Raw genomic sequence first — 142468 nt, forward strand, 5'->3', positions numbered from 1 at the left:
ATGTTGCTGCATCAGATTGAGAATAAGCAGATATTTACAAAAACAAATGTGGTCAAAGATTAAATATATTGACTTTGTGCTGTTTTCAGTTGAGTTTGTGTCAAAAAGGATCAGCAAGTCTTCACATTCTGCTTTATTCATGTTTTCCACAGCATCACAGCTCTTCTAGGAAAACACTGCTTATGCTGCTGCCAGTGGATGAACTGTAACTAGGCTTAAATTAGCTTCATATTTAACATACAGATATCAGAGGTGGAATCAATATTTTCCTCTAACTTAGTGCATATCTCAGAGTTTCAAAGTGTGGCTTTAACAGTGCACATAAACCCACCGAGTCTGACACTGCTGTGCAGCGCCAGAGACTCAGTGCTTTGCACTTCGTGGGTGCTGTGGGTGTTTGAACTAGTGATAGGCTGTAGAGATAAGAAGCTTAGAGGGAACAGCATCCTGTGTCTTCTGAAACTTCTTCTTGGCTTTGCGTGTTGCTCTCTGGCTGACCCTGCAGGCCTTAGACTGTGACACAGATGGAAGGTTTTGGACTTTTGTTCGATATAGGCAATTTGTTTTTCTCCAGCAGGAAACACTCAAATAATTAGCTCGACTGACTTTAAATAAAAGGAAATGTTGTCTATCATAGCAGCCATTCCTGTCAAAAACCTTGATTTCCTTGATAGCTAACAAGCAACCAATAGCAAAATAAATGTGGACTTTATACTTTTATAGCAGATTATACTGTATTCAGGGAGGAAATTGTCACCAAGGAGTCATTTCTGAACGAGGACTGGGGCCTTTAGTTTTAGTCACTGCTTCTTCGCTTATTTGCTGGGATCTCTCCACTCTCACACGTCTTTGTCTCCCCTCACTGTCGTGTCTTCAAACAGCCGATAAACATGGCGTCCGAGGGCGGACGAGGTCTGACGCTGATTCACGAGGCCCCCGGTGTGAGTGACTGAACTCTACGGGCCCGCCCACGTTTCACATAAAAAACCTGCTTTCATTATGTGAATTGCTGGGCTGCGGTTTAAGGGGCAGATTAATTGGCTGCAATCTTATTACACTGTGGCCTGCTGCAGTCTTCACGGACCCCCCCACCGGCCTCCCCTTGGTGTTGTTTACCTGCCTGCTGACGTCACGTCGTCTGCTGCCCAGTGCTGGACTGAATCAGATGAATTGGAGATGAATTGCGTCTGATCCCCTTTGCACTAATGCATTCACTTCCTGTTATCTACCTAAACATATATGTATTGATCTAGACTGATAGATCTGTGTACAACTATTGATACAAATCTGTACTTTCTCTTATTCAGTCGTGACCCAGATTAATTTCCTTTAAATCTCATTCTGTCCTCTTTCTTCTGATATAATCTTCAGATCTCCACTTTTCATTTTGTTGTTCTGCTCAGTTGCAGAGTACATTTTTCATGCTTGTTTTCTTATCTTTTTGCTTTCTCTGTCCTGCAGGTCGGAGCACTCTGTGGTCTGCCGGTTCGGTTAGAAGCCGAAGTTAAAGGGATTACTCTTGGCTGTCGAACACAGGAGGTCTCTGGAGCCAACAGGGATCACCTGGCTGGCGGCTGCCTCTTCCCCGAGACAGCAGAAGGACTTCTCAGCAGACATCAGCCCGGCTTTCGCAGGTTGTTAACTTGCCATGGAGCCAAGAAACCTTGTGTGATACTGCATGGTTGTCCTGAAGGCAAACAGCTAAAGCGTTTGGCAGCACCCTTTGTGTGCTTTTGGAATACTGCCTCGGAGTTTATGCTGTCTGTCATCTGAAAGGGATTTATGGTATCCGGGAGGAGATTTCATCTGCAGGTTTATTGTTGACATGCTTTGCCCCAACACCTTTCAATCCAACGCATATGACCTCCATTCATGGTGTTCGTCACAACAAAGCTAAGGCCTGGGAGGACTGTCGTTTGTCAAGGAATAACTTTGACTCGGGCCAAATATGGCCAGAGACATCAGTCCTCTGAGCCTCATGCCTTTGTCTGCAAGGCAGCAGCAATGGGTAGGAGCCTCTCTGGGGTTCGTCCTCCCCTTCTTCCCCCTACGTTCTCTACTTTTTTATTACTTTGTGTCATGTGCAGCAGCAGCAGGCAGTCTGCCTGGTATAGAACATGACTATGGCATTAGCCCCAAATTTGTCTGCACCCCAATCCCCCCAGAAGCAGACCCCAGCTGCTATTCTCCACCCAGTGTGCCCCATGGACCGAGCAGTAACGGCAACGCTAATGGCCACAATGGCAGCAGCCGGCGTGGCATGATGTCTGACGAGGCCAAAGCCACCATCTTGCACCTGCGCGAGAGCCTTGTGAGGCAAAAGGAGACCATCCTGGACCAGCGGGAGACCATCAGAGAGCTGACCGCCAAGCTTACCTTGTGCGAGGGCTTTGGTGGTCACCATAGCATTGGCCACCACGACAACCACCACGAAAATCACCACGACAACCATCACGATACCCATCACGACAACGACCACGACGACCACCACGGGCAGCACGGCGGCCACCATTCGTCGTCGTCGTCGCACCACGGGCCTTCGGCGTATCACAGCAACGATCACCACTACTCCCACGGCAGCCACAGGTCAGACCCCCACCACAGGAAGGGCTCGTCGTACGGAAAACACAGCTCCTTCTCCCCCGAGCAAACCGGCAAAACCCTGCAGACGCTGAAGGAGAGGCTGGAGAACTTGCAGGTGAGTAACGCACACTCAGAGAGTTTTCAAGAGATACAGACTATTGGTGGATGTAATCACCTGCAGTATTGACTTTCTGGCTTTGTAGCTTCTGCAGCTAAAACAAGGTGGAAGGTTTCAACTAACGGTCAAACGAAAACACTTTGTCTTCCAGCCTCAATGATGTAAAGGCGGTTGTACAGCTCCTAGTTGCAGTGTACAAAAAAAACAGCTGAGACTGTGTTGATACGAATCTGCAAATCAAAAGCAGCAGGATGCATTTTGTGATGTTTATTGTTAACAGTTAAAAGTACCAACTTGATTCTGTTGAGATGTGTTGGAGCTCATCATTCAAGGCTAATACAGGTAGATTCCTACCGAAGCTGTTACTTTTTTTAAGATTTAAATGCAAGAGTTTCTTCTTTTTTGCTATATAAAAAGCTCTGGGAGGGCACAGCTCTGCCTCCTAACTAAATATATTCACATGGCTGTAATTAAAGCTCTGATGTTTCAGGTTAAAAGGGTAAACTTTCGGTAAGAGCTCCTGAAGGAGGACTTACGCCATCTGCACCATGCAAACATTTTCAAATGCCTAGTAATGTGTCTGCAAAGAGGGGCTGAACAGTCTGCAGGGAGGCGGAAGCCTATCAAGGGTTTGACTTAATTGGGGTCATATCTTGCGTCACAAAAGGTCACCAGCTCAGCCGCCGAATCAGCTGCCAGTGATGTTGGCTGCCAAAATGCTGTAAGAAGGATGTGTTTCATGAAGACGTGGAAACCCATAGGATGCTGTTTGTTTCACTACATCAAAAGGCCTTTTTTTGATTAACAACACAAGTGATGTTGCCCCAACTAGTCATATTTCAAGCAAAAATATCAAACATTAAATGTAAGGATTTTCTGCTTTGAAGTGTCTTTTATGGTGGTAAAATGAAGCGTTTTGGGGTTTTGGACTGTTTGTTGGATAAAAGAAGCAATATCAAGATGTCAGTTGGGGCTTTGGGAAATTGATTTGAAAATACTCAGCAGATGCATCGAAAATGAAAATAATCAGCCCTGAACATGACAGTTTTAAGTGAGATTCTCACACACACAAGACTGACCCACCAGTCATCGTCAGACAAACACCGCCCACGCAGCTAACATCACAGCTGTTCGCCGGTTGCCTCTGAGCCGTTCCGGCTCCCAATCTCTCTCCTGGATATCAGTGGCCAAGCCTGAGCTCAAACAGGAAGCTGCTTTAACTTGATTAGCCCTCACCCCTGACCTGAAACAACCACTGTATCCATGTGTTTATCACATGATGGAGTGAAGGTGAAGCTTAGAGGAGGACAGGGACAGGTCGGTACCAGCCTCTCTGAGAAACATCGTCAGATCACAGTATTGTGTTGTGTACACTAACTGACTTGTTATTCGTCCTGGGTGTTGGCTTTGAGATTAAGGACCTGTTTCCCACATGGAAACCAGGCCGAGTAAGTCAACTTTGTACCACAAGCCAAAAAGTTTAGGACCCTCTGATCCAGACGTCTAAAAACATTCACTTTTTAACTTATTTCAGTGTGAACCCAACAAAGCACGAAATCAGTGCTCACCGGGAACCTTTGTAGCTGTTGTTGTTCCTCTCCCAGAATTTTATTTCTGGGTCAGCAATTTATAGATATGACACAGGATGTGAAAGTATGTGATACGTTCTCAAGCCATACATGCTGTTCTGCTGTGTCACTTGTGTTACAGCATTTAATGATGCTGGTGTCACATTGCGAGACTAAAACCCTGCTGCCCGCTGGCCTGTGAAAGCCTCATTACCAGCGCAGGTGGTCTCAGGCCACGCGCAGGGAAGGTGTTGCCAGAAATCCCCTTCAATCTCGCTCGAAGGTGTGAGACAAAACAGAAGCGGAGCCGGGATTTACCTTCCGTAACTCCCTCCTCTAACAGGATGTCTACACCACCAGCCTCTGGCCACGCGCCGAAGGCCGCTAGCCAGCCTCACCTTCAATTAGCTTCATCCTCCCTGACGAGGCTATTAATCGTGGCGTGCGCTGGCAGGGAACAAAGCCGGATTTGCTGGTGAGGAAGGCGAGGATGAGCAAGGGAGAGTGGGAGGGAGGACTTGAAGACAGGGGGGGAAACTATTTGCCTGCAACTTTAAATGTCATGTCATACTTTTTATTCATTGTGTATTATTTGCATTTACTGCAAATAACCTCTGACTCTGATTTCTACATTTCATAATTTCTTCAAGCTCACTTCTTGACTTTTGCAGTTGATAAAACAATCTCATCTCATGGTCCTCGTCATACTTTTTCTGCATCCTTCTGTAAGTTTGCTCACTTTTAGGACTTCAGAACGGACTTCTGGCTTTAAAGTGAAGCATCAAAGAACAACTGAAGGTTGAACTCAAGTTGGAATTGCTTTGTCAGATTATTTCATATTTCCTTCTACATGTTCTAAATGTTGTCATGTCACCATTTTAAATGAGGAATCAAACATCTTTGCAGGATGATGGTTCACGTATTCCTGTGAAGAAACGTAGGGAAGAGTATGATCGTTGCACTTGGTGATAACATTTGTTTGAAATGGTGCCACATCGCTGGCATCAGACTCAACAAATCAGCAACTCAGCTTTTTCATTGTCAACCAGTGAAAATGGACGCTTCTAAAGCCATTGTTTCATTTATTTTATAATATTCAAGTGTTTACTGAAGCCGATATCTCTATGCTTCTGCAGGCCAGGAACTCCTCCAGCTCCTACTCCAGCTCCCTGAGAGAACTCCTCCAGCGGAAGATCACCGCTCTGGAGGAGCAGCTGCACAGTTACTACAGAGATCACCATGACTACGGCCACCATAACGACCACCACGATGATCACCACGATGACCACCACGATGACCACCACGGCAACGGCCACCACGATGACCATCACGATGACCACCACGACGACCACCATGGCAACGGCCACCACGACGACCACCATGATGATCACCGTGGTTCTGGTCACTACGACGACCACCATGACAACCATCGTAGCAACCACCACAGTAGCCACAGGTTAGTGGTAATGCTCAGCTTTCTATTTAGTCTTAGTCCAACTGTCCCTGTTGGTTTTTCTCATCTTTAGTCAAGCTCATCCTTTTTAGTTTACTAAAAGCATTTTAGTCTTATCTTAATCAAAGAAAACCAGAAATATTTCACTCCACTTTTAGGCAAAGAAAACAGCTGACGTCTTTATTAGTCATCAGATTATGTTTAACATTTCAGTTAATCTGGTCTAGCTGAGCTTCTTTCTCACAATTACTTTAACTTTCTATAAAATACTTGACTACTTGAGTTACTCTGAGTACTGACTGTGCTGCCGGAGAAGTCCCTGCTTAAAACTACATTTTAATCCTGTAGACTTCGTCAAATATTGTATGTCGATATAGTCACAGTTAGTGTTTATTGATGTCAGTCCTGTTTCATCATCATCTTGTCTTGCCGGTCGCTGATGAACATATTTAGTCACAGTTTTTGTTAACAAAATTAACACCACCACAGGTACAACCATCGCAACGGTCACTATAATCGCCATCACGACTACCACTACGACTCGCACCAAACCCGGCATCAAGGTCACTCTGGCAACCATCGCAGCAACCACTATGATGACCATGGTGACGATCATCACGGCCACCACGATGATCACAGTTTGGGTGGTTACCACGACGATCACCACGACTATCACCACGGACCTGGATACCACGATGACCACCACAATGACCACCACGACAATCACCACGACGATCACCACAATGGTCACCACGATGATCACCACGACTATCACCATGGCAGCGACCACCATGACAACCACCACGGCGACGATCATCACCCACGGAGGCTGCCGTTCAGCGGCAAAGAGACAAGTCTGCGGGGCGCAGGGCACAGCAAGCTGGAAACAGTGCTGAGCCAACTGCACCACGGCAACACTCACCATGGTACACACACACACACGCACACACACACACACACACACACACACACAGCTACGGTACGGTTGTCACGATGATCTTGTTTTTCCTGTAACTCACAAAACTCTAGCTGCAGGCATCCGCATACATTACATGTTAAATGTAGCAAAAGCGCTAAAGCTAACCACAGAATGTTACAGCTGCTGGTTACAGATGAATACCCCGAGTCTAAATCTCTCCGTCTCACCAGGAAACCACAACAAGCTAAAGAGCCCCACAGCGTTCCTGCTCGACTTCCCCATGAGGACCAACTACATGTACGCCAGGATGAAGCGGTCGGTGGTCAACGAGATCTTCGCCCTGACGATCTGCCTGTGGCTGAAGGCGGGATCAGGTCCGGGCCTAGGGACTCCCTTCTCCTACGCCGTACCCGGACAAGCCAATGAGCTGGTGCTCATCGAGTGGGGCAGCAACCCCATGGAGCTGCTCATCAACGACAAGGTGAAAGCAATGCAATGGATTGTAATGTGCAGAGTCAAGGGCCAAGAAACGTTGAGAATAACATGTTTGCACACTTTATTGAAGCTTTTGGAAATGGCAGTGTTAAATTAACACACAGCCCCTCTTTGTGTGGTGGTTCCTGCTAATTCTGACACAGAAAACACTGGTTCTACTGTAAATTTAAGGATTAAAGATCCCATATGCCCCAGAATGAGTCTACACAGTGAGGTCAGTGAGGCACTCAAGGACTCAAGGCAACAACAGTAGTTGCCGTATCTTGTCAATGTAATTACACGTTGGAGCTAAGGTGGCTACAGTACCACAGTATGTGGAGCTGTAATTGAGCAGCTATTTGTGTCTTTTGATTCTGCAGCTCTCTCCAAGCTCTTGAAAACCGAGCTGACATGTCATTTACAGTCACAGCATTTTAATTGCTGGATCGTGGAAATGTTAATACGACCTGCGGAGGAGGTCATAGCTCAGAAAAGCTTACTTATCTGCATCTGTGCATCAGAAGTTGTGGAAATTGTTCAGCTTTTTGCATTTTGCTATTCCTCCCACAAAAGGTTAAGAAACTCTTTTGTGTAATTAATCTCATTTTATGATAACTGAGGACAGTTTGAATGACGCTTCATGACACGAGGCGTTAACTTGTGCACAGACTCTTGACAGACTGATTATTCATTTATGCTATTAGCCTCCTAATCTTTCATTCTCTGAAAAGCTAGACGCCTAAACGGAAGACAGATGTTTGTCTTTTTCCCTTCCTTGCCCCAGTTCTGAGCTCAACAAATCAGCAAAGCAATTAATCTGATTATCAGAATTGATTGGCCTAATTATCTGTAAGAGTGACATTACCCCGAGGGATGAACTGTCATGATTGTTTTCTTCCAGTCGCACACTTGCCAAGTCAAACTGATCAATGACACAGTTAAACGATCTCCGGAATGCAGATTAATCTCGCCTTTAATTAATCTTCTGGAGTTTATGAGGATGAACGGAGTGGAGATTCTCATATTGGACTAATCCACTTTCACTACATAAGTGCGCACTTGCATGTAAAGCTAAAGCTTCGATGCAGTCGAAGTCACTGAATGTTTCAGTGAAGCCTTGTTCCTGTGTGGATTCTCTTATATGATTATTTGATCAGGGTGACGTTTGCTCTTTTGCTGTAACATGTTGGGTCAGGTCAGACCTCAATTATCACATTAACCATTAACGGACTGAATCACTTCATTGATGCATATAAGGCTTTGTTTTACCAGTGACAACTTCAATAAAGTTTTTAAAAAGCTGTATTTCAAAGAGAGATTTCCTCCCCTCCAATTGTTTTGTAACATTTCTTTGTCCACCTGTGTGCGTAGGCGGTGACACTGCCCGTGACCATGACCGACGGGAAGTGGCATCACGTGTGCGTGACGTGGACGACACGCGATGGCGTCTGGGAGGCCTACCAGGACGGGGTGAAGAAAGGCTCGGGGCAAAACCTGTCACCCTGGCACCCGATCAAACCAGGAGGGGTCTTCATCCTGGGCCAGGAGCAGGTGAGATGGACACACACACTCGGCTCTGCACACGTGAACGCTGAAGCTAAAGAGACACTTCAGTTGCATCAGTTTGTGTCCATATTGGGCGATTCTGCACCTCACAACTCACATTCAGATGCTAACGTTCAGCGCTGGTCGAAGCAGAAGTTTGTCCTTCATGCGGCAAGGTGGAAAGTAAGAGTGCAGGTCGAGAAGGTGAGTCAGCATTAACGCAGCTGAAGGCTTGATTCCAGCTGCTTCGAGCTGCTCAGAGCAGATCAGGCTGGACAGGAAGTCAGACCCAGGGTATCAGGTCAATTTTCAAAGTAAAACATCCTGTGCAGACTCCTGATCTCAACTCACACATGGTAGAAGCACAAAAATCAAGGAAAAATAGACCAAATCAATTAAATCTGAGAAATAAAACTAATTTGGGCTGGCAAAACGTTCAGATGGGGTCTGAAGCCATGTGGAAGGTGAAACAAAACCATCCCAGAGCTGTGCCATATTCACACACGTTTTCCCAGTCAGCTGTACAGTCTTTGTTTCATGAGCTCACGGCAGTCACTGCTCCCCACAGGACACGATGGGAGGACGCTTCGACGTCACTCAGTCCTTCATGGGAGAGCTGTCCGATCTCCAGTTCTGGTCCAGGGTCCTGACGCCCAGCGAGATCTACAACCAGGCGACCTGCGGGGGCCACCTCGTAGGTGATGTCATGTCCTGGTCGGAGGAAGTGGTGGAGCTCCACGGAGGGCTCACCGAGTTGCCCTTTGACCCCTGCCACTGAGGGCTGACGCCGGACCCCAGACACACCCCACATTGTGGACGTCACAAATAGCTGGAAAGTGGTTAAATGTTACTTTGTTGTGGACCAAGGCTGGGAATGATTTCTGTCATTGCTCGCTCTGGTTTTTCTTCCTTTTGGTCTGCAGGAGTTTAATAACACGATCTCAGCCGCGGACGGCAGACGGAGCAAGGAGTTATTTTGCTTTTTTCTATATATTTTTTGCCATTCCCGTTTCGATCTTTCTGCCTTCTCCACCTACACCCTCACTTCTCCGCTCTGACGCTGTCAGCAGGACAAGGCTCCAAAGAGCGCAGAGCTTTGGATTTACCGGCCGTGCGGTCATGACTACGGCTGCTCTGAGAGATCCGCCACACATAATAGGATTTCACTCCATCAGAACAGGTCCAAAGGTTGCTCGTTGCCATTAGCTCGCCTGCACCAGCTTGTTTTGTTCGGTATGCGGGCAACATAAACACCACAGGAGGTGAAAGAGTGGCTAAAAGGCACAGGATCGCTTACAAATGAAGCCACGCGGAGACCCGAACTGATGATTCATGTTTGTTGATGAAGTACAGACGATTGAATATCTGCTCGTGTTTTGTGGAGACAAAGGAATAAAGCTGCTGCAGGACTTTTTTAATGCAGAGAGAGAAGTGGCAGACTGACTTATACTAGTATTTCATATTGAAAACTCTACAACAGGCTTTTTTGTAGAAAGAAAACAAAAAAAGTGTAATCCATGTGTCATGTGTTCCTCATAACCGTTAAATTGCATTTTGTCAGTGCAGAACTAAGTGTGACGTTTTAAATTTGAGATATTCTCTGTCTCTGTAAGTGGATCTGCTTCTCTGTCCGGCCATTACATAACAGCGACACGGCTGAAAGTCAGACACGACACGCCACGGCCAGGAGCCACCTGACTGCGCCGGTGCAGCGCTAACCGCCTCTCAGCGTGTCAGCCGCCGTGATGCCGATGTCTCCTCGGCAACCTGTGGCTTACAGCAGGATTTACCTGTGGACAACTGATCTGATCCTGCCTATTTCTGACCAGCTCAAACCACATGGCAGAGCCAGACGCACACACACACACACACACACACACACACACACTTGCACACGCTCAGAGAGGGTAAAGAGATTAAAAGGGACATTATTGATCTCACACTAACTGTTCGTAGATGCACCTTCATGGTTTTTTTTTAACAAAAGAGGTTTTTGTACACGTAAATGCTATCAGATAGTCTGTTTTTAATTATAACATTTATTATGACATTTCTCATGTTGTAAATCATTTTAATAAGATTAAATGTAATAAGTACATAGCACTTTCTCCCCACTCTTAACCCTGTGTTTGTTTGTAAAGCACATCTTTGGGAGTAAACTGTTTATTTTTTGTTTATTTTAACCCTATCCCCCCCTGAGTTAAACTCAGGTCACCTCCTGTGTTGATAGTAAAAATCTGTTGTTGCCATGGTGATAGAATCTCTCAGCATCAGGACCACATCATCCCGAAAGTGTCGCACTACAGCTGTAAATATCTGCGAAATGTTTCCTCGACTGTAATGCCAAGACGAGCAGCACTTTGAAACCATGCTCCTGTTTTCTCCTTGTGATAGTGGGCCAAATGCACGTGACGCGTCTTTCATATGTTCTTTCTTCTTTCTTCTGTCTCCGTGACATAGACTTCAGTTCAAACACCTGCTACTACCAAACCGTGTAGTTTGTAAGCTGAATGTTGACATAAAACAAAATATGAGATACGACTTTATGCATAAAAACTTGCTTATTCTCGCCTTTGGTGTACATTTTAATATCGACTAGGTTTTTTTTTTTTGTTATGTTTATCCTTGTGTCTTTGGCTGTAAATATATAAAGTGTTTCATTGTGTTCAGTCAACCGCCCCTCCCTCATGTGTAAGCCAAAACTATAAACTGAAATGTAAAACTTGAAAGAGGAAGAAAATGCACTACAAGATGTCAAATATTTGTAAATATGTCAGGATTTTGAATAAAACTATTTAAAATATTTTATGAATTCAAACAGAAGTACAAACTCGTTTCTTTGAACAGTTTGCTCATTATCTGGTACGCACATTGTTTTAAATATCAGTTCAGCAGTAGAGCTCCAGTGGAAGTGACCAACCAACAAATATTTCTTGAGCATCTTCTGTTGCAGAAATGCAACAAAATAAGAGACGCTGAGTTATCCTTTTAGCATTCAAACAAACCCACAAGTCCTCCAAATTAAATCACCAAATACATCGTTTGTCCATGCATGTGTTTATGAGCCGATGCCCCTCTCTCAGCAGGACGACATCGTTCGTCTGTCCCTTCCAAAACCTATACAAGTCACTTTTGAAAAAGCAACTTGGTTAGATTTAGATAAACATTGTGGTTTTGGGTTCTTGTCATGGTCACACAGAACTCAAACATGTGGCTAAGGTTAGGGAACGAGGGTGTTTAACTTCAGTATTCTGTTGACTCATCCATCCTGACCCTGAGCTGATTTTGGTGTTCTATAACATCACCTGACTTCATCCTGCGCTCCTGTTATACTGACTGCAGCCACTAGAGGGCATACACATGTGTCATTTAAAACACTGATGCTGTCGTTGTTTTTTGAGGACGGTCCCTAACAAAGAGTGGGCTGACAGATTTCATTAGTTTTTTAACGCGTAAGACTAAAGAGGATCATCCACAGTGTTACCTGCAGCAGTAATACTGAACTCACAATCAAATCTTCCACATTACGCAACAGGCAGCCATACGCTGTTACCTGTTCTCCTTTGCGACAATTTATATCTACCTCTATAGAAGATTTAGTCCTAATAGCCCCTCAAACATCACCTCTGGTTTATCTCTTCCTGCTCTGACCCTACGTGGCCTCACATACCACAACTAAGAGTGGTCAACATTTTAAACATCAGTTTACCCTTGATCATGCTTCATCTGATATATATTTGATATTCGATTGATCTGATCATGTACCACAAGAGGTCATTAGAGGAGCAATAAAAGCAATAGATAGTAAGAAAAACAGGAAATGATGTCTTAAAGACTGGGCCTTTCAGAAACAAATGAGGTGTAGCTGCGGTGCAGGTATAGTGCAGGTGTGAATGTCTCTGTATTGCACTGATGACTTACAGTATTCACCAACAGCATCTTTAAATATCATTAAAACGAGGGATACGTGGCGACGGGGACGTCCACGGCGGCTGTAAGTGCCCATGAGCTGCTGTACTCCTCGGCTTGTTTGGATATCAGTCCTGCTTTGCATGCAGCTGCAGAGAAGCCAGTGTTCTCATGTGAGATATGAATCTACATTACACACTCACCTGAGGAAAGCTGGGCTGTTCATTCGTACCTGCTTTAGTGTGGCTGTTAAAGCAGCAAAGAAGGGCAGGGAGAAACTGCTAACATTCATGCAGCTGTTACGAAACAAACCTTCATTCCTGTTGCAACTGATGAAACCATGGGAGTGAACAACGGATCGGCTCTGCTGGAAGAACAACAGGAAGCATCTACGGACAAAAGTATTTTTCTTTTCTTGCACACGTTTCTTGCTGCAGCCACATGTGTGCATTTAAGCTTTAAACTCTTCTAATTTTAATTTTAAAATCATGATCTTTGCAGAATTCAAGTGCGCGAGGTGGATTTTTTGAGTGCTTGCAGTTTCTGGTTTTATATTTGATGCTGTTTTATTTTAAAATAATTGCTTGCATGGACTGAGTGAGGTGGGTTTTACTCATTAGCTGGTGGTTATATTAATGAGCTGCTCTTTCTGCTTCAGGATTCAGTGAATAGTCGAAAGCTTCAGCTCTAAACAACAAAAACAGCCATAGAAACGGCTGGCAGTATTTTTTCCTCTCTTCTCCAGTGATGTTTGGCCATGCAGATAGCTTCAGCTTTATTTGCTGAGGTTTTCAGAGGTGCCACTTCCCCTACAGCTCAAGTGAATTTTATTAGTTGTGTTCAAAGCACCAGAGTGACATTTGAAAACTGAACACAAATGTTTCTTTCCAGAAACGATATCCCAGTTACTTAAGATAATCTACAAACCTCGCTGCGCGGCGGCTGAAGTCTCTCTGACACTTCAGCAAATAAAACCGAAACTATCAGCATGTCTGGATTCCATCAGAGGTGAGTGGGGGAAACAGTCTGCAGGTGTATGAGGTACACCTGCAGACATACAGCTTTTCAATACAGTGCAGTCCAGTGTAACAACACCACCGCCTTCAGTCCGGATTCACTGCTGGCCTCTTGGACTGATTCGGCTGATCTGAGCCTTCGTGTGAACTGTGTGTAAAACTGTTTTTTTTTTTTTTTGTCTTTGTTGCATCTCAGGTTGCTTCAGTCAGTACAGACATCTGGCTCATTACTTCTCTCTGCTCTGCTTTCTGCTCGTCATCATCACTCTGCTGCAGACTTTCTGCTGTGAGTCCTTCATGACACTTTGATACTGACCCGTCAGCGGAAACAGGTGCACGTTTTTGTTATTCATGCACGTCTTTGATCAACTCAGTCTCATTCCCAGAGTAAACTGAATGAGCTGTACTTCAAAATGCATCCAGCGACAAGAAACACATACAGAAGAATTTACTGTAACAGTGACAAAAAGAAAAGAGAGGAAAAATAAATATATATAGAGAGGTATTTATTTCATTTATTTCATTTATATTAAACTTAATTTACAGTACAAATTAAGTAAGTATTACAGTAATTTATAATATAATTAAAGAACAGGTAGCGAACATTACATTAACACTAATTAAGGGTGTTATTCTATATCTTGTTGTTATAAATCCAATGAAAAGAACAAATCAAGCAGTGTGTTGCTCTGTCTCACAGCTCCGAACCCACTGCTTCCTCCTGAACACATAAATCTTTAAAAATTACTCCCAATTATGTAGTTTTATGTTTTTTTAAAGGCTCAGTGATGTCCTAAAACAGCTGCTCACTGTAGATTTTAGTTTTACTCACTCAGTGTGGAGGACAGGACGCATTTGTTTGGGACTATTTTCAGCGGCGGATTAATCCACGTAGTGAGTGTTGGTGGCAGCAGGACGGCGTGTGTGGGACTGAGTCAAACCAAACTACAGTGTGTGTGTTCACGGTGATGAAGGAACATGTCAGCCAGAGCAACAGTGAGGCTCAGTGATGTGTTTCCTCTGGAGCAGAGAGGAGGGGGGGTCAGGAAACACTTCCCATTGCTTCATTGCTGGTTTTGGTCTCTTCACTGGGTTTGTTGACAGAAAGGATTTTGAAAATGGTCCTTTTAAAAACTAAAACTTGACATCAGCTGTGAACTGATCATGTGTTTCGTCTTTGCTTTTAAAAATCCAGAATATTCTTCGCTGTCATGCCAGCAGCTGTCAGTGTGTCAGAAATGGAGACGCCATTCTTTCATTCTTTATTTAGACTGAATGTCTTCATTTGAAGGTTTGCAGAGAGGATTAACTCTTTATGTTTCCAGTGAATCAGGCTGCTTTGTTTCCCCCCTGTATCCATGGAAACGTGTGATGAGACATTGTGTATGTAATTTTCTGTCTCTCTGGTGTGTGTGTTTGGTGTCACAGTGGTTCAGATCACCTTTTTGTTCCAGTCGCAGTCGAGCCTGCAGGAAACCAAACTGAGAGATCTGACAAACCGGCTGGAGAAGCTCAACCAGTCGTACCGCCTCCTGTTCTCCCAGTATCCAGCTCTGAACCAGTACTGCCCGGTCAGCAACTCCACCACCGGTGGTAAGCGCCGTGTGCTCTTTGATGAGGACCCTGGCTTTAGAACGTGAGAGTAGGGACCTTTTTTGGAAATGAGGTCCTTGCTTGTATGATGGTTGAGAGTTGGGGTGTGAAGGTTCAGATTATGGTTAAGAGCTACCGAATGCATTTTGTCAGAAAAAGCTCTCGCATGTTTAGTGTTCAGTTAAATATAAAGATATCAACCTGCCTGTCACAGATATAAAAGAAGTTCCTTTCTGACTGCAGCAGAAAGTTCAATTTTCGTTCTTTTATATTTTATTCATGACAACACACCACGAGTGGCAGCTTCCAGGTCTGCAACCGGCTGTCAGCAAAACTCCTCTTAAAAATTAAACTTTACATGATTAAATGCAAATTAGATGCACAAAGCATTGTTAACTTCTGCACATATCTGCAGATCTATATGAACACTTTCTTGTTTTACCTCTTTTTCACTTTGTCAAAGAAAGACAGAAAGAAACAAAGTTCCATAAAAGTACAAGGATGAGCGCAGACACTGAAAACCTGAGAATCAGTTTGCTATTTTTTTGTCAGTATTGACTCTGCAGAGTCCAGCACCCATCTACATTGAACACAAGGACTTATTTGCAAAAAACCGTTTGACCAGCAGCTCTGATTTGCATAGCGATTTGCAAACGTACACAAACCAGAAGCAGCTCAAGCATGACCACATCAGCTGTGCATTTTGAATTCAGACAACAGGAGCTCTGTCTGCTTTTCTCTGTCCACTGCAGCGGACTTCAAGCATGCATTGCATTGCATCATGTATTCTCCATTCACCCCTAAAGTGATGATGGAATTTGCACTTGTACACACACATTAATTAACATGTTCGAAACAAAAATCATAACACTTGGACATGATTTTAGTTTTGTTTTCATGGCTTTTTTTTATGAAATGAGTTTATGATTTTCTCATTCTTGCATGAAAGGGCACGAAGCAGTCATATAAGGATGTTTTCACAGCTGGAAAAACACGTCACTGCTGAAAACTGACCCAGTCTTGGCATTTCTGTCGTGAAAAGGTCATTCGGAGCTTGAAGCTGATTAAAACCAGCACTGAGGATAAGTTATTTCTTCCATTTTTGTTTTTTAAACCCAGAGAGAGTGTGCAGTCCATGTCCAGCCGACTGGACGCCTCAGGGAGAGAAATGTTTCCTGTTCAGTCAGGACAGGGCCGACTGGATCAGCAGCCAGTACCGCTGCATGGCACTGGGGGGCGCTGTGGCTACAGTCAGGACAGAGGAGGAGCAGGTGAACACACACACACACACACACACACACACACACACACACACACTTTGACATTTCCCATATTTCACCCATGAAGTTATAATAAGTGTGTTTATAATCCATCATATCACACATAACATCACTGGAAACTGAAACTCTGAGTTCTTTTCTTAGCATTTACGTGTCTTACATAGAATAATATATTCTGCATCTGTCCAGTTGTAAACAGTTGAAATGCTTTCACTGAAATATCAGCTGTAAGATCACACATTTCAAAGTGCACGCACACACACGCACACACACCATCAGAGTGAGGAGTTAAGAATAGATTTAAGACCTCTATGAAATATGGGGACGTCTGCAGGACCAGTCGCTGCTTGAGGTCATCTGAGGTTTTGTCTTTCACTGTTTTACTGTAACGTAGTTTATGTCCTCAATGTTGTTCCTAATGAAAGTGTGTGTGTGTGTGTCTGTGTGTGTGTGTGAGAGAGAGAGAGATGATTTCTGGAGATAAGAGAGAAATGACAGAACTGATGACTTCCTCCTCAGGAGTTTCTGTGGAAAAGGGCCCAGAGTCTGAGCCAGGGAGACTCGTACTGGCTCGGCCTGAGGAGCAATGGTGGTGACGGGGGCTGGCAGTGGAGCGACGGCTCCCTGGTGAAGAAGGGACCAGAGTGAGTAATGACAGGGAGGAAGAGGAGGAGGAGGAGGAGGAGGAGGAGGGTTGAATAGGGACAAACGGGGTTCCTGAGGTGACAAACCACTGACACTGATCTCTATTCCTGCAGCCTCAGGGTCTGGTCACACGTTGCTGGTCGTGAGGACACACAAGTTTGGAAAACTGAGACGAGTGATTCCATGAGGAGATATTAAAGTAGACGAGTGAAATGTTTGTAGTGTGAAGAGAAAAATGCACTGAATCAGCCCAGCCATAAACTTCCCCCATGATTTAAATATAAAAATGAATAAATAAGACAAGAAAATAAAGAATGAGGAGGTCAGAATATGAAAGGCAACAACAAGGAACATGTCTGAGAGGACAAACAAACAACAGTAGACTTAAAGTGGGCAGCATTAAACATCTTCTTCACTGTGTTTGTTTCAATATCATGCAGTTAAACATTAAAAATTATCCAGATTAGAACATTTAACTTTTTTTCTAATCTAACTGTTTTCATTTTCCGCAGCAAAACTATTATTTTCATTTTAGATTTAGGTTTTTGTCCGTCGCTGATTTTTTATAGTTATAGTGAATTTATTTGGATCAGATTTTAAGTCAGTTATTATTATTAAGTTAGTTACTGTGCTTCTCTCTTATTTTCCTTTTAAAGGAATTTTCTTAGCTAACAACCACATAGAGTCTGCACATTAACGACAACTCAAGCATTTCACTAATAAAGTAAATTTAAAGCTCAGCTGAGATCATACTATCGACCAATGGAGTTACAGTATCTGTACGTCCTCTTTGGATCCACTGCGATTACATTTGCCTCAATGGGAGTGGACTGAAAGACAGTGGGAGGCTGTTTTAATTTGATGATGTATTTTCATATGGAGGAGTAGTGGTAGCCATGGTTACAGATGAAAGACCATTTTTTTCCCTCTCTGCATCTCTGCAGGTTTTGGCAACGTGAGCCTGATAATACAGACAGCAGGGAGCTGTGTGGTCGACTCACCCCAGGAGACAACCACAGGATGAGCTGGTTCACCTCCAGATGTTCCAGCCAGCTGAGGAGGATCTGTGAGAGGAGACAAGCTGCGCTTCAGTGAGAGGAAAGGAAAGGAAAGGAAAGGAAAGGAAAGGAAAGGAAAGGAAAGGATAGAAAAGGAAAGGAACCAACAATAATTACAAAGAAGCACAACAAAACCCGATTTGTATGAAGAAAATACAAAACTAAGCAACTAATATAAGCCTCTGTGTGCTGTTGATTTATATGTATTAGCTGTTCTATCAATAATTATTATTAAAATAAAATAAGTGACTGACAAAAAAAATGTATTTATGTGTTTGTTCATGCATTTGTTCAACTTCACTGATTCTTATTCAAACTCCACTGAGGATCATAAATATTTAATTAACCCTTCTGGACATTAGTCTCTCTATGTTTCAATTTACCATTTTTAATTTTCAAAAGAAACAAAAATGTTATTAGAGATACAGATAAACAGCAAAACATTTTTTTTAATGGGAATGCATTAAAAAGTAACATATAAGCAATCTAAGTGATGAGGCCATGCTGTATACTTGGAACCAATTACCTTGATTATACAAAAAATAATCATATTCAAGCACACTTGTTAGCTTTTTCCAGAGCTTTCAACCACATTTATTTGTTTTTAGTGAACCTTATGTCAAGGTTTTCTGTCAGACTCCTATTTTCAAGGTCAAGAATGAACTTTAACTCTCAGTATTTTAGCAGATATGATATATAACTTCTTCTTCTTCTCTTTTTTCTTCTTTTTTTGCATTACTCGATACACGATGTGAATGTGTGTGTTTAGCCATTTTGTGATAGCATTAAGGCTACATGATCATTAGATTGTCGACTTCTCTGCAGCGCCATCATCTTTGGCAGCTGTTGTACCTCCTTGTTATGTCCAGCAGGTGGCGGTGCTGTCTTTCGGACATTGCCTGAAGCTTCATTTCCGTTTCCCGACATGCACTGCAGCCCTCAGCCTAGAGGACGTTGAGTACGATTATAGCGGAATTTCTCTGTGAAAGGTAAACGGTTTTTCTTAAGAATACAATGCTTCTGCTTCATCAGTACGCTGTTTATATTTGGCTTTAAATTTATTAATCTTACTCATTTATGTTTTTTATCTCTGACAAACAGGTTAAATGTAAAAAGCGTAACGTTACACTATATTATTAGCATACGTCCCATGGCTGTTGACCGGCTTAAGGTTAACTTAGCCTATCTTTATCCCTAAAGATGAGCGTCAGTGAACAGGTTTAGAAGGGTTATTAATTTCAGTAATCGGTATTTTTGCATCGGTGCTCATTTTATCCTTCATAAGCAGCGAAACATTCGCTGTCACTGAACAGTTCCCGACTCCTGGCTAAGGTTCGGCTAACGTTAGCCGAACATGCTTCTGTCAAACCAAATGCTACCTTTAGCTTTTGTGTGAGATACGTGATATGTCGAACTCCATTTGGAAACGGCGGTATTAACCCTTTTTCCTGTGTAGTTGCAAGACGCACATATCTCTGAGGGCAATCTCAGCTCTCCTACCAGTTAGTAAAGTAATCTGGTAAATTCGGCACAACACAGTTACCAAAACCAGTTTAAACTGAGCAAACGTTGGTGCTCATTGCTGTTCACTGCCCTATACAGTGCGAGATAAAAAAAAAAAAAAATGAAATAAAATAAAAAGTCCTCTCCTGTAGTGCAGATCCGCTGTCTTTCTAGTGTGTGTAGTCAGTGTGATCTCAGTTCAGAGATGCTCACATGCTGTTGGTCACCTGCAGATATCCACCAGCTGAAGATGTCTGACCAGATCGAGGAGAAGATCAAGAGCTACAGGACGGCTCCATTCGACGCCCGCTTCCCAAACACTAACCAGACCCGCAACTGTTACCAGAACTATCTGGGTAAACAAAACAACCTGCTTCACTCAGTTTACCTCACATCGATCTAGTGAATAAAGTCTAGACCCTTGTTACACATTGATGTGATCCCTCAGGTGGTGTTTTTCAGGTTACAGGTATTGCCACTGATGTGGATATCTTTGTGTCAGACCAGTTCCCTCGTTTCCTCTCATGCTGATTTCAACCTGAACTGAAATAGAGTGCGTCAAGGCCTTTAGTTTCTATTCTCACTCGCTTGCTTTTTTTCTCTTTCTTAATTTCTTTTATCTATTTATAAAGACAACCCACATTAATCAGCATTTCTGTAAATGTGTCAGTGTTAGCCAGCTGGCTAATTTTTAACTGCAGTCCTTTGACGAGATGTTTTGCAACCAGTGAGGTGATGCCTGAAATTAACGCACAAAAGACAGAAAAAGATCAATAAAATGAGCATTCAGTCTCAAGTCAGTGCAGAAGCTGTGTAGAGGAACAGGAAGCAGCAAAACATTACTGTGTAATACAGCAGCAACTGAGCATTTCAAATATTGTCCTTCTTCTATTAAACTACTACTGAAAGTTTATTCTTCTTAGCAGGAAGTGAAGGTTTTAAACCCAGATATTTTGTCTTAGTACCAAAATTTAATTTGATTAAACATTTTATACCTTCATAAATATCATATATTTAATTTAATATAATTTAAAAAGTAGTGTGGTGGGGTAAGAACTGGTCTCTACACAGACATGGAGACTAAGCTGAAGTCTAATATGATGTGATTGCAAAGTATGTTATTTTTTTATACTTCAGTGAATGTTTCATATGAGATTAAATCGTCTTACAAACTGTATTTCAGCTACAGAAGTGTTGATTCTTTGGACTTAACCACTAGTGGCTCGCTCTGATTAGCAGCCATGTCAGGGGTCACTGCTGGCTGTTTACTTCCTGCTCTGACGTCTCGTTTTTCTTTCTGTGTTCTCTGCAGATTTCCACAGATGTAACAAAGCTCTGTCTGCCAAAGACCAGGACACAGCTCCCTGCGACTGGTACATGAGGGTCTACAAGAGCCTCTGTCCCATCAGCTGGGTAAGCTGCACCAAATGCATGTTGACACCAGGGACCTAAACACTCCATTTAGATCTGTATCCAGATAATTTAAATGATCCAACCATGCTTTTGTGTTTCCTCCTGGTATTTTTAATGAATTATGATGAGTGACGGGTGTAAATGGGGTCATAAAGATCCACATGAGCGAATCAACACCTAATTTCTCATCCACATTGTACATTTTTACTGTTTTCATTATTATGTACAACTCTCTGTCTCAAGAAATAATAACTTTACATGCTTTTTTTCTCTTCATATGTCATTTAAGCCATGATCATGAACCTAAGCACATTTTATCATCTGTCTATAGAAATCCTTGTTACATTATGTCAGGTATTTATTACCAGTTTTTCCCTTAAACATGGCATCTTGGTCCTGCTTTGACTTTGTCTTTGTCTCTCTTAAAGGTTCAGAAATGGGACGAGCAGCTGGAGTCGGGATCTTTCCCCGGAAAGATCTGAGCGGACCCATTCCTCTCCATCCCTCTAAACCTTTCTTCATCCTACTATCTTAATGTGAAGCATCTGCTCTTTCTGTACAAAAACGACTGAATATATAATGTTACTGTGAACACTGTTGTACTTGTCGTCCTTAGTCAGCTTCAAACATGACCCGAAAATATGAAAAGTAGAGCCTTGAACACGTGCATTAAATCTGTTACAAACCTGAAATAGATCTTTAGGAGCTTTTATTTTGAAAAGTGAAAGAAACAGACCGCTTAACACGTTAAATATTCAGACGTTAAATATTCATGTGTAGGCTTGAATTAGCAGGTAGACGAGACCACTTTATTTAGATTGGTAGTCGTCCAAGCTGCAAAACTTCATGATGGATATTTAGGGGATCGGGTCAGATAAAAGAGTCAGTAGGGCCGACACAGGAGGAGAAACTAACTATTTTTTATTTTGTGGCCTTTTTCTGTTTGTCTGACGTTAATGTGGTAAGTAACGAGAAACTAAAGGGTTTGTGACACTTTCTATTGATGAGAAGGAAGACGGCAAACATATTGGAATAAGGGAGACACTGCAACTCAAATGAATTTTATTTGTGTAGCCCAAAATTACAAAGCTGCATTAGAGGACTTCACAGTGCAAACAACATGAGAAATTGCCCTTAGACAGTCCATTTCTATGAACTATGAAATGGGTGCAGAGAGTAGAAAGAAGTAACTGTAGTAGAATAACAGTATGGACAGGCAGAATGGCAGAATTAGATAAAGTATTAAGAGTGGAGGGGAAAAAAACTTCGCCATTTATGGGTCAATGCAGGAAAAACACAAGTTGAAGGTGAAAAAGCAAACTCACCCTGAACTCCACTCAGTGGTTGTTCTGGATCTTTAGATCACGTGAGTCTCATCATATGGGGTTTGTCCGCTTGTCATGAAACAGTAGATGTTCATGTTTTTCAATCATTTTAAGGACTTTTTTTCATGTTGGCTCCAACATGAGCTGAGTCCCAATATGAAGTCCATTTAGCAGCTTTTCTGGAGCTTTCGATCACTGAGTAGAAATGTGGTTCTGTCTCTTACGCTGCTGAGAAGTTTTTGGGATAAATTTCTGATCAAGTTTTCTCTGAGTCACAAGCGGATCATGAGACTGAGGGAGCTGCAGTGTGTGTGGGGTGAGAGCTACCTGACATATCCGGTTATTTTCACATTAATATGAACAGTCGCTGCGTGTGGTGGGTGCTCACAAACTCACTGTCTGCAAACACAGAAAAAGGCTTGAAAAGTAATCACTTCTACAACTGGAGCATCATCTGGGCTGCACCGCATGACCCGTTGCCTCAGTAACGGACCGCGTTGCATCAGCATCCGCAGCATCAGGCGCCCGGCGGCTGCTGTCAAGGTCGCCAGCGAGAGGCATCATGGGAAGGCGAGGAGGACACCAGGGGGAGAGGCGGGAAGGGGGGGCTTCATAATCCCCCCCTCACGACCCTCACGAACCACCTCCCCGCGCATGCGCCCACACTTTCGTCATCTGAACTGACCAACTAACCGAATGAGGGCTGCAGCTTTATAGGACACGCCTCGGCTCACGGGATGCGGCGATGATGCACAACAGTCACGGATTTCTGTACGTAAAAGCGGGGGGGGGGGGGGGGGGGGGGGGGCGGAGCGACGTCACGGCATCCCAGCATTCCAGTCACTCATAGGTTGATGGAGTCGATGAGAAAATGAAAAAATAAAAACAAGTGCGTGCTTTTACGTGCGGTTCTCCTCGCAGCTCCTGTACGAGACGAATTCCGGGTGAAGAGGAGGGAGGCAGTGCTGCAGCTCACCGAGGCTTTGCTTTGTCCGGCCCGGCAGTCACGACAGGTGAGGGGCACTTTATTATCCGGGCTCATCTACTTCGAGCGGGATTTGGGGTCTTTTGGACGAGCCGGGCTGTGAAAAACCTCCAGCTCGCTCCAGTTTGACCGACAGTACAGACACAGGAGGAGGTTACCGACAGAAAAATCTGCTCCGTTCATTTCCTGCAGCTCATGTCTTCAGATGTGCTCTGCAAAATGCATGATGTCGGTTATTAGTACGGCTTTCCTGATGGGAAGGGGGGAGCGCGGTCGTGTCCGTCCTTGCAGAGCCGGCGGGTACCACGGACAGCGCCTAATGTGGTTTGTTTCTTTTCCTGCAGCTTTCAGCGCCGGCGGGCGGGTCCTGCACAGCTTTTAACCACCACCTGAAGATATCCTCTCTGCACCCTTCAGTTGGAGTAAAAATTTCCATCCAGCTAGATTTCAGACGATGGAAGGGCAGGCAAGTGATGCTCTTTCTTCATAGTTTCTGTTGTGAGCCACGTTCAGGAAGAGATTTTTTGTATCAGTGTGAATATCTCTCTCTTTTTTAAAAAAAAAAAGATTTTGTATTAATAAACAGTTGAGTGACTTCTGCAGCTTCAGTCTGACTTCACAACCCCACAGTTGTGATTCCTGATACATGTGTAGAAGCATTTCTATATAAAGTGTCTAAGCAGAGCTGTGTGGGCGGCGCGAGCCTGTATGTGTGCCATAATAACTCTGAGTCAGCCTGCAGATGTGTGCTCAATGTGTGAGAGAAACACTGTGTACTATGAAGTCTGGGATGGTTTTCAGGACGCATGCTTGAGTTTTAATCGAGGTTTGTGTTCAGTATTAGCGAGGAACACAGATGTAATGAACATGAAGCCTTAGTTTGACTCTGCTGTATATTTATGGGGACCAAACGTCTTCAAAGCTGGAGACAAAAGCGAAAAATCACTGATAAATCAATTCAAGTGCAGTTTAGGATGAAGAAGAAGTTTCATTTTTAAGTTTAAGATAAGGATTGTGTTTGCTTTAGAATAAGGATTGAGGTTAGGAAAGTAATGGTTTAAGTTAAAAGAAAAATTGGATTTGATGATAATTATTGCAATTTAAGGCTCAGACTGCAGTTTCTGCAATTGCAGTATCAGAAAATAGCCCAGAATGCAATGCAGCTACAAGTCGCCTCTTCACAACGGTAGAAGCGCTGTCTGCACGCACACATACGAGCCACGGACGAATGCAACATGTTCACATCACACCCTCCCCCTGAGCTGGAACTCTGTAGAAAATCAAATTGGAGGCAGTGCAGAATAAATCAAATGAAATCTGATGTGTTTCATGATGTGTGTGATTGTGTCTGATGCTGCATGTGCTCCTGCTACATCTGCTTTCTTTATCTGGTGTATTCAGGCCTCTGTTGCAAACGAGAGCTTGTGCTCAATGAGATTAGCTGATTAAATAAAAGTCACATAAAGTTACAACAGAAAAAGTTAAATTCCGCATGTTTCTATAAAACAGCACAACCATCACGGGCGACGATGATATTTAACAGTGTGACATAAGGAACAGTGTCAACGTAACACATAAAAAACAATCAATACCACGTTCGAGTCTGTATACAAATCAAAATGAGGCCGAATATCTCTGGACGTTTGCAGAAAGCCATGTGTACAATCTTTGGTTCGTGCAAAGAAAACCAATCTTGGAGCATTATTTGACTTCAAATGTGATGATGAACATCCTCCACCTGTCGTTGTGCTGCACAGAAGCAAAGAGTTGCGCAAAGTTTGCGTTAAAAACTGTTGTTAAGTGACAGCAAAGACCAAATTCAGCGAGAAGCAGAATCACGAACACCTCAGACTCGTTTGACTCGCAGTCTCGTAGGTGGGTTTGTGTACATTCCCGTGTCACTGAAGGGCGTCCTGTCATATTCTGACTTTGCATCCTGCTCTTATTGCTCGTGCCAAATATTGACCAGCTGTCAATACACGGCAGAGCGATGTGAGACCCTGCCGGCCTGTAACGTTTTTCATCACCCAACACGGCTCGATGCGTTTAACCTGCTGGTTTCACTCCTAAGCTGAGCTGATTGACTCTTCCAGGAGGGACTGTGGGAGCTGCCTTGGACCAGATGTAGGTCGGATGTACTCATTGTGCGTGTGTGTATGTGTGTGTGTGTCCACACCCTGATGCACCATTGCAGTCGACTAGTTAGTGCTACTTTAGTTTAGGAGACTCTGCTGCATGTGTGTGTGAGTGTGTGCGCACGGGTGCTGTGGTTACTTTTAGCCTGTGTCAATAAAATGTCACCTCCAGGCTGTTGCCATGGAGATGGAGGAAGGAGGGGAGGGGAGCGATGGAGCGACTCTATATGAGCACTCTTGGTTGGATGAAGGGAAAGAGAGAGAGAGAGAGAGAGACTGGGAGCTTAAATGAGGCAGGAAGAAAGATGACGTCGTCGTTCAGAGATAAAACGTGAAGTTCGAGGACGATGAGTTGAGTCATAGCAGTCGTCTGATTCGTGCACACAGTAGTTGTACTTGAAACACCTGTAGGTATGTGACTGTTTTGCAGTTTTTTTCATGTGCAGATTGAAAAATCCTGTTTGATTTGTCAAATCTGAGTGTTAAAACTTACAAGCATCATATGCTTTTCACATGTGTTATATTAATTGCTGCGTTTTATCCCGAATGTTATCCCAAACCCAGATTGATCCTTCATTTTAATCACGGTGAGGGTGCATTTCATTTGTTCACCTGTCAGTGGCGTTGTATCCTCTTTAATCCCTCTAGTTGCTAAAACTTCCAGGGAAACAGGTGATACATCACACAGCGAGGAAGGAAGTCAGCGAACCAGCTAGCTAGTATTGTTTACTCTTGTTTTTATTGATTATTATTTTTATTAGGTGGTTGTTTAACAGTGAAGACAACAACTCTCGTGATCCCACGCCACTTCACACCGACGTCAAACTACCTCTTTTGTTTTTGTTTTGATCGAGGGACCCCTAGCGCGTCTGAAGGCCACAAGCAAAGCATCAGGTTGGATTTGTGTGTGAGGACAGTGTCATCTCATTCTGTCGTTGTGGCAACGGTTACCGTAGTAACACGACATCTGTTCAGCAAATGTGGGCGCTGCAACAGGCTGTTGCAGAAGGACAGAGCAGGCGGAAGTTTGTCTGGATGAGATTGATTATACGCCTGAAACATGAATCGTTCTGAGCTGGTTTTCAAAGGTTTCTGTAAACAATGTGCGACATTCAGTCTTTGTCATGTTTGGAGCAATGAGATTAAAACGCTTGAAATCCAGCTGAGTGATGAAAAAAAAAAATCCAACATCCATAAGATTAAAAAGGATTTGAGCTGTTTGAACGCAGGACGCTTCTATAACTCTGGAGACTCTTTACAGCTCGCTGATCATCAGTATGATCAATGCAGCGATGCTGAGGAAGAGTGTGCGGGATCTTCTTCTCTCAAAGCTTTACAAATGTTTAATAATATTAAACACAGGTTGAATTGTCACTGAAAAGCAGCTGGTTTGGTTTTTGTCCTACACGCTCTTGTTATTGATCTTTCTCTGAGACGTTTTGGGAGCCGTCATGTGACCAATAATTTCTCCTGAGTCACCGTGACTTGACAAAAAAAAAAAAAAAAAACAGAGACGGACACAGCGGATGACGGAGACAGAGGAAAGAGGAAGGTGGTGTGCAAATATAGCTCTGTGCGTGCGTGCGTGCGTGCGTGCGTGTCTCTGGGTTGATAGAGCTGTTTGCAGATGCCACATTAAGTTGCATTTGGGTCTTGTGACGCGCTCAGGGCTCTTCTCTTTCTGTCTCCTCTGATTAACTTTTAACTGGAGTGATGGTGATGATTTCAGATGGATGATGAAGGGTCAGTTTGAAGTTTCTTTGAAGTTCCCCCTCAGAAAGTCATTAGACAGTCTACTCAGAAACCTCATTAACCATCATTTTCCCACCCTGATGCTCAAGGTTTATTTCAAAGGCCAGCTAACTCTTTGATATTTACTTTTTGGAATTCATCCCAACATAGCCACTTATATAACCATTGTATATCTATAATCATTGATTATCATGACTTCCACCTGGCTATAGTATTGTTCTAGTGTTATTATGTGTCAGTGAAGGTCCAGTACATCACAACATATTCACTCAGAGTAACTTGAAGTATAGAATCAATGTTACTTCCACTCAGAATTGTATAATATCCAGATTTAAAGTCTCTGAAAGTGAGTAGAGAATATTATAAAACTGCACATGAGGAAAAATGTCATGACCCGTGCCATGCACGGCGGTTTTGTTTAGTTTCTCTTGTTGATTCTTGCCATTGCCTCATTTAGTTACTTTTGTCTCAGTCATGCCATGTTTTGTATTAGTCTCTATCCTTGCCATGTCTTGTTTGTATTTTGTTAAGCTTCCCATTGTGTCTTGTCTTTGCCTGGTTTTGGTTACTTCCTGTTTTATTTTGAAGGTTCATGTCATGTGTCTTTGGGTTGCTTTACTTCCTGTGTTTTCCCTCCCGTGTGATTGTCAGATTGTTTCCACCTGTGTCTCATTAGTGTTCCTCCCTAGTGTATTTAAGTCCGTGTCTTCCCCTTTGTCTTTGTCGGGTCGTCGTCAACACTACCTTGTCTATGTCTCTTGCCAAGCCCATGTATTCTTGTAGCCCATGATTCCTTGAGATAGCCCTAGCCTGTAAGTGAGTGTTCTTTGTTGTTTTTCTTTTTTCATGTCTGTGCCGTGGATTGTGTGATTGTCTCCTTGGTTTATCTCTGTCCTTTGTTTGCCACAGTTCCCTTTTTTCATAGCCCTTTGTGCTTTCCTCCTTCTGGAGCGTTTTTGGTTTTCTAGTTTTGTAGCCATAGTGTTTTAGTTTTGTCATGTTTCATGTATGTGTGTTCTTGCATTGTCTTAGTCATGCCATGTTTTACGTCAACATCAGTTGCTAGTCTCGTCTGTGTCCTAAGTGTCTTGTTCCCAGTTAGTTCTTGTGTTTTCCCCGAGATTTGGTTTATGTTGAATTAGTTTTGTGTTTAATAAATTCATTTATTAATTGGAATCCATAGTTTACGTCCCCTTTGTTTGTCTGCATTTGGGTTCAACCCTTAGTTCCCCTCTTAGTTCCCCTCCTAGTTTCCCCTTAAGTCCCCACCATCCTGACAAAAAAGACCTGTAGCTCATCATTCAGTGCCTATAACATTTAGAGGGTCCTGCAGAAACAGTCACTACACATCAGCTTACTGTCTTTTTCAAATGTCATTGTACTTCATTTCAGCTGAATACTATAAATTAAATATGCAACTTTTCATCAGGTAGTTATTTAAGCTACTGAGACGCACAAAAAGACAAATCCCTGCCGGTCCATCTGCAGACACACCCAGAGAGGTGCAGTGGCTTTCAGCGTGTGCAGGCTCACCGGATTATTGATCGCTCGTAAATGTCACCTAAATCCTGAGGGAATGCATGCAAACGAAGGGAGACAGCGAAGCAGTGAAAAGGCCGTTCGGTCAAAGAGCAGATTTCATCAGCTTTGAGAGCCGGAGCGGACTGAAAACACTCTGCTTCTAAATGGTTTTCACTCAGTGGACGATTCGCTCAATGAAAGCAAAGAAGAAGAAGAATGGAGGTGTTGAAGCGATCGCTGGGAACAGCCAGGCGGAGGACTGGGTGGATGTTTGCTTGTTGCAGTTTTGTGAAATATGTAGAAACAGCAACTCAGCCAGAATACCCGAACGCTTCAATATTAAAGTGAGTTCTTCCAGCTACAGACATCACCGTTGCCATGACGATGTCAACTAGTTAGTGGCGTTTCCAATCTGCCTCTTAGCTGTCAAACTGTCCAGTAATGGGGAAAATTCCCATAAATAATCTTTAAAAAGTTACACAAGGCGTTTACCGTCAATGCCTAAAATCCAATAATAACCTTTATTGTTTTTATTTAGTGTTTCATGCTGCACAGTGAAAGAATCGCCCCAGTTTGACCTTCTTATCGTTTCCCATTCATGTTTCTTCCTCGAGTTCTGATTGGTCCTGAGTAGTCAACACCCACCGAACCCTGAGAAGTGGCGTCCATGCTAATATTGTCTGACCTCGCTCTGATATTGTGGCACCAAGGGCAGTGGATCACCTGAGGCCCGTCCAGGTCTCTGTGCTGTCTCATATAACGGCAGCGCATTCTGCCCCGTCAGCACCGAGTCTCTTTATTACAAACCTCAGCAGAAACAAACACACAGTGGCCTAATTTCTGCTGCTGTGACCCAGCTTGACCTGCCAGGAATTTCATATGTGTTTCATAAACTTTCACCTTCTCTGACCTCTGATCATCCGGCCCATTGCATGCTGGGATAGGGTCCAGCTCGCTACGACCCTAACAGGATAAGAAAACAGAGGAATGCATAGATGCAGCCTGATAAACTAAATGTATTATCTCGTGTAGAATACGCCGTCCTGTAGATTTTAATTTTGGAGGAGCTGAATCACTCTGCTGCTTCGTCTGACCTTCAAACACCAGGATTAATCAGATTTGTGGCATCATTGTCCCACACTGGTAGAACAACTGATTGTAATATTTCCTTGATAATAACAGTGTCCTGGTTAACAGATAGTAAACCTTTAATCATCAGTAGTTCATGGTCGACGAGTGCAGTGTTGTTTCTTACTGGCGAGCTCTGATAGAGCAGCTTCATGCTAATCACAGGGTCGGAGGATCAGTGTCTGTGTTGAAGTGTCCTTGAGCAAGACACCAAACACCAAGATGCTTTGTGTGTGTGTGTGTGTGTGTGTGTGTGTGTGTGTGTGTGTGGGTGGGTGTGTGTGTGTGTGAGAGAGAGAGAGAGAGAGAGTTAGTGAGTCAAATTGTAACCCAGGTCAAAATAAATATCGTTATATATAATTGTAGTTCTAAAAGTAGTTTACTTAGTGTATTAGACATATAATTTATAGATTATAGAAAAAGTAAAGTATAGAATAGTCAGTACAAATACACACTTACCTTTTGTGCTTAATTTAAAGTATGTTTGTCATATGCTCTCAAAAAGTCTACCTCTATGTAATGTCATTAAATTCTACTTTAGTGTATTAAAAATGAATCTACTTATTCTGCAGTACTTAAAGTACTTATAAAAAGCGTACTTTATTATATTTATTTATATAATATTAAAATGTATTATAAATTGTACTTAAGTGTACTTTTAAAAAGTGTACGGAATTACAAATATTTTTAAAATTAATAAAGTGTACTTATGAAAATTAGGTTTATTTCCAAGTCCTTTGTAAAACACTATTTGCAGCTTAATTAAAGTGTACTTTAATTTCACTTCATTTGAAGTATATTTAAGTATATTTCCAACACATTTGTGATATAGTACAATTGTACTGCAGGTGTGTTTTTTCAATGCTCATGCTCACTTAAAGTTTGAAAAGTTAACATGCTATTTATACTTCAGTTATACTCAAATATTACTCAAGGACTACTTAAGTACACTCTATACTTGAAGGCCACAAAATTAGCACAAAGTGTACATTCTTCAGAAAGTATCATGTGTAAATTACAGTGTTAATCTTATGGTTTCATTTATTTTACAGGACAGTTAAGTTCACTTAACAAAAAGGAAAAATGGCTTTGACTTGATGCAGAACAGAGAGTAATAAGAGGACTTATGAATGATATGATGCATCTTATGGAGGCTCACTGAGGCTCAGACACACAAACATCTGACGGCCGTGACGACAGCGACGGCTCCTTTAATACTCGCCCTGATCTCATTACGGTGACGAGTCGATGGCGTTATGGGGGCCGACTCAGAGCAGACGGACGACTTCGGTATTGAATTTCTTCTGCATTAGCTGATTATGTTCAAGACAGAGAAGAAGCAACGATCACAGAGATGTATTGCTTCATGTAGCTGAAACATAAAGAGTGTAGATCATGTCAGAGCTGCAATGACTCATCGATTCATTTATTAGTCGATCGAAAGATAGTTAATCACCAGCTACTTTGATAACTGATCAATAGTTTCATTTTTCAAGCAAAATATCAAAGGTTTGCTCGTTCCGGCTGCTTAAACGTCAGGATTTGCTGCTTTTCTTTGTCATGTGTGACAGTAAGTGAAGAGTCTTTGGGTTTGAGGGGTTTTGAAGATGTCAGTTTGGCCTCTGGGAAATTGTAATGAACATTTTTCACAACTTTCTTGACGTTTTATAGACTGAACAACAAATCGATTGGTCATTGAAATAATCAGCAGATTAATCAATAATGAAAATAATCGTTAATTGCAGTTGTAGTAGCTTTTACAGTTTTTTTTCTTTATATTTGACTGTTGTTTTATGGAAAATATGTTTCCAATAATTACATGAAGAGCCGAAGTCATGGCGGTAGTTTGAATATGCTGAGTAATCTGTGTGGTTGTGTGTGGGGTGTGTTTATGTCCAAGTTCACGGTCTGACACCTGATACTGCTGTTTATGCGTACGTGTGTCACTGCGTCACTCACCTGTCCGGCGTCAACATGCTGTTTATCTGTTAGCAGTCCGCAATTATTGAAAATCTGATTATGAGCTCTGGTTTCAGGTTTATTTTGTTTCTCCCTCTGCCTCCGTCCTTCATCTCCATTTTCTGTTTGCTCTCTCCACTCTTCTTCTCCTCCTCCTCCTCCGGCTGTTCTTCCCTCTCTTCCTCGCTGCAGGAAAAGCAGGTAACAGGTTATCTCCTGTTCTCTCTGTCCACCGCCGTCATCGGCTCTCTGCAGTTTGGTTACAACACAGGAGTCATCAATGCTCCCGAGCAGGTTGGTGATCAGTCTGAGAGTCACACATACCTGTCTATTAAGTACAAGTACTTTAGCTTAGCATAAAGAAACAGCTAGCCTAGCTGAAATACAACAGATTTCTGGAGAATTACGAACTTAACTTCTTCTTGACTTTTCTCTTTTTGTGTCACATTAAACAAACAAGATATATTTTGTTAATTAGTTATCAATAGAGGTGTTGACAGGCTAGCCATTTCCCCATGCGTTCAATCTTTATGCTAAGCTAAGCTAATTGCAGCCTGACTCCTGCTCGATAGAGCTGCTATTAGCATTTCCATCTTTGATTTCACCTCCCCGCTGCTTCTTCTTTTACCTCGTTTCCCTTCATCTCTTTATTTATTCGCTTCTGCCTTCAGAAACTGCGGTCTTTCTTCAACGACACCTGGGTGGAGCGCTACGGCGTGCCGATCAGCCCGGGGGTCTGTACCATGGTCTGGAGCGTCGCCGTCGCCATCTTCAGCGTGGGCGGCATGGTGGGCTCCTTCAGCGTGGGCGTCATGGCGAACCGGTTTGGCAGGTGGGAATTAAATGTGTTCGGGATGACCAGCTGAGGTGTGATGTTTTGTTTCCCTGGTGACTGTCGTCTGTAGAAACCACAGGAAGTGGATGTTTTTGGACATGTTCAATGTAAATATGAAGAATTCCTGTGTGTTTTGCTTTTCCTTTGATGGCTTTGTGTATTTCCTGTGTGGTTCAGCTCAACTCTCACAAGCCATTACCGCTAATGGAGGATATGAAGCGTGTGTGTCTGGAGTCCACTGCTCAGCTCTAATGTTCTCCAGACTCATTCCTCCATTTGTCTCTGAGCCTCGAGCCACAATCCTTTTTTCTTTCTGGGGTGGTTTTAACCCTGCCACTGATATGTTTTCCACAGTCTATTAAAGAAATGTGGGGTTCACAGTGGAAATATACCTTTTCCACTATTGTTCTCACACTTCAATTAAATTAAATTGTCAAAGAATTCAAATTAAAAAAAGGATTTGCAAGGAATATTTCAGCAAAAGCTTGATGGCACTCGCATGTCTGTACAAATTTCAAGTCAGGAGCTTCGAGCCTTCACGCTAAGCTAAGCTAATCGCCCCCTGTTTAACACAGACATGAGACTGGTACTGAGGTTCTCATCTAATTCTCAAAAAGAGAGCTTATAAGCATTGTTCCTTTAAACAGATGCAGCTGTCATAAGTGTTGCACACACTCACACATAAACACACATGTTCGCGGTGTAAATTTGGCCAAACGCTCGTCTGTCAATGAACTAATTAGACAGGAAGCTCCTGACCTTCACACACTCAGGCAGGTCAACCAGCCCCGACACACTCATGGTTTTTACGTCTCAGTCGATCAATGAACTTGTCAATTTTTATTCGTTTTAGCCACACACCTCTCAGCTGCTCCCACCACCAGCCTCCTGTCCTCTGTCCTCATGAACAGAAACGACACTAAAGCTAATCCACTGAACTGCATTAACATGTGTGAGTAGAAAGTGTACGATCACATGCTCTCTCTCTCCATACCCTCCTCCCACTCCTCCTCAGGCGTCGCTCCATGTTCCTGGTGAACTCTCTGGCAGTGATCGGCGGCCTCCTCATGGGCTTCTCCACCATCTGCTCCTCCTATGAGATGGTGATCGCCGGTCGCCTGGTCATCGGCCTGTTCTGCGGCCTCTTCACCGGCCTGACTCCCATGTACGTGGGCGAGGTGTCACCCACGCCCCTCCGAGGAGCCTTCGGCACGCTCCACCAGCTCGGTGTGGTGGTGGGCATCCTGATAGCTCAGGTCAGCAGGAGGCTTCCAGGAAACCCCCAGATTTCAGTGTACAATGTACTACACTGTAGTTTTCTTTGAGTACTAGCTTTGCTGTAAGTCTAACCCAGCTTTTGTGGTCCTTGGTGTTTAGATCTTTGGTCTGGAGGCTCTGCTGGGCTCAGCCAAGCTGTGGCCCCTGCTGCTGGCCCTCACCGTGGCCCCTGCTGTGCTGCAGTGCATCCTGCTGCCCTTCTGTCCGGAGAGCCCTCGCTTCCTGCTCATCAACCTTAAACAGGAGGAGCAGGCACGCAAAGGTACGCACTCATACTGCTACGATACCCCTCACAGTACTACTGTTACTGCTGTACTGCTGCCACTCCTGCTGCTGTTACTGCTGCACTGACTGACAGTACTGCTGCTTCTACAGCTACTGCCAGTACTACTACTGCACGTCTGCTACTGCAAATACTGCAACCGCAAATACTGATGACTAGCACTGCTGCTACCTCTACTACTACGACTGCAGCTACTTCTGTTACTGCTGCAACTGCAGTTGCTACTATCATTCATACTGCCAGTACTACTGTAAGAGGCTGCTACCACTGCAACTACTGGCACTACTAATACAATTATGAATAATACTATGGTCAGAAGTAGCACAACTACTACTAACACTGCTGCTTTTTACCTGCTGCTTTACTACAGTCATTACTACAGTACCACCACAGCCACTGCTACAGGCATTACTGTCACCATTAATACTAGTTGTACTACTGCACGACTGCTCCTAATGCTGCTATTACTACAACAACTACTGACACTGTAAACAAGTATTACAAACAAAAGTACAGTTACAGCTATTTATAATACTGATGCTGTTACAGCTTTGGCTATAGAGAAATACTGTAGAGAATACAGCAGAGAAAGATGAAGGACGAAGAAAGAGACAGAGAGGTCAGTAGTTAAGAGACACCTGGTGGAGATCAGGTGAGTCAGCCTGGAGAGAAGAGTCCTTGAACAGGCAGAAGGTTTTGGCGTCTGTTCAGCATGTAGCCCGTCAGGGTCGACTCTGAGGCGCTGACCCCCTTCTCCTTCACAGCTCTGATCCGACACAAACGAACACAGACACGAGGCTCAGACGCTCAGTTTGAGAGGTAGTCTTAGAGGTATTTTTACCTGGTAGTAGCCGGTGCAGGGGAGAGAGATGCAATGATGGTTCCCGCCTCGACTCAAACCACAAGCTCACAAAGATGCCTCATGTAGTGGCTTCAAAGGCAAAATCCAAAATCTACATGCAGACAAAAAGGTTTTAGCACCACTAAATATGCAAAACATAACATTTGGACCAGCTATTTCCAAATGATTGACAGGTCTTTTAATAATAGTGATGGGAATCAGATCTTTCATCTGCTGAATGGCTCTTCATTCATACCAAAGCTAGCTTTCCCAAATACCATCATTTTACATTATGCTTCATATAAAATCCTTAAATGATATAAAAATACAGAAAGCTAGCACACAAATATTGACCAGCACAAAAAACAAAAGTCTCGCCATGCTTGGGTCTAATTGTAAAGTTGTTACCAGTCGGAGCTCTTTGTAAACGCCACGGACACGTTGTGTTTCTGTCCTGCCGACAGCACTGGTGCGTCTGCGCGGCAGTGAGGACGTCAGTAAAGACCTGCAGGAGATGAAGGAGGAGAGCGCCAAGATGGCCATGGAGAAGAAGGTGACCATCCCCGAGCTGTTCCGCTCGGCGTCGTACCGACAGCCCCTCCTCATCGCCGTCATGCTGCAGCTCTCCCAGCAGCTGTCAGGGATCAACGCTGTGAGTCTGCAACACACACACACACACACACACACACACACACACACACACACACACACACACAAAGCTGTATTTATTCTTCTCTTGGATTACTGTTAGTTGTTAGTTTATTGTTGTATTAATACACACAATATAATCAATGCATTCACTACATACATGTATGTATATACATATCACATGAAAGGCCTATTAACATAGTATCACTATAATGCATAAAACTACATCAAAACCAAAATTATTAGGAACAAATTACATCTAAAACTTAAAAAACTTAAAAGCACCATTAAATTAGAAATATATTTGATTCAAGAATCTTTCTTTTCCTTATTTGTTTTGAGGATCTGTCTTCCAGAATAACCTCTCTGTTGCTTCTTATGACAAGATTCACGAGGTTTAAAGAGCGACAGACTACTCCAGTGAGATATGGCTCCATACGTAGCTGTGTAACACACATAAATCAGAGCCGAGCGCGGCTGTAATCACTCAAACCAAACACGCTCCAGTCAGGGAGACTACAAAAGGCCACTTTGTAATCCCTGCTGGGTCTCTGAGGAAGCAAGTGTCAGCTCCATCCTCCCATACGAGTGCATTTTGGTAGTAGAGTCATTTTAGATTAACACAATTCTGCATGAACTTATATTTATTTTAATATAAATATGTAGATCTTAATCTGTTGTTTTGTCTTTTCTGTCCTCTCTGTGTCCCTCAGGTGTTCTACTACTCCACAGGGATCTTCGAGTCAGCTGGGGTGAAACAGCCCATCTACGCCACCATCGGAGCCGGAGTCGTCAACACCGTCTTCACCGTTGTTTCGGTGAGTGAGGTCGCCGTGTTTCTCTGTGTTGCCGCGTGTGTTTGTGAGCGTTCGGCAGCTCCTCACTCCCTCCCGTGTCCGTCCTCCAGCTCTTCCTGGTGGAGAAGGCGGGACGAAGGACTCTGCACCTCCTGGGATTGGGTGGAATGGCGGTCAGCGCTCTGCTCATGACCATCTCCCTCCTGCTGGTGAGTTCAGCGCTGTCACAGCTCAATTCGCTGCTTTGTTGATAAATTACTTCAATAACTTTAATTTAGTTTTAATAATTTTGAAGGTTGGACTAAACAAACATTGTGAGGCTGTTACTTTGGACCAATTGCGACGACGTTTCTCATTCATTCTCACTCAATCATTAACTGCAGCTCAAGCAGCTACAACAGTAAAATCTTGCTTTTATATTATTCTAATGGTGAAATATACAATAGGGACATTTTACTGCATTTAGTACTTTTACTTTCAATACTTTAAGCACATTTTACCTGAAGTTCTACTCAAATAACATCATTTCAATGCTGGCCTTTTACCTCTAACAGCATTTTTACAGTGTGCTATCAGTACTTTTACTTCAGTAAAGGATCTGAGTACTTCCTTCACCACTGTCCCTCTCTGTCCTTTAAGGTAAACAAACACTTGATAGTTACATGAATTAATACAGTTGTTTTGTTGTTTTAACTAGTGGACGTCAGCTAGAAAGGGGAGTGAAACGCTGCTTTTCTCTGGTATCAAGTTACTCTTTAAGCTTCTTAGAACGACCAGCTTATATTAAAAATAATGTGATCACACTCTAAGGTAATTACAAATGTAACTGAAATATCTGTGTAAAAACCAGAACTGTGTTCAACTTTAAACTTCATTATAAAGCATCTCTGAGCACAGAAACATACAGTAAATATATCAGTGAAAAGGAAATGGTACTGACACCTCCTGAGGGAAACATCTGGCTCTGCAGCAGCTAAAAACTCCACCAGCTAAGACAAGATAAGAGATAAGATATGACTTTTTTAATCCCCTGGATAAATTTAATACAGATCACAGCAGAAAAAAATATACATGCACAGGTTTAATACGTGAAGAATAGCTATGTAATTCTGCATGCATGTAGCAGGATGTTAAATATAAATCACACAGTCGTGCAAAAACAGCATGTATGGAAACGCAGCGCTACATTCAACGATGCTGGAGTTGAACTGGTCGCCGGCTGATGTGTCTCTCTGAGCGATGAACCAGAAGTGAACCAAAACAACAAGCCGAAAGAAGCTAAAACCTTCTGTGGAGCTGAGAACTCACGACTCCGACCTTCAGCCAGAACGTTGAGACTGATCTTAAAACTCGAGTGATTCTTCCAGCCGCCTTTAATCTTTAACCTTAAAGGACGTTTGCAGTTGTGTCTTTTAACCACGAGGTGTCGTTCGGTTATTAAAGACAGATTGTTAAAGGTTTTGAATATCCTTGAATGTCAGTAGTGTCAGTCAGGGAGTATATAATCATGTCTGTGCTTCTTCTCCCTCTTTCTGCCTCTGTGTGAGCAGAAGCACATTTCCGTCATGAGCTACATGGCCATTTTCGCCGTCATGCTGTTCGTGGCTATGTTTGAGCTGGGCCCCGGTCCGATCCCGTGGTTTATCGTGGCCGAGCTGTTCTCCCAGGGGCCCCGCCCGGCGGCCATGGCCGTGGCCGGCTGCTGCAATTGGACGGCCAACTTCCTGGTTGGAATGAGCTTCCCCAAGCTAGTGGTAAGCGGTCGTCCGGGTTTGGACTGGTTTGTGCTTGGTTTGGGTTTCGACTTCTATTCTTTTCTTTTCTTATGTCATCTTTTACTGTAACTTTTAGTTTGTTATTTATTTTTTAGCTTAACATTTGTGGAATTTTTTGTTTTATTTAAGATCTTTAAATTAGATTTTCTTGCCTTTTCGTATTCGTAAACGTCACATTCAATTATAACATGTGAGCAGGGCTGTCAACGGACTTGCTGGGGCCCGGGGACAAGAGACCATCACAGGCCCCCCCCCCAGCTGTTCACCCTCACGCACCTGCTCCCCACAGACTAACATTACCTCCCTGATCTCCCATCACCTTCTCTCTCCTCCACTCAACGCGGGCAGCATATCTTGTCATACTGCAGCTCAATAGGCTACAAGCGGCCGGTGACAGACTCCAATCGGGCTTTGGTGATCGCGCGATTTTAAACTTTCAGTGTTAGCGGCTGTTGTTCACTTACCGACATCACCGTTCACAGCCAACTCTAGCCCTAGTGCTCTGGCTTCTTGTCCCCCTTTTAAAAATGTCATCACTTTTTCGCGTTCACCTCTATGATCTTCCTCTCTTTTTCTTTTTTCTTTTCTTTTCTGCGCACGATGACTCACCACGTTTAGAGTTTATAATAATGACAGATTTATGTAAATTTCAGGGGACGTATGTAGCGTAGCCTTAAGTGCGCCAGAGCGGGGTTAAACCATTCTCTGCTAAGATGGGGGGTAGGGGTGTTGTGCAAAAAAAGGAAAATATATATATTTGAAATATTTAATATGTTAAAGTTTTTAAGTATATGTTGAGCAGAAAATAATATTTAATTCATCAGGCAATGATTTAATTAAAAAGAAATATGTGAATGTAAAGTGAAATAAATTGAGGGTCATTCAGGGGCCCCTATGGTCCTGAGGCCCAGGACAACATATCCCCCCCCCCGTCGACGGGCTTGCATGTGAACTTAAACAGAAAAAATCAGTTATTTCTATGAAATTCTGACTCCCCTCCTTCGTCTCCTCAGGAGTGGTGCGGGCCTTGGGTCTTCCTCATCTTCGTCGGCTTGCTCATCAGTTTTTTCATCTTCACCTTCCTGAAAGTCCCGGAGACGAGGGGCAAGACCTTCGACGAGATCGCTCGCAGCTTCGGCCCGCCTCCCACCTCCTCGTCCGCCGAGGACCCTCCTGCCAGCGCCAGCACCGCCGTGCCGCCTCCCGCCTCGCCGGTGAAGGAGAAGGTCCCGCTGGTGGAGGCGCCGGCAGCAGCTCCGCCTCCCGCAGCTGAAAGCACGCCCCTGGAAGATAAATCAAACTCCACAGTGCAGGAGAGCGTGTAGATCAGCTGCGTTAATGGCTGAAGGGGGTTAAAATGAAGGAAGAAACACAGATTTCAAACATACTGTAAATTGTAGTTAATTATCACACCTTGGAAGAATAATATGTAATTTTATAATAGACCTGCTGAGAACAACAGTATTATCAATTTGTAGGCTTTGACCTTTAAAAGGTCATGCTTTCTGCTCCGTAGACTTCCTATTTCTGTGACATTTCCTACAATTCCTTCTTTTAAACCCTCCCTTCCTAAACTGCGAAAGGGAAGCGGTTGCTGTACAACACCACAGATTCAATCTACTGTACATTCCTAGGAATTAAGCTACACTCATTACAGGTGCGTCTTTTTCCAGACAGCTGCGTGTCTAGTCAGGGCGACACTTTTCCAACAGGGCAAACACAGGTCGTGCTCGTGGAGATTGTTACTAACAGGTAAAGGTGTGTTGACGGTGGCGCTGCCTTTGGGCAGGTGTTTCCAGAGAGTTCAGGTCCACGTGGTGAGACTGAGGCGGCGTGGACAGCGACGATGCAAATTTACCCACCTATTCCTGTCATAGTGGATATTTTAGTGCAATATAACTTCGTAGCTGTAGTGTCATCCGGTTACATTTAACTATGATCTGTATGGTTATTTGTGTTATGTATTCGAAAGTGTTCTCAAATCGCAGAGCTAAGAAGGGAATTTTGAATCTGAAGCTCTGCCTTCAGCTTTTTAGTGATGCCAAAGTCGTGAACTGTGATTGCCGTGTTGTGAACGCACGCAACCTTCTCTTGGTTGTTAAATTCGGGGTGGGAAATCAGCAGCAGCCACAGGTCAAGTGACTCTGTTGACTCACTCTGAAAGCGGCGGTTAAAGCTGTAATCCACAAGTTTATTGGGCTTCATTGAGTTTCGTGCCGCCCGCGGCGCTAACGGCTCGTTTTGTGGTCCTGCGCTGCTTGTTCTTGGATTTTCGGATGTGAAGTTGGTGCTCAGATCCACATTTATTCCAATGAACTTGTTATTAGTTGATTTATCTCTACGTAACCATATAGAGGCAAATCTACACTGATGTACTGGGAAAACTTGTGGATTATTGCTTTACCGGAGGGTCTTTTGTATTGGAAAGCTATAGCTGGTAAAATCATGACTGTGGCTTGTGAATTTGAGGAGTGTGGACAAAAACACATTGGCCAAATTGTTTTACACATGTAGATCACAGTAGGGTAACGTGCAATGTATATTTTTTTGTTAAAGAAAAAGAGTATTTATTATAATAGAAATGGTTTATTGTACAAAGTATAGAATTATAACACTAAAGCAAATCTAGATGCTTTCCAGCCTTGCCCCGAGTGCTAAAGGTGGACGCTGTGAGCTTTACCTGCTGCGGTGGAGTGAACCTTCATCACATGACGTGCAGCTCAGAGGTTTCAAACTGACCCAGAGTTAAACGCTGTAAATCTCATCTGTTGCTCTATTTAGATGCACCTTGTAAAGCAGCAGAGCGAAGCGTTAGAGCCGCAATCGCTCACATAGACGTAATAGAGCACAACAGCGCTTTATGTCAGATTAGCTGAATCGTAATTTAAACTGTATTTACCTGAGCGACTGTATTATTAGAATAGATACGAGTATGAAATGTGCAACCAGTAAAGAAACTTCAACCTAAACGATGTCGGAGCTGATAATGAAGAGAGGCAACTAAAGGGAAGTGCTAATACTGTAGAAACAACGGGTCAACAACACTTTAGCTGAACAGCAACTGTCTTTAATGGTTCCTGTCATTTGATTAATTTATTTTTATTTTTATTTTTTTTTTGAGTGCAATAACTATTCAATTGTGTGGATAATAATTTGGATTCTGTGTTCTGTGAATTTTATGCTAAATGAAAACGAGGAGTGTCAATCCAAAACGAGATAGCCACCATAATTACACGACTGTTAAATTTTAAAAGATTTTTTCATAAAATGAATCTGTTGATCTTGAATGAAGCAGATTGAAGTTTTAGTTATATATATTAAAAAGCAGCGTGTCTCTGGGTGCACGGCTACTCGGGCAAGAATGATTACTGCTGTTTGGGAAACTATAAGAGGAAAACACTGATATAATGAAGTTATGGAAATTAGCCAGTTAGCTGATCCTACACAGCCTGCTTGGAAGTTGTGTCCAATATAATGCGTAGTATTGAATTCAAGACAAAAAGATGATTAATGATTAAAAATTTAACCCAAACCACCTGGAACTGAAACTACAATCTGCCTTCAAGTCAAAGTTCTTGGTTTTTCTTGAGAATGGAAACAGCATTTTGGTGTAAAACTTGCAGCTGTGCTAAGTTGTTCCACGTGTTTCAGAACGCTAACGCGATGCTTTTCGGACCCTACGTGAGGAATTCGCTGCAGTTGCTAAATCATTAAATTTTACATTGAGCTGTCGTGGACGACTTTTAGCAAATATTCCAAAGCGGAAACAACGTTTAGATGATAATAAAATGAATAATGTGTCATCACGTGTTGTCAGAATCAGACCGCTTCTGTGTTGTGACGCTTTGTCTGAAAAGTCGGCTATGCTGTAGCATGTCAGCCTTGACAGATTAATGTGCTGCAAACAGTGTGCAGTGTGTTCGCTATATTTTCTATATTCTGTGGAGACCGTGTGAATTTCTCTGATACAGGAATTCATGCTGCACTTTGAGAATATGTTATTTATTTTTTGACCACACTGGGAAAATATTTATCTTGACAAGTGATTCAGGTGATTTATACTGAAGGGCGGCATTTGATTTGAGTGATACCTGCCTTGTTTTGACTCATAAACTGGAAAACAGGTGAAAAATGCCATCTGCTGACATTTTTAACCTGTTTTAAGAAGCGTAAGCCTGTAAGACGCTGCGATGGGGTGTAAAAAGTCTTGTTAAGATGTATATTTCTGGCGGTGAGGGGCTCGCGGTCGGAGTCATGGCTTCGTTGTGTGTTGCTGTGTTTGTGGATGATAGTGACGTGCTGTGTTTGCACTGAAGGAGGTGTTCGGCACTCTCCTCTCACGGTGGTGTTCGGTGTTCAGTGTTCAACCTGTCCTGCAGGGTCCTGCTTCTGCACCCACACTGCTCCCCAACCTGAACGAACCTGAGTCGAACATGGATTCAAAATGCTTTCCGCCACTCAGCTTGCCCGGTGCAAGTTCGCCTTTTGTGATACCACGATTTCAAATACCTCCGAGATTTGTGCCCTTTTCTTTCTCTCTGAGCACAGAGGTGAAGTGAAGGTGTGTCAGAGGTAAAGGTGAGGAAGCAAACCGAGAATTGGGATTAATACAGTTATCAAAGCCTAAATGGTGCTTTTGACCAGGAGGGATTTGTTGTTAAGGATTTCAGTTTAACGTGCAGGTCTGAGGCCGACTCCAGGGTGCAATTACACCTGCAGCTTGTTTTTTCTAAAAGCTGTTTGTAGGTACAACTGCCCATTTACAAGTGACTCAAGGATTGCAAATGAAACTCTCACCAGCAGCCTTGTTGCTCAGCAGAGATTTGATATTTTCACAATAATGTGTTTCTCACCTGGCCAGAGTAAATTCTCCAGAGTTCAGACTAACCGCACGCTCAAAGACAGCTGAATCCAGCGTATCACAAAAGCAGGTGAAAGGATTTGGAACAAGCATGTGGACCCAGGTGCACAGCGCTCCTAACCTTCGCCATCCACTGTGTGCACATGTGCGAACTCTAAACCCTGCACTCACTGTACAAAGACGGGAGAGTGGAAGTATTCACGTGTAAATATGTATTTTTTAAAAGAGCACTATTTCTATGTTGACTTGCACCGTCACATGTTGTGTGTTGGGATTGCTTTTCCTTCGGGGTGCACATGTTCATTTTGAAGAAGAGGGAGGAACAGTGTTGCTGATTTTAGCTGAAAACCTCTTTTAAAAGTAGAGCCAATCACCGACTAACGCGACTGTCTCCTCTCGCTCACTTTCATCACTCGATCGCAGCTACGTACTTCTATCTGTGTGCCTCATCGCATTACACTCTATAACGACGTTGCCATGGCTTTCTGCAAACTATCCAAACTACTGTAGAATGAACGTGCTCTGAAATGAGTCACATCACAGACTGGGAGGGAAGCGTCTCATCGACATCAGCTGCTGTGACCTTTGTTTCGTCTGTTGTTTGTTTGGTCCAGGTCTGTGTGTGTGTGTTATGATCGTGTACATAAATGTGCTGACTGTACTATATGTTTGAGCATCACGTACTGTAAGTCCGCTCTCTGTGCCTCTCTGCACCGCACGCATTCACCGACTGTTAATCGATGTGTGTGTTTGTGAGAAAGCCTCCCACTGCTTGTGTGTGTCAGATGAAATCGCTCCCTCACATCCACCTCCTGAAACACACTCAGCAGGTCCTTCTAACAGGTGCTGCAACACATTCACACACCTGACGGAACAGAAAACAGTAAAAAGAGAATTTTAGGGCTAAAAATTTCCCTTCCAGAATTTGGACGCTCAGAGACAAACACGATGTGTGTGCTTTGCTGTTTTAGTGGCAGTGATTAAGATAAAACTACGATATTTACAGGACGTTCAGGGAGTCACATGACACTGTTAATGAGATTCGGGTGATGAACTTTGTATTTGATGGAAATGAACCAAACAGATGACTATCCAGGCTTTTTAACATTTCTCTGTGCCACACTAGTGATGCACCCCAACTGTTTTTGTTTCACCTGTGTTTGTACTGTATAAAGTTGTTAAATAAAATATTCATCATCTAACAAGACATGTTGTGAATGTGGACTAAGAGTCTTTTTTTCTGAGTTTTTGGTGCATTTGTGTATAAATTGAACAAATAGACGAGCTGTTGAAGTCAATAAAAGTTTGTTATGAGCATTGAAACTATGCTATTATGAAACTATGCTTACTATTTTCAGTAAGAAATCACATCAACTAACACTATAATGATATTATTTATAAGTTATATACCAGTATCAGCCTCTTTAAATTGTGGTTTTCACCTGTTTCATCAAGATCAGAGAAAATTTGTTGTAAAATGGGAATTTTGTGGTGTTTACCACAGTGTAACAAAAGATAAAAGGAGGTGATTGGACTAAAAGCTGTTGGAGCACAGATGTTCAGCCTTCTTTTTTAATCCAAACAACTGTGATCAGACTGCAGGAATGACCTTGTTAATTGGGTAAATAATTTTGAGTAATATTGATTTTTATAAATCATAATTTAAAGTTCAAAGCCAGAACTGAAGACATGACAGAACCAAGCAAGTTCACTATGACAGACTTGATTTTCTATATATGTTCTTTTCTACTTTCTAAAAACATTAAGATGTTAATATGTAAACAGCATCAAACATGACAAGTATGAAAACCTTGTAAAGCATCCTTTGAATAAAAAGATCCATAAAAACACTGAATGGCATTTGAAGACTTGAGATTATAACAAATTAGACATTTCGGGTTTGCTGTCATGAATTTGCTGGCACGAACAAGGCAGTGCATCGATTTACCTGTAGATATTATTTATATGAATGAGACTCTTTAGGTGATTTTAACTTTCAGAAAATTCTGGTTCATATTTTTAACATTGGAACCATGTCGAAAGGTGTTCTCACCTTCAATTCATCGGTCCTTGAATGCATCAAAATAAAAGACCTTCTGTGCACACTTGGGGAGATTTGGAGGGTCGGGTCCGGCCCTGCACCGGGGGGAAAGTGTCCCCCTCTCTCCGTCCTGCTGCTCCGTCATCCCGTTGCGCCGGAAAAGGCAGAGCAGCGGAAAAAGGAGGCGTTGCCCTCCAACAACACATCAGCTGCAAATTTATGCAAAACGGTAAAAGCGCTGCTGCTGCTGCTGCTGGTGCTGCTGCGGCCGTCCTGCACAGCAAAGACACCCGAGCAACAACAGCTCCAGGCTCAGGAGGCCGCTCCGGCGCTTGCAGTCGGTTTGGAGCGGGCAGCCGGTGCAGGAGGAGGCTGAGAAACCCGGACCGGTGACGGTAAGGACGGACCGAGCGCCCCCGTTAACGAGCCAGACAGCAGCAGCGGTTAGCGGGATGCTAGGAGGAGTAGCCTCCGGTGGTCTGAAGCGTGGACGGTAGCTGGCTAACACTAGCTCTGTGTTTGTGTCCCCGAGGCTTGATGCAGCCGAGGAGGAGGCTGAAGGTAGCACACAGGACAGGAGGTGTGTGTGTGTGTGTGTGTGTGTGTGTGTGTGTGTGTGTGTGTGTGTGTGTGTGTGTGTGTGTATGTGTGTATGTATAGGAGGGTGGTAATAATGATACTGCAGGGATGAAATGGATATACCACCAGATGTAAACAGGTCCATGGTTAGTCCAGAGGATGTGAAACTAGAACAATAAATCAGTAAATAAATAAATAGTTTGGATGTTTTTGTTTGTAGTTGAAGATGCTCTTACTCTGAAGTTTTCTGTTTTGGGTGGGAGGTTGGGGGCTGCTTTTGAGAGGATGAAAGGAGCTAAAATGCAAACGAGTCAGTCCATCTGGATGATTTCTGTTGCTTTTTCTTGTCTAAGTATTTATATTTGTTCTTTTCCAAACCCTGGTTGTAACGCCAGACTTTTGCAGAGTTTTAATTGTGCTCTAATCTCTGCTGTGGTGCGTTCATGTGCATGTTTTCTGCTCTAATCTCTGCTGTGGTGCGTTCATGTGCACGTTTTCTGTTCTAATCTCTGCAATGGTGCATTCAAGTGTAGTTTGAAATAGGGCAGATTTAGCAGTCAGAAGGTTGTTCAAGATGTATCAACAGTAGCTTAAATGTCGGCCAGTAAGTCAGAAAAAATTGCACTGCAGAAACTCCAATAAGGCGGTCATTGTTAAAATGTGTGACTGTTCAGTGGCTGACAAGCATTCAGTATTATAAATGTCCAGCTCAGCAATTCTTTCACAACCAAATTTAAGAGCTCCAATCAAAAATGTTTGTTTATTGTCAGATATATGTAGATTTTTCTTTGAACTCTAGAATATTGTATTGCATTATTTTGAAAAGAACTGAATCAGTCGCGTTGTTGAGAAAACTTCATCTCTCAAAGTCTCAGTCTGTGGATAATGTTTAGCTGACACATGTCTGTTTCTGTGAACACAGACTTTTAGCCCCAATCTCAGTTTGATGCATCAGTCAGACTCTGCTGTGTAATTTATTGAAAGGTTGAAAAGTGTGTGATGACGTTCTCTGATCAAAAATGAGGCACTCTTTATTTAACACGTTAACACGATAAAAAGGATAAACACTGCAAAGTTTGAATTTTCTTTCCATGCTCATCCATTAATCGTTCAGTTTTGCTTGTCATTATTCATTGAACTCTTTATTTAAAAGTCTTTCCTTGCTCACTTGCAGTGGATGACCATGTTTTTAATAGAGCGTAATGAGCAACATGCAGTTTGATGTCCAGCCTCTTTGCTGCTGGAAAACAGTTGATTTGTGTTCACAAGAGACTGAATTGTTGTGATGTGATGCTGAACAAATAGCCAAATTCAAAGATGTTGAAAGTGTCCGAAGAAACCGTCGTATCCCTCTCGGCCTGACTAGGACTGTATCAGTCAGCGTGATCATCATCCACACAGTGAAATACTGAGTCAGTGCTGCAGAGCGCCTCGGCTCAGTGGAGAGCTGTGTTTGTTGGGAACGGTGACGGGCGCTTTTTCACCAGCTGGCCTCTCACAGACAGAGTGCAGTGTGTGTCTCTCCCTGCGTTTGACTGATGGACGGCTCCTCTGTCTCCTCAGCAGCCATGGAGACGGACGGAGAGCAGAACCAGCAGGGGGCCTCGGCCAATGGGAGCGCTGCATCTGGGACGAGCTCCCGCCCCTCTCCAATGAATTCCATGTCTCTGTATGAAAGACAAGCTGTGCAGGTAGGTGTGTGTGTGTGTATGTGTGTGTGTGAAAGGTTTGTTTTCAGTTACAAAAAATATATAATAAATGTATAAAAAAAAAACCAACAACAAATAAAATAGTCACAGATATGTTTTTTTTTACTGTTTACTGTTTACTTTTTATGTTCTGTGCTGATGCTGACTCCCGTGTGATGATGACAGTTGCATCACTTGCACGAGGTTGAACCTTCAGGTGGAGGCAGGTGTGCAGATCATATCTGCCCCCGAGGGGACCCCAGCAGGATAATCTGGCCTTGTTCATAATAAACAGTAATGCATCTTGATGTTTTAAACATTGTGTTTTTAGCTTTTCTGTTCATTGTTACGTCTCATTTGACGCTGTCACTGATTAAATTAGCAGACCTAATGATGCAGGCAGGATGCAGCAGTTGTTATTGTTGGTTTGGTCGCACCTGTTTGCTGTAGTTATTCAGCTTTGAGCCTTACTGAGGACTGATGACATAACACTACACTCACCAATACTACAAAACTTTCACTCTGCTGAAACATGTTTCCTCCACGTAAAGAACAAGCTTTTCTTTCTCTTTGTTCTTTAAATTAGTGGTCCCCAACCTTTTCTGTACCATGGCCCAGTTTAATGTCTGACAATATTTTCACGGCCCAGTAAAAAAAATAAAATGATAAGACGGATGTAACAGAGAGAATCCGGCCACTTTTCAAAATAAAACATCATTAAGACTCGAAAAATAAATCAAACAAATTATGTGAAAAAACAAAATAATGGAAATTATTTTTTCTTTCTGTGCGGCCCAGTACCAAATGACCCGCGGCCCACTAGTGGGCTGCGGCCCACGGGTTGGGGATCAATGCTTTAAATGATGCATTCTGGTTCGTCTTGTTAAACATTCACAGAACTGCGCGTCTCTTTCGCCCAGAGGACGATGGTCCGGCAGCAGAGCTGAGGATCGCCAGTAAAGGGACATGAAAAGATTCAGCTTGTGTTGTTATTGCTAGATGTCACAAATGTTTAACTGGAGCGTTCAGCAAGACCACAAGTAGGCTGCCTGCCTGGGGAGCAGATAGCATGTAACCATGTGGTTCAGGTCTCAATTTAACAAAATGAGTCTTCAGGAGGCTTTTGGCTGCTCGCACAGATGAAAACAGATTTAAAAACAGAAATCTACCTTGGATAGACTATTGAGAAAATCTATTTCATAATCTGGCCTGTTATTTTTAGTGGCAAAAATCTGGCTAACGTGGTTTTAGGTGATAAACTTTTGCTATGAGGCACAATGTTGCATACGAGTAAGAATATAATTGCTGTAAAGTCTTTTTTACTCTTTTTTTGTTTTTTTTCTTTGGATGCAATGATTTTCTCATGGACACGTTCGGAAACATCAGCTCTCACCTGACAAAAATCAGATTGTGGATGTGTGATGAAGTGTGAGCGTGATGCGGAGGACGTTTGTCTCGGTGTGTTTTGATGTGTGTGTAAACCGACCAGGCAGAAAGTGATGGAGAGCGACTGAAGCAGGGCGGTGCAGAGAGATTGAGTCGTGCTGGGTTGATGGAGGCTGTGTGTCATTTTCTCCGGCTTCTGTCACCCCGCACAGCCATCTGTCTTTGTCACCCTGCACACGCTAATCCAGCCCGCCGCGCTCGCTTTCATCCCTCAACTTATTACTGTACGAGCCTCTGCTCATACATCAGGCAGCTGGCAGGAGGCTTTACGCTCTGCTACAGCATCCCTCCCTCGCTGCTTCCTCTGCCCTCGTTTCTCTTCCTCCTCTACTCTATTTTTTCATGCCACTGTACTTCCTCTTTCTTTCCTCCTTGTCTTCACATTTTTCTTTACTTTCTCCTTCCTTCTGTCCTCCTGTCTCACTGGTTGTTCGCCACCATCGTCTCCATCTTCCTTTCTTGACTCCTCTCGTTCATCATCTTTAAGAGCATCTCTCTTTCTTCCTCTCTGTCTCTTCATCATGTCTTCCTTCCCTCTACTTACTGCCCCTTGATTTTTCATTCGTCTCCTCTCCTCCTCCCTCCAGGCCCTCCAGGCGTTACAGAGGCAGCCTAATGCAGCTCAGTACTTCCAGCAGCTGATGCTGCAACAGCAGATTAACAACGCCCAGCTGCAGAACCTGGCCGCCGTGCAGCAGGTAAAGGTGTGTGTATGTCACGTCATTCATAATGCTGCTTATATGTCAAACACGGCGGCAAGTCTGTTTTTATAAGGGACAAACAAAGCAGATTCACAGTGCTCCTGAGCCCATGTCGTAACATCCTTTATCCAATCGTGTTCACAAAGTGTTGAACCTCGCTCCATCCTCGCTGTGAACCACTGAGCCTTTCAATCATGATGCTATCACCTGTTACCAATCAACCTGTTTACCTGTGGAATGATCCAAACAGGTGTTTTTGGAGCGTTCCACAACTTTCCCAGCCTTTAGTTGTTGTTTGAAACGTGTTGCTGCATCAGATTGAGAAGCAGATATTTACAAAAATCAATGAAGCTGATGAGCTCAGACATTAAATATTTTTGTCTTTTTGCTGTTTTTATTTGAGTTTATGTCAAAAATGATCAACAAATCAACTGTTTTATTCATGTTTTTGAATTCAGGGTTGTTGTAAATCAGCACAGAACAAAATTAAATGCCATCATCCTCATAAACCAGCTGACGGTAGTATGAACAAACAGAAGAAAAGTCTCATTTGCTGCGTCCTCATGGTGAAGTGTTATGTGACTAAAACAAACAGCAGAACATACATACATACACCATCACCTGTAAATTGGTAAATAGATCATTTCCAGTTAAACAGTTTGGAGTTTTGTTACGTATACTGGTCTTGTGATTTATTCAGCAGTCTGACAGCCTGTGCAAACATTCAGCTTGTGATTTTGTTTAGAGTAGACTGAAACTAAAAACTCTCCTCTTCCTCTTCCTCCTCCAAGGCCACTCTGGCTGCCAGTCGTCAGTCGAGTCCTTCCAGCAGCAGCTCTTCTCAGACCACCAGCACCACAGCTGTACGTACTGTCGGCTGCTCTCTGTCACATACAAGCTAAGACTGCCACATCAGTTTTACACACTGAAGTTACTTGTTATGCTTTGACAGGCCAGTGTAACATCTGGATCAGGTTCGACAACCAGCAGCCGTCCCATGGGCGCCTCGGCAACGTCCACAATCAGCCAATCAGTGCTGCTGAGTGGGACAGCAGGAGGGCAGGGACAAATGTACCTGAGGGTGAGTTTCACCATAACTTTGGCATGAATGTCATCAGTCTTGTAATACCTGTTGTTGACTCCCAGCTTGTGCTGAGAGTTTGTATTTTATTAACTCATCGTCAGATTATTTTCCCACCAAAGCATTACAGGCATTTAGCGTTATACAGCAGAGTGAGGGTGACTAATGTGCAGATTATACTGAACACAAGTTTTGGCTGAGTGTTTCATCGCCGTCCTGTCGTACTGCAGGTCAACCGCTCCCTGAGGGCCCCCATCTCCTCCCAGCTCATCTTTATGCCTGGCAGCACAGCGACGGCTGCCGTGGCGACCGTCACCCAGCAGCCGCAGGCTCAGCAACAGGAAGCGACACCAACTTCCTCTTCCAGCGGCCAATCGGATAATGACCAGGTTTGTGGAGAGAACTAACTTTGTGTCTTTTCAGTTCACTCCTCACTGCACTGATTCTCTGTCAGCTGACCTTTTATTTCTTCCGTCCCTGTCTCCAGGTGCAGAACCTGGCCATGCGAGGTGTGTCCGGTACCAAAGGTGTTAAGACCGAAGCCCCAGAGAGGAGTGACTCAGGTAGGGAGGAAAGGAAGGGCAGCCTGAAAACTGTCATTCCAGCCATCCGGCTTCTGTGTCTGCTGCTTTTGGCTTAATCGCGTTTGATTGTGTGGAATGAACCCACAGAGAATTTACAACTTCACTGTTCTGGTTGACTCTCACCATCCTCGTTTCAGACTTGCCAGGGAGCTTTATGAATGAACAATCTCTAAATAACCCACAATTCACTAACCTGCCCAGCACCAAACAGCAGACACACAGTTATACACTATCTGGTGAACAAACAGGAACGGCTTCCACCCAGATATTTTTCTCAGGTGTAGGTGGAGCCCAAAACAGAGGTAGAAGGAGAGTGAAAGCTGGACCAGAAACACGACTCCAAAGGAGTGATGGTCAAATATAATGTTTAAATGTCCTAAATGTGTGTGTGTAACTTGTTTTTCTGTCTTTTTTCAGCTGCTTACTCCCTGGTCCAGCCCTCCCACCAGTCAAACTCCCAGTCCCCGACTAAGCCTAGCCAGCCTCAGCCCCAGCCGCCCCACATCAAAATCCCCACATACCCTCAGCCCACCAACCTCAAAGCCCACCCTTCTTCCTCCTCTGGCGCCTCCTCCTCGTCCTCCACCTCCTCCATCCCTCTCTCCCAGCTCCTGCTTCACGGAACCCGGACTCTCACCACAGGAACCACAGCTCCCACAGCAGCACACACTCTGGTCCTGACGTCCAGCGCAGCATCCCAGCCCCACGGATATCCTGTTGGCACGGCGACCATCAAACCAGCGGTCAACGCTCAGACCCTGGTGGTGCAGCCTCTGCAGAAGACGTCACTCAGTGCGGAGAAAACGGGCCACGGCAATGGGCCCATCCCCATCCAACCAAAAACTCTGCAGGGGCTCCGCCTGCCCCTCCAGCTGCCTTCTAGGAACCCCCCTCCCATCCTGCCTGCCCCACCGCCCGCCAGCGGCTCTGCCCAGCCCCCCCAGCCGCCGCACATCCCAGTACAAATTGTTGGGGCGAGGCAAAGCACGCTGGGAAACACCCAGGCTCTGGCTCTGGCTCGAGGCAGCTGCTGCCAGGATGGCGCCGCCGTCCTCAGCAGCTCGTCCAGCCTGCTCACCATGGTGGCGTCCATCGCTTCCAGGGAGGGTGGGGTCGTGGGACGAGGAGTGGGACTAAAGACTCTTCAGTCGCCCCAAGAGGCTCCCTCATTGGCTCAGGTCTCTCAGGTGCATCCGCAGGCCAATCAAAGCTCTGGACAGGCTCAGAATGGACCCCTGGCTTCGTGCCCTGCCTCCTCCCAGTCCCCCACTGTCTCCTCTGCTCCCGCCTCCATGTCCCGCTCCTCCCTCTCCCTCCCCCTGGTGACAGAAGAGCAGAGAGGAGCATCAGCCGGTGTGACCACCAATGGAGACTCATCGGAAAGTCAGACGCCACAGGTCAGCCGATTATTGTCAATTAGTTTATTTACTTGCTGTTATCCTGGTTAGAGGTGTGATTTTAGGGGCTATTGTGAGCACAGCTTCCATTTTCACCTCTCCATTCATTCTCAGCACCACTTTGTAGTTATTTGTCTACTCTCTGTCTTCCTGTTTTAGTGTTGTTTCATGTCCAGAAACAGAGGTTTCTAAATACAGGGTATTAAATACTGAACAGATTTTTCGGCCCTCTGATGCAAACATGTGATTTGAGGCTCCTACACTCCTCTGAAATGGCTTCTGGAAACGAAATGTTACTTAGTGGTGGTCTGTGGTCCTGCACGAGTCCGGTACAAATTCCTTACATGAAGTTTTTAAAGAAATTTTGCCTTATCTGCTCCTGGTTCATGTAATAATCGGATTTAGAAGAGTGACCATCTCTCTCTCCAGCTGTTGTGGTATCTTTTCATCCGTTCTTCTCTTTAAACTGATTTTCTGTTCAGGGAAAACAGTCGACTGGCTCACTAAAACGAAAATCAGACTCCACTTCAGCCAATGACGAAGATGGCCCCTCCCCTCCACGGCTCCAGCCAGTCAGAGATCACGCCTCGACACTCCCGGCCAATCCCATCAAAGCAGGTGGCAGCATAGAAACATGTCAGTCTCCAAGGTTCATTCTTTGACTTGTTCTCAGCAGGCTCGCTGCTGCTGCTGTAACACAATATTTACTTTTTTACTGCTCCTCCTTTCTCCCCCTCACCCCCCCTCCAGGCCCCGGTGCTCCTCCTCCGGCCTCCTCCTCTCCCTCCCCGGTGCTGGCAGTGTCCCGTGGGGTCTGCGGCCAGGGCGAGAGAGCTCCTCCCCCCCAGGCTGTGGTTAAACCGAACGTCCTGACACACCTCATAGAGGGCTTTGTCATCCAGGAGGGGGCAGAGCCTTTCCCTGTGAGTGCATGGGATTTGTAGTTTCTGTGCTGTCTTTCAGGCACGACAGTGTACGACACCGGTCAGCAAGCTTTTCTTTTACCGGTGTTTGTGTGTGTTTGATTGGCAGGTATGTGGTTCAGTAAAGGACTCGGCCGGTGAGGATTTAACCAATGACAGTCCAGACACTAACCAATCAGAGACTGTTACAACAGCGACAGGTAACAGTCAAACTGCTCTGAAAGTGCTGCTGCCTTCAAGACATGTGTGAGGGTGGAAAATTGCCCAAATACGTCATCAGATTTCCAAATGAGAAATATGTTCTTTACTCATCTGTGAGGTGGAGTTATCATTTATTTGTGCTTTAGAATATTTACAGTCCTCAAAATACACTATAATTGGATTTTTAGCATCATAGGACTAAAATATATCGAAACTCCTTGTAGTTAAAGGGCAAGGTCGTACATTTTAAGTGTTAATTTGCACTTAAAGCTAACTGTCCATGCTAATTTGCTAGTTAACCTTGCCAAATCTAATTAACATAAAACAGACACGGAGGACAGGATTTTACATTGTGCAACAAAATGAGCCCTGTTTGACCCTTGTTTGTCCGAGCTGGGCCACAGGAACGCACCGAGGTTTTAATTATTACCTTTGAGACCAGAATTTCCCACCTCTGACTTTGACTGGAAGGCAGTATAACAACACAGTACAATAGTACAGTTTTCTTTTCTCATTGCGATACGATGATGTACAATATGGAACAAGATCTTAAAGCTACTTGAGGGCATTTTCATTTGTGTGTTTGCATGGATTTTCTGATATAACATTACAGTATTTATATACACAATCATAGAAATGATTATATATTTACCTTCTGCTCTGTTTTCCCCTCAGTGCTGAAGTGTGAGTACTGTAAAAACTTTGCTCCAGCCAGCCAGTTCCGAGGCACCAAAAGGTTCTGCTCCATGTCTTGTGCCAAGAGGTACTTCAAGATGCATGAAATATAATATATGCAGTGGAAGCCATGTTAGAAAAAACACTGCTGCTGAGCGCTGCAGCCCCTGTGGCCTTATGTCTCTCACATCTGGAGGAGAAAATAACGATTGATCGTAGCTTTTCACAAACTGATGATTGAGGCAGCAGTTTGACAGCAGTGTGAATTCTCAGGTGGCTACAGCTGTATGTTTCACAGCATGTGTGTTTTCTGTTCTCATGTGTCACTCGGATGTTTGGATACTGTGATAATGCCACTTCATCTCTGTTCTCTACGTTTTCATGTCCAACTGCAGTGCAGTCCACTTAGTTCTGTTCATTTTTTCTCTTTTGAATTTTCTCCATGTTAAAATGTACATTGTATTTATTGTTTCACTATGTAAACAATGCACTGTCTGCATTGTTTGGAGCAGTATGCTGTCAGCATATGATTTTACATTTTCTGCTTCTGCTTTGCATTTGTCCCTTTGCCCACTACATGTGTATGGATTATATACCGAGTATGGTGCAAAGAGATAAAAACTGTATGTGTTGCTCGTCTTGGCTTCAGTACCGTATATGTCACTCTTTGTCTACGATACAGTATGTATTGGTTCCCCAGGTACAACGTCAGCTTCAGGCAGAACTTCTGCATGCGGCATGGTCAAGGTCAAGGTCACGCTCCGGATCAGGATCAAGGTCAAGCTCACCTTTCCAACTCGGACGAGGAGGGAGGCATTGCCAGGCGGAGGGTTCCCCGCAGGACGAGCTCAGAAATAGCCAGTGCCAAGATAGCAGGGAGACCCATACCTGTCAAGGTGAGAAGGAACTGCACCTTTCATACGTGGATCTTAAGAATCAAAGGAAAATTAATGGGTTGTTTGGAAGTTTTGAAAGTTTTGAGAGTTGGGCTGATGAGCCAAGATATGCAGGTTAATGTGAAATTATGTTAATTTATGTGGTAATAAGTGGCAGGTGCCTTTACACTCAGGTGGTGCCATGTGCAAGCCAGACATTACTGTTTAAAGATTAAGAAACTTTGAAGGACTTGAATTATCCAGAATTAGTGTAATCTGATAACAGTGCACTAAAGTGATGCACTAAATTAGGTGAATTTGGTCTTGCTGGAGGCTGCAGGGTTTAACCAAAAGGTTAAACATTTTTCAAGATTTCCCAATTAGTAGGGAGAGGATAATTAATTTCAGATAAGCTCTGCTCTTTCTTCATTGCATTGGGAATAAATTTCACTTGCAACAAGGTGCATTACATGGCCAAAAGTATGCAGACACCCCAACACCACACCATTATGATTGTTAGCCATGGGCATTAATTTGCTGCACCAGCAGATTTAAGATCCATTCCAGTTCATCCGAACGGTATTGTATGGGGTTGAGTTCAGGGCCCTGTGCAGGCGAGGTAGGCTTATTCACACCAAACTGGGAAAAACATTTTGTTGTGGACCTGCCTTTGCACAGGGAACATTGTAATGTTGAAACAGGGAAGAGTCTTCCTCAAAATGATGCCATGTGGTTGACCTGTGTGCCCCCTAGTGGCTGAAGCAGTCACTGCAGGCTTCACAACCAAATCACAAACAGTAACTCGAATCAGTCTCTCACCTTCTCTCTGTGATGCTGCCAGCTGTTTTATTTAATGATGACACTTTTCATGTTTGTTATGTGCAGTAAGAATGTTACTTAATTTAGGCATATAGTCACACTCTCTCTCACACACACACACATAGACAGTCAAACTTCAGGCTTTCACTGTCAATGAAGCTCATGGGTTCCTCTGCATCTCCCCCTCCCCACAGTGCCGTTCAGAGTCCAGCCATTCAGAGGAGGAGTCCAGCGGAGAGGAAGATGAAGATGACCCCATGTCCCTTTCGCCGGCCTCCTCAGCCTCCTGCCACCAGCCGCCTCCTCCTCCGCTCCCGACGGAGAGTTCTGCACCCAGCTGCCTACCTGATAGCCCCGGCCAGTGGAGCGTGGAGGAAGTGTCACAGTTTATATCCTCACTACAAGGTTGGAAGATCTTTTACAGTAAAACAATGAAAAAAATTGCATCTGATTTGTGCATATTGAAAAAGTGTCATAAGCCTTTTTGTAAATGAGCGTTCTAGTAATGGCTTTAATTCAAGACTGATGTACAGTAAGTCTTCTGTTTAGATGAAGGCAGTAACCATTTAATTGACCTTTCAACAATTATTACAATCCATTAACCACTAATGTCATTTCTTAAAGAAGAAATGCCTAAAAATCACTCGTTTCACCTTCTTGAATGTACGCACTTGTTGCATTTCTTTGTCTTCTGTGACAGGAAACTGAATACCGTTGCGGTCAAAACAAGCACTGTTTTTCTATGTTATGATGTATTATAGACAAAACAATCAGTGAATGGAAGAAATCAGCAAATTAATCAATAATGGAAATAATGATTTGATGCAGCCCCAGTTCTCTACATTCATTTTTGCTAAAATATCATACATTTCTGCTTTTTTTTTTCATTTTCTGTATCTTCCACACTTCTTTGTCTCTCCATTCTGGTTTATTTTCTGTTTTGTCCTCCTTCCCCGTTTTTCTGTCTATTTTTATATTCCTCTTCCTCCACTTTGTAGGCTGTGAGGAGCTCGCCTCCCAGTTCCTGTCGCAGGAGATTGACGGACAGGCCCTGCTGCTGCTGAAGGAGGAGCATCTCATGTCCACCATGAACATCAAGCTAGGTCCTGCCCTCAAGATCTGTGCCCACATTAACAATCTGAGAGACTGATGTCCGTGTTTCCACCGTGTTCAAAGTCAAGCCCTGAGCATTTACCCAAAACTCCTGGTCCGCACCCAGTTGAGATATGGACCTGGTTCCAGAGCAGTCAGAGTCCTGCAGGTGAATGTATGAGGTACAGTGCATTTTCAAAACAAAGCAAAGGCTCGTTAGCCCCGACCAGGGCTGCAGCACTTCAATCTGGTGTTGATTTGTCCACTCGGCCACATCTTCAAATATCTCTCTTTCACAACAGTGTTGTTTCAGTTTCAGTATTGTTCCGTTCACATCTGTCATGTCTTAGAGTCAAAAAAGCTGTAGATTACCAAATATATTTTGGTGAAGACACAAAAAGCTGTTTCAGCTCTAAGCACTCAGCGCTCAGAAAAAGTTTAAACCAAGTGATTTCATTTTGCTTTGTAGTTGCACAATTTCAGTCTTGTGCCTGTGTTGTAAAATGCAGAAATGAATGTTTTAAATGTATTTTCAGTGCAGGAATCACTTGTGTAATCCGGGTTAGTACTTGCACAGGATTCCCACATTTTAAAAGTTCTGTACGTACAAACAGGGCTGCCTCTCCGCAGGCTGTGACCCAGGATGTGCAAGTCTTGTTTCATTTCATTTGCTGCATTTTATATTTCTGCTGAAATTCAACAAACCATTCAAAGTTTTATTTTCTGCAATTATTTTGTAAGGAAAGCGCTCAGATGATTTGTAATTTAAATGTAATGTGTGTAAAAACTCGTACTTCTAAAATTCTAATCACTTTGTACGAATAGGCATGTTCAGTTTTAAAAGGTGATGCTTTTATTTTGACAGTGTCCTATTCTGCAGTTTACAGGGTAGAGTTAAACTACAGGGTACTGGCTGCAGAAATTAAACCCAGATCCCAAAAGGTCCAGAGAGCATTTGACATTTTAAGCGAGGCAAAAATACTGATGTTTCATATAATTTTCTCACATCTCTGCCCTGTTTTTACATACAGAGCACATCAACCAGTGATGAGACACTACTGCAAAATGCTTTTCCAGAACTGTTTTCACATTAACATTTTTTCACTCAGTATCTCCAGGAGATTTTTTAACAGGGGAATTATTGTCGACTCTCGTCTTAAAATGGGCCCTAATCTGCAAACTTTGTGAGGGTTTTTATTCTGCCAGGCAATTTCAGGATTTTGACTTTTTTCAAATGGTACAACCAGCTGCTCCTGATCTATACAGAAGTGTGTGTATGAGTGAAGGGTAACGTCACGGGCTTGATTTTGTGAAGTGACATAAAGTTTAGAAGAAATGCCGAAACAGATGAAGAATTAAACTAAGCGGCAAATGTGACGATGGGCTGTTAATTCAAAGAACCTTTAAGCTACGTTCACGAACAAAAACAGAAAGTCTGTGAAGAGAAATAGGCTGGCAGCCACATGTGGACCTGTGTTTTTGATGGATGACAAAAAATCAACCTGAATGAATGAGTGCGTGAATGAGAAAACCTTAAACTATACTGTAATGAGTGTAAAAAATTGCCTTTATATTAAAATGCACATTTGTTTGCTGGATTGCCTTGTTTAAGCTTTTTACTGTAGGAGTTTTCTCATGTTATCTCTCTGTGAACCTTGTGGCCTTTCTCACTAGTCTCTACAATAGGTTTAGATGAGGATTGTCTGTTTTTTAACTGCTTTTCATATCATTCATTGTTTTATATTAGTGCTTACTTTTTTACAATTGTTATTTCAAGCAATGACATCCGTTGCCTTTCCCAAAAAGCGTGACTGAATAGTAGCTACCTTGATCAAGGAAACTTGCTGTCTTCCTCATAGCTTTGTCACATAACGTGTACCAACAGTATTTACCTTTCTAGCTAGCTATCTTTGGCTTTATTGTTAGTGACTGTGGCTATTACAATATTTTCTGTCAAGAAGGATAATAATCTTTGATAGCTGTGTGTTTATATGTCATAGTCGCCCCAGGATTTTGGAGTGTTTAAATCAGCAGATTCCTCGGCATATTGTGAAAACCAAAAAAAGCACTTGTGCTTCATTACAAGTTATGTGAACCACTATTTCGTAGTCAAATCATTGCAGCTCTGCGGTGATTACTGTTATAACATTTCTTAACAAGCAGACCACCCTGACTTTGTTTATTCAATCATCGCTCTCCCAAAAAGTAGCACTTTTCTCACAAAATAAGCAGATTCTGCAAAAGGCCTTTGTTTATATACACATATAAAGAAGCTACTTCAGAATTAAAACGTGTTTACTTGCAATAACTAAAGAAACTGCAAAATCTTGGGACTGAGTTTGACGTGGAGAGGCTAACAATACTATCATGCAAATAAATAATCAAGGAACTGTTTTAAAACTGTGATGCCTGTGTTTTTATTTATGAAATGGACCTACAATGGTCACCTAACCCTAACGGATGGATTATTGTGGTATAAGTTTTAATTTTATATCGGCATGTCAGAATTTGCATGGACTTATAACCGCTGTTACGATTAATTAAAAACACGGAAGTGTCAAGCCAATCAGAGCGCAATTCTCCATGACCCGTCCTACTCCGCTTCTGATTGGTTTGGATTCCGGTAATGAGGTGAAACAATCTTACTGCTCATGCCTAAACCTAACCAATCCAACCAACGAAGCTAACGAACACTAGCCAATCAGAGGTAGAGTAGGGCGGGTCATGTCGCCGTCCAGGGGAACATTTTCGCGCGCTAAGGTTAGGCTGCACGGGCGTCAGACGCTGGGTGACGTTGAGGATCTGCAGCTGAGCGGTAAAAATGTAACTCAGATAAGACAGTAAAAAGACGAGGCTATATAAAGCTATGAAATCATAATGATAGCAACATGTACGTTTGTGTGAGGTCGTGAGGGTGTGTGTGAGAGAGGCCATGCTCACCAAAACTAGTCCAAACTCCCAAACTGAGTTCCAGAAATGAATAAATGCTGCGCCAGGAGGTGCTCTGTTAAGCTAGCGAGTTCAGTTGAATGGGCCTAGAGCTAACAACATTAGCATTAAGACATTAACGGTGCAATTAGCCGACTATTATCTTAACTGAAGTAAAGCTGTTTGACAACTCAACTGGAAAGAACATGAAATCGTGGCATACTGTGTTTAACTAGTGTTTTCTCTGGCTGGTAAATCTTCTGATCTGTTAAACACTGAGACCATATTATGTTTTGTGAGGTATTTTATTTCACTAGTAGAGTGAATGTGACTTAAAGAGAACAGAGAACATACTATTCCATCTAGTTTTCACTGTATGTAAACGTTTCTAGTTCATGTGACCTCGTTTTGCTTTAGTGTTAATTTAAAGCATATACACAATGTAAAAGCTATTGAAAATATGTTGATTTTACAACTTACATTATACTGTATGTATGTTTTTTGTTAAAGTTAAAGGAAGGAACGATTCCTGACTGTGCAGAAAGGTGTTTGATTAATGAAAAATTCTGGCCATGTCAGTAACTGCAGGTCAGGTTTGGTGGATGGTTTGAGGTCTCTAGATGAGACCTGTAGACCCCTGGTTTGAAGAGCCCAGAGCTGCTGACCTTATGTTGTCGGGATCTAACCAGGTATAACCCCTTTTTTGACCTGGCTTGGAAAAGACACTCACCTTCAATTGCATTTCCAGTTTCTGCGGAAGGACTGATTCATATCACTGGTTGAAGTGAATAGACTTGTTCATATTATTGATATTGTTTTGTTCCTTTGTTATGGTGATTGTCTGAGTCTGGTATTCTCTTCCTGTATAATTGTAATCTTCACTAACCTTTTTAATAATTTACCAGATTGCTTTCAATATGCACCATTAGCTTCTCCGACTGGAAAACAAGAATAGACCGTTAAAGGTTTATAGGGCAATATTTTTTTAACAGGGTAATTTTCAACTTTGTTTCAAGTTTATACTATTTGCTAGGCCCCACTGTCCTTAATCACTGTTGAAGGGGGCTATCATGCTTTGAATTTGGTGCATGGTTTTATAATGTATTGTGTGACCTGTCAGACTGTGACCTGGATCAGAACTTCAGTCCTGGAGGAGGATCCTGTTGGCCTCAGGTTATGGTCAGGTGTCAGAGGTTGTTTGTCCAGGTCAGGGCTAAGGTTGGTTCAACTTAAGGTACTGTAAGGGACAACACTGTTCAGGTTACAGAATATAGTATAACAGCATAGCTCGGAGTGTCAAAAAGCAGAAGTCTTGATTTTAAACAGAAGTTGACCAAACTTGATTGACCATTAGCATTCTTTCCTGGAATTCACCAAACTCCATTTTCAGCTGGCTGTTTTTTTTTCTTTTCTGCCTGAGTCTTTGATGACAAATGACAAAAAACTGTGACAGAGTTTTTTCAGTATGCATGTGAATACATGGAATCATGCTAACTCTTAAGTCTGTGTTGTAATGAAAAAAGTTGCAGTTAAAGCTTTCAGGTACCAAACAAAAAGTTATCATCATCATCAGCGATCACCATCACAGACCGTGATGGTGATAGAAGATGCTGAAGTGCACCCCCTGTCCTCTGTTGTTAACCTTGAGAAGCTGTTGTATTAAACTTAAAAAGTACAGGAAACATGCATTGTTTTCTTTATTATATTATAGTCTTTTAGATGACTATAGCTGACAATAAATATTTACAATCAATATATTAGTCTTTAATCATATAAAATGAGTGTTCTTTGCAATGCATTTCAAATGTTCCAAAAGTGCAAACACATATACAACAAAATGTGTTTCATTATCAGGAAATAAGTATAATGAGCTTTTTTCTAATAAAGTTCTTGTTACTGAATTCCTCGTTTTTGCAGCAGTCCTCAGTGTAAAGACAGTCTGCTGGCCAAAGGGTGGTAACAACAGCACCAGTGTAGACGTGACTGACGACACTCTCAGCCAATCAGAGTACAGCATAGTTGTATGCCTCTCCATATCCCGCCTCCCTCAGGTATTTCTCGATGTCCAGTGGTTCAGGCACTCTGATAACTGTCCTCCCATTGGCTGATTTCTCTCCCGCCTGAAGTTTTCTAATGAGCTCCGACATCGAGGGACGTTGTTGTGGATTCCAGTGGCAGCAGGACCTGATGATGGAGTATCTACAGACCAGGGTAAAACACTGTATAACTTACACCCAGCGAAAAATATGTGTGTATTAATAAATGTTAGGTTAGTACAACATTTTACCAATGAACTGTCCTTTATGAGCAATATGTTGTTGTTGGCAGTTAGAGCTAGCTAGCTTATAGCTCCCCTTTAGCTTGACTAATTTAATTTCTAAAATGTATGTGACAAGTTTGAGTTTTAAGTTTAAATGTGTTTTGTTTGAAAGTGGATTTTTATTCAGAGTATTTTTCTTTTTTTTTGGTAAATTTGCAGTGTCTGAGGCAAAGGGGTAAGGGTAAGCTAAGCTAATTTACATTAAGCTATAGAGTATGATCCTGTTCACTTTGGTTGACCATGTGCAAAGTGCTTTCCAAGTTATGATTTTTAATTAGTAAGTATAACCCACTGATTTCTTCAGTAGGAGGAAGAAGAATATGAACATGTCAAGATAAAAAAATAACTATTAAACTGGAACCACTAAATGGCAGCTTTTGGTACTAGATGATTTTTTAAATCCTTGTGATAAGGACTTTGATCGGTTGGTACTCAAAATATAAAAGAAAAAAAAATCAGCCTGCATCAGTCTTAAATGAATAAAATTAATTTTAGATGGCATGCATTATCAATGGTGTGAAATCAAAGCTGGATTTTAAAAGGAATTGTGTGAGATCGGCAAGTGATGGCTGAATAAAAAATGAGGGTGGGAAAGTATTTTACCAGGGTCTACGGATAGAGAATGCCATATGCTGTACAGACTGTAAACCCCCATGAGGTAAATTGTAATTTCTGATATTGGACTGTTGATATGGCACATTTTGAGATGAGGACGCTACATGCTGGAACTACATGATTTTAGGCTGATAAAGACCTTGCACCTGCACACTGCTTGCAGTGTTGGGGCTCTGCAGCTTTATTAAAACTGCTTTTTTGCTGTTCGCCTTACAGTGAGTTTGAGCAGGTGGCTGGCCGTTTCAGATGTTTTCCTCTTTGTAGATATTGCAGAAGTTCAGTCGCCATGAGCTGAGCAAATGGTGGGTCACCTGTATACATGGGAGTATTATAAGTTAGACTGAAGTTCTTATGTATGCAACAAATATGCAGTAGAAAAAATTATAAGCTCTTACACGACTATGATGCGCACAGAATCTTAGGAAATACTCATACTCTACATTTCTTAAAAATTAAGTATATAGTGTCCACCTCATTAGACTGTACTGTTTATTATCTCCCAAAGGGAATTCAGATTTATTCTTTGCTGGTTATGGTAATGAAAATTCCAACATTTTACTCCAACATTATCTAGTCTAATTCTATGGTTCAATAAATACACTGTTTCTCTTGGAAGTATTTCAAGAATTTCAAATCACTTACCAAGTGTGACCATTTCATAGAGCAGGATACCAAAGGACCATCTGTCAAGAAGAGTTAGACATTATGTCAATAACAGGGATAGGATTTTGGTCTCAGATTAAACTATATTATATAGTGCGTAGGTGCAAATTTGAACAGAAATGCAGTGCTATTCATTATGAACAGTACAAAGAAATCCAGAATTCAACTTCTAGATTTACTGGGATAATCTATAACATCAAGCTCCCTCCTTGGTAACTCTTGCTGGGACATTTCAGGGATGTGCTGTATTTTCAGCCATTTTCAATGCATTATTCAATATTCTTACAGAGGACTCGGACACTCACACATCACTGCTCTGACTGACTGCTCTCCTGCCCAGCACCTCAGGTGCCTGCCACTTCCTCATCTCCATGTCCTCTACTTCCTCCGGTGAATTGGCCTTTGTTCTGCAGTATGCCGACCCCAGTCCCCACAGCTTTGCTGTCAGATCTCCACCAACCAGAACACTGCGAGCTCCCACGTTGCCATGGATGCAGCGCTGACTGTGCAGGTACTCCTTGAAGGTGTTCAGGTAAGGAGAGGGTAATGAGAGTGATGCTAGAAATGCAGACTTTTGTGACTTTTATGGAGTAGAAGACAAATTCAGCCCTACAAGAATACTACAAAAGATACAAACATCAGCAAGGCTTTGACATTTATAATGCTTTATATTCTATTCACACTTGTGCAGAATTTGCAAAGTGTTTTGTTTAACCTGACAGCATAACATAAACTTAAGAGTCTGACTCCTTTTGCTCTAAGATATAGGCAGCCTGTGAGATAAGCAGAAAGACAGAATGAGGTTTCTCTCTATGTACTGGTTCATACACGTAGAAGGACAGACAGACAGACAGCAATTTAACCAACCAGAGCAGAGGCCACTTGTCCTGCCATGGTGAAGAGCCTCTTCTCTGTCATGTCACATGAGGTGTCGACACCTGAGTTATCCTTCAGTGAGAGAAGAGGAGAAAGAAGAGAAGTGAGAACATGTAAATGTCACTTTCCTAATGGTTGGATGGTAGCCTTTTGAGTCAGACTATCAGACCTGTCTTTTATGTTATATATATATATATATATATATATATATATATATACCTCTCTCACTGTATGTTGTCATCATCAGCTACTACACAGAACCATATGTCTGTCAGGCTGGTATGCTATTGTCGTAGAAACAGGTGAACATACTGTATACTCCACCAAAAAGGCCAAAAGCAGTGATTACAGCAGCATACAGTCCACTTCTGTGCCACTGATTTTGGTGGGTAACAGATATATAACAGAAGATATTAAATTGCGGGTACAGACATTTCAAAGTGTCTTCAACTTGATTGGCAGAGGTTTTTTTTTTTTTTTTTACTTTAGGTTGAAATGGAAACCATGCATATGTCGCATACATCACCTGAACCATGGCTGGACTGAATGTTCCTTCATAATTGTATAATGACCTCTGGTTGTTTTCCTACCAATTTAAATATTCAAAACAAGTGATTGATATTAGCATCAGCCGCCTGCTAAATACAGGGTAAATGTTCGTCTTTGGCAGGTTGGAATTACAGGTCACTTGCTACCTCAACAGATAGGTTTTTCAAATAATAATAAATAATATATTTAAAACGCAGTTCTTAAGAGTAGTCTTGCATTAAGGATACATGATAGATACGTCTGTCCACCATCAGTTACCACTGCAGTGTACACAGTGTAGTTTGTAATGTTAACCACAGTCTGTCTCTGAAACTCTGAATAATCCGTTTTTTGTTTTTTGTTTTTTTGTTATTAATAGATTACTGCACCTGTCGACAACTCCACAGGAACCCCAACAAGTCTTTGTGCTGCAGCTCCTCCACAACCATCATAAGCGGCACCTGCACTGAAACCACGCCCAGCAGCGCAGGTAGGAAAGGGTGCGGCCCCAGTCCTGACACGAAGGAAGCAAATCCCAAGAAGTGCTGCTTCTCACTACTGTTTGCTGGTTCTGCCAAAGAGGTTTGACAACAGAATAACTTTTAGTTTTATTCAACCGGGGATTTCGCTTAGAATCAGTGCGCTGCGTCACATTTACACAATAATTATCCTACATATTTAGTTTTATTTCTTAAGGACTGAACCATGCATTTTTGATTTGATAGGTTTATAAAACAAGGCTTCACTGCATCATTTATAATTTTTGAATGTGGAAAGACACTGAAAAACTCCACCTTTTGATATCCTTGAGGCTGTGGAAGGTCTCATATAGAAACAAAGCTTCTTCAGCAGCAGACATGTAGTAAAAAGTTGGACCCGTGTGTTTGAGATTTGGCTTTGTGCCGCTCACTTTACCTTTCAGCACCCTCAGGATGACATCCCTGTTGTCCATGCGGGCTCTGTAGAGGCTGACTGTGTCGTCAGGCTTGATGGAGAAGGAAAGTGGCAGGGCAGTGACCTGGCTGAATGCTCCATGATGCCTCTCTGTGGACATCTGTGGTACTGCAGCCAGAGTTGGCCTGACATTCTGATGCACTTGTTGAACCGACATTGGCAGCTCTTCATGTTCCATTGGGTTTATCCCTGGGGGTGCTTTTGAGAGAGAAAGAGAGACACGGAGCAGAGCCGATTGATAAATCTTTATTTGTAGTTCTTTTAGTCAAAATTGAGTCATAATGGAAAATCCAACAAGAATAAGATGAAAAACAGACACAAAGGCTCATTATGCTCGCTTGCTCACCATCAATGCCCTGTAGGTGATGTCTGTGGCTGCGCCTTTGTGTGTGTCTGCGTGATGAGTTGCGGTAGTGCTGAGGGCTCGTGATCCGTGTCTGCTTCCTTTCGTGGCAATACCTCATCAGGCACAAGGCCAGTAAGGTGACCAGGGTGGCCAGGAGGAGCAGCGTAGGGACGATGATCACCGCTTGCTCATGCTCCCTCACAACTGAGAGACAAAGAGAGAAGGTCATATGTGAGTGTCAGGTCCTAGAGGAGGCAGCGCATTTTCAAGGCTGTGTAGTACCAGTTTATTCGTGTTCAACGTGACAAGTTGACCTGATTTGGACGACTGTCACACAGCAGGAATGTCCTAATCACCTGTGTCTTCTGCATGAGATATGACAGTACAGAGAGTCTCCGTCCTCAACCCTGTTATGGGTTGTTTGTATGCATTTGTGTCTCCGAGGGGCGATTTCACTGTGCTTAAGATTTTGCAGGTTTGGTTTAAGCGCTCTGCTTAGGGCACTTGGACAGGACCCGTCGGCTGTTAAAAAGGTTTCACCTCTCGTGTGTTGAATGGATATTCTATTGAAACATTACATCAGCCTCCATTAACACCAGTTTTATATGCTGATATATAGTTAGGTGACGCTGTAGTTTACTGAAACATGTCAGTATTTGAGTGCAACTATCAGTACCTTCACTGTGTATTTTGTAACATCTTTTTTTGCAGTGGCTCAAGTTAAGTAACAGAATAGAAAATTCATTTTTAAATCAGATTAATTTTGTGATCACTCAGATGTGTCAGCAATGAAATGATCTGTTCTCAGTCAAAAACTGCAGGAAGTCATACTTTCTGTATTATGTATATTATATAAAGATTTTTGTCTTTATATCAGTACTTTTTGTCACTGTGATGATTAGTCTGCATAATTTGAATGCATGAACGCGTGAACAGCATTTATAATAATTGCTCGCCATTGCCATGTTATTCCATTGCTCACTGCCTCTGCCTCACTTGGCTGGTAATGAAGCAACTTTTGAACTGCTGCATTGTTTCTGCATTGTCAACATAACACAATTAGGCTGTAATTGGACAGTAAGACTGGCCCGGACATGCTAGGATGAGTCATGCACTGACATTTAGAGAATAAGAGATTCAGACGGCGCTGATTGTTTGATAACCTACATTTCCTTGTTGAGGGAACAGCTGTGCCTGAGAGTTTCCACACAACTGAAACTGTTTATTAGAACGTTAAGCAGGAAATATACGTTTTCCTGATTACACAAGGTTTTACCCAGTGTTAGACTCTAAATGCTTTGACACTATTAATTATGTCAATCCTCCATGTTGACCCTTCACTGACTCTCTGGGTATAGACACCCTTACATAGCATTGCATGTTAGATTTCAAATCCCTCATCTTACACACCTCCTGTTGTTGAACTCCACATGTGAATCCTATATTGTTATAAAGAGGAAGCTTGAACTGGAAGCCACTGCTCTGTGTAAACATCACATACTTGTTGTGGCACATTCTTAGGTGTGTTGAGGGATTTGCACAATATCATAAATCATTTCTTGTCATTCTCTTTGAAGATATTGTTTGAGTTTGGACTTTCAAGACCTCTCCCCCACAAAGACTCAATAGTGACTCACGGTTCAACCAAGATTTTAGATTGTTAACACCCAATTTCATGTTTTTTCACCTAATACATCTGCTTATAGTTGAGCAAATATTGAGCCTAGCAATAAGCCAAGCTTAAACTAAGCTAAACCTCTTAGGGTTAGTGTAAGATAATACTTTAAGTGTTTATGACTAAAGACTGGTACATTTTGGCTGTGTATTTTTTTGTGCAGGACTTTTGGCAGTATTCTACTTAAAGTAATACAATCATTTGGCAGACTTTGTCAGACTAGCTGACTTTGTGCTGAAAAAAACATGCATATGGAGCAAAGACCGTTTTTACAGGTGCTTAACAAAGACACATATGAATACATATACATAAAGTCTGCAAACATCACCAAAAGTCATGTGTCATGTGTCATCAATCATTATATTAAAACATTGCACCTGCAAAAACTCTGTGTTGTAACTCAACACAGGATTCATAATTGGTGAGATGTCATTAATAGTGCCATTGCATGATGATGCAGTTGAACGTGCAGATTATTTTTTTTTAAAGTATGCACTGCAGCTAGATGAAATATGACACAGAGGTTATTAAAAGGAAGCATTTACTGGATGGACGATAGGAAAAACACACCAGGTATCCTAAACATTATGGTGTTTTTCAGAAATTTGTTCAACAGTAGTGTAAAATAAATGTGATATAAAACTTAAACATGCCAAATACTGATGTGGTCGTGGAACAGATTATCTAGATAACTTAATAATTAACTGTGATCACAAAGACTTTCCAACAGTATCTGTGAGTCAGCAGATAGTCCATGTGATTGTGTAATCACACATCACCTGGGCGCCAGTATCTCATGTGGCATTATCTGGAGGCCGGATGTTGCAACGACAATGGCTTTGCAATTGAATACATAGAGTACATAGAATGCAATGATTTACTTTGTGGTTGTTAAACACCGAGACATTGTCAGACTTGAAGAGATAATTTCTGTTCATTTCAGTTCAATGGTTGTGAACCAAACCCTTAGTTTACTGACTGGTTACCAGGACAAATCATGTAGCTGTAGGTCTCAGTCAGCGTGACTTCAGCAGAAGTATTCACTGTTTGACTGCTGGCTGCTGACGTAGTAGGTTTACAGCCAAAATGAGGTAGCTGCTTGAAATGATGACATACTTTAATGAAAATACTCCGGAGGAAGGAAACTGAAAATGCAATGACAGTTAGAAAGATAAATAAAAAATAAACAGTAACAGAAAATGAAGGAATCCATAATATTTGTAAAGAGCCAAAAGGTTAAAGTAGGAGGGAAGTGGAGGATAGAGAGACTCGAGGATGTGGTGTTGATCTCGGATGGTGAGCCAGTATTTTCCCATTCATTTTCCCTACAGCTGCATTCTTTTTGCTGACCAGCAGGGGGCCACTCCACTGTTCTAAGTCTATGAGGAAACAACTTCTCACTTCTCACTTGATTTATTACCCCAGTAAACATTTTCCAGATGAATTATGGTCTCAGTCTCTAGTTTCAAGTTTTCTTCAATATATCAAAATGTTCATTTTATAAATTCTGGTCCCATTTAGAGTAAAATAGATGATAAATTTCTCCAGTGTGAGATTAGTAAAGTCTTTTTCTCTCTAATCTAAAGCAGGGTATGCTTTAGGGTGTGGCTACTTTGTGATTGACATACACTACCTCTGTGACCTGTTAATCAGGATGGAGGCATAGCAATACGTATCCACCCCTCGATCCTCTCTTGCTCCACCCTTCCCTCCAAATATGGTCACTTTTGGCTCCAAAAAGCAAGATTGCAAAATGCCTTTTATGCAGTCTGTGGGTAGATCTAACATGTGCTACCCAATACTGAAGAATGGCCATGTTTCAGGTTCAAAGACAAAGCTCAGGACATTTGCTGAGGAGAAGATGAGTATGAAGAGGGGAGGGAACAAAGGAGAAAGGGAAATGAGAAGAGATGGGCTGAGGGAGATGGATAGGAGAAAGTACTGGGAATGATGAGCAAGAGGCAGATGAAGAGTAGCAGTTGTGTCCTTACTGCAGAGGTTGTCGTCCGGTGCACACAGATTATCGGCCGTGGAGTTGGATGACATTCTGGAGAGGAAGAGAGGAACACAGATCAACATTACCTCTGCTCAGCAGCCACCCTAAATCCCCTAAGCTTAGATGGAGCATCTGCCTCTCTAATAACTCTATATACAGTAGTAGCTGGATGAACTAGCTGGTTCAGAGTTGAACTGCTTTCAGGGCAATCTGTGAAGTTGTAGTAAACAGCAGAACACACACCCAGAAGGATGGTGACTAACAGGGATTAACTTTTTGAAAATAATACAAATGTTTACTGTGGCCTGTTTTATCTATACTCGCTCAGCAAATTTAAACTGTGACCTTTTCTGTCTTTACTCGCAGAGCAAATATAAAAAGGGGCTCGACGACTTGTTTTCTATGTGCTTACTAAACCTGATATCAGTTACATAGATAATAGAGAAGCAGAGATCAGCATTACTATCACTCAGCAGTGACCCAAAATCCATAAAAGCCTTGAAAGGATAACCTGGCAATCGGCAGACTATTAAACTTCTCAAGTCACACAGATGATATACCAGACATATTTTATCCCAACATTTCCCAAGAGCTGTTGTGTTTTGTATTTCAAAGGTCTCATCACATCAATCTTATTTTCTCCACACAGCATATTGTCATTTTGATTAAATGACCCCCTCGATATGAGGACTGGTTGGTTGTTAGATTTGAGGAGGGTTGTTTGTTTGTCAGTATGATGTTCTAGTAGCTTCAGAGAGAGTCTAGGATCATGTTTTCATTTTGTGTGCTAATTTTGGAAAAAGGCAGCGTTTTTTTTGTCAGGGCAGTTAAACGGGTACTACACATATTCAGGTAAGAGCTTCCTGTATCCTCAATCATCCAGGGTCGCCATGGAGTCTTTTTGCTGTTGTATGCACAGTTTGCAAATGAAAGACTCTTGTTTTTATAGTTGCTGATGTGGTTGGATGTCAGAAAACTCTGTGCAGTGAATGTGTATATTTTTCATATTCATAGCAGCCCTGTTTTTGCCCGTCTTCACTGGTTACTAGTCATTTTTAGAATCACAGTTTTTTACTGATTACTTTTAAAGCACTTCCATCGTTTAGCTCCCAGCTGCATTGTTGAATTGTTGCTCCCCTACGAGCCAGGGAGCACCCTCGAATCCTCAGCCAGGGCTCTGGAGGCTGTTCCTGAGTCCCGGCTCAGGACCGAAGGTGACAGGGCTCTTGCAGTCAAGGCCCTTCAGCTCTGGGACTCCCTGCCTGAGGCTCTGAGCTTTGCTGAATCTGGCAGTGGTATTCACAAAACAGAGAAGACGCACATTCACTCGCTGTGTAGCAGGGTGGCAGTGCAGATACTGTGAGTGACAGTGTGGAAGTACGGCTTAAGGGATGGCTCCCACGGTGTCGACAGTATTGCTAAACCTCTACCAGTGCACACATTTCTACCGCGGCACGGTATGTACCGTCACACCGCCCAACCCTAATACCAAGGGAAGTGAAAGACATGAAGTCATACTGACAGAGAACTTGAACTTACAGGAGAAGTGAGGGTGTACTGAATAGCAGGGAGTCTGTGTCTGTGTACCTGCATGCAAATTTCCCCTGAGCACTTTTGGTCCTGCATATTTGAATTTGTTTCCCAGGTCTTTTCAAACAACCGTATGTTACATGACAAGTAAATCACATACTCAAATCAGCAGGTTGAAACGAAGGACGAGCATTTAGGACTGAGGAATACGCTCCACATGTTTCCTGTTGTCTTCCTGTCCATCTAATTTCTTTAACAAATGGAGCCAAGGGTGAGATTTCTCTGTCGGTCTGGTAGAATCAAAACATTGCTCGCCTGAGATCCAGGTGTTCACACCTGTATGTGTTCACAACAGGACGCCTCCTTCCTAACCACCAAAACCTGCCGTCGCTCACTATTATCCCAGTACTCAACAAGTAGTCTATTACACGGTAGTGTAATACACAGTCGATGAAGACTCAGAAATGAGTGCACGCTAACAGCTAATGCACCATTGTCAGATGTATACAGTGTACACACTGCATACTGTAAAAATCAACCTATGCAAACAACAAGGTGCTCTGTAACACTGAGTGAGTCAGTTTGCTCTTCTTTTGGTTGAAATACCAATTTTAGACCATTTGTGAACTCTGTAAGTCTTATAATGTAACTAAATAAACAATAAGTACTCAGTTTTTTAAAATATTGACTTCAGATGAATCGTCACACACATTTTGCGGCTGTTATTTCGTGTCAATGAAGTACAACAAAGCACTTAATGTACATTAGACCCTTACTTCACTAATTGCTTTTGGGTGAAAAGTATTTATAGGAAAGTTCTTTGTCGATGAGCAGCTCGTATGTTGTCGGTCAAATAATGCTTAAGAAATTGTTCTCGTGCTGACCTCATCCTTTCTGTCATCAGAGGAACTGTTTCACCAGACACAGTTACGAGCATGTCATGTACTCAGCAGGCTGTTGTGGTGATGCAGTGGTATTAGAGCCAGAGTGAAGACAGCCAAAATCAGCACATTACCGTTACAGTACGGACGCCATCTGTGTTTGTGGCTTCATGGGTTTGTGGTTAATGTGGTAATAATGCAGTGTCATCCTCACCTCTCAGAACAAGGAAAAACCCTTACTATAGCGTGCACTCTTGGTGAGACACATAACGTGCGTGTGTGCGCACACACCCTTATGAGGTCACACCGGTATGTAGTAAACATTTTTTAAGACAAAACAGACACAACGACACTGACATTTATCCTTTAGAAGGAATGCATGCAGCTGAACCAGTTCGCCTGCGTTGTTCTCTCACATTCCCATGCACGAATAACCCTCCTGCATCAACACACACATGCATGCACAACAAAGGACTGGCCATCTCACAGCACACACGCACACACACACACACACACACACACACACACACACACTGTGAGAATAGAAGCTAAAATATGCTGTTAAAAACACACAGACATACTCTATGTGTAAATGCACACACATACAAAATAGTGGACTTACACATGCAGAATGATGTTAGCGTACAGAAACAGACTACTGTGAGTGTGACGTGTGAGTCGGAGCCCCAAAGCTGAACCAACACATGTTGTCTTATAAAACTTCAGTGCGAACCAAATATGTAGAAATCACATCACAAATGAGGGATTTGCTTGTTAAGTTGCTGAGTTTGACTTACTCATCCACAGTATGTAATTACCCCCCCCCCCCATCTTACCTGGCCAACTCCCTGGAACTGTTCAGGTGTCAAAATCTGGTGCTCTTTGTATCCAAAAACATGTAGTTTGCTGTCCCTGCCAGCCATATAAGTGTAGACCTGTAAGACAGATTCAAGTCCACCTTCTTAATTTTCATGTTTTCGTAGCTGGTCTGCAGTGTGTAGTGATGATCACAGGCAGGCACATTTCAGCCGAAGCTGCTGCTGATGTTAGAATGTCTGTTTCTGTTTTGCTGTCAGCAGCATGGTGTCTGTTCTCATTTGTGTTCCTCCAGTTTCTCTCTCTCTCGCTCTCTCGCTCTCTGTCAGGTTGGCCACACCCACCCCTCCAGCAGTTTTTCCATGTCATCCTTATCACCTGCACACACCTTGCAGTCAGTATTATGTTTGCTATGTGCATGTATTGGTGTGCCACGGTTCGTGCGTGTCTGTGTGTGTGTGTCGAGTTTCCAGACAGCTGGCTGTATTTGTCAACTTAACAGACTCGCGGTTACTAAGTGGAGGGGCAACGTGATGTATCATGCTGTCATTCATGTTGTATCTTGTAATGGCCGAGGTGCAGTGTCAATACAGAGAACTTCTGTCCAAACAAATGAATGCTCCGTAATGTTTGACAGCTGGTTTCCTGTTTGCTGTGCCCAAGGCAACGTGGAAAGAGAAATTTCTCTGCTGTAACAAAGAGGAAAAGGTTAAGACAAATATCAAGATGTTATTAGACATTAGATAGATGATAACGTTACATCCTGGCCTCAGAGAAGTTTTTTAAATATTAATGTCTAGATCCTCTAGATAAAAGACACTGAGACAGTTTTCAGTGGTTTGCAGTAGTGTTGGACGGTATGACTGTCACGTGATTTGTGCAGCAGCACTGTTTACCACGTTCTCACGTGACCTGAGAGCATAAGTTAGTGCTGATAATGCACCTCTGCTGCATCTCTGTTGTTCTCATGTTCAACCTTAAAGCTTCAATTTTGAAAGAAAGTCCGTTTTTTTTTTAAGCCTTTTGTTTTTAAACTCGTGTTGTCTCATGTGTGTCGTTTTTGCTGTTATGGAAGTAGCAGGTAAAAGAAGAAAATAATCAAATATGATAAACTATGGTACAGTATGGTTATTTTAAACCATATAAATATATATTATATCGCCCACCGCAGTACAGAGGCTTTCCCCTCTGTTTCCGGAGGTGCTGTGGTTGAGGTTGTGTGGTCATGGGGGTGTGGAGATTGTCCCCCAAGGAAATTTTCTGCTAAATGACTAAAAACCATACTTTTTCACACCGTTATCAATACAGGTTGTAATTTTTCACATTTCTTTCAGATATTAGTAGAAACGAGTGAAACAAATATGCTCATGAAGCAAGAACGATGTCCTGAAGTCATCCATCACATTTTTGTGAGTGATCGCCATAAAATATGATAATTACACAATAACATTGGTTAAGAAGTGTGTTTTTTCTAATTAGCTGTAGGGGTGGATATCATGACAGTTTTATATTTATCTTATCCAAACTCTTATTGGCCGGGTTCTTTATCAGTAATTTTAAGATTTTTTTATTATAATTAAAAAAACAGGATTATTCATATCAATTCAATTAAATGATATTTTAGATATTTGCAAAATGTCGAAAGCTATTAGCTTAACAAGCGCTCTTTTGTTGTGGAAAGCAACGAATGCAGACAAAGCAGCTGGAAATACTGCTTTTCTAAACCTGACCTTCACCTGGTTCATTGTCTGAGATTGGCCTCTCACCTTAATGTTACAATGGAGGGGACAGCCCCGGTTTATTTACTGTGCTCATGCGGGCAAGATATTAAAGAAACCCACTCCAATGCACTTCAATTTTGTTTGAGCTGAAAGGTGTGACTGGTGTGTGTGCGCGCATGTGCATGCGTGTGCGTGCGTGTAGACAATACTGCCGTTGAACAATCATGACTTTTCACCTGCTGGCTCACCTCCACCCTCTTCCCTTTAAAACATCACGCTGGTGTGCTGCCACACCCACAGATACTGATAGCACTGTCGTCAGGTTTCACCATAGCCGCCATGTTTGTCTTTGTCCATCAAGAATTAAAATGTTTTCGTTAGATGATTCGTTTTAAGTATTTGCAGTTTTTGTGTGAAACATTTCACTGGACTCGTGCTTACCTGTATATTGTATCTCACAAAGGCCACAGATTTAATGCACAGCAGTTGGTGTTTGTCCGTATTAAATTCCTCCTTCAGGAAGCCATTGAAACTGCAGCCGTTGCTCTGGTTTGAAACATTAGCTAAAGCAGTCTGTATCCTCTCACCCTATTGTTATGTAAACTCCCTCTGTCTCTGGTTCTGTCACGTCAAAGCAGAGACACACGTGGCAAATCCTGTATACTCTTCTCTAAATTTAACATTTTCCTGAGCTGAAACCAGTAATATTGACCACTGAAAATTCAGTGGGTGATGGGGAAGTGTAGGGACACACACACACACACACACACACACACACGTCACACTACTGGATCTGCTACTGCAACTTCACTTTTAAACATAAGACCTTATGAAATCCATTTGATTTTTTTCCTGTATTCCGTGTTTTCTGTTTTAACATCTCTGAATCCTGTGATTTTCTGCAATATTCCATGTTGTGCAGTTATTTCCATGCTATTATCAGATTCCATGATTCTGTCCATGTTCTGTGCATTGTGGAAATCATGGGACTGTAAGCTATGAACCAACAGCAGGTGTCTATTTAGATATGGAGTAATAAGTGTTTGGTGCAGTGCTTTGAACCACTTTGATATTTCTGGCATTTAGTCTTTCTAGTTCACTGCTGACTTCTCTTCTGAGGGGTGGGCAGTCTGCACGGGGAATAGGGGGGATAACCCCAGCTGAGGCTAGTTTACACCATGTCTGTGTGTGTCTGTCTGTGTGTGGATCCATGCATGTGTATGTCTATCCCTGTGTTGCAATGTAGCGGTTGTGTGTGTGCGTGAGCGTCCTGGCGTCCAGCGTGGTCCTGGTAATGCTGAGACAGACGGTGAGCGGGTGGGTTTATTTTTGGGTCAGTGACAGTGTGTCAATGGCCGCAGATGCGTCGGAAAGGAAGGCTCTGAGATACAAGCAAACCCTGGTCAGTGTTCCTCTCTCGTTCCTCTTGTTCTCTCTCTCTCTCTCTGTGCTCCCTCTATCATTCTTCGTCTGCTTGTCTGCCTCTACCTCTACCGTGCCTGTTGTCACGTTTATTTCTCTCAGCAGCGCACCCATAGTTACTTTCTCTGAACCACTCTGTGATTCTTGCATGACGCACCTGTATTGGCAGTGCAAACTACATGTGCATGGATGGAGCCTGTCTAACTTACTGTGTGTGTGTGCCTGTGAATGAGCCACATAGCGTTTGTGTGTGTGTGTGAGCTGTAGACACGGTGAAGACCAATTAGCTGATGTATAACAACAGGGTCATGCAACAGGTGCTTAGACACCGTGCACCTCCTTCACCCCTGATCTTGGCATGCACATATACACGTGCGCACACACGCACATACACACTTTGTCGCTATCTTGCTATTTCCTTCTTACCCTGTCGGCCACCTGTTTTCTACCCTTTCTGTGCCTCATTTATTAAGCCCCGCTTGGTCTTAACACATGTAGGAAGGACTTCTGCTGTATGTGTAACACAGAATGTTTGCATGGTTTTATGTGGGAAAGTGTGTGTACCTTGCATGCACGTGTGTCTTCATCTACAGAATGCGTGCACTCATATATTTGCAGGTGTGCGTTCATCTGTATGTGTCGGTGGGCCGTCCATCTGTGTTCCAAAGAGGGGAAATCTGATCATGCATTTGCAGTGGTGCTAATCCTCACCATTCGTGTAGTGACATGTATGTTTTTGGAGAAGGCGGTGTGAAGGATGTCTCAGAACATCTGGAGGATTTCATCACGGCTTTTGGGATGTTCTGTTCAAGAACCCTAAATGTTCTCAGAGTTGTTTACATGTACATGAAGAGACCAAAAAATAGACAGTTGCAGGTTGTTATGCAGTGCAGTTTTAATCAGCATTGTGGGAACTTGCCTGGCAATGGTTTGAATGTAATGGATGTTCATTTATATATAACAGTGTCGCACCCCAGCTTTAAACAATGTTAAAGGTGCATTTGACTGTCGAGTCCTCAAGGACTAATCCATACAGCTGCAGAGCCTCTGCGGTGTTGATTGGCTGGTATGTGAGTGCTGCTGATGGTGGTGACCTATAGAGTTTGATGGTTATTGAAACCCTATGCCAATGGGTAATCCAGGAAGTGTAAAGTCATCTAACCTGTGTATGTGTGTGAGTGCACTGTTGAAGGCCATGTGGGACTTGGTAACCCTCGTGTTTACGCTGTCACTCATGGGACTAGGACCATAAACAAGAGTGTCGTATCATTTTTTATTTTATTTTAAATTTGTGTGTCTCCACCTCTGTGTATGTGTGTGCTTGTGTGTTCCATTAATTTCATAATTAAAGGTCCCCTGAAGATACTGACCCTTGGCCCCCAGATGGGGCTAAATTTGAAACACTGAAAAAACAATAAATGAGTAAAAACAGACAATAATAATAATGATGATGATGATGATGATTAGAATTCTAATAGTTGTAATAGTAATTACTCCCCCTACTGCGAGCACAGGGCATGTTTGGCGGGGAGTTGGCAGCCATGTAGAGAATGTATGAAGTTAAACCCTTCTCTATTTTAGAAGACCTTCATATGCATTAGGTTTGACTTCAAATGACAGCTTATCACGGCACGCACTCACATTCAGCATGTAGCTCTGTACAGAGGTATGTGGGCATCACAGGGCTGACAAATGACGTTCAATGGAGTTAATTCTCACAATGTGATGTGATCCAGTTTGGAAAAAACACCTTCACAAAGAACATCTCACAAACCTGTTGACATTGTGTCAGTAAAACAACAAAACGGTAGCTGGGTTTCCATCCAAATGTAGCACAAAGTTTGGCTTGTGGCGCTAATTCTGTTGAAGAAGAGCAGATGACATGATTTAAAGAGCTCCATTCAAACCTCAAACAGTTAAAAACAATGCAGAAAACATGATGAAAATATGGAATTTGTGTTTGTTTCATATATTAATCTGAGGAGCATCACGGTTTCCTTATCCTCTCTTCAGTGGACGTTTCGGTCACACGCCTCATGTGGGTCATGTTTTCAAGTCTGTTTCCATTGCAGTCTGTTGTATTTTGTTTTTGTTGATAGACCAACTTTCCCACATCAGCCAAGTGTAAAATCTTTTTTTCAATGTCTTTGTTGTGTGTATTTTCCTCGTTTCCACTTTTTCATGCACAAATCGAAAATATGCATAAAAACAGGTGGATGGAAACATAATTACTAATTGTAATTATTTTATTTGCTAGAAGTTTGCATTTTTGTTGTGATAATATTTGGTCCATATTCGGTAAAGGTAGAGGTTAAAGGATTTCTTTGATGGCTGTTTATTTTTCTCAGCCCAGTAAATGTGTACATTATGTATAGTTTGTACAACAAGATCAAGACATATGTGGTATGTTGTGTCATCTGTGTCTGTACAAAGCATGTTACCTTATGTCGGGAAGATGATGTGGAGGCTGGGGCATCTCTGCCTCCGTTTTTGCCTTTGTCAAAAAATTGCACCTCCTGCTATTTGGATATTGCTTTTGGCCACATCGGGATTTTGATAATATTTCTGATTAAATGTTCAGCCCTGCTAATATGTTTATCCCTGTGTGTGTGTGTGTGTGCGTGTACGTGTGCGTGTGCGTGCGTGCGTGCGTGCGTGCGTGCGTGCGTGTGTCTGTAGCCATGTATTACTCATGTTGTAGGGACATAAATCTATTTACACAGTCACATTGTGGGGACTCGCCTTGGAGTCTCCAGGAAATGAATGTGAGTCTATGTAATGTCCCCAAAAGTGATGGTCTTTTTCCTGTGGAGGAGAGTGCATTTGATTTTGAGAATTGATTCAAATGATATCCATTAAGTATGCAGAGGTGTCCATGACCAAGGCTCTGAATCCTTCTTGGGGCACTGTGCCTCATCCCCCACTAGGTATAATGCATTTGTGTAGTATGTAAATCAGAAACTATAACTGTCAGTTGGCAGATACACTCAGCTGGAATATTGGAGCGACTCAGTTTCTTGGACTAGTTTTATCTGTTTATACTTCCTCTCCCTAAGTCCTTGAGAAACAACTGGAAGGACAGAGAGAGCGAGACACAGGAGAAACCGAGGAATATGATAAGGCATTGAAAGGTACTCTGATGGTGAGAGAGAGGAAGAGAGGTGTGGGAAGTGTAATGAGGAATATTGGATCACAGCGGTACTAAATTTAGCTCAGAGTAGTGTTTCACTGGCAGAGGGGCGGGGAAGGAAGGAGAGTAGGGGGCAACGAAGGAAGGAGGTAAAGAAGTACAAGTGATTAGTGCAGAGTAGAGTTTCACTGGTCAAAACAGGAAGGAGAGGTGGAAAGAGGTAATGGAGGGAGAGTGTGGGAAGGATGGATTTCTGACAACATACATAGCATATTCTGTGGTGGCCATGTTGGAGGGCCTTCTGTCCTCGGCTGTATAGTAATGAGCAGCCGATTGCATTTCCAAACACACAACTCGAGTGTCTCGACCAAATCAAATCGAGATGTTTAATTTAACTTTATTTATCCCAAACTGGGAAATTGCAGTACGGCAGCAGCATTACACACAGTAAGTGAAATAATAAGTGAAATAGGACTATCAAGAACAAACTATACATAATAAAATATCAAAATAGCAAGCAGTAAAAAATATATACTGAATAATAAAATATCAAAAAAAGCAAACAGTAGTAAAAAAAGTATTGTACAAAAAAAAATATATATATACAGCAAATAGCAGTGTGTAGAAATATAGCAGGTTATAGCCAGTTCCCAGAGTGTCAGAAAGGACAGGCTGACATTATTCATTGAAGGTAGCTGACACTGTCCAGATGATAGATGGATTAGTGGATTGATTGATTGATTAATTGCTAAACTGTGGCCTGGCTGGTCCATACAGGGGTGGGGCTCAAATCAGTGAGATTGAGACCAACAGACATTGACAATTACTACTATTGCACACACAGAGAGATATGGAGGAGGGAGGGAGAGACAGAGAGAGTTTGCTAACAGAGCACAACAGGTGGATCTGAGTGAACATACAGCAGATACAGTAGGTGATGAGACCAACATAACGTTATGTCCGGCACGGCAAATCGTTATGACACAGCACATTAAATGAGTTGTCCTGAAATGGCTCTTTGGTCCACGCAGACCACAAAGAAAAACACATTAGCAGTAGATCAAATGATGTGATGATGTGCTACTCAGGCTGCCAAGACCACAGTGAGCAAGAGCATGAAAGATTAGCTGAGGCCACGCAAAATGCAACAAAGCTGGTACAGTTTCAAAATAAACCATGTTATTAAAAGTATATTCACACTCATCTCTGATGTTTTCAGAGGAGCACAATCCACCGGTTGTTTTTGAAAAGTTGTTATCCAACACATCCGGCGCCTCTTCTGCCTCAGGACGTTTGAGAACAAGTCTGACTTTCTTAATTCAGTTTACGAGTCTTTGACTGGAAAAAGTAATGGGAACAGCTTACTTGCAAACTCTCTTGCAAGGTGTGCTCATGTGAGTGACGTGACCTCGCGTGAGTAAAGCTTCCCCAGCTAATGTTGCCTTATTAACATTTAAGTTAACCACTGCGTAGGGTTAGTAAAATGTCAATGCTAAAACTCAGATTAGCTGACTCCTCCTGAGGCGTAACCAGAGAGAGGGTTTACTTTAGGTCTGAAACTGTTGCGTCTAGAACTGAGGGGGCTCTCAGGTGTTTCAGTCTAGATCTTTGTGTGTGATGTTGTAGACGTGAGCTTTCAGGACATGTGAGGAATAATCTATGATGAGAAAGTCTGTCTTTCTTAATTGTTTTTTTCAAAGATCTTCTGAATTTTATTTTACAAATACTCATTTCCTCCTAGTCTTGTGTCTTGTGTCCTGTGTCCCAGCCTAGTGTTGCTAAGATCAGCAGAACAGTATGTTGTGTATTACTGTTAACATTAAACACATGATCACTGCCCACCATTTCAACACATCTGTGGTGCTTCTATTGTTTGAGTCTGTGTTGTGTGCTGGCATTCAGTTACAGCACATTGTGTATTTAGCTGCTCAGGTTTCGCAGTGCATTGATGGGCATCTGTGCTCACACGGCACCACCAGAGCCTCATGCATATACTGTATGTATATGTGTGTGTGTGCATTCGCGCGTGTCTAAATCTACCCAGCCATCACCCTGTCTGTCCATGAACATGCTAAGTTTGAAAGGTTACTGAGCGGATGTTCAAAGTGTCAACACCAGTCACATCAGTTGTATTTCTGCAGTTCTGTTGTTTGCTTGTTGATGTACGGATGTACGGATTTGAGCCTGGTCGAATAGTTGTGGTACAGTGGAATATAAAACAAGGCTTCAGTGGTGTAGATCAGTATTTACTTTCGGATTAATTACCAGTCTGAGTTGTGGAAATGAGGAAGACATAATTACAACATATATGTTTTTATTTGTGTTTATGAGTTTAAAATTCATCACAATGAAATTTAAAGTCTGCTTTACATTTCTCCTACAGATTGGATATGACTTCAGTGACCTCTGTTGTCCCTACAGAGAATTGTTTTCATGTTACTGTAGTTATTCATTTCCATGACATTTCACCATAAAGATATTGCACCAGTTTCCTCAGTAAAAAACAAACGTCCTCTTGAACTGAAGGATGGGCTGATTCGATTTTGGTGGTCAAAGGTCACTGTGATCTTTTGGCTGACAAAACTCATTGTTAATTGTGACAAAACTTGTCTAATAATTTAAAATAATGAAGTGATGACATTTTATATCCAAAAGGTCAAAGGTCAACTTCACTGCAAAATCATAATTTTCTGCAAAGACATCTTCTGGCAAAACTCAACACCAGCATTCAGGGCCGAGTGACCATATTTCACATTTGGTCAGATACTGAGTTGCTGACGCTTATCTTGGGCGTCCACCTTGAAACTGTGTCGATTGTATCGATCTTCTGTACTGCGGGTTGAAAATGCGTGTGAAACATCCACGTTTGAGAGTTTGTATCTTTTCTGCAGCAACATCCATATTTCAAGCAACGTAGTCCACCATTGGTTCTGCTGATATTGATCTTCAGGTGATTGTCATTGCACCGTGTGATGAAGCTCTCTATCAGTTCTGTACAAATAGTGTCTAAGTGAAGACAGAGGGTTTCTCACTTGACATTATTTACTGTAATAACACATGTCAATACTTGCAACAAGCGATAAATTGCTGTTATTCGTGAGGCCAAACAAATCTGTTTCTAATGAAAGCTACTATTTGGATTTATCACCCAAATTAGTGAACATTATGAGGAAACAAATGGACTAAAATAGTCTTATGCAGCACATATTTTGATTGCTCATGTGAAATTACTTTTGCAAACATGTTTGAATTGAAAATAATTGCAGTTTTTTCAATAGCCTCCATGTCCTGTGACCCAGTGACTCTCAATACTGAATTGTGTTACTACACTCCTCTACTACACCTCCCTCCAGTGGATTTTAGTGCTTCTTCTATTTAAATTAATACTTTTATGAGAATTTTGTTTTTTTTTTTGAGGTCGTTTCCATGTCATGTGACCCACTGACCCTAATTTAATACAGAATTGTATAACTCCAGCTACTACCTGTATCACTGACAGAAAATAACACCCTAGTTTCGTTCAGTGTCTTTTGTATTTTTCTGCAGACGACACCAGCAAATCGTGCACAGCAGTCTAAGTGCACCTTTTTCTTTCTGCACACTGTAATTTGTTTGGAAGATATAAGAGAAATTTGTTATGATAACAAACCACAGAATGACTTTATTCAAAATGTAGAGGAGCAGAATAACGTCCATATGTAGTGAGACTTTTGTTGGACGTATGTGAGATATCTTGCATTTGACAAGAAGGATGAACCAAATGGAAGAGGGCATCTCTGTGCTCGTGAGAGAGGGACAGACAGATGAGAATTAATCTCTTCCCCAGATGTCTCAGGCAGTTTTCATGGAGTCTGTCCAGAGGTGATAAATCTAGAGGCAGAGCCCATGTTTCCGCTTCCATTAGAGCTGTTTGGGTCAACACGTGGTCCTGTCTATTTTTAAAATGGACTCTTCTCTACTGGGCTGCCAAAAGGAGAGTACTACCACACTCCACATTCTCGCTTGCTCAGGGACTACCTGTACGTGTTCATGTCTAATGAATGACTGTCGGATATTCCTATCATTTGTTGTCGTCTGTTCTGATCGATTAACGGATTGATTTACTGATTGACAGCTCTATGGGGAGTACCAAGAGCACCAAGGAGGCTCTGGTAGACGGGAGGCCACGCGCCTGCTGACAGAGAGACAGATCAAGAAACATGGCAACCATCCCCGCAGCCACGCGAGGACACGACATGGACACGGCCGCCGCGGCCATGGTCAAAATGGATACCACAGTCGACACGGACATCAGCACAGCTTTCACAGCAGACAAAGGAACAGGCGTCATACCAACATGGAGGCAGAGGCTGATGCTGATGAGCAGACAGCTGAGCCCGACATCGTGTCCTCCATAAAGAAGAGACGCTCGTACTCCAAGTGTAGAGGTGAGCGATTCTGAGGAAAAATGAAACAGTAAATAAATAAATAGTTGCTTTATTGCTCCTTCTTTGAGAGTGTTTGTGATGTTTGCTTTGGCCAGACTGCATAGCACGGGTTCAGAGATTCCTCGTGACCAGGTTGGGAGAAGACTGGATCTTCCTCGTTATGCTGGGCATCACAATGGCTCTGGTCAGCTGGACAATGGACTATGCCAGTGCCAAAAGCCTGCAAGGTAAGACTACAGAACCCACAATGCATTGCAGAAGCCACTGAGGTTCAGATGTTTTCATCTTTCTTTTTTATGCTTGTTTTATTCTTTCCCTTCAATCTCCCACATTTACCTTCTGTTCATCCTCTTGCTTTCCTCTGTCGACCCATTTCTCTTTACTTCCTGCTATGTTCATGCCATTCATCCTTGTCTCTTCTTTTCATCCTCTGTGTCCCTCCCTCCCTCCTTCCCTCCTTCAGCCTATAAATGGATTTATGGGGAGCTGAAGGGGAACATCCCCCTGCAGTACCTGGCCTGGGTTTCATATCCCCTGATATTCATCCTGTTCTCCTCCCTCTTCTGTCACCTGGTCTCTCCTCAAGCTATCGGTTTGTACTCCTTTTCTCCTCATGCCAGTTTTTTCATGCTTCTCTGTGCTCGTCTGTTTTTGAGCCACTCGTAAAATGAATGTTTTCGTCCTGGGAGGCAGTTTTGAAATGAAAATGTATCAGTATGGTTAGCGATGGGCAATCTGACAATTTAAAATCGTGATTGATCTTGAACGCATCCACGGTTTGGTCTTTTCGGGTGAATCATAGAGATTGTAGCTTTTAATGTCGTCTTATTTCTGTTTCCAAACTTCACAAAACCTCAGTGACTAGCAGATCTGCACTACGTGGACATGCCAGTAGAGTGATTACATGGCTGCGCTGATGAGTTATGTCGTGTGGCTCTTCCTTAGTTCACGTATTGTTAGTAATGCAACCTGAGTGATACCAGCAGAATTGGAGATGAGACACTTGTGCAAAAACAGAGCTATGTTTAACACAGTGTTGTTTTTTAAGATGCAAATGGAGAAATTGGCTATTTTAAGTGTTTTTAACTAACAATTGAGATTGTGGATCGTGATTGCAAGTAAATAGATATTGAACGTGTTTTTTGGTCAGATGGCCCCCATATTGTTGTTCAAATCATGCTATACTACTATAATGCTTTTCCATACTTCCGGCCTGTTTGTTCCCCTTCTTGTCCTAAGCAACCTCTGTTCCACCTTGTGTCTCAGGTTCTGGTATCCCTGAGTTGAAGACCATCCTGAGAGGTGTGGTGCTGAAGGAATATTTAACGCTCAAGGCCTTTGTTGCTAAAGTCATTGGTCTGACTGCTGCCCTGGGCAGCGGGATGCCTGTGGGCAAAGAGGTGGGTGAAGTCAGATAAAACTGGGCCACCCATATATTTACATAGACTGATTAATCAGTCTCTCCCTATGCTTAGTCTGACTCTCCTGTGTTGTGGCTTTGGGACTTGTACTGTATGTGCTGCTTTATAACATAACTAGATTTCATTTTCCTGTTTATCTCCTCCACTCAGGGCCCGTTTGTTCACATTGCCAGTATCTGTGCTGCAGTTCTCAGCAGGTTCATGTCCTTCTTTTCTGGAGTTTATCAGGTAAGTTGATGTCGGGAAATATTTTCATTTTACATTCAACTTTTATGTGTGATTAAAAAATGCATGCTGCATGAGATCCTCCTCGTCTTTATGTTATTTTACTATTGTGTCAGTCCTGTCTCCTCTTCCTCCTCTCTGCATCAGTAGAATCCATACTGTTATACAGACATCCTGACAGTGGGCTGTGCTGTGGGGGTGGGCTGCTGCTTTGGTACTCCACTTGGAGGTACACAGCCTTTTCCTTTCCTGCTCTCTTTTTGAGATATCTCTGCATTAGATGTTTGTATATTTCCCCAGTCAAAATCACACCATCACGTTTATGAAATTCACACTCTTGTTTGCACGTACCTTTCTTTAGCTGTGGATTAGTGAGTGCATTGTCCTCAGTTACTGTCTGTGTGATTCATGCGTCTGTGTCTTTCTCCACCAGGTGTGCTCTTCAGCATAGAGGTGACTTCTACATACTTTGCTGTGAGAAACTACTGGAGGGGATACTTTGCTGCTACATTTAGTGCCTTCATATTCAGAGTGCTATCTGTGTTCAACAAAGACGCAGGTATGGATTAGAGAAAAAGTATTCATCTACATACCGACATTGAAATTCTGAATGTTGTATTTGTGTGTGAGATACTCACTTTCTCTTTATGAAACAAGCACTAGAGGGCACCCTTACTTCAATAACCATCACCAAGCAAACTGTCACGCCTTCTTAGTGGCACTGACTGAATGTATGCACTGTAGGCACATCATGCATTTTCCACTAGATGGTGTCCTCCTCCACCATGTAGCAGCAGGTTATTTTAATGTCTGGCTCAGGTTACTAAATGTCGTAGAAGAATAATAAATTGACTTCTAGACAAACCAATAACTGTCTGTGCTCATTTCACTGGGCCAACATTCTCCAATGACTTTACAGTACAAGCAAGAACAGACCTGCTAAGAGAACCACCACATGTTCATCTTGTATCTAGATCACTAAAAGCTGATAAATAAATTTCACCCCTTCACATTTTCTTCATCCTCCAGTAACCATCACTGCTCTGTTCAGGACAAACTTTCGCATGGATTTCCCTTTTGACCTGCAGGAGTTGCCAGCATTTGCCATCATTGGGTGAGCGACTGGAGAACTGAGATAAAGACGTATACGCCCGTGTTTGTGTGTGTGCATGTGTGTGTCCAGACTTCCTAATGGACCAGATGGAAAAATGTTAAAAAGTCAAACGTTATGGAAATGTAGCATTTGAAACCAGAGAATCCAATTATTAGCTCACCATTTACCTCAGCGGCAGAAAGAGAGGGATGCAGAACACAGGTGGCCACCGTCATGTGTAAAAACATCTATCTGCCATATAAATATACATGAAGAGCTATATATGCTTACTGTGCATGTTTAGTGCTTGCACGATGGTGACGGTTATATTTAGGGATTTTTAAGGTTTTTACTAATGATTTAGCCGTTTCTAGAAGATTTCTAGACATACAATAAAACATTGAATGACGTTTTTAGTCCTCCCTCATATTTGTCTTTTTCATTGGTACTAATTTTCTCACTTTCCTTGTCAACACATTGTGTTCCATGGGTATAACAAATGAAAAGATGACTTAACTCTGCTAATGTGAGGTTTGTTTGTTTGTGTAGCATCTCCTGTGGGTTCCTGGGGGCGTTCTTCGTCTACCTCAACAGACAGGTGGTGCTGTTCATGAGACGACACAACGCCATGACCCGCTTCCTGACCAAATAGTGAGTCTCTGTGCGTCAGTTGGGTTGATATGTTGAATATTTGCAGCAGTTTCTAAGGTTTAAGAATCTTATTACCGGGAAAAACCTGAAAAGAGAGCTAATGAAAGCCATTGTTGGTGGCCTGAACCCTGGGAGAGGTGTCAGGGATTGTTGGGGGGGAGGTGTGTTGGCTTGATTATGGAATCTTCATACTTGAGTGCTTAAAATGAGCAGTTATTATTCATTGCATATACATACTGTATAAATTATACACTCATAAAAAATGATATATCAAAATTTAATACTGTGCTTAAGTATTTAGTCCCTGTTGTAATTAAAATTTGAAGTATTGGCTTGGGAATCACAGCTTGTAGATTACTGTATTTACAGTATGTACATCTATTTATTCTGTTTTTGTCTGTTCCTTGTGCTCTGGGTGTTTTGTTTAGGTTTTTGATCATTTGATATAATTACAAATGTTTGTTTCATTGAAGGATAACTTTCGTTTTTTTGCAACCTGAACCTTATTTGTAGCATTAAATACGACCATTTACTCCCCCAGACAACTTTGGTGGCATTTGGAGTCGTTTTGAAGAAGTTAGCCCCAGAGGAGCGGCGCGTATATCCGTATAATGCGAGTACTCGGGGCATCCATGCGCAGCCTCTATATAACGCATAATCTGCAGAAACTCGTTCATATTCCAATATTTTGTTATGATATGCTGGTGCTATTCCCCTCTGAGCTGGCGGTCGGCTAGTTTAGCTGTAGTTTGGCACAGCTATGGCTTGTTATTGCGTATTCGTACCGACGTTCGGTAATGACATCATCCACGTCAGAGGTAGTTGTCTAGAGACGCCGGATGTTGATAACATGCCACCACAGGCTGTCTGGGTGAGTAAATGGTCGTATTTAATGCTAGAAATAAGGTCCATGTTGTAAATAACGAAAGTTATCCTTTAATAAAGCTTTTTTTCTGTTTCCCCTCCCAGCCGGCTGATCTTTCCTGCCGTGGTAACGCTGGTCATCGCCACCTTAACGTTCCCACCCGGGTTTGGACAGTTCATGGCAGGAGAGGTCAGAGTTCATACCTTGTTATCCTTCCTGTCTCGTGTAAACAAAGCGGAATCCGGGGAATGTAAATCTGTTCGTACCAGCGTGCTGTGTTGACAGCTACAGAGAGCTGATGAACAAAAACTAGCAGCAAAAGCCACCTCACAAAAGCAAGCAGCAGTAACTCATTTACACGTTCTAAAACACCACCACACACACGTTTATGTAGAAGCACACCTGCTTCAAAACAACACAGCAAAGTGGTGGAGTCCGACGTCCATACACAGGTATGCCGTGATGAATCATAACCAGACAGACAATCCAAAGAGCACTCACCAACAGTGTTTTGGATCTTTTCTCCGTTTGGATTCATTTACTATAAAGCATCAACACAGACCAGTAGAACTGATAAATGCAAGCCTGCTGTGTTCCCTTTACTGATGCTGCATCACAGGATAAAATGGGATCCACAGGGAGTCACAAACATTTGCTCATTTGCTTCGTGCACCTTTGAGGGACAAACAACAACAAAATTTGATCTTGCAGATTCAAGATTCTTTATTGTCACTGAGCATGACATGTCAATGAAATTTGCATTGCAACCCCCATGTTAGAAACAAGATAATAAGAAAGATGAGAAAGATTCTAAAATAAAATTAAGATTAAGAATAAAATAAACCAACATGCAATAAAAATATTCATAAATGCAATGAGAATATACCAGAAATAAAAATATACTAAACAATAAACAATAGACAATAAAATATATCAGTGAAATGTACCAACAGCATCTGAAACATACTAAAATGTATATAAACAGTAAACAGTTGCAGTGATATCAGCTGGGATAAATCCACGTAAGTGTTTGAGAATCTCAAAATGAATTCATGTTGTTCAGATCTACAGACTAATTTCTGCTCAGTTTGCACACACAAAGCCACACTTTCTGTCTTCAGTGTTTGGCAAAGTGGGACAGCAGTGGGACACTCATGTTTTAAACAGCTGGGATTAACATTTAGGATAGGAGCTGTAAGCTGTAAGCGTGAACCAAATAAAAATGTATGTTTGAATATTCTGAGCACCATCAGTGAATTAATGTGCATCCGCGGCCGTACTGTGATGTCAGTGTTTATCCGTGAATGGAAGCTACATGCCTCGTAGCCTTCTGTGCTGCCCACACAAAGGGTAAAAGCTCAGACAGCTACGTATCAACAGCTCACCCCACCCAGAGGTAAGAGCAAGTCATGTGTTTCACAGATGCTCAGAATAGAACAGTTAGTGTGAACCAGGTGCGTGTGTTACATGCTGTTGTAAATGAATGCGTATCCATCCGTGTGCATATGTCAGTAAGCAACACCTTAACATGTTTTGCATGTCTTTCACACCCTCGTCATACAAATGTCTCACACTTTTATAACAAACTCACAGCATCGTTTTAACACAGCAGGGGAGTGATGTGATATCTTAATTTAAATAATTTCACTTTAGAAAGTATTTGACTGACACTTTTGGCCCCTAAAAAAGTGTAGCGTCGCTTTTGGGGAATGAAATCCCTCCATTCCGGCTCGATAGCGCAGCGCTGAGCGACAGAAGAAGCGGCACAGCGAGAGGAGATTAAATGCTACACGGGTTGTGAACCAGACGTGAACCCACAACTTCAAAAAGGTACAGGAAAGCCTATTATTACATCCAGCTCCGTCGAGGCCAGCAGCAGCCTTTCACGCACTGAATGAGGAATTTCAGGGCCTTGATTCAACCCAAGCTCAAGTAGGAAGTACAAAAGTAGAAAAATCAAAATGACGTTGGTGTTGTTTTTCCCCCGCGGCGGCGCTATTCAGATGCGGGAGGCGCTGCGATTTGTGCCTGCGGGCAAATTCAGAAGCATCTATGCAAATGTGGAGCAAAATGGTTGAAGTGAATTAGTCATTCATGAGTCATCAAAAGAGAATGAGTCATTGGACACGGCCACCCGTACCCGTCTGCTTCCAGCTTCTCGATGACTTCCTGCCTGTTTATCCCACTTGACTTTCTTCCTCCCTGCACTTTTTTTTTGTCTCTCCTTTTTCTGTCTTTACTCCTTCCTTTTCCCTTTCTTTCCACTCTTTCTTCCGTTTCCTCCCTGTCTCTTTTTCTCCCTTCATTAAACTACATCCCTCCCTGTTTGGCTTCTTCCCCCCTCTCTTCCTCTCACATCATTCCCTTTTCTCTTCCTCCCCTTCCACTCTTTCTCTTTCCATCCTTCTTTCTCTTTCTCATCTCACCCTTTTTTGTCTCCAGTTTCCTTTGCACACCCCCATCTTTCTCCTTTTCACTTCCTTCCTCTTTATTTCTCCAATTCCCTCCAAATACCCTCCCACTTCACCCCCACTTTTCCTCTCTCCCTCTTTACTACTTTTCATACCATTCTTTTTTCCCTCTCTGTCTATCTCTCTTGGATTGCTGCCACTCTCTCCTCCACCCTTGTTCCCTCTTTGCCCTCATCCCTCCTTCTCTCTGCTTTTCCTTCCTTTCCACCCCTCTCCTCCCCCTCCCCTCCCCCTCTCCAGCTGATGCCCAGGGAGTGCATCAACTCTCTGTTTGACAACTTCACATGGACAAAGATTTCAGGATCTCCTCCTCCGGTCGGTCTCGGTCGCTCCACCGCCTGGCTGCACCCTGATGTCAGTGTCTTCCTCATCCTGCTGCTCTTCTTCCTCATGAAGGTCTGTGGCTGCTGGGATAGGTGTGTGTGTGTGTGTGTGTGTGTTTGCTGGATTGAGTATGTGTTTGTGTGCAGGTCAGGAGTGTGTCATTGTTTCTGTGTGTGTTTGTGTGAAAGTGGATTAAGCATCAGTGTGTATGTCTATATGTGTGTGGGTGCAAGTGTGTGTGTGCCCCTGTGTTTATGTGTGTATGTCTGGCTTCACCTGACGTCAGCATTTTCGTCATCCTCCTCCTCTTCTTCATTAGGGACATTTGTTGCAGGTCATTCATGTTGTGTGTTGGTGACGGGGACATCTGTGTCTCTCTCTCTGTGTGTGTGTGTGTGTGTGTGTGTCTGTGTTTGTGTGTGTGTGTCTGTCTGTCTTTGTCAGCCTCCTTTTCTTCCTGCCCAAGGTCAACAGTGTTGGCAGGCTGCCAGCAGTTCTAGCATTCTTACGTTTTCTTCAAAGCAGCTATGCACACACACACACACACACACACGAGAGTTACAGTTTTTGCTCTCAGTTTTTACGCGCATCAACACGTACACAAATCAAATGATCGCTAACACACCATGAACAACCCAAATAAACTTTAATAACCAAATCACAATAACAAGACAATCAGCTAATACAAAAACAATTAGTCGCTGCAGGTAAAGGTTCCTAAACTGGTTCACAGATGATGAAGATGCCTAACATGACAGCTGCTGGTGGGTTTGTTCACAGCTGTTTAGTGGGAGCCATGACGTCTTACGCAGGCACTGTTTGGTCATGTCCATTTTAAAGACCTCTCTGAAGGGCAGTAAGTGCTCCTGCCCATACAGATTAATGAGTGCTTCCATTAACGTCCAGACATTGGCAGAGTAGAGGACTTCATCTGAAAGGAACTTGATGAGTCAGACTGAGCCGAAACAGAGCTGAGAACAACTATACCCAATCCAAAACCTGATCAGACCCAGACAAAGAGAGCACTAATACTGGCAATGACCAATGAATGAGTCGTCACGTTCGAAAATTCAGTTCAGAAATGCGTATAATTTTCCCTGATCTATGCACGCCTCAAAAATATTTTTCCCCTGTGATGATTATGACAAGTTTGCTCAGGACCTCGCAGGTCCTCAGCAAACAGACACAAGTCTCTCGCGTAAAGTCAGTCAGTAGATCTGACCATCACTGAATGTTTTCAGCTCTAATATCCCAACGCAGAATAACAGGACAGTAGAGACTGAGGTTGTTTCAAAATCATTTAGTAATCCATTTCTTTAATCCTTTTTCTTTATTCGTGTACGTAGTGCTTCATGTGCTTGAGTACTTTACACTGTAGAACCGACCCACTGGGAAATAACGGTGAAACCACCAAACGATAGCTGTCAGTTTGATGTCTCCAAAAATCAAAGTTGTGTTGAAGGCAAAGGATATTCCTCCTCATGTTTAGCCTCTTGATATTCATCCTGCTTTTTTCATTTCTGTCAATCTGCCCACCCCCAGTAGTGTTCTTAATTTAGAAATGGTGTGACCAGAGCTTCCAAGTTCAAGTGTTTCATAAATGAAAAACACAGACAGACAAAGTCTGGTCTCTAAATACTCGGTTCCAACCCGCCCACAGTCTGCTGGCTGCTACAGAAAACAGCACCGAGTTGTTGCCGCCTCCTGTCTGGTGAAAATCTGCAGCTTCCCAAGAGCACAAGCAGAGAACAGTGAGAAACTGTGAAAGCAGAGTACTTTCTTATTAAATACAAAAACTTTTCAGTCTACATGGAAGTCACAGGGCCTGGTCTGTTCATGGCCTGTATTTACTTTGCAGTGTCTCTCTCAGTATCTACATTCATGTTGTACTGTCCAGCATTGTCAGGTTTCTGGACAGTTAAACCACTAGGAAGTTGGGATTTAACCGTCCTTCAGCCATCCTCCTCTAACTCAACCATGTTGTTTCCTGGGATTACAGTGAGGACAAACCAGAAACAGAAACTATAGACTAGGTGAATGGAAATTTAATCAAAAAACATTATGGAATGTAAATGTCCTAAAGTTTATGTCCAGGTATCGATGAAGCCCCTAAAAACTCATCTCTCCTCTTCATTTTTAAGCTTTTTCTATTAAAATATCCCTTCATGGCTCCACATTGTCTTACATGTAATTCCGCACCCTTGGCTTCATGTAGTACGTGCATCTAATAGTCCCCGCCTCTGTCTCCACCCACCCCTCCATCGCCTGCCTTGCTGTGGTTTGTACTTGATGTAGCCCCAGGATGACTGGATGGAACAGCGTCAGGTTTTGATAAAGTTCTGTGGTAGAAGAGAGCTGTGGAAAAAGGCTGCAGAGTGCAGTTTGGCTCGTGGATTTTCAGGCCCTTTGGTAGCACATGAAGGCTCATGATTGTAATTTTTGTAATCGAAAACAGAAAACATGTGAAACCTGTACACATATGAATACATTTGTTGTGTTAGAGCAAATCTTAGTTTGTTTTTCTGCCCTGTTTATAGTCAAATTAGACAGAAATGCCGTATAAATAATGCTATAACAGAGTATTGAAGCCTGTCGCTCAGCATCATACACTGTATGGGTTTCATAATGGCGTTTCTTAGTTGAACAGAGTAGTTGACTGTAGTGAAAACTGAAAAATTTAACCAAATCTGAGAGCAGCTGGCTGCTCACAAAGCACACACACACACACACTCTCACACTCACACTCTTACATACAGTACACACCCATATAAATTTTGACCACTCACTTTTGGGGACATCCATGGACCCTAACCACAACTTACTGACCCCTAATCAGACCCTAACCTTAACCACTGACCCAAAAAACAAGCTTTGCCCAACTCACTGGTCTTTGCTTTGACGTGTGTCCTTGAAAGTATGCTAAATAAGAAGTATACACATACACATACAGCTAATTCTAGCTGTATGTTTATACAGCTTTTAAACAAAACCCACAAGAATCTTTTTATTAAGCTTCAAGCCCTGAAGGAGCAGCACCGCGTCGTGTTTGTGCTGGTTTATTATTATTTTATTTTGTTTTTTTTCTGCTGCAACAGCTCAAATTGCCGTAAGACGGAATGAGCTAGAAACATGAAACTCAGCCCAGTGACTGGAAATGATGTACGTGTGCTCATAAGTCGAGATGTCCCTGAGCACTCCTGGCCCTTTCTGCTGAACATACACACCAAGTTTCACTCAGATCTGATGAAGGAGGGACATGTGACTGACCTTTGAGTGCACGGTTATTGAACTGCTGCAGGCCTTGTGATGATCAAACAAGTGTGATACAGAATTAGCTGAAGTAACTCTGCACACCTTTGTGAAGCCTGGAAGTCGCTCGTTGGTGCTTTCAGCTTTAATTTTGGCCAATTGAGCCGCTTCTTTCTGTTGAATGAAAAAGGATGAAAAGGATTTAACTTCTACTTGCAGCTGGACATTGGACAGCTGCACAATTTTATTTTGAAAGATGAGTGAAAGCCCTTAGCCACAATCTTCATTCTGTATTTTTCTGCTATAATTTACCTGTTTTATGGATTATTTCAGACTACGACTGTAACTGTTTTTACTTCCATCTCTGTCTTTATGGCACATAAGCCGGCACCCATATTTCCTGTCTTTATTTTCACTCTCCACGTCTCCACATTGTTCTCAAACGGTGGAGTTAAATTTGTGTGTCTGTGTTTTCGTGACACTGACGGAGGAGTGTGCTGAATGCTTGTGTGTGTGCCTGTGTGTTTCTGCGTGATTGTGTTTGACTGTCAGGATTAAAAGAGAGAAGAAGACAGTGAGCGCAGTCCTCTCTGTCATCAGGATAACAGCCACCCTGTGAGAGACGTGCTAATGAGTTTTTATCTTGTACCACAGTAATTAAGTTCTCAAACGATGATGACAACTGATGTGTAGAATAGTTATCTGGACTGTTAAAATGGTAATGTAGTGTTTCTTGCCAATCCCTTCGAATCAGAATGAGAAAGCTCGGCATGGTGCCTGCGAGGGGATGCTGGTGAAACTCTCGCTCAGTCTCACACTTTCACACACACACACCAAAAACCCAGAGTTTGCGTAAAGGTGATTATTATCGCTAATGAGTTCTCTGCAGCCAAGAACAAAACGTGTCGCTCGGTGAGCTGTTTTGAAGTTACATTCTGATGCAGAATGTACAGAAATAGTTTGGAGGCAAACAGTGTAAGCGATATGTGATGGGTGAGGTTAGCTTTAATTTAGCCTGCAGAGGAGTTTGAGCTTTCCACCAGCTCAGACCTGCAGTCACATGTTCGTCTGGGAGCCAACCAGCAGAGCAACGGCACTCTGCAGCCACATTGAAGCAGCTGTTGATTAAGTGCCTTGCTCAAGGACACCCAAGAGTGATTGGGTCCCGACTTCACCACACACACACACACGTTTTCCAGATTCTCCTCTTGTGTAACTCATCAAGCCGTGTCCAAATGTTTTTCTCCCAATCAAATGTGAAATCAGAAACTACGAGAGCTCAAAAGGGCGCAAGGACTTTACATCACTGCTGTTGCTATGCAACACAGCATCTTCGAAGCGATCTAATTAGTATTAGGTGGGTAACAAAGGAGATATTGTTGATAATGAAAACAAAAGAGAAAAACAGCTGTTGACTTGTTTGCTCTTGAAAGAGAAGATGGATTCTGACTGTGGAGCCGTTTGACTCACTGGTTCAGCTTGTCAAACTGGGAATAGTGACGCTGATGAGAGGTTAACTTCAGACACAAACTTCCAACACACTAACACAGTGTGTTTAGAGTGTAAGACACACAGTTAAGTCACATGCTTTTGTCCAACATCTGACAACTATCAGAAAGTACTCATGTGTGACTCAAACCAAGACAGGACTCTGGATGCTGCCCACATCTGGTTTCTAACACTGATCAAACATCACTCCTTCACAGTTGTCTGAATACAGTCTCCCGTTCCTTGTCTCGTCTCACAGTTCTGGATGTCTGCAGTGGCCACCACCATGCCCATCCCATCTGGGGCCTTCATGCCTGTCTTCATCCTGGGTGAGTAAAACTACACTCTGCCATTTGCTGTAGATATTCTTTTTTGTGCAATACTTTTTCAGTACTACTGTTTACTATTTTGCTATTTTATTATTATGTATATAATCTTTTTACTGCTCGCTATTTTGATATTTTATTATGTATAGTTTGGTCTTTATACTCTTATTTCAGAATTTCACTCTGTGTAATGCTGCTGCTGCACTGCAATTTCCCAGCTTGGGATAGATAAAGTATGTCTATCTATCTATCTATCTATCTATCTATCTATCTATCTATCTATCTGTCTATCTGTCTATCTGTCTGTCTGTCTAAAAGCACCTGTAGCCTTCATATACTGTAGTCGTGGCTGCATGAGGATGGCTAAAATGAGATCCTTGATTATTCTGGTGCAGCGTATGTGATTAGTGTTATAAATGATTTGTGTTAATATTAAATAATAAACCTTGTCAGTGTTTGCCGATTACCAGTGTTTTTTTGACCATTTTCAATCATTGCAAGCATATAAATTTATATGCTTAGCAGCTAAAATCTTGACATATGCTGTAGAGTTGTGTGAGTGATCATGATGCGAAACTCCAGTTAGAAAACATTGTTTTTATCCTTGTTCAATTAGTTATATCTGAACAAATTGATTTTCTGTCCCTTGTTTCATTAACTTTCATATTAGATTAGTTTTTTTTTTATTATTCAGATCAGCATTTCAGGAATGAGTGTTTGCAGTAGTTTGGAGTTCATCTTGTTGCTTTTGTAGCGTGGAACGCTTTGGAGCGTGACCTTTACCGATGCTTCACTTTAAAATATTCATCGTTCCTGATTGTAAACAGCTTCAAATGAATAAACTCAGCGCTGCTGTGGTTGTGTGCGACTCTCTGTGGTTTTAAAATGTGGCCTTTTGCACTGTCACACAGAACAGTCGCGCAAAGCATCAGAAATTTTCAGTCTTTTTAAATGAGACCATTGCAGGAGCTTCATGAAAAATAAAAAGCATGGCAGTTGCTGTTACGGGCCATTCTCTCTGACGTGATATTTTGGACATGATCCGGTTGGAAGTGATTTCTTTGATCAGCCTTTCCGCCATCTGCTGTCACCAGAAACACTGATGACTTTATTTCTGTTTGTTCTGGTGATAAACACCAAGAAATGCAGATCAGAGACCAACAGAGGCAATAATGATGTTTGTTTGTCTATATTATTCATGCAGATGTCTCGGGCTGTTAGTTTCATTATAGTAAAATGCTACTTATATTCATGCTTAAAGGTAGATCAGAATCAGATTTATTGGCAGAGCATGTGTACACATCTCAATGTAGTTACATACAGACACCAAGGCTGCCGTCTGCAGCGTCATCTTATATTCACATCCTTTATTTTGAAAGTATATTTAGTTTTAGTGGTTTGAAACGTTTGTTTTCTCTCCTCTTGCAGGAGCTGCATTTGGCAGGCTGGTGGGGGAGATCATGGCCACCCTGTTTCCTCATGGGATCGTGTTTGATGGCATCCTCTACCGCATCATCCCTGGAGGGTACGCTGTCATTGGTTAGTCTCCCCTTCCTCCTCTTAGCGACCCCCCTCTCTTTAGTTTTATCACATTTAGTCAGTGTATCTACAGCTGCAACTTTTCTTCCTCCAGTACTGACTAACATGCAGGGGCAAAGTCCGAGAAGCAGCAGAATCTAATGAAGGCACATCCCCTCAACTACAAATAATCCTGACTCCACGCTGCAGATTTAAAAACCCATGTCATCAAAGCTTTACTGTCACGCTGTCCACCTCCCCCCTGCCACCTCCCTGTCCTCCTGTGGCCTCATTAACTGTCAACCTCCTCCTCCCTCAGCTTGTCAGCAGTGGTCAAGATGTCCTCTTCCTTCTTTCCTGTCACTTCTCTCATCTTCTTCCTCCTCCAACTTCTCCTCCTCCTCTCCTGTCAACCGCTGTGGCCCTCTAGTTGTCACTTGTTGTCAGGTTGTCCTCCCCACCTTACCCCCCCCCTTCTTTGTCATCCCCTCCCTCTTCCTCCTCTTCCTCCTTTCCATCAGAGCATGTGGCCACTTTGCTCTGACAGTGAAATGTCACTGTGGGTTCCCTCTGCTGTCCTCACCTCAGCCACTGACCCAGAAACGTGGCTTTCCTTCAGTCCTTCTCCTGTTGCCCTACAGAGCCCGTCTCTCCTCTTTCTCCCTTGATCCCTCCTTATTTCGTCATGTTGCTCCCTCCCTTCCTCCTCTGTCCTTTGTTTCATCCCTTTTATCCCTCCCTCTGTTATCCTTTGCTCGCTTCAGTGTTTTTATTTACCTTATTAATATATTTTCGATTCTGAACCCTTTCATGGAACGAACCCTCGTCCATTCTCTTCTTCCTCTTCTCACTTTTTTCATGTTTGACTGTTTCTTTGTGATGTGCCTCTTCTTTCCCTCCTTCATTTTACCTGTCCACTATCCCACAATCTCTTTTATCCTGTTTTACTCAATCCATTCTTTATCTTTTCTGTCTTTATCTTTCCTAAACTTCTCTTCTTCCTCTCCTTTGTGTCCCTTCCACTTACTCTATGTTTACATCTTGTTCATTCCCTCTTTCCTGCCTCTACCTCTTCCATCCTTGTGTTTCTTCTTACTTCTGTCTTTCTCCTCTTCTGTCTCTTCCTTCTTTACCCTCTGTCCTTCTCATCGTCCCATCCCATGTCTCTGACAGGAGCGGCAGCTTTGACCGGAGCCGTGACTCACACCGTCTCCACAGCGGTTATCTGCTTCGAGTTGACGGGCCAGATCTCTCACATCCTGCCCATGATGGTGGCAGTAATCCTGGCCAACATGGTGGCCCAGGGCCTGCAGCCCTCTCTGTACGACTCCATCATCCAGGTGAAGAAGCTGCCGTACCTGCCGGAGCTCGGCTTCGGACACATGAGGTTCGTGCTGATTTCACTCTGCAGATGTTTCCAAAAAGTCCTCCCCTGCTGAGCTGAGCTGCCAAATGGCCAACACAGCAGATGGTTCCTTCTTGTATTGCTTTTAGATAATTTCCATCCTGCAATTCCAGAGCTGCAGCATCTTATATGCTGAAACATCCAACAGCTGTACTTCCAAATGATGAAGGCAGATGTGCTGGTAGAGAGCTCAGGGCTGCGTTTGTGTTTCACAGCTTTATCTGCATATATTTCTTGGATACATGGATAAACACAAGTGCTGACAAGTTGTTTCATTCCACTGCTGAATCTGTGTCTGTTCTACAGCCAGTACAACATCTTTGTAGAAGACATCATGGTGAGAAAAGTGAAGTTTATATCGTCTCAGTCCACGTACAGGGAAGTCAAACTCCTGCTGGACTCCTCGTCACTCAAGTCAATCCCACTGGTCGACTCAAAAGGTAAAAGAGTTCATTCTGAATTTATTCTTAACGGCTGTCCTCGGGTTGTAGAGTTACTGCCATCATCTACGTAATGAATAACATATTAACAAAGAGAAGAGAATGTTTATTGTCAAAGTGTGAATGAAATCATGAAAATAAGCAAGGTAGTTTAATCTGTGTGGTTGTCCAAGTGATGTTTCCTCTTGCTTCTAGATTCTATGATCCTGTTGGGCAGCATTGACAGGTTGGAGCTTCTGGCTCTCTGTGATTGGTGGTTGTCACCAGAGAGAAGGCTCCTGATGCAGGTGAGCACAGTCAGAAACCATCTTACTCTGTGAACTGTGGTGGCATGTTATCAACATCCGGCGTCTCTAGGCAACTGCCTCTGACGTGGATGATGTCATTACCGAACGCCGGGCGCTGCAAGCAGCCAGCCACAACACGGCTGACTCTGCGGCGGTCGGCTACGAATACGCAATAACGAACCAAAGCTGTGCCAAGCTACAGCTAAACTAGCCGACCGCCGGCTCAGAGGGGAATAGCACCAGCATATCATAACTAAATATTGGAATATGAACGAGTTTCTGCAGATTATGCGTTATATAGAGGCTGCGCATGGATGCCCCGAGTACTCACATTATACGGATATACGCGCCGCTCCTCTGGGGCTAATTTCTTCAAAACGACTCCAAATGCCACCAAAGTTGTCTGGGTGAGTAAATGGGCGTATGTAATGCTAGAAATAAGGTCCAGGTTGTAAAAAACGAAAGTTATACTTTAATGTTCAGAAGTCAAGGACTTTAAACTGACTTCTTTGTGTTTTCTAACAGATTTACTTTAAGGCGGATCAGACCGAGTTTGAGTCCTTGTGTGACCTTGTGAGATGTGAATCATGATGTTGTGGTGGTGGATATCAGTATGCAGACGTTATACTTTATATTCAATGTTATAAAAGCTTCATATGTACACAGCAGATTACCTTCTGTGGGTTATTTGGAATGCAGATATAAATGTCGTCGTTAATACAATAATTGGCTTGATTGTGTCAGTAAATGAGGCTGCATGAGTGCCTCCTGTTTCTGCCTGTGTTTCCATGGAGAGACAGAAAATGAGAGCGAATGAATTCAAGCCACCGGTGTTAGAATATTCTGGTTTCAGTCTTACATGTAATTGGGGATTTAAATACTCTTACTTGGATCTAATCCTATCCTGTCCTCAGACCTGTGATTTGATGATTAAAAATACCATGAAAGGAAACTCTGGATTTTTTAGTATTGACTCCACACAGGAAAGTCAAACATATTGTATTTCACCTAAGATGGCCAAAAGAAGAAACATGAACTCTGTGTGTAAAAATGTTTTAATGGTTTTCAAGATGAGTCTATATACAGCAGAAATTAAACACAATACAATAGCTTGATTCAGATACAGAGACGTCACCAGTTTATATTGATCTGTTTACCTGGATTTGGATTCAGGGTCAGAGCCTACAGGAGCAGAACCAGTCTCAGAAACACAGCTGGGAATCCTTCGCCTTCGTAGATGAGGAGGAGGAGGACGATGAGGAGAAGGTGGGGCTCTTTGTTTTCAAGCCATCTGTGTTTGTTCCTTTGTAGAGCCTTTACAGTCCAAGGTGGATGATATGTTTTACCTTTTACTGCTGGCCACCATCATCATTGGTGCTGTGATTCTCTGTAGCCGTCTCCCTCAGTTTTAATGCCACAAGTTGCCTTTTATTCACTGAAAGCTTGTTTTGATTTCAGTTTTTAATGTACAATGTGTGAGATATGGGCAGAATTTTAGTTTAACAGGTTCAAAAAATGAACTTATAAAGAGAATGTGAGGAAAAAACAGTTCTGTTTGTGTTGTGCTGCAAAGATCTGCTGAAGCTTGTCTAATAAATAGGAAAAATGTATTAACAAAATATCAAATAGGTAATATTCTTACACAAATTTTCAAGTTAAACAAAAAAATACAACCCTTCACCTTCTGAATTCAATTTCTCTGTTTTGCCAAACTATGATGAACTTATTTGCAAAGTTAACTCGTCTTAAAACACACTTCAATCAAACTCAACAGAAACAACATTAAACTCCCTGAAACTGTCGTCTCTTTCCAATGTCAAACAATCACCAACTCTGGTTTGGTTCTCCGAGTCAGATGTGAAAATATTCTGCTTCTTTTCCACGCTGCTGATGACCGACCTTCCGGGTTCACTGCTCTCCTGTCCCGGTCTGCTGTGTCTTCATCGTCCATGGAGTCGGAGTCCATGTCGGAGCTGCTATAAACCACCTCGTCACCGTTCTCCCGTTCATCAAACCGACCTCAGAGGCTGTGTTTGGTCCGAAATAGTCGTGTTCACTGGGAGGCGACTGAGCCCGGTTCGGTTGCCTGCGGTGTAAACGGCAACAATCCCCCGGTGCTCTGAGCTCTCTGCTGGGACACAGTTAGTCAACTAATAGGGCCACTAGCTGCACAGCTAACTGAGCTAACGGCAGCTAATAGCCACAGCCTAAGATAGCCACAGCAAAGAGCAAAGTGAGCAGTTACTTTGGTAATATGCGACCATCTATTTGTCGGCAGCAACCATCAACAGGTGGCCAATTCTTACACATTGTACCTTTAAACCATTTTTATCTCATCTTGAGATAAAACAGCAGTTCCATTTGTTTTGAAAGGTGCTTTATTAATAGGGCTTACTAAGTCACATGTATTTGCTGTCTGCAGGGCAGCCCGGTGCAGGAGGAGAGGAACGGTCCCCTGCCTCCATCAAAACCTCAGGAGTCTTCTTCAAACCACACTGCTCCTGTTCCTGGTGAGCTGAGAGGAGTGCATTTTTAGTTTTCTCAGTAGAGGTGTCATAGTCATACGTCATCCCTGCACTAGCTGCCTCTGGGAAAAGGAAGAAATGGAATTACCATAGTCTTAATAACATGAGATAAAAGCATGAACAGCTTCTGCCAGGTGCACAGAGGATAAAGACTGTTCCTACTCTGTGTTGCTGTCTTTGTATCACCTGTTTGTTAACCCTCTAATCATGTTTCTGCTGAAGTTATGTGTGACACAGTCGAGGCTGGCCGGTGAAAGCCTTATGGGGCTTGTCTTCGTAATATTGATTCCTTCTGACAACTTTTTTCTCACTCGGGTGATGTAATAGGATTTATTCTTTACTCTGTTTCTCTAACTTGTCAGAAAAATATGTCAACTGATATGACTAAGCATTTAGTCAGAGCCCAGATGGTCTATGAACCTCACCAGGTTCTCATATGTGTGAAGTACATCCGTGCCCAGAGGACTCAAACACATCTTGTTGGCGCTTATTAAGTATGAAAAGAGAAAACATGGGAATTAATCTCATCATAAGGAGCAACGCTATGCTTCACAGTCTGTAGAACGACAGCAATAGTGCTTTAAATCCAACCCATATATGTATTTCAAACATAACAACATCCCATACATTTATTTTTTTCCTTCTGTTCAGTTGTTTATTTATGTTGATGAGTGTTACATTAGTTCTCATCTCTTCCCTTCATACTGTAAAGTGGTAAGAAGTGATAACTTGCTAATGCTAAAGGACAGTAATTCCTAGCTGGTAGCTGACCATATGTCCTTCCAACCATTTACTTCACTAGATTAAAGGTCAAAATGTCTGTTTATTAAATTGTCAGTCTTTCACACTGTTTGCCACATCGACTCGAACAAGTCTGTTTGTCTCAGACCGCAACAGATGTCAAAAGATTGGAATTAATAACTCTGCAACCCTAACAGCAATGAGGGACCGTTTGGCAGCGTGTTCATTGCGAGTAGCCAGATGGAGTGTGACTGTGCATTGTGGCACAGTAAACTCCTCAGTAGCCTGTCACACAACAACAACAGACCGTCTCCCGGTGAAGTGGTATCCAGGCAACAACAATAAGGAGTCGCAGGGTTGTCGCAGCCTCTCTGTTTGCAGTTTATTTTCAGGTTATTTTCGCCAGCAGCTTTAAGTCTTTCGAAGGCTGCATTTGTATAAATTATTGACCTTCACCCACTGCATCTCCCTCCTCACCTCTCTCCCTCTCCCTCCCTCCCTCCCTCCCAGAAAAAGGTCCTCTACAGTCTGTGAGGACGACACTCAGGAATCTCTTCAACTCTGAGAACAGACAGACAGAGGGACAGTCACAGGTGTGTGTGTGTGTGTGTTTGTTTCTGACATAGGCTGCTTCCGGGGACAAAGTGCAGACAAAAGACCAGTTAATGAGGGACGTTCCTGTCCCCAGTTGGAAAATTTTTGTGTCAGTGGTTAAGTGTTAGCTAGGCAGAAATGATTTTAAGTCTGTGTAATGTGCCCAAAAGTGACCAAAGTTGATGTGTGTGTGTGTGTCTCCTTGTATACAGTATACCCTTGTTTTTCGCGGGGGTTACGTTCCAAAAAGAACCCGTGATAGGCAAAATCCGTGAAGTAGAATCCTTTTTTTTTTTTTTTTTACAATTATTATACAATTAAATACTCTATTATACATTGAAAAGAAAGACCAAACCATTTTACAGGCTCAAGCATTTGTTTCACAAATAAAAGTACTTTAGAAACGTTTTTTTTTAACAAATAATTTCTGTACTGTACTGTCAAATAATCATTTTAATCATCGATGTGAACAGAAGGCTTCAAATTGCGGAGATTAGCACCGCCCACCGCAACCCGAGTAATTGGATTAAACGGGAGAAAATTAAAAATGATTATGAAAAAATACAAAGTACAGTCGGACAAATAGTGACTCAGGTGTATTTCACTGCTCTTCAGACTGAGCCGCTGCATCCTGACTCCGCTCTGCAGTGTTTTCTTCTTTTGAAGCCCGCGGTGCAGGTGTGTTTGTTCGGGAGAAGAACATAGTGATAGGCAAAACTCGAAATTGCATGAGAATTTGCACGAACGTAATGTAAATTTGGCGAGCTGTTTTACGTACATGTACATATTAAACTGCAACGTTATTGACGCACAGGTAGAGAAGAAGCGGAGTGACTTTTTAGCCAATCAGAATGCAGAACACAATGCACGATGCAAATCCGTGAAGTAGCGAAACCGTGAAAAGTAAACCGCGTTATAGCGAGGGATCACTGTACCTATATATATCTTTGTGAGAGACAATTTGAGATTTAGAGCTTGGGAGTGAAGACATTTCTGAAAATAGGGAGATTTTGGGGGTCTTTGAGGGTTCAGACTTGGTATTAAAGGTTATGTTGGATTAGGTTTAGGTTAGGGTGAGGGTTGAGGTTACGCATTTAATTGTGATAGTTAAGGTTAGAGTAAGAGGCTAGGGAATGCAGGGTAAATGACTGCATGTCTGTCCAGTCCAAAGCATACTTGTGTGTACACTGGCACGAAGAATGTGTTACAATTCGTCTCTACTCTGCACGCCATGTTGTAAATCTTGCTCGCTTACGTCTCGTGTTTCAACACGTCTGTGTGTTCTCTGTCTTTGTAAACCTTTGTGCCCTTTCCTCTGTTCAGCTAACTACGTAGAGATGTCTGGAGTGTGCTCAGTAGTCAAGAAATTTCCCCTTGTGTTATGAATCATTGAAATGCAAATAACCCCCCCATCCATTTGGCAAAGCCATCCCAAAACTCATGTCCTCACACTGGCACTGCTACGATATAAATATTTATCCATTATTTTTTACCGGGTGAATTTTTCATCATGGGGTCTGCTTTCTATTCAGGCAGGCATACGCGCTTATCTGATTGACGGAGGCACATGAATACACAACTGCTTCCTCATCCTCAGACATACTCCCCGAAGTCGAGCATCTTTTTTTTCAACCCTCTCTCATATGGAAATGGGGAAGCCAGATACTGGAGGTAGAGTTATTATTCAGCTTGGCGGTGAGCCTGGCTCACAGGGAAAGCAATACATGTCATGTGTTTATAGCAGGAGCAGGAATGAACACCACATTGGAAAGAAGCATATGCTTGTAAGCTTGCAAGATTAGAATTTGATTTCTGTTGTGCCCACTGCTGTGGCTTGTAAATTACCAGTCTGATTCTCTATTATGTTTTTGGCTTCAGTCCTGTTCCTGCAGGGGGATTGTTTCTACAGCACCGAGCCACAATACTACAGCTCTGAATATCAAATAGACTCACAGTAGGAAATTGCCACCAACAATCAAACCGAACCATGGCTGAATTCTGTTGTTTGTCTACTTTACCAGCCAGGTAATCAAACACTGACCTTTAGAATATAACCTGGCTGGTGTGATAGTGTCAGCATCTTGTTAATTCTTGCATTAATACAGTTGCTCTGGTAGCAGTGATAAAAAAAATCAAGAAAACACAGGGTGCAGAGGGAGGTGAGTTGAAAATAACAAGGGATCTTGTGAATGTGCTCCACCCTCCATTCATTTGTGTGTATGTGTTTAATTGACATAAAAAGTTCACTCCCCGCTGTGACTGGACAACTATCGCACCCTGTTAGCACGCTAACGTTATTTTTGTTGCTTCAAGGACAGAAGCAGCTGAGAATGAATGAGAGATGAGTTGCTAATAAATTCAGATTTTAATAAAACAGGTCACAGCAGGTGTTGGCCTGAATTTCACCCTGTGCATCCAGTTTACTCACAAAGCTGCTGGATGTGCTGTGGGGCTCAAAGACGAACAAAGAAACTGGGTAACAGCAGCCCCAATACAAAACACTGTGATTTGTCACAATTGCTGCAAAAACACTGAAATTATTAGACATAGACAGTTTTAGACACAGAAAAATCAGCCGCTGTACTTGCTTGTAATATTGATATTTTCTACATTGCAATGCATTATTATCTTATTGTTATATGTCACCCGATTTGAAACAGATTGTGCTGTCCCTTCGCTCCCTCATGTAACATTCAGATGGGCTTTCTCGATTTAGAGGTGACATCCATCCCGGCTAAAAGGGACACAAGTGACAGAGGACGCTTTTATAAAATCACTCACAAACATATCTCTCATCTGTCTCTTCCTTTTTTTTTCCTCCAGGAGCCCTGTCCCCCTCCCCTGTCAGACACGATGACACCAGAGGAGGTACGGTGAAGGTGGAGGGACGATGCATTTGCATGGTTTTACAGAGACGTCTCCTTAATTATTTACAGCATGGTGATCAAATACTGACACACCTGTATCGAGTCACCAAACCTTGAGTCCTGAGAATGAGTCCTCTGCAGCCAAGTCCACGTGGAGCTACTTCCTGTTTACGAAAACACTATTAAGCAAGACAATCAGAAACCAGAACCTGGTTCTGCTGCAGGTTTCTGCCTGTTAAAAGGAAATTTTTCCTTACCACTGTTGCCACATGCTTGGTCATGGAGGGAATGTTGCGTCTCTGTGATTGATATTATAACGAGTGCAGTGTAAACCTGCTCTACATTAAAAGTCCCCTGAGATACCTTCCGTTATGATTTGACGCTATGTAGATGAAACTGACTTGACTGTTGGAGTGGCAGCAGAAATGGAACCAGGGAATATAAAACCAAACCTCTCTGCGTGATTAAATACAGACAGACATAAACTTCACCCTTAAAAATGGAGAGAAAATCAGATTTTAAAACATCAGAAATGAGAAGTCTGTATCCGTCAATAAGCAGTATGACCTGACATGCATCTAAAAACACATTAGCAGAGAGACAAACACAAAATTGCAGCTGTTTTAATCATATTTTGGTATATTATGAGCTTTTTAGTTCTGAATCGATATGTCTCTGCCAGCATTGATCAAATTAACTTGTTTCCCATCTCACCATTGTTGTTTTTCTCCTTGCCAAGGCTGGCTTTGCCAAGAAAACAGTCCCGACTGAGTGCTCTAAGGTTTGCTTACCATGTAGTCAGTGCTGGCAAATCTCAATATTAGCATTCAAATCCACGTCACATGTAGGTCACAGGTGTTAGAGATCTGTGTCACATTTGAGGACGACACTCAGAATTGGGGCACTTTTCAGCTGCAGCGTGAACACAGCCGGAATTGTAAATGAGACATCTTTTTTTGTTAAGAGCACCCAAACAATATTGTGCCCTCCAGTCCTGTTCTGTCTGCTCCCTTTCCTCCTCCTGGCACTTTCCCAAAATGCCCCGTAACATCGCCCTGTAAATTCTACAAGACTGCTGCCCCTGTCACAGCAGGCTGAGGCTTGTAGGTAAAATCCATAGAGAGGCTAAAAGGTGTCAGACATCCTAAATCTCAGAGGGGACACTGGTGACACGCAAGGACGCAACACAGGGTTTCAAGGTTTTTCACAGCTGCAGAACTCTCGTACATGGAGCTAACTGGCTTCTCCCTCCTGCAGCCACACACACACACACACACACACACACGCACTGCACAAGCTCACACACCTTCAGTTTTAGCCAAACATATTACTCAGTGATTTTTATTGCTGCATAATGGTTTAATCTGCATGTACCGTGCATGGCCCATCATAAAAATAAATGCAGATCTTTACCTCTGTCTGAACTCATACTTTTGAATGAAAGAAGGGATTTTTCCCACCGTGAGATTTTTCCCACTCTGAACTAACGCCGACCCGTCCACCTCTCTGACGTCGTTTCTTATTTGCTGCCGCAGATCAAAGCGTGGGAAGAGGCAGAGATGGACAAGCCGATGGAAATCGATGACATACGAGTAGACCCCTCCCCTTTCCAGCTTGTTGAGAGAACGTCATTACACAAGGTTGGTGGGGAAACGCAAAGATAAACGGGCATCACAGAGGTCAGCGGTCTCAACGGCTCTGTGAGTCATCGTAATTCTGTAATTCAGCTTCTACGAGAACAGGGTGGTGTGTGTGAACCCATGGGTTGACAGTTACAATAGTTATATTTAGCAGTAGCGCTACAATTGGTCAAAAAGTCAATAATAAAAGTCAACAACTATCCAGGAATTATGTGTTATGTGTATGTAGAAAGGCATTTTCTCTGTTTCTTCATGATTTAAAGGACACTGTCATCTCTCTGGGCTTGTGCAATGGCCGCAGCAGCACTGGCACAAATTTGCCTCTGAAATTAGTGCTGAATTATATTTTAATGTTTGAAGTGCTCACTATATTGAGCACTATATTCTTGTGATTATGAATTGTTGGTGTAGCCCCTTGTGGACATGAGACACCTCTTCAGTCAGCAGCAGTTTGTGGGAACCAGTTACTGCTGAAACTTCTGCTGCAGAAATCCTTTTCTATATGTTTTATATATTAAAAAAAAAGTCCGTAGCAGCATAGAGAAACTGTTCGAGTGGTCACAGAGTCAACCTTGTTTGCTTTTCCAGTGTTATGAACAGGAAACACACGTTTGTATGAGCCTCAGCCAATTCTTATTCATCCAATCATCTCATTTCCACCACTATTTATTGTGGCATTTAAAAAAAGAAAATATCTCAAGCCAACATGAAAATATTCAAAGACACTGAGGAAATATTGTCATTTTTTTCCATTTTCATTCAAATTTATTATTCATTACCTCATAATCTGCATGAAATTACTCGGATGGACAGCCGGCGGTTGATTTTATTGCAAAGTGTAAATTCACCGTGGACAAGAGTTTATGTTTTTTTTGTCACAGGTATTAAGCAAGCAAAGAAGCATATAAATGGGGTTCAGCACCTTGAGCAATCGTCAAGTCTTTTGTTGATGTTCCCACATTCGGCTCCTTAAGTTGTTTACCTCTGTAAAGTCTCATTCAGCCGAGGATGTGAATAACCTTGACAGAGGGGTAATTGCACATGAAGAACACTCGGTGAAGACTTGGATTTATTCACACGCTGTCGTCTGACTAAATGGAGGAGGACTCAACAGCTTTTCATTGTTCGATTGAGAACCGAATCTTATTTGCAGCAGTCAGTAGACGGAGGCGTTATTACATAAACACCCAAACATTTATATGCAGGACTTGAGCCCGTTGCTTGTAGATGAGGGAAGTTTTCGTTTGTTAACACTCATTGTGAGGCAGGCTTCCATTTTTTAAAACCATTACTCCTTCCAGAGAAGTAAACAACGGAAGCAGCCACATTTAATGCCTCACAATTGATTTAGCTCCTGAGAGCTGATCCTACAAACACAGAGAGGCTCCACTGCAGCAGAGGCAGGACGCTAAAGGCTTCGCTCAATGACCACTCGACAGTAGTTGCTTAAGGAGGTGGTCCTGGTGAAGCAATTTTTGTTTTTGTACATGTGTTTCATGTTCACTCTGTGTGCTAACAGTCAGGAATCGGTCTTTATTGAGCACGGATGCAAGTCAGAGATGAGTCTTCACTCGTTAATAACCAGCTCGTCTCTAACCTGCAGTCCACTGCTGTGAACTCTGAGCAGTTCTGTCTGACATGAAGCTTCTGCAGGTGAAGAAGAATAATTTATTTTATTAGTGTTGCAGAAAAGTTTGTTCTTCCGTTGTTGTTTTTGGTTAATTCACTTTAACTCACTGTGTAAAAAATCTCATGTGGACTCACAACTAACGTTTGTTGGGAAGACAGAAAAATTATCGGGAACAATTTATAAAATTCAGCTTCTTTAATGTGAATATTTTGGTGGTTTTCTTCGTCGTCTATAATAGCAAACGAATACCTCTGGGATGCCCAGAGGTATTCGCCAAACAATAAATCAAGAAAATAACCAGCAGTTTATTATGTATGCATCCAGTAAATCTGATTATAACTGGAAAGTTAAAGGGAATGTCTGCAGTATGAGATGATTTCTGTTCCTTGAGTGAAAAGTTTAGTTTCGTTCTTTGCATTTCGTCATCTCCTGTACTTTGCTTTGATTATTGTTTTTCAGGTAACTTGTTGAGCTATTTTGTGCCGTCAGAGTTTAAACGGCTGTGTTGTCTATTTGCCACCAAACATGCTGTGAATGTATTGAGCTGCCCAAACTGGAGATTTTTTACAAATTCTTGTAAATCTGCCGCCTATTGATGTTGTTTATTTTTCTTATCAATATTATTTTATTGTAACTTATCCAGTAATAATAACTTCCCTTCTATTTTTCTTCCTGCATCGTACAATACCTATGAAACGTTCAAATCCTTTTTATGATGAATCAGGATTTGCAGGATATTTTCAGGATACTGAAGCGTGTTTTTTTTCTTCAGTGTGATTTCACTCTCATGCTAATATCCGTGTACAAAAGGAGACGTGGTGATGGAGGTGTGCTGCTGTGTCGCCTGAAGCCGCTTTCATCTCTCTGTGGCTGTGACATCGTGTCTAGACAGAGCTGCCAGAGAAGCGCGGAGCCTGTAGATTGTCTGGATTCACAGACAGATGTAAAAATCCGTCCTGGTCTGAGAGCTAGAAGTTTGTCATAATTTGACCTTTTCACTCCCTCTCCACAGACCCACACTTTATTCTCACTGCTGGGCCTAAGTCATGCTTATGTGACCAGTATCGGCAAACTGGTGGGGGTGGTGGCGCTCAAAGAGGTAAGAAACTCCGCCTTTTTGTTTTGTTTTTCTCTAAATTCAAACTCTTTGTAATGAAGGTCGCCTGGAAGCAAAAGCTCAACAGTACATTTGATTCACATTGATCGAAGCGCTCTTCCTTTTTTTAATGCACTCAACTTTTAGAAGTCTTCTCTCGTCTGTTTTGACTTTGAAGGAAACAAAATCCAATTGGTGTTTGCTCCTGTTTTCCTTGAACTCTCATAAAGCTTTTTGAATTATGTATGAGTATTTTGTTAATCAATATCGTGTCTGTGCGCTTCAGGCCATCTCTGATTTACTTCATTCCTTCTGTCTTTACTTGTTATTGTCTCCGTCTCCTCCTTTTCTGTCACTCAACCTATCTTCCTCGCTAACCACCATCCTCTCCCTCACTCGTTTTCTATTCTTTCCTCTTATTCCTCTTCTCTCTACTCATACTCTCCTTCCGCCTCCTCCTCCAGCTCCAGAAAGCTATAGAGGGCTCCACCCGCTCTGGTGTCCGGCTGCGTCCTCCCCTCGCCAGCTTTCGCGACATCAGCAACCACAACTCTGTCACTAAACCTCCGCCCTCTTCTCCCGCTGCGTCTTCATCTCTGACCGCCACCCCCTCTCCCTCAGCTCCGACCGCTCCACAGCCTCCTTCGCCCTCTCACCACCACCACCACCATCACTGCCAAGAGAATGAGACAGAGGTGTGGATTGAGGGTGTGAAGACGGAGGCGGAGGAGAGAAGGAGCAGCAGCGCAGGTAGCGGCGGGGGCAGCAGCACCAGCGCAGGGGCCTGCACCTCCACCAGCAGGAGCTGTAGCTACAACAGCAACCTCACCCTCCCTCCCTCCTCCACTCCTCCCCCTGTCCCCTCTTCCTCCGCTCCCCCTCCCTCCTCCGTCCCTTCCTCCACCATGGGACCCCGACAGGGACTCTTTGAGGGGGATGAAGACAGCGATGATGAGCCAATGGTTTAGATTAGACCAGAGTGAGGGTTATGTTTTTTATATCGAAGAACTTTTATAATGGTGTGAGTTGTTTTTTTTCTTCTTCTTCTGTTCTTAATTTGTTGCTCCGGTCGTTGGACACCCATTTACCTCTTTCTGTCACCACATACGCAGAGTAAGCAGTGTGTTTGCTTGAAGCTACAATAAGCTAGGCAGTTAACCCCGCCCTTACTGATTCTGTCCGCTCATTTCACAGTCGTTCTTCTAGTTGGTGTGAAAAAGTCCTTTTTCTTTGCCCTGCTCACCACATCCTTACCATAATACTCGCTGTATCTGTATGTTTTTTCATTCTCGTCCGGCTGCACTTCCTCCTCATTGATTTTCACATGTGCAGACTCAAGTTGAATTAGTTTAACCCCAGACTGAAGTTGCTACCAATATCTCCTGTTTTTGATATTTATGCCAAAGAACTGACTGTTTCCTCCAGGATTATGTTCTTGTCTGGGAGTGATGGCGCCCAAATCAGCGTTAAGGCAATTATGGTACCCAAAACCTCCCACTAAAACCCCGAAGAATCAAGTATTTCATTGTTAGCAGCTCCCTGAGGCAAGAAAGTCCACCTGTTAAATCGTAGGGTGTTTAAACATATTAAATCACGGCGAATTCACTTAGAAACATTTCTGAATAAATAAATGTATAATATACTGCTATCATTGGCATCGTCCCACTTTTGATTCGGGTTAATTAGATGCATCTCTGCCTCACAGTGCTTTCCAGAACAACATGGTGCTTATTTGTGTTTTTGTGTGTTAGAGAGTGATCGAAAGCTGTGCTGCCCAAACCAGAGGTGAACCCCTGCACAGCAGTGTTACCTGATCGTTAATGTGTCTTTAAAAAAAAACAAGTTTTTTTTTATCGGATGAGAGCAGGAGCTATTGATTTTTTTAACTGGCAACAGACCATCTGGACAGCAGTAGACTAATGCTGCTCAGTCCGCTGTGGAGGATCTGCTAAAGCCCCGAAACGACCTCCAAATTGTGTGCTGACCTTGTGGATGCAGCCTCAGAGCTCATCTCATCACGCTTAAGTTGATAGATGGTGCAGCCAAAGGCGGCTGACGACAGCCGAGCCCCACCGCATGAGTCCTGGAGATTGTTTTTTTCCGTAAGGATGCCTTTTAGACTTACTAAATTATTTAGAATTGTGATGAAGATGGTGTTCCGCAAAGAAAGGCGAAATAAATATGACAACAGAAGTTTTCATTCCGAAATGTGACATCCACTGGACTCCAAAGACAGAGCGATGGCTGGCATCCATGACAGTGATTGACAGCTGACAGTCTGTCATCTAACATCTATATGCTAAACGAAGATGAAGATGCATGTTGACAGACAGGTATTTTCCAATTAATGCATTAATTAGCTTAATAAATGACCTCTTCAGCAAAGCTATCTGTCATCCTGATTATTGCAGGACGTGAAGCTGCTCATGTGAGGCTTCTCTTTAAAACAAAGTATTGATTTTTATTGTAGTTCTTCATATTCAAGGGCGGCCGCGGACGTTTGCTGTTTTTTACATTAGTGCACAAATGAAAAGTGACTTGACTTCCCTTTTCTCTTCTTCCTTTCTTCTCATATTTCATAGAGTGAAATAACAGCAAACACAAGCCTATTTACACATGAGAGAGCAGAGAGACTCAACCACACCAGCTCGCAAACAGAGACGAGCCGCTGAGAGAGGTTCAAAGGTGCGTAGAGGTTCAGAGTTGGTTGTTATTTATACTTTGACGTCAAACTATCACCTGATGGAACTTTAATCGTAAAGTTCTCACAAACTTACTCGTCTCCAAACTACCCTCTCACCTCTTAGTGGACGTCTGATTAACTATTTGATCCTTCGACATCTAGAAATTTAGATTCTGGTAACGAGCAGAAGTGCCTCACCTCCTTAAACTCAGCTGTGGCTGTACAAAAAAAACTTTATTTAATCTGAAGAGCGGCTCAGTGACGACCGTGATAATTGCACTCACGTGTTGAAGTTTTTTGTCAGCACCTCCGTCGCCTCCCTCACTCTTCTTCTCTCCTGGATTCAGTTTCTCAGGTGCCGCCTTAAAAGTCTTTAAACCTGCACATTTAACAGGAAGCCTTTTCTTTATGTCTGCGTGATTAAAATGTGCGTGTCCATTTCTTAAAGGGGCTCTGTAAGTGCTCATTTCTTTTGTCTGTCTGTGGTTGTGGTTCATGTTTTTATTTATTTATCTTTTAGTAGAGTCAAATGTTATCTCAAATTTATAAAACTGTGAAAGATGTAGAGAAATAAAGGTTTATTAAGTGCTCTAATTGTTCGTCCTAATGTTTGAATTTGACCTTTATTTATCCAGGTCAGGCGTGTTGTACAGGCAGACCAGGACCAATTATTGATCTTAGCCAAGGTAGGGAAGAAATATTATTTTTTGCCTTAGAAATGACAATTTATTCTGTCAGTTGTTTCAATACACAAAATATCACCAGATTTCAGATGAATAATTTTTGAGGTACTGTGGTTTCATTACTGCTCTGAACTGAAAAATCCAAAACAACCAATATAGTAGACTTATAGTTTCAGTATAACCAAATAAAAAAACAAAAGATAGTATTCAATGATTTAAATTGGCAACATAACACAGCAAAAGCACATTTTATATCATGGCCATCATGTTAAATGTGATTTTATTTTTGACTGATTTTCATTTCTACCCTGTGGTTTCTTGTGTAATTTTATGAGAAGAGGAGGTGTCTCTTCTTCCAGAGGTCTCGTTTTTAAATTAAAGTCATTTTAGGCTTTTGATCAGTGCTCTTCTGCAGACCTGTGAGCAGTGAGGGATTGAAATGTTGTCATATTGAAGAAAACTTTGCTGTTTCCAGGTTTACATGGACAGAAACAAAGTGACCGAACACCAGTTAATTATAATCTGACAAAAATTAAATCGCTAACCTTCATTTTGTGGCATCCCTCATTTCCTACAGTTAGATGTCATGTTTTGTGATCTGAGCCTCGTGCGCTCGGAGATTGAACGATTTAGAGGACGACATCTCTGAGCGGCAAGAGGACGAACGGAGGACAGATGTTTATCGAGGCGTTCAGGGGCATCATGGGTCTTGATCAGTGAGGTGTGAGGGTGAATCGTCCTCTGCAGCAGCTGGAGATTGAGTCTTTTTGGAGGAGTTTATGTTAAAAGTTATGTCACAGTGACATTTGAGTCCTTTTTAAAATTTCTGCAGGCACACGGTGTTGTGAAATACACCATTCTGTGCTTTTCAGTTTCTTTGTCTGACTTCCTCTTGCACACATGCGCAGTTATGACAAATTGTCGCACTTCTGTCTCATTTCCAGTCTTTAAACTCACAGCCAACCACACAGCTCCAATTTATACATTCATGAGAAGTCACAGAAGCATGTTGCTTTCAAGGACCTCTTCAATTATGCAGCATTTATTTACTTATTAAAAAGTAATGTGATGCTTTTGCTATAGCATTAACAAGAACACACCGCTTTTCACTGACGGCGTGAAGTGAAAACACAGCAGCCAAACACACAGAAAGCCTCGAAAAGAAGAACGTACAAGGTCTCTGCCTCCAGACAATGGCGGCGTCTACCTGGTTTAATGAATGAGGCTGTTGTGGTGAGAATAGTTCAGGTGTGTTAGTGGAATTTTGCACTACACGAAAACTACGACCCCTACTGGAAGAAAACGCCTGACCTTATATACAGCAGGACATTCAGGTCGTGCCTGTCCTTTGCTTTTCTTTATTCTTCTGTGTGTATTATATATTCTATACCGAATATCAGATAGTTTTATGACTTCACCATGACAGTGAGGATTCTTTTGGGCATTTAAGCTGTTTGACAGTGAAGACTTGGTTAGAAATAGGAAACACTTGTCAGCACACAAAGGAGAATGTGCCCAAAGTTGGGTGAAACTTCCCGTGGAGTCCCAGTATTCGTGTTAAATGATGTTTTGACCTCTCTTCAGGCCCAGCAGTGGGTATCAGGCTGTGCCATCATAAATCTACTGAACCCTCTGACAGGCGACGCCACTCTCTAACCCCGTACCTTTAAGCTGCCGTTAAATCCTACACACGCAAGCAAAGAGCAGATACTCTGCGGTATGACGCGGCCTCATGACTTCTTTGTATCCGCCCGGGCTGAACTGCAGTGACTGGCCCTCTGCCTCGATAGGCAGCCTCTCGTGAATGCCACGGCTTGCGCAGTAGTCCAGCCATCGTCCCGACTAATCTGTCTCCACTACTCTTATAAATAGGTCCTAGTTATAAAAGCAAACCTTTCCACACCATCCTCTGACCTCATGCACATTTAAAGCATCCATGAATGCAGTCCTCGTCCTGAGCAAAGAGCAGATACCCTGCGGATTGATCCATCCTTATATCTGCATTTTATCTGCTTCGGCTAAACTGCAAGACTCTCTGGTTCCGTTGGGCTTATCAATAGCTACTAACCCCTCATGTATGTGCAGAAGTTGTGAGTGTGAGGACATTTTTTTCTGGCCTACACGTCTTAAAATGTCTCTTTTTATAAGTACTTGGTTAGTTAGGTCTAGTATTAAGGTTTGATTAGGCGTGTTAGAGGTTAGGCAACACGTGATGTTCGTGAAGGTCATCACAAGACTACAAGTACAAATGTGTGTGTACTTCTGCAGTACACGGTGGAACAGAACAGCACCAAGAAGTATCTGTTTCCCAGAATATATATATTTTACACACAAACAAAGCTACATTCATACAAACATACATACATACAATCTTACATTCATACAAATACATATCAGTTTATAGGATTTTTTCTTTTATTATAAAAAGCAATTTGATATATTATTACTTTGTATACTGTGTTATACTGTTAGGGCTAGGTCACTGTTAAAAAGCATGCACTTTCTTTTGGTTGTGTCCGGATCAAGTGTTTGCAAATGGCTCCAGGTGTGTGCCACAGGTCACTCTGAGTATTAGATTGGATTGGGTTTACCTCATCAGAACATCCCATCTGACAAGCTGTCAATCAAAGCGAAATACATCAATTAGTTAAACAGTTTTCGGTTGTAACACACGCCTACTTCTGGTGCTAGAAGCAACTTCATCACTTCACTCCAGATTATTCGCGGGGTCTGTTGTATTGCACTGAATTGTCACTTTTCCTCTTCTTGTCCATCCTTTTTTTTTTTTTTTATTAGACTTTCACATCTCTCTGCTGTTCAGCTTTTAGTCCTGGTTCTTTGGTCCAGTTGGTCCAAAACTTTTGTGAATCCAACTTATCCCACACAGTTTGTTTCAGCAGTCACTGAATTTATGTCTCTTGTCTGCCTTTTGTGTTCATTGTCACACGTCATTTTCCACCCTCCCAGCAGTGAGTTATGGGGACTTCTTGGCAAGTAGTTTGTGTACATTACATCCCACGTCTTCGTCTGAAAAGTCTCCTCGCATTTCCTCTGACTTAAAGTGGGTTAATAGTGGGGAAGGGGTTGGGATAGAATAGCTTGATTGATTATTGAAGTATTTATTTCCTGTTTTTGTCAGTTTTCTTTCTGGCCCTGTGATTCAGTTGGTTGCAACGACAACAACGGAGCCCTCCTCCGCCTCTTCATCCTTCTCCAGCAACTGGACAACGCAGGGCGTGACGTCAAACGGTATCCTCTCCGCGACGTATTCGGAGGTCTGTGCTGGCAGTCCTGGGCTTGAGCCTCTGGTCGAGGGGACCTCCTCCCTCAGCGGGGACGGGGTCAAAGAGCACGGCTCCGGCTCTAAGGTTAATGTTACCTCTTCTACCTGTAAAGACAGGAAATTAAAGGACAGTTTGGGATGCTGCAGTCGTGCTGCGTCACAGGCAAGTCGGACTATTCTTCCTTTTTATTAGGCCAGGTGACTGACTGATTGCAGCAGAAATCAGGACCAAGGGTTGTGGGTGTTCCAGTTGAAAGACTTGGTTTGTGGTCATTTAAGATAAGATAAAACTTTATTGATCCCATGCCGGGGGAATTTAGTTGTTACAGATGTAGAAAAAAAAGAACAAACAGGCAATAATCTCTATATATACGTATATTATATACAATGACAGTTTAAAAATAATATTGCCTGAGAAGGATGGCTCAGTTTCACAATGAAAGATTTTGAATTGCACGGGAGTAAAGCAGTAAAATGAACAGTTTATGATCAAACCTTAGAGCAAAGCGGTTAGAGAGGTAACTCACCTTTGTCAGCTCCTCCTCTTCCTCTTCATGCTGCTCAGGGATGTCTTCGGACTCTGGCTCTGGCTCCTCTCCGACCGTCTCCACCACCCCTCCGACAATGTCAGCCATCTGTCCGCTCAGCTGCCCGGCAATCTCCACCTGTAGACAGTTAAGTTTCCTCATTTAATTGCTCAGCTCTTTTTGTTGCGTCCTCTTTTAAACTGGAAGATGATTCAGTGGGTTACTGGCATTCTAACGTGTTAAATCATAGAGATCAATTCTTTAATTTGAGTTTACGGTAACAATCACAGAAAGAAAGAAACAGACAAAGAAGACAGGAAGGAAGATGGATAAGCAGAGTATGAGCTCCCCTGCCCCCCCCCCCACAGTTTGGTTTGCCTGTGCGGGACATCAGAGAGAAAAGACAGATACTTAGATAGGTAAACAGACACAGATGCTGAATCCAAATGCTAAGAGTCGTAAACTTGCGGACTTTACAGCATGCTACTCTGAAGACCGAGCAGGTTTAAATTTGTTCATTGTCAAACTTCATCAGGTCCGCTACAGGCTGTCATGCAGACTTTTGGCAGTGCTCCATGCAGGTTTCCAGCCTGTCTCCTACCTTGCCGACTTCCCTGGCAGTTTCTCCCATCATTCACTGCACTACAGATGTGTGCTAAATATGCCTGCTGATATAAAAAAAAAAAAAGCCAGATCCAGAAGACAGAAACAAATTAGCCAAGTTGAATGTCAGACATGAAGGAAAATGACCAAAAAAGCTATTCCTGTTTAGAATATCAGCATCAACCTGATATTTCTATCATTATGTGCCTGAGAAATGAGATAAAATCAGGTAAAGCATCTTCCTGCAACAAGAAGAGAGTATTAAATGCATAATAAGACATGTTGTAATTGTTTCAATGACTCTTCTCTCACTTGCTCTGCTGTCCAGTTTGCCTGTGACTATATATACAGTCACGCGACCTTGTGCCCTTGCAAACTCTCATAGCTGTTCTGTCAGAATATATATTAAACCTGGGGTGGGGAACCTCCAGCCTCCAGTCTGGCCCGTGAGGAAGTTCAGAAATACAAAAAAACAATACTTTTTTTCAGGGATAAAGAAAATAACATTACATCATGGTAACCGTCAACAAAACGGAAGCAGATGCAGAGTGTCGCACTTTCAGTCATTACAATACCGAAACGTGCTAAACTATATGAGCTGCAAGGACAAATGTGCTGAGATAAAGTTAACGGTGGCGTTTGGATGCCCAACAAGCAGCTTTCATGAGAGCAAGCTAACATCTCAGAAGCTAAAACCTCATTCAGAAGGAGAATCAGTGAAGGAGAGCCTCGTTGCTGCTGTGGAGCTGCTAACACCAGACAAAGTAAAACTACTCCAGGGTGTCAGTTTGTCTGGAATCATTCATAGAGATGAAGGAAAACCGGACGTGGACATCAGGTGTCTGTCTGATTTGACCTTCACGGTAGACCTCTTGCAGCTTCTCAGCTCTCTGCTTTCAAATGAGGAAGTGAAATTAAAGCTGTGACAACTGGAAAGAGAAAACACTGCATGTTTCTCCTCTACAATAACAAAACCTGCTCTGACGTTTGAATACACTGCTGAGTGAAAACCTCTCAGGCGTTTGGTGAGAGGTTTCAGGACATGAAGAAATGAGCATGTTTGCTGTTTAATGTGGAAACAGCTGATGTTTCTGAGAACCTGCAACATGAAATCACTGAGCTGCAAAGCCACAATCTGCTACTGTGAGCAGCTCTTTTCAAAACTGCCTCTTGCAGAGACTCAGTTCTGACCCAAACCTGGAAAACCATCATCATCATCATCATCGTCACTACTATCTGGCATCAGATGCCTCGCCAAAGAGAAGCAGTTCCAGCCATCGCAGAGGTTAGTGTGATGTCTGTGCTTAATAATTTAGTTTGGCCACGGCTGACGCCAGGGGGGGTCTGACAGTTGCTGGCCTCCCCCATCCCCCGTCGCATATGCATTATAAGCTTCTCAGGTGCCCCACCACTGAGTATGGCCCTCAAAGGATGTCATAAATTTGAAATGGCCCTGGAAAAACAGGACAGGAAAAACATTCCCCACCCCTGCGCTAAACTACCATCCAGTCCGCAAAGTCTATAATCTGACCATTTGGATTCAGCAGGCAAGCGCCTACGTGGTGTGCCTCGACCTGCGCAGCTCCCCACAGGTCAGCTAGCCGAGGGTGGGTGGGAGGGCCGAGACTGTGGATGGTGCTGTTGGGAGTGGCTTGGAGGGAATGGGAGGCACTATGTGGCCTGTGTTCCATAGACTGTAGTAAGAGAGGGGAAAGGAAAAAGAAAGAGAATTAATGACTGACTGTAAATCAGCTTAATATATTATCAAGGGATTGATTTGGCTATTGATCAATACTCAATCAATGACTCTACAGTTGCTTCGCCAGTAACCACATTTCTTGGTGTTTAAAACTTTTTTTTTGCAAATAAAAACTTTGCCTTTAGTCCAAACTTCTGAAAGCTATAGTGAAATGCTGCATCCCAGCACATCGTGCCAAAACAAGTTTTCTTCTCCAGCATTTAGCAATGTTTAGCAGAGACGTGTGTAGGAGGAGGATACTTTTGCCACTTATTTATTTATTTATTTATTTTCCACTTTCTTCTAGTCTCTAATAATTGTCTCCATCAACTTTTAATACCCCTTTAAATTACGAGTCAGGATAGGTGCTGCAGGGAAAAGTGGGGAATTGTCTCCGTCTTAAGCTTTGAGTGATGCTCAGAAAACTGACTGACTGATTGAAAAGCTTTATTAGAAATGTAATGTCTCATTCACAAGAGAAACCATATACTGTAATACACACAGTAAAGCTAACAAGCTAATTTCCGTTGCGGTCTCAGTTCAGTACACCTTTTCTACGACACAGTTCCTGACCTTTTCAAGTTATTATTTCATAACCCTCAGTTAGTTAATGAGCTCTCAGATGTACCAATGCAAGAACAGCCAGTGAAGCTGAAAAGGTATTTTGGTGTCACAGTTCATCATGACTCACTTCATTTGCAGAAAACCTCCCAGCAGCCTGAGAGCTGGACGTCAGCGGCTGAAGTACACCAATAAAAGCCGCACATCCCGCGCATCTGCTGTGTGTTTGCAGTACTAGTATTCTGAGATGCTGTTGCCACTCTTGGTCAAATTTAGACTCCCAGCTGTTGCTGCTAGATGCCATGTTGTTGGTGCCAGAGTCATTAATAATGCACTGCGTAAATGATCAGTCTCAGCTCTACTGACCTGTTGTTGGTACTGCAGAAGCTGTTGCTGCTGGTAGTGGTGAAGTTGTTGAAGCTGTTGGAGTTGGTTGTGCTGCTGCAGCGTGAGATGAGTCTGGTGCTGCTGGAGGTAACCCCCTACTGTCCCCTCATACCCCTCACCAGGTGTCCCCCCTGCTCCACTGCTGCCACCTGGAACAACCACGAAACACGTTAGCACGGCGCCTTATGCTCAGAGACACAGTCGAATGTTTAGACACAATGCAAGAGAGAAGATAGAGTCCTCGCCAGCAGCCATGATGTAGGAGCCTGCAGCAGGTGAGGCCACGCCCGAGGGCTGGCTGGTGATTGGGTCCCAGGCGTCTGAGGACGACAGGCAGTACAGGCCCTGTGAGACGTAGGTGTGAGGCCAGACATCCGCAGAGGAGTGGTGGAGCACCTGGTCTGCGTGGGCAAACACAGGGGGGACACGGGAGAATTTAGACAGTTTAAGAGGAAAAGGACAAAGAACAACGAGAAAGAGAGGAGAAGAGAGATGGATGGAGTCCACCAGGATACTGAGGCAATACAAGCTGCGGCAACAAGTAAAAGACAACACAATTAAATTCTGCAGAAAAGACTGAAGCATCCCCCCCGCTCACCTTTCCATTCAAGTTCAAGATTTTTCTAATGCAAATACAATGTAAAGTAAAGTGACGAGCATCTTAAAATGAAAAGACACATGAAAGATATCCAGATAAAGAAGATACTTAAATCCAACCTCAGACCCAGAGCTGTTGATTCAATCATTCGCAGCACAGTTTAGATGCTCTTATAAAGCCATACACAGGGATAAACCTTATCTCATCCGACAACGACACACTGATATAACTTTAATAGGAGTTTGATTAGCCTATCTGGAGCAGCGATGCTATTATAAAGTATAATTCATGGAGGGCGGCTGAACACTCGGGGTGTGGAGGAGAAACATCCCCTCAGACCTAACGCTGATATTAAGTAGCTCTTTAATCGTTGCTGTCTGTCTGTGTGTGTGTGTGTGCGTGTGTGTTGCTGTTGCATGCTAGATAAAGCACAGAGCAGAGCCCATATGGTGTTGTTAATGAGAGCAGGGCTAAGTCCTTGTGCTAACCTACAGGGTCCCTCAGGGTTTGGACAGCGCTCTGCAAAACACCAGCAAGAACTAAAAAAGAAAGCGTTTACTGTGTTACACACACGTCCTGGTTTCAAGTGAGATTTTTCTTATTTTTGAACAACCGCAAAAAACTGCCACAGAATTGTTTGTTGTGTTTGGATTATATGGCTGTTCCTGTGGGGTCAGATGGGGTTTTCCTAATCTTGCCTGAGCAAATTGCTCTCTTTCCTTCCTTTCTCTCCGTTTTATCATCCTATGTGCAACTAAACTGAACAGACATCTTACCACCTGGGGCTCAAACCACAAATCAGGATATGAGTTTGTTTCCCCAAACTGTTTTGTGCATTCAGCCGAGTGTAAAGTGAAATGCTCTTTAACTTCACTTTTCATGCAGTTCGTTCCTTTTTTTGAATACAACTCGTCTTTTAGGTTTGGGCTAAATTCTCTTACCCGAGCACTCGTGACACTCCATCACAATGTGTTCTGATATTTCAGAAATGACGGGCTGTCATCTGGATTTGTCATTTGGACGTTTTTGAGTAAGTGCCCGGTAGCAGTGAAAGGCAGAAATGTGCAGCTGTGTGCCCGCCCTCCAAAAGTCCTTTACAGCTGGTTGGCAGAATAACTGACGTGGCTGTTTTTAGTTTCCAACAGGGCTCTAATTTTCCCAAACTGTGCATCTATGCATATTAGAGAACATAAGAGTTTAGGGTCCAAAGACACGACTGAGGGGAGTGTCTACACTTTGCAGGATCTCCATCCTGCAGTGAGAATGCAGCATATGTAGTTATGTTGTAACTATGTTAGTGGTTTAGGTGTTAGATGACTCACTCCCTCCCATATTTTATAAAACCTCTGACTGTAGTTTTAACCTGCTCCCACACTATGTGCCATCAAGGTAATAGATTATAACCAAGTAGTGCAGCAGTTTACAAGTAGAGGCACTGAGAGCTTAACCATGCCCTATTGGGATTTGTGGAAGAAACTGCAGTACCTCTGCTGGTGATGCTCTCCTGGTTGACCTCACTGAGATGAGCCACACTGCCCTGGTTGGAGCCGGCTCCCATACTCTCCCCGTCCATCGAGTTCCAGCCGAACAGAGTCGCCTCAGAGATTGCAAACTGCTGCATGATGCCTAAAGGAGGGATTACGAGCAGTCTCAAAGCCAGCTGAGGTGCAGCAGTACGGATTCTCATGACAGCAGCGTGTAATGATAAAAGGAAGATCTTGTAACTCGCTTGGAAGTGCACAAAACAAATCCCTGCCCAAGCTTTGCTAACACATACAGAAATTAATTAGTAATAAAAACAAACAAGAGGCAACAATAGTCATTAACATGGAGAAACAGGATGTTTGGGACGGGGCTGGATAGATGTTGCAGATAAATGTGTGACTAACTGTCAAAAAGTATTTATTTAACTTTGCTAGATGTACCAGATGGTCCTGAACCAATAAGATTTTCCAAGAATCAGTGAAGAAAAATGGTTCACCAGCAGGAAGCAAACATTAATAATCAAGAAAAAGATACCAGGGTGATAAATCTTTCCGGGTTTTCACTATTTTACAATTACATTTCAACTTTTGTTACTAAGAGTTTTCTTTTCTCAGATGTACGCTCACCTGCAGCAAAGCGAGCCTCCTTCTCGCCATCACTGAGGTCGCTGTAAGCGTCATTCTCCATCCTCCTCTCCTTTTCCCTCTGCAGGTTGGTATGCCCCGCGCCCCCCATCGGCCCTGCGGATGGTTTGCCCCAGCTCTGCCATTCGATCATGTGGGCAACACGACCCTGGGCCATGGCAGTGGGCTTGGTCACTTTGTCCTTCATGGAGCGGGTCACACCTAGAACAGGTATGGGAGGAGCAGGAGGGGCAGACCAGCAGCACACAGACAAACACACACACACACACACACACAAATACTGTCAAAACTACTTCTGGCCTCTGCAGCTGATGACACCTCCAGCTGAGGCTTGGGGGGGGGGGGGGGGTGATAATGAGAAACTGTATAATGTTTTAGGAAAACTGTTTAATACATGAAACCATAATAAATAATGCCAATGGGGTAATAAATGTTATGGTATGAATGTATTCAGAGAGAGGGTGTGAGAACATGGAAATGACCTTGCAGCTACTTTGCATTAAAAGTACAGAAAAATTCAGAAAAAAATCAGATTCTGTGCTGAAGAAAAAAATATAAATATATCCACAGGAGGTTCTTTGATCACAATTTTTCTTTTTTAGCAACAGTCTGCTCCATATTCACACCTTGACACCGGCCATTAAGCTCCCCTGCTGGAGTAGTTGGGGTTGAATGCCTTGCTGAAAAACACAATAGTGCTTTGAATATGTCTGTGAAACGCACGTGCCTCTGACCTTTAAACATCTGCCCGTCACATCTACAGGACAAAAACCTTTTACATTTGTCGCTTTTCAGTGATTACTTTCACGCTGATCGTCAAAATGAGTCAGGCACCGCTCGCCATCTATTCATATCAATCACATCATTATCTGCTGTTTTAGATGATAATGATGTGACTGATATGAATGAGCAGAGACCGGTGTAGAGCGGCAGTCCGACAAACGTCACACAGGAGAGCTCATATAGCAATGAGTGGGTTTCTGCCTCTTAAACGTGGGGCGAATAGTTTGGTCTTCCTCTTGAGTCTTGGAAGCCAACATCAAAAAATTAATAATTACAAGTTCTGCTGACCACATTCAAGCAAGGATGTCTTTCTTTTCTTTTCAACACGTCAACCTCTTAGGGATCTAAATAAAATGTAAAGTATGAACAAACTATGAGTAATTCTTGAACAATCAAATAAATTAGCTGATGACTGCTACAGGTATTGGAATACCTGCTAAATCTTCAGGTCAGGTGGTGAACAGGAGCGAGGTCAAAGGTCAGTTGACATGAGCTAACCGTGGCGACAAATGAGACAGGGCTGCCCGTGTGCTCCTTAGAGTTTGTTGAACTGAACAAGGATGACGGCTGAAACCCTGACAGACCCGTATTAATAATTAAAGCCATTACTCATCTCCTGGTAAACAGAATAAATGAGATTCATTAGACTTCGCGTAATTAAAAACGTGTTACAGAGACTGAGAGAGGCAGAGGCAAGTAATCCTTGGGTGTAAACAGAACGCCGAGAAGGGTCCACTGGCAAATCTCTGCCCAATTAAGATGCAAATATAGGATTCAAACTAGGGACATATACACTGAGTCAAATGCTTGCAGAGAGGCTGATCGATAAAAAATTAAATTAAAATCAAACAGGCATGAATAAACAGAGACAGAGCTTCGGAAATTGCTCCCCCGGTCCAGGGGGCAAGTTACAGGCTGAGTTATAAATAGAAACAGTTTTTCCCCTTAGACAAAGAGAGCCAATCTCATTTGAAAATCAAACACTCCCTGCAGAGCCTAATTGGGGATGGAAATAGGAATGGAAAGAATGGGATGAGGGATGAGGGAGGGTGTTGGGGCATTGGCTATCCAAAGGCTCAAAAAAAACAATAATGCTATACACCGTTAAATGATAGCAACAGATTTATTTAAAGTGCACCAGACACGACACTTTTTACACAAACACTGAGGTGCTACACTTAAACACTACGAAGCACAGAGCACTACAGTTTGAAGCACAGAGCACGAGATAGCACAAAGGAGGCACCAGCCACTCGAAGTCACGACACTGCACGAAAGAGTCACTACTGGGCCACACCGCCACCATCAATGCCACATTACAGATACACTACATTTCCCAACACGCCTGTGGAGATGCTTCAGTAAGTAATTAAAGTAAGTAATCTCACTTACTTTAGTCTCTTTGAAATCAAAGATCTGATTGGATTTCCATCAATGACTCTGCAAAATGTGTCTGTCATTGACGTCTGCTGTTGATATCAATGGAAGAGAAGGGAAAGTAGGGAGTGATATAGGAAGGGGCACCCACAGGGGCGGCCATGTTGGTTCCAAGCTCCTCCTCCTCCTCCTGCTGCTCTAGAGTGAAGGTGTCTGTTGAGGCAAAGTTTGATTTACAAAGTCCGCCATTTATGGCAAAGGTGAAAAGATCATTTCTGTTTTGTGTTTTTTAGTGTGTCAGACAAGTCTTTGGCCTGCGAGCGGTGCAGAAACCAAGTGAAAGTAAAGGCAGAATGGAGTTTTTTTTATACACACAGATGCTCCAGATGCAGAAATTGTTGCTGTTTTTATGGATGCATTATGGTTAAGCTCTGTAGGCTATTCAGCAGAGATGTTTGAGTAATAGATCAGTGAGTTTAATGTGGACTCAGATCAGTCTCAATATAATGAATGCACACAGAGGGATTCACCCATGTATTGTGGAGTTTATTTATAAATGACTCTCCATATAAATATTTTTAATACACACAGACAAAAATAGTTATCGCATACATAATCACATTAAATAATATCCCTCAATCTCTATGCTCATGTGATTGGCTGAAACGGCAGGAGCCATCTGATTGGCTACAGATAATTTCCTGTCATGGCGCCACAGCAGAGGAAAACACGCACACACACACACACACACACACACACACACACACACACACACATGCAGTGAAGTTCACACACGACAAGCAGCTTCAACAGTCTGTGTATAAATGTAACGACATCCAAACAGGTTTTTAATTAAAAATGCTAATTATTTTAAACATATGCGTTTGTGGATTTCTACTGCATGTATTTAAAACAAGAAATATTTTCGTGTGCATCAGAAATACATTTGGGAATCTTATTTTCTTATTTTATCTACAATGCTAACAATTTATTTACATACTGTACAAATTCCAAAATCCATTTTTGAATCTTCTGTGTGCACTCGTTAATACTGAGACAGGTCCGACTCAATAGTTTAAAAGCTTTATGATGCTGTGAGGAGGGAATTTACCACTCGGACGCTCTTCTGCCTGGACAGTCGAGATGTAAACGGTTAACCTGCTGTGTTCACGTCAGCGATCTACTAGCCGTGTGCTACTGTGCAGTGCTGCACATTGCTGGATGACGTTGCAGCACAGTTGGTCCAGATTCAGTGTTTTTGCCAGATAACTTTTGTTTTTTTAACTCCATTCTGCAAAGTGGAATGAGTGTTTTTTTTGCCTAGCAACAGCCACACGGACCTTAACATAATGAAGCTGATGCTAAATGAAAGATAACACTGATTATTTTATTTTTAGCTTGTTTACATGCCCCATTTACTCTCATTTACATTGTAGCAGCTCCAGCAGATTCTATCTGGTGATTAAACCTCACATTGATCATTTGGCTGCTGCGCTACTCTGGCACCAAGTAACCGTCTGAGCATCACACGAAGAGAAACCAAAAATGATCTTTTACACACCAGGGAGAGGAAGTTTAGCCCCTGTCAGGTCTCAACAACAACTTCACCCTCGGCCCTCTGTGGAGCATGTGGAGGCAACATGGGGGCTGTTTTACCATCTAGCAGCACAGACACACACCTGACACACCTGTCAGAGAGGACTTAGCCAGGGCACCGATCCCATAGGAGTTGTTGGACTTCCTCTTGAGACGAGGCAGAATGGAAGTAGTGTCCTCCATGGACAACTGAAGAGAGAGGGAGGGAGGTGAGGCGTGGACGAGAGAATGCAAGAGGAGGGAGGGTGTAGATTAAAGCGAAAGGAGAAAATGCCAATGTGACAGGAAAAATGACAAAACAAGAATAGATGAGAGAGAAAGATAAATGCAAGACAGAAAATGGAGTACAAGAAATTGAGGTGAAGAGAGCAGATGATTGAAGATTCAGAGAACAGTTTGAGGGAGATAGAAGAAGAAGAGAGGTTGTAGTAGAGGGAATAAGAAAGGACGGTTAATTATTTGAACACCTTTTAAATGTCTTACAGGGATCATTGATTGAAAAGACGGAAATTGTAGATATACTGCAGCTAAAAGGGAAAATGGATACTTAAGTGGTGATTCAAAAGCAATTTAAATGGACAGCGGAGAGTCTTGTGAGCACAGCAGCTGGAAATTGGCACAAAATCATCATGAAAAAACTGATGATATGGAACAGTTATTAATGGATATAGTGTTTTCACTGGTCAAACGTAAAAATGCTTTTATACAGTGCAAAGATTGGTGGATAATAGTGAAAACAGCAGCTAAGAGACTTGTTAATTCAGACAGATAGATAATAGATGATGAGAGAATGTGTTGCTTCTTTTGCTCAAGGACTCTTTGAACCTATGTTCTCTAGTTTAACAGCATCCTTCCCTCTCACTCTGCTTTCCCGTTCCTCTGAGGCCATTTTTGACCCCGACATGGCTCATTTTACTCATCTCAAGTGCTCTTGCTTATCTCCACCCTTTGAATGAAAAAACTAAGAGAGCTCATGTGAAATACATGCAGCAATTTGAAGCAACAAGTGAAATCCCCCCCAGAAGAACACAACATAACAGTACATACAGCCTCAGTGAGTGTGATGTAATGTTAGAATTGCGTAATATTTGAGGATAAAATGACCCATTGAACATATTCCACGTGCTGGACAGGACTCCTAAAGAACTGCATCAGTGCTTTTAGAGGACGGTCTAAGTACGCTCAGTTGTGCAGCAGCAGCGAGCATGAGCAACCTGAAATCGCTCGTGCTTGTGTGAGTTCTACTGTACTTCCCAGCGCCAGCGCTTGTGGCAAATCAACCAGCAAGCTAATGAACAGAGAGAGAACAGAGCCTGGCTCTTAATGAGGTCCTCCCAACAGCTAATTACAGTGGGAAATAGTGGGAAAAACATGTGGACTCTGGTACACCGGGGACTGTGTGATAGATGTGATGTAATATTTGGAGTTAAACTGCATTCATTACAACATAAAGGCAAACTGATCTGATGTGGTCCCTCTGTGGTGTGTAAGTGGAGTATCACCATATCTGCTGTATACCCTGTGCATGTAACAGTAACATTAGATGATGTATTAATACAGCAGCCAGGAAGTCTAGACATACAGATTTCCTCCATTAGTCTTGTGCCCACTCGAGCCTTTTCATCCTCACATGTATCCCTGAAGTGAACATGCAGTTTCGAACAAAAAATATCTTTCTCAGTTTCCCTTTTTGGCTTCCAATCTTCCACAGCCACACTAACGTTAAAACAACCGAGTTCTGGAGAAATGTAAACGGTTAAATATAAGCAGCTACAATGTGAGAAATCCACTACATGTGAGGTGAAAGAGGTCAATTATAGTAACATACCAAGTTTTAGCCTCTTTTAGCTCATAGTTTTGGTTTTATGGCTGGTTTACTGCGTGGTTCAGTCTCTCGGCTCTCATCAGCCAAGTTTCCAGCAGCGTCAATCAGCTGTTTTCAGCAAACCTACGTTACCTGCCCAGCAGCAAAAAACAGCAAACAGACAGTTTGTGACTAGCTGGTGAAGAAAGTAGAATGTATAGGAGTCTGTGGAGACCAAACCAGAGCTAAAAAGAGACTAAATACTGGACTTAAATTCATCAGGTGGACAAAATCATGACACTAGTTGAGTGCAAACAAGTAACGTTAAGCACACCAACAGTTTATTTACTTTTGCTGAATAACAGGACAAAGCCTTCACTGGGTTAACGGGAGGTTTGCTTTCATCCAGGCCTTCAGTTTATAGCTACAGATCAAAGTTTCTCTCTCCATGTAAAGAATGACAGGCTATAAGTTTGTTAATTTGCTAACACGAGTACAAGAATTAGGTGTCGACCTCAAAGTCAAACAATGCTCCTTTTGGGTCAGCAAGGTCTTTGTTTAAAAGGACATTTCTCCAGACGCCTGTTGCTTGAAACAGAAGTGTGTCTATTTAAGATTATTTGTCTCCAGGCATATTTGGGTCAACAAAAGTCACATTGTGCTAATAAATTCTGCTGAAGGTACAGAAACAGTTGAGGAGCGATGCACTTCATCATGCAGCGCTTTCAGTAAAACTGGGACTTGTGCGAAGGCTTCGGCTGCGGATGAGATAAGCTTATTACAGCCTGTTATCTGTGACTCTGTATATATATGAAGCTTGCAGTACAGTAGATTAGCAGAGGGCCAGGAGAGGAGACGGATGGGAGGGAGCGTTTATGAGGAGAAAAGAAAAACTGGGGGATAAGAGAGAGGGAGTGGGGGAGAGAGATAAGGGAGAGAGAGAGAGTGTGAGGCAGGAAGGGGTGGAAGGATAAACAAGCAGGATGTCAACTTATGCACTCAAAGCCCAAACTCAGGTAGTGGGTGAGTGATGGAGGGGGGAAATGACAAGAAGAGGAGATTTTCTTTTTTTTTTTTTTTGGGGGGGGGGGGGGGGGGGGAAGTGAAAAGAGGGAGATTTAAACAAGGAGACTTACATTGATTCCTTCCCAGGAAAACTCGGCACGACCATGCTGGGGGAGGGAGGAGAGGGGAGGGAGAAGAGGGGAGGGAGGAGCGAGAGGAGGGGAGGAGAAAAGTACAGGTATAGCAAAGGCGGGAAGAGAAGAAGGAGATTTGAAAGAGGGGAAGAGGAGTTTTGGGACATAGAAACTGGTCTTAAGCCTTACTCCTGAGGTACATTAATTTGAAAATTTACATTTTGGATGTTAAGATGTGAAATGTGTGAAATGTTAAAAATTCACATTCGGTTTTCAGGACCTAAAAAATCAATCTTTAATGCATCTACAAGGTTTTTTTTTTAACTACTTTATATTTTAAGTGAATCTGATTTCAAGTTTGTAATCCAAACTAATGTAAAATTTAAGTGTCCCCATTTTCAGTCTGTGTAGCATCAGAAGAACAATAGTAAGCTTGAGAATGATCATTTTCTGATCCAAACAGGCTCTTAAACCAGTTCACTGCACCTTGTAGATGTGTTTGCAGTGTGAGGCGTGCAGCGTGTGTGTAAACATACAGAGCAGCAGCCTAATCTCACATTTTAACAGTGACTTTTATTTTAATCGGCTGAGTCGACATGTAGAGTGAGAGACTTGAGGACATGACAAGCAGTTTCTGAATTGGGGGGGGTGACATAAATTGTGTAACCGTGTGTCGCGCTGCGTTCGTGTGTTGTCAGCTGCGCCGTCCCTTTGTCCAGCTACACTGCTCAGAATGTTTAGGTAACCAATGGATACCATTCAGCGGTGACCCTGTTGCCCAGGGCAACAACAAATCCGATGGGTGGCCAGACCTGGACACCATTTATTGTGTGTCCTCACAAGCATGTACGTACACACACACACACACACACAATCATGCATATTCATCATACTTTATAATGGACACAAAGACGGCGACAGGGGAAACTGTGGTCGCTCCAGAGAATTTAAATTCACTGCTGTCAAATGGATTCTTGTATTCTTATTTTTTAACGTCGGGCCCTTTGTCACAGTGCCCCGAAGAGTTTCTCCACTGGCACTTTAAGCTTGTTATCAAAGTTGTTCCGTTCAACGCCACAGATCACAGGCTGCGTGAGAGGTGAAACGGAAAATGCCCTAAACTTCATGTCAAAGTAAATGCCAAACTTTATCTCCTGTCCTCTCAAAGCTGCTGCGACTACAGAGGTGGCTCGCACAGATTTTAGAAACACTCAGGAGTGTCATTTATGGTCGTATGAAATGTGAGCGCCACGATCTTTAATCCCTAAAACCTGTTTGCTTGTTTGGGACAGTATCTCCATTCACAACACAGCTTCAGTGAGAAAATACTCCCCCCCTCCTACGATGTAATGAGACATTAGTGCACGTAAAGAATCAGATTTTACTTTGATGCTGTGGTTTAGATGATTATATATTATCTTATTTTGACTCGTACAGCATTTATTGTGTGCTTGTTCTTCATTTACCAGAACAATTGTCAACCTGACTAACCAAAAGAGTGGATGAAACAGCTGCTACACCCACTACTGGACTTAGAAATGGAAAGAAAAGTCATTTTCAAGAGAAAAACAGCCATCTGTGTGGTATAAAAATCTATTTTCTGGCACTCAAATGGCCAGAAAGAGTAAAAGCTTTTAATAATTTTGGCTTTTTTGCTGCCAAAACACTCCACTACCATAGTGACAACACATTTAAGCAACCCAACTGGTCTGTCGTGCTTTATGCTAAAAGGGACAAAGAAGAAACACCACACTGAAGCTTGCGATTTTGGCTTTCTAACTGCGCTTCATTCTGATGTCTTCATTCGTTCCTGTCAGCAGAGAGGTGATCGTAGTCAACAGTAATAACAACTTCTTCATACAAAAAGACTGAATCAGCAGCATTTCATTGTGGAGGAAGATGTTCTCGTCCTTTTTCAGCCTCCATTGTGTGATTTCAGATGAGTAACCTTGTGTAGCTGCACAGCAGCGTCATTTATTACCGTGTGTTTGTGGTCGCTCACAAAGAGGCATTAAAGATACGATATTAAAGAGAGAGTACAGCGGAACAAGTCGAAGCCCTTTTATGTGATATTGTTATTACTTGCGAGATTGGCTATGGCTAAGGTCGTCTGTGGAAACAAACCAAATAATAAAAATGCTAATAGAGTAATAACAGAGCTGGTGGAAGATGAGGCAATGAAAGAATAAGAACAGAAAGCGGTGGACCAGTGGTGATAAAAAATTAAGATGGAGCTCGGCCTCTGTATTTATTCAAGCAGTAATGAGCAGTTGCTGGGCTCAGAAACTCCATAACTCCAATATCTACATGAATGAATGGGAATTTGGGTCTGACTTGGTTTAAGGCCTTATTTTCTGATTAACAATTTCCGTCCGGTGTCAAATCCAGGAGACGGTTAGCAAATTGAAAGCACGGGCGAGCCGGAGCCGAAAGCCAGAATTAATTCTGTCGTTCTGCAGGCGCCTTTCACGGCCTCGTGAGCGCCGGCGTAATATTCATGTCAGAGATGTTTATTTTCGCGACAAGTGAATGAGGAATAAGAATAATCCTCCTCGAACAAAGCAGCCCCTGAGATGGCAGGGGGATTTAGCGAGGCTGTGCACGAGTCACCAGGCGCCTTGTTGGATCTTTGCCTCAGATCTGGAGAATAACATTCACACCTGGGTCAGAAACAGACCTCAGAGAAAACAAGCTAAGAAATAACTTTAACCTTCATTTATTCTCCTGAATAAACATGTTATTAATCACTTAAACTCCCCGTGGAAAAGTCACAGCTGACAGACTAAACTGAACTAATTGAAAAATGGTTTATTTAATATTTTTCATCCAAAGCTTATGAGCACGCTCAGCAGTGGGGCTGCAGCAATTAATCTTTCAACAACTGGAATGAATCACTCAGAGATCTGAGGCAAACGAGGAGCAACCACGTCACTATTATTTTCAGAAATAACGTGTTTGATGATCATTAATAAGAGAAATATACTCATCTACAGCAGCATATTGTTTTCTGCTTGTGAGCGTTGTAGTTGGATGTTAATGTATTCAGCGTGAGAGGGACATTGAGTCATTTTTGACCTCTGTTGGTCTCTTCTCTAACAACTCTTTGCATTGAAGCCCTTCAGTGTTGCCAAACACTATGAGCTGAAAAGTAAAAAATACAGATATTTGTATCAGCTTACAAAATGTTTATGAGTTGTAACTTGTGGCTTTATTTGTGGTAAATGAAGAATTTGCTCATGCTTGATAGAATTAAGCCATTAATAAGAACGTTTGGGTTGCCAAGTTGTGAAACATTTGTTTAGCTGGCCTCTATCGTCCCTGATGCTTTATCTTCTCAGCTCTTTAATCCATTAGGAAGACCTCTGTCTGTCTGACCACGTGCCTTCTGGGAAACATCTGCAGAGCCTTTGGGCCAGAATGTGTTTAATAACAGCTTGTCGTTTGCAGCTGTAACCTTTAATGAATTGTTGCAATAACCCTTATTTATGAACATCTGTGGGTGAGGAAATGCCTCACAATAAAAAGTGAGGCTGTGAGTTAAATGTTAATAAATTGTTTTTGGTTCAGTTCATCTTTTCTAGAGGTCAAACTGTCCACTGGAGCCAAAAGAATCATTCTGGAGGATGATAAACCCAAACGCTGTACTTATTAATTGCTGATTACTGATGTATAAAGCATAAATAAATAATTTCCTAAACTGCTTACAACTCACAAATGCTCTGAGCTCACTCATGCTGATGTTTAGCAGATAAAATCTTTGCCTTGTTCACCATCTCAGTTTGGCATGATTCAAGAGTCTTTATTGTCATTGCACATGTCAATGAAATTTTCATTGCAACCCCCATGTTAGATGGTAGGGTTAGGGTTAGCATGCTAGCAGTTGCTAATTAGCACCAAACATAAGACTCATGTTAAAGTGTTTAGAGGATTTAGTCAAACCAACATATGGTGGCCTTCATTTCAGTGTACAAGCTTGGATCGGTTTGGTTTGTCCTTTCTGGGCTAACGTAGAAACATGGTCGTCTCTGTGGAAGAGGACCCGCCCCTGAAAACGCACCGATTCTTAGTTTCAGGGGATTAAACACTAATGAGCCAGCAGGTCCTCCTACATCCCACACCGGTCCTTTAAAGTGATGATGGCTGTCAATGAAAAGTCGAGGAGCGACTACATTTTTTACAGTTCATCCTGAGGGAGACGTGAATTTCATGGTAATGCATCTAGTAGCTGTAGAAGCATTTCACTAAAAAAAAAACTTAAATTAAAAAAACTCATTAGGATTCATCCTCTGAGGACCATCATGTCGACCGACCATCTTATCCATCCCTGGAGCCACGCTGCTAGCATGGCTTTCATTACATAAGTCTAAGATTTAGTCCTGAGTTCTCACCAGCTGGCCCAGCGAATCATTCAGTCCTTGGTATTGATTAATGACCCAGTTATTATCACTTTGCCCTGTGGAGCAGAAAACTGCAGCTTTTACATTCTCAATTATTCAGAAAACGCAAGCACGACAGGGTTCAGGGTCAGCATGTAGCTCCCATAGAGAATTAAGATCTGTGTGTGCAGGATGCAGATGATTTATAATGGTCAAACGTCTGAGGAGGCGCAAGGGGTTTCATCTCTGTCCTTGGACTGAGTGTGTGTGTGTGTATTATGAACACAGCTTACGTCAGAGGTCGCAGGATTTGGATTCAGAAGCACCCCTCAGTGTGTGAATGTTAAGCTCTCATGGTCAGCTGAGGACAAAAAAAAAAAAAAAATCAGGCGTCATCACCGTCTTTGTGATGTGTGCGTGCGTGCTCTTATTTTGTATTCAGATGGGCTCTGTGCAGCGTATACCAGCTGAGCTCTTCCCTATAGCCTCGTCAATAGTGGATTTTGAATCGAAGTGAGACGTGTGCAAGCTGAAACTCAAATCCGTTCAGCCACGATTGCATTCGTGTCTCAGTCTCTCGGTAAACGTGCAGCTCAACATTTAACTCTGTGCCGGCTGGTTGATTCAGCTCTTTATGCGGTGGAAGTCACGACTTAAAGCGTTTTCCTGAAGCAGACAGTTTGCATTTTAACAGCTGTCTTCTATCCAACTGTACATTTCCTATACCTCTTTATCCCATTCAGGGTCACAGCATGCTTAAGCTTGTCCCAGCATGCATTGGGCCGGATGCAGAGTACATACAGTGGCTACTTCCTGTTGAGGTTATTTTCTGCTTTTTTTTATACACAGCCATAGCAGAGGCGTGTAGCCAACCGTTCATTTAATCTTATGATAGTAACGGATGTTTGAGAATGAGAATATATTCAGGGAAGCATCAGTTTCTGAAGGATGAGTTCATAATTCTTTCTTTTACAACACTACAAGTTCAGAGGCCCCTTCGGTTAAAAGGGTTCAAGTTTATCAGTGGCTCAGTGGGACAATAAGTCACATAAAAGAAGAAAATAGTGCACAATAGAAACCAGTGATAGGGTTTTGTACGACGACCAAGATAAGCAATTAATTTGAATTTTAGAGCTGTGGGATGATCTTGCTTAAAGAGCTGCTAATCTTTCAAGAATTTCATTAGTTTTAGTGTCACATAATGTGGAAATTCAGTTTCAGAAGCTTTCGCCAAATATTCAAATCCCGGTGTGGAAACATTACAGTTTTGGCATTAAAATGGAAAATATGGCTGAAATTGAAGAGCGGTGGAATATCTAGCAGAAGCTTTTGGTGTCATCTTTCAGAAACTCATTGGACGTCTAAAACGCTTTATTGTGGGGAAAAAAAAGCTAATGGGGATAAATTCAGTCATGAGTTTAGCTGCAGCTGAATCTCACTCAGATGTGTTTTTGTTTTCCATCCTTTTAGTCCGACTTGTGAGGATCTGGGAGGCAGATATCCTCAGAGGAGATCTGATAGCAGCACTCAGCATCGATTCGACTTTTAGTGGAACCACAAACAGGCTGATGTTTCAGCTAATGTGCCTTCCACCGAGCCGAATGCTACAGGGATGTTTCCCCGCTGTGGGCAACAGTGTTTAATGTACGAAGGCGAGTCCAGCATGATGAGCTCATACCTTTAATTCTTGGGTTCATTAATAAAACACGAGCTGGGGGAACTCATTCATTTTCTAATCCCCCCACTTTGGTCCCATCTGAAATATCTCAACTATTGGATGGATTGTGATGAGATTTCAGATATTCATGGTCTCCAGATGATGAATCCTGAAGACTTTAGCGACCCCCTGACTTTTCTCTGGTGGCACCAGGTTTATATTTTGGGGTTTTTACTCAAACGTCTCAAAACCTTTTGGATAAATTGCTCCTGAATTTGGTGCAAACACTCATGTTCCCCTCAGGATGAGTTGCAATAACTTTGGTTAACTCCCACCCTGATTTGCATATTGTATTTAGTGCTAATCAGCAAATATTAGCATGCTAGTATGCTAAGCTAAGATGGTGAACGTCATCATTTAACCTTCTAAACATTAGCATGTGAGAATGTTAGCATTTAGCTAAAAGCGTCTCTTTCTAGACGTTTTTATTTGTCTGTGTTGAGTCTTCAGACTTCACTTCTGATTGTTTCCTTCAACTTTTATAATCGTCTGTTCGTCTGTCTCTGGCTGTATTTTGTTGATTTTGTCTGTCAGTCTGTCATGTTTTGTTTGTCGCACTTCCAGAGCCCCCCGTTTCTGAGTCTGAATCATCTCTCTGAGCAAATCCCCCTCCACCTGCCGGCCTCTCTCTTTCTGCAGGTCTATAAATTACACTGAGGAGTCGTGTTTGAGGCAGTAAACAGCTCAAAGCCTGCCATGGGATCAATGCTCAACAGGCACAACACTTGATGAAAAAATTAATTATGTTTCTGATGCCATGGCCACCAAATGTCAACCCAAAGTTTCTGTTGCTGGTAGGAGTATAGACATCCCTTCTCACGTGTCTATTATCTCCAGAGAGGAAGCAGCGAGACAGGAAGCAGCAGGGTTTGTGGGAAATATGGTCTTAATTTTAAGAAAGTCGTTGAAAAGGAGCTTCAGTTGTTAGCTGTAATCAACTTAGCAGTGATGTTCAGAATTATACCTTTAAAATGTTCATACAGTAAGAAAACTGCTGACCTTCCAGCCGTCGTGTGGGAGGAAAAATGAAAACACTAAAGAAAAGAAAGCAGCAGCCAGTGATGGAAAAACAGTAAGATGGATGTCTTTGTTTCTCTCTCTCTCTCTCTCTCTCTCTCTCTCTCTCTCTCTCTCTCTCTCTCTCTCCCCCCCCTCCCCAGGGTCCACAGCTGAGAAGTGATACATGGCTCAGTAATAGTCTGAGCCCTGGGGAGAGCAGCTCTGTGGCCTTGGTAAGAGACTATCAACACACACACACACCTTCACGACCAGCCATGCACAGCCAGTCACAGTGCAGACAAACACACATCAGTTCACACAGGTTTGACTGATACGAGCCTCTGAAGGCTGATGCTAATGTTTTCTGCCGGTACGTCCTCATTCCCCCTCATTTCCCCTTTTCTTTTCAATTTTCTTTCCAGATATTGAAAGATGTTTCGATGAATATTCTTCTTGTCCGTTTTGAAAACGGCATTTAGACCATCAGCAACGTTTGAATTAAACAAGACTATCAGGATCATCAGATCTTTAAAGCGGGGCGCCCCTGCCTTAAAGATCTATTTTTAGGCAATTTCTCTTCATTAATTAGGCGAGAGGCTTTAGTGATCTGTAATAGATTACTGCGACTCATTCACCAGACAGCAGCTGATTGATAGTGTAGTCAGACAGTAATTTGACATTGATGCATTTGTTGTGTTGTCTCTGTACTGCAGCACATTGGATTGAACAATGCGGGTAAAGTTCACATGTGCTTCAGGTGAGCCATGTGGGAACTGTAGCCCTTTTTATGCATGGCCCACAACTACTCAGAAGCAATCAGACTTCCTGCTGTCCGCTATCTGTAGCCCCAGGAGGGCCTTAGCCTTTCCCTGCTCACACTGGGTGAGGGATGGCGTACACCCTGGACAGGCTGCTAACCAATCACAGAGCTTACACATGCAGACAGACAACCATTCACACCTCGGCCAATTTAGTCCAGACCTGTCAACCCTCCTGTTTTTCCCAGGATTCTCTCATATTTTACCCTTCTCTCCCGCTGTCCTCCCGTTTAAATATTTTCCCAGAAATCTTCAGCATTTTTAACCGGCAGGGCGGCGTGCCGGAAGATTTCACTGATTTCCAAATCCTGCTGTTGACAGGTATGAGTTACTCACTAGGGCCGGGACGAACATGCAAACTCCAAACACGACGGAATCAAACCCTGGACCTTCCTGCTGTGAGGCAGCAGAACAAACCAGTTTACATAAACTGTCCTGAACACATTAATGTAAAATGAGTCGTTTACTGTATTTCACTCTACAGCAGGTAAGACATGAAGGTGTAGAGAGAGGGTGAACCTCCAGCCTCAGGCAGGGATGAGGAGCGGGCTGCAGAGGTCTGGTAAGATCACTTCTTTTTACCTCCACACCCCAGATTTCGTCACACTTTTATTCTTTAGCCCCAGCCGACACTGACTCACGTGACATCACACGAGGCAGTTTATCAGAGATCACGCAGCTCCCTCTGGAGCCACAAAAAAGGCTTTACACAACTTTTTTCACGTATGCAGCGGTGCTCCTCAAGATCCCGTAAACACACTTAATATGAATAACTAGTGGAGTTTAATGCAGCTAAATTCTAATGTGCTCGAATGCAGAGACAAAACAACAAAAAATGACACCATCCAAAACTTTCTGACTGTGCTGTTAACAAAGACAACACACACACACACTCTTTTTTCTGAGTTTAGATCTGCGTGACCGTCTAACAGCAGGAGGCTCCTCTTGGTGAGTAACAGCTCTTCTTTTTCTCACGTCTCGAATATTTGAGGAGACGAGAAACGACTCTCGCACGCCGCCATTTCTGTCTGTTCATGTGTCAGAGGAGAGCTGAGGACACCAGCGCCGGTGTCTTTTGTATTCAGTCACAGTGGCTTTCAGCGAAATGGCAAAATAGATTGACGTGTGCAGAAATGGAAAGAGATAATAGCATTTTACCTGATCCCCATCTTTCCGTACCGGCACAGCATCCGCTGCTGGAGAGAGAAAGAAACAGACAGATGAATTAAAGATAATTTCATTATCACAGGTGCTTCAGTTGCTGCAGGTATCAAGCCATGTGCAGGAAACACAGACGCAGTGCAACACAAAATATCAGTCCAGAGTACGCAATTGCTTTGTCTCAACCATCCATGATAGGAGGTGGCGAGCGGGCGAGCGAGGGAGGGAGGAACGGGCAGACAGAGGAGTGAGAGAGGAGCAGTGACAGAGAGAGGCAGAAAGGAGATAACAGCATGTCAAACTGAAGCAGCCTTCAACATGCTCGCTGAGGGAAAATGACAACGCTGTCCAATATTTCTCTCGCTCATACGCTCACGCACAAACACACCGTGCTAAAATTAGATCAATTATCCACGGCAAGCTTTGGCACACAGAGGGCACGACCAGCGTGAGTCATGAAGGCCAGAGATGATTCGCAAGTGTTTGAGGGTGATGAAAGGGGAAGCCATTCTGCCACGCATTATCAGAAATAATGGAGCGCTACTTTAATAATTTAGTGGTAATAAAATAGAAAACAGTGGCTGTTGACCAGGAAAGCCAGAACCTGAAGGTCCTGATGACTGACTTCACTCTCTCCTCACATTGCCGGATGACCTTGAGTCTGACCTCGACAGGAAATCAGGTTACGCAAAGCAACATGGGAAGCATTAACGTGCCCCTCATAAATCATTGTCTTCACTGGTCAATGACAGTTGTCTAGCCTGATTTGCCGTTTTATTTTTAATTATTATTTCCTCAGACCTCGTCTCTTTGGGAGCGGTCGTCAGTTTTGTACAAACCATCGGTATTAAGCGGCGAATGCGTCTCGTAAAAGGGAGCAGTTAATGTTCTAATGTCGGTAGAAGAAATATGGATTTACATCTCTATAAATCAGCTTCCATCAACCTGCGCAGCTGCGTCGATCTCGTCTCATCTTCTGTCTCTTTCACCGGGAGACGACCACCGTTAGTCCACCATACAAAGCTCTGATTGGCTCGATTGATTTTCCAGCAGGAGAACCAGCTTTTAATGACCTGACCTGTGATTTGAATCGCTGAAGATCAGCTGAGATGTGTTTGTGTTCCACATTGACACTTTTATTTATTATTATAAGTAAGAAAACAGATCTTTTAATTCTTTCAGTTGTTGGTGGCTGTTGTCACATGAGCTGCAGAGTGGGACTTTGCTAAACTGTTCCCTCAGACGACTGAATCGATTCCCTCAACAATAAATGCTGCAGTTATTGTAGCAGCAGGAAGTGAAGTTACAGGCTGGTAGCTGCGTTTCAGTGCAGAGATGCTCTGATTATTTATCGTGTATTTAATGGTTTAACAGATATTTTCTGTTCCATTAGTCCATGTGCACAAATTCTGAAAGACTTTTTCTTGATTTAAGACTTTAGTGAAGACTGTCACTAAAGCTCCCAATGAAAGAGCAGCACTTTGATGATAGATGGGTAAGTCTTCACAGTCTGGAGAAAATGACACCGCGATGAGTGTGCTGTGCGTTAGCGGTGCAGAGATAATGAGTCGGCATCAGTGGAGGCTCAGACGGTACAGCGGTTCAGATTTTGAGTGTGAGGTCACTGGTTGGCTTCTCAAACCTGGCAGGAGACGGTAAAGTAGGAACGGGTTTGTCTTTTCGAGCAACAACAAACTATGTTTTCGTGCACGCTATCAAAGTGGGCTCATCCTCAGCCGGTTTTGGTAACTCAGACTCCTGCAGATGAGCAGCCTGCACAGACCACTTCAAGGACTTTAAATCATGTATATGAATAACTCCCTGACGCCTCTCCCACTCTGTCTGGTCTGGACTCCTGCTATGATTCATAAGCCTCGGGACGGCTGTCAGCTGACGCGGTTCACCTGGTCATCCTGAGCCCTGGGGGCTGTTCAAGCCCGACCATCGGCTCATTTTCTGTCTCGCTTCCAGCCGCCGTCCGCCTTGTGTGTTTTCAACACCTACACAGCACATATTTCACACATCCATGCACTTAGCGCTACAAATAACAGTTTTTTCATTATTGATAAATCTGTGGATTATTTTTTTTTAATCAGTAATGCATTTTTAGTTTGATGCACAAAACAATTTTCCAAGGTGACGTCTTCAGATTGCTTGTTTTGAATGACCACTTTCAATTTATGACAAGACAAATGAGAGGAAAACAGAAAATTTGACATTTGAGAAGCCAGAATCAGGAATTTGTTGCTTCATTAAAGACTTAAAGTAGATACAGACAACTTTCCAGTGTCCCTAACATGTAGCAGCTACTACCACAGACACAGGAAACACTGCATTTCTATCCAAATTTTGGTGAAAAAACCATCAACACCACTTTGGAAATCAGCGAGAAGAAGGAAGCATGTTCACTGAAGAGGTAAAGAGACTTAGTCATAATTTTAGATCGAGTATTAACATCGTTTGGCGTCAGGGTGGAGGGCCGGGAAGAAAACATTAGGAGAAAAAGCGCCAGTTCATTCA

General features: G+C 42.7%; 8 protein-coding genes across 10 annotated transcripts; 6 read left to right on the plus strand and 2 right to left on the minus strand.

Moving 5' to 3' along the window:
- The first annotated feature begins 890 nt into the window (after nt 1-890).
- Nucleotides 891-9438, plus strand: si:dkey-14o18.2 (neuronal pentraxin-1). The gene is made up of 8 exons (XM_041955927.1): nt 891-941; nt 1462-1630; nt 2088-2698; nt 5406-5679; nt 6415-6648; nt 6872-7122; nt 8487-8666; nt 9229-9438. Exons 1-8 carry the CDS (start codon nt 891-893, stop codon nt 9436-9438), a joined length of 1980 nt encoding a protein of 659 aa, XP_041811861.1.
- Nucleotides 9439-12853: 3415 nt separating this feature from the next.
- On the plus strand, nt 12854-18401 carry LOC121620089 (C-type lectin domain family 6 member A-like). Of its 3 annotated transcripts, XM_041956027.1 has the most exons (7): nt 12857-12970; nt 13461-13577; nt 13782-13871; nt 15014-15178; nt 16298-16449; nt 16978-17102; nt 18048-18401. In XM_041956027.1, the coding sequence occupies exons 1-7, from the start codon at nt 12910-12912 to the stop codon at nt 18196-18198; spliced, it is 861 nt and encodes a 286-aa protein (XP_041811961.1). In that variant the 5' UTR covers nt 12857-12909; the 3' UTR covers nt 18199-18401. The 3 variants fall into 3 exon arrangements, with proteins under 3 accessions (XP_041811962.1, XP_041811961.1, XP_041811963.1); XM_041956028.1 differs by lacking the exon at nt 13461-13577 and having other exon boundaries at nt 12854-12970; XM_041956029.1 differs by lacking the exons at nt 13461-13577; nt 13782-13871 and having other exon boundaries at nt 12872-12970.
- Nucleotides 18402-19082: 681 nt separating this feature from the next.
- LOC121619781 (cytochrome c oxidase subunit 6B1-like) lies at nt 19083-21669 on the plus strand. The gene is made up of 4 exons (XM_041955671.1): nt 19083-19150; nt 19898-20020; nt 20977-21077; nt 21506-21669. The coding sequence occupies exons 2-4, from the start codon at nt 19915-19917 to the stop codon at nt 21557-21559; spliced, it is 261 nt and encodes an 86-aa protein (XP_041811605.1). The 5' UTR covers nt 19083-19150; nt 19898-19914; the 3' UTR covers nt 21560-21669.
- Nucleotides 21670-22687: 1018 nt separating this feature from the next.
- slc2a3a (solute carrier family 2 member 3a) lies at nt 22688-39664 on the plus strand. Its single transcript, XM_041955928.1, has 11 exons — nt 22688-22718; nt 23324-23415; nt 32075-32176; nt 32554-32714; nt 33733-33973; nt 34095-34257; nt 35584-35771; nt 36481-36585; nt 36675-36773; nt 38115-38318; nt 39353-39664. Exons 1-11 carry the CDS (start codon nt 22688-22690, stop codon nt 39662-39664), a joined length of 1698 nt encoding a protein of 565 aa, XP_041811862.1.
- A 5869-nt stretch (nt 39665-45533) lies between these two features.
- Nucleotides 45534-59591, plus strand: LOC121619648 (polyhomeotic-like protein 1). The gene is made up of 15 exons (XM_041955488.1): nt 45534-45636; nt 47387-47511; nt 49542-49658; nt 50447-50518; nt 50608-50736; nt 50967-51125; nt 51224-51299; nt 51738-52717; nt 53200-53335; nt 53468-53640; nt 53750-53840; nt 54517-54604; nt 55217-55412; nt 56405-56615; nt 57209-59591. The coding sequence occupies exons 2-15, from the start codon at nt 47389-47391 to the stop codon at nt 57358-57360; spliced, it is 2703 nt and encodes a 900-aa protein (XP_041811422.1). The 5' UTR covers nt 45534-45636; nt 47387-47388; the 3' UTR covers nt 57361-59591.
- A 2319-nt stretch (nt 59592-61910) lies between these two features.
- On the minus strand, nt 61911-73710 carry styk1a (serine/threonine/tyrosine kinase 1a). Its single transcript, XM_041955200.1, has 10 exons — nt 73451-73710; nt 70199-70254; nt 66533-66736; nt 66148-66384; nt 65622-65803; nt 64696-64776; nt 64134-64345; nt 63808-63848; nt 63380-63476; nt 61911-62429 (listed from the first exon to the last, which is right to left on the minus strand). Exons 2-10 carry the CDS (start codon nt 70251-70253, stop codon nt 62234-62236), a joined length of 1305 nt encoding a protein of 434 aa, XP_041811134.1. The 5' UTR covers nt 70254; nt 73451-73710; the 3' UTR covers nt 61911-62233.
- Nucleotides 73711-76502: 2792 nt separating this feature from the next.
- clcn1a (chloride channel, voltage-sensitive 1a) lies at nt 76503-111954 on the plus strand. The gene is made up of 24 exons (XM_041955190.1): nt 76503-76553; nt 83818-84130; nt 84226-84357; nt 84594-84722; nt 85397-85530; nt 85702-85779; nt 85927-86005; nt 86210-86335; nt 86806-86890; nt 87419-87520; nt 88490-88574; nt 91097-91252; nt 96177-96246; nt 97672-97782; nt 98935-99148; nt 99473-99606; nt 99802-99893; nt 101088-101159; nt 102316-102403; nt 103670-103752; nt 106577-106621; nt 108156-108260; nt 110903-110989; nt 111451-111954. Exons 1-24 carry the CDS (start codon nt 76503-76505, stop codon nt 111952-111954), a joined length of 3075 nt encoding a protein of 1024 aa, XP_041811124.1.
- A 4809-nt stretch (nt 111955-116763) lies between these two features.
- On the minus strand, nt 116764-124379 carry fam131ba (family with sequence similarity 131 member Ba). Its single transcript, XM_041955225.1, has 7 exons — nt 124161-124379; nt 123535-123675; nt 121697-121852; nt 121431-121600; nt 120340-120459; nt 118163-118300; nt 116764-117740 (listed from the first exon to the last, which is right to left on the minus strand). Exons 1-7 carry the CDS (start codon nt 124363-124365, stop codon nt 117513-117515), a joined length of 1158 nt encoding a protein of 385 aa, XP_041811159.1. The 5' UTR covers nt 124366-124379; the 3' UTR covers nt 116764-117512.
- Between the last annotated feature and the right edge of the window lie 18089 nt (nt 124380-142468).

Source organism: Chelmon rostratus, chromosome 16 (genome assembly GCF_017976325.1).
Source record: "Chelmon rostratus isolate fCheRos1 chromosome 16, fCheRos1.pri, whole genome shotgun sequence".
NCBI classification, from domain to species: Eukaryota; Metazoa; Chordata; class Actinopteri; order Chaetodontiformes; family Chaetodontidae; genus Chelmon; species Chelmon rostratus.

Excerpts from the sequence above, each read along its gene's own strand:
- si:dkey-14o18.2 (XM_041955927.1), top strand. The coding sequence starts at position 891 with ATGGCGTCCGAGGGCGGACGAGGTCTGACGCTGATTCACGAGGCCCCC. Across the intron at positions 2,699-5,405 it reads AGAGGCTGGAGAACTTGCAG|GCCAGGAACTCCTCCAGCTC; the intron begins GTGAGTAACGCA and ends ATGCTTCTGCAG. Across the intron at positions 8,667-9,228 it reads TCATCCTGGGCCAGGAGCAG|GACACGATGGGAGGACGCTT; the intron begins GTGAGATGGACA and ends TGCTCCCCACAG.
- LOC121620089 (XM_041956027.1), top strand. The coding sequence starts at position 12,910 with ATGGGAGTGAACAACGGATCGGCTCTGCTGGAAGAACAACAGGAAGCA. Across the intron at positions 13,578-13,781 it reads ATGTCTGGATTCCATCAGAG|GTTGCTTCAGTCAGTACAGA; the intron begins GTGAGTGGGGGA and ends GTTGCATCTCAG. Across the intron at positions 15,179-16,297 it reads CAGCAACTCCACCACCGGTG|AGAGAGTGTGCAGTCCATGT; the intron begins GTAAGCGCCGTG and ends TTTTAAACCCAG.
- LOC121619781 (XM_041955671.1), top strand. The coding sequence starts at position 19,915 with ATGTCTGACCAGATCGAGGAGAAGATCAAGAGCTACAGGACGGCTCCA. Across the intron at positions 20,021-20,976 it reads CTGTTACCAGAACTATCTGG|ATTTCCACAGATGTAACAAA; the intron begins GTAAACAAAACA and ends TGTTCTCTGCAG. Across the intron at positions 21,078-21,505 it reads GCCTCTGTCCCATCAGCTGG|GTTCAGAAATGGGACGAGCA; the intron begins GTAAGCTGCACC and ends TCTCTCTTAAAG.
- slc2a3a (XM_041955928.1), top strand. The coding sequence starts at position 22,688 with ATGAGACTGAGGGAGCTGCAGTGTGTGTGGG. Across the intron at positions 22,719-23,323 it reads GGAGCTGCAGTGTGTGTGGG|CTCCTGTACGAGACGAATTC; the intron begins GTGAGAGCTACC and ends TTCTCCTCGCAG. Across the intron at positions 32,715-33,732 it reads ATGGCGAACCGGTTTGGCAG|GCGTCGCTCCATGTTCCTGG; the intron begins GTGGGAATTAAA and ends ACTCCTCCTCAG.
- LOC121619648 (XM_041955488.1), top strand. The coding sequence starts at position 47,389 with ATGGAGACGGACGGAGAGCAGAACCAGCAGGGGGCCTCGGCCAATGGG. Across the intron at positions 51,126-51,223 it reads GCCAATCGGATAATGACCAG|GTGCAGAACCTGGCCATGCG; the intron begins GTTTGTGGAGAG and ends CCCTGTCTCCAG. Across the intron at positions 51,300-51,737 it reads CCCAGAGAGGAGTGACTCAG|CTGCTTACTCCCTGGTCCAG; the intron begins GTAGGGAGGAAA and ends GTCTTTTTTCAG.
- styk1a (XM_041955200.1), bottom strand. The coding sequence starts at position 70,253 with ATGTCATCCAACTCCACGGCCGATAATCTGTGTGCACCGGACGACAAC. Across the intron at positions 65,804-66,147 it reads CATCCTGAGGGTGCTGAAAG|AACCAGCAAACAGTAGTGAG; the intron begins GTAAAGTGAGCG and ends CCTCTTTGGCAG. Across the intron at positions 62,430-63,379 it reads GCCACCTGCTCAAACTCACT|ATACTCCATCATCAGGTCCT; the intron begins GTAAGGCGAACA and ends CCTGGTCTGTAG.
- clcn1a (XM_041955190.1), top strand. The coding sequence starts at position 76,503 with ATGGCCGCAGATGCGTCGGAAAGGAAGGCTCTGAGATACAAGCAAACC. Across the intron at positions 99,894-101,087 it reads AGAGAAGGCTCCTGATGCAG|AACCAGTCTCAGAAACACAG; the intron begins GTGAGCACAGTC and ends CTACAGGAGCAG. Across the intron at positions 101,160-102,315 it reads AGGAGGACGATGAGGAGAAG|GGCAGCCCGGTGCAGGAGGA; the intron begins GTGGGGCTCTTT and ends TGCTGTCTGCAG.
- fam131ba (XM_041955225.1), bottom strand. The coding sequence starts at position 124,365 with ATGAAGGACAAAGTGACCAAGCCCACTGCCATGGCCCAGGGTCGTGTT. Across the intron at positions 123,676-124,160 it reads GGAGGCTCGCTTTGCTGCAG|GCATCATGCAGCAGTTTGCA; the intron begins GTGAGCGTACAT and ends TCCCTCCTTTAG. Across the intron at positions 118,301-120,339 it reads ACCTGTGGGGAGCTGCGCAG|GTGGAGATTGCCGGGCAGCT; the intron begins GTCGAGGCACAC and ends AACTGTCTACAG.